Source organism: Neofelis nebulosa, chromosome 1, assembly GCF_028018385.1.
Source record: "Neofelis nebulosa isolate mNeoNeb1 chromosome 1, mNeoNeb1.pri, whole genome shotgun sequence".
NCBI lineage: Eukaryota > Metazoa > Chordata > Mammalia > Carnivora > Felidae > Neofelis > Neofelis nebulosa.
This window is the reverse complement of record NC_080782.1, coordinates 154,056,695-154,200,873: the sequence shown is the minus strand read 5'-3', so window position 1 is coordinate 154,200,873 and position 144,179 is coordinate 154,056,695. Positions and strand designations below refer to the sequence as shown.

The 144,179-nt window shown below is 35.4% G+C and overlaps 5 protein-coding genes and 1 pseudogene across 5 annotated transcripts; 4 read left to right on the top strand and 2 right to left on the bottom strand.

Annotated features, from left to right (window-relative positions):
* Positions 1–27,070: 27,070 nt before the first annotated feature.
* Positions 27,071–28,012, top strand: LOC131485298 (olfactory receptor 6F1-like). The gene has a single exon (XM_058684659.1). It carries the CDS (start codon positions 27,071–27,073, stop codon positions 28,010–28,012), a length of 942 nt encoding a protein of 313 aa, XP_058540642.1.
* A 21,980-nt stretch (positions 28,013–49,992) lies between these two features.
* Positions 49,993–50,922, bottom strand: LOC131485250 (olfactory receptor 14A16-like). The gene has a single exon (XM_058684547.1). The coding sequence runs from the start codon at positions 50,920–50,922 to the stop codon at positions 49,993–49,995; it is 930 nt and encodes a 309-aa protein (XP_058540530.1).
* A 23,816-nt stretch (positions 50,923–74,738) lies between these two features.
* LOC131485216 (olfactory receptor 14A16-like) lies at positions 74,739–75,686 on the top strand. The gene has a single exon (XM_058684402.1). It carries the CDS (start codon positions 74,739–74,741, stop codon positions 75,684–75,686), a length of 948 nt encoding a protein of 315 aa, XP_058540385.1.
* Positions 75,687–84,985: 9,299 nt separating this feature from the next.
* On the top strand, positions 84,986–85,936 carry LOC131485160 (olfactory receptor 14K1-like). The gene has a single exon (XM_058684276.1). The coding sequence runs from the start codon at positions 84,986–84,988 to the stop codon at positions 85,934–85,936; it is 951 nt and encodes a 316-aa protein (XP_058540259.1).
* Positions 85,937–87,539: 1,603 nt separating this feature from the next.
* Positions 87,540–88,590, top strand: LOC131485106 (guanine nucleotide-binding protein G(i) subunit alpha-2-like; annotated as a pseudogene).
* A 15,160-nt stretch (positions 88,591–103,750) lies between these two features.
* On the bottom strand, positions 103,751–104,695 carry LOC131518539 (olfactory receptor 14K1). Its single transcript, XM_058740845.1, has one exon. The coding sequence runs from the start codon at positions 104,693–104,695 to the stop codon at positions 103,751–103,753; it is 945 nt and encodes a 314-aa protein (XP_058596828.1).
* Between the last annotated feature and the right edge of the window lie 39,484 nt (positions 104,696–144,179).

Here is a 144,179-nt window from a genome sequence, read left to right as displayed (position 1 = left end):
CCAAGAATTCTTTATCCAGCAAGGCTGTCATTCAATATAGAAGGAGAAATAAAAGGTTTCCAAGACAAACAAAAATTAAAGGAGTTTGTGACCACTAAACCAGTCCTGTAAGAAATTTTAAAGGGCATTCTCTGAGGGGAGGGGAAAAAAATCAACAAAGAATAGAAATGACAAGAGAACGACACCAGAAACTCCCACTCTACAGGCAACATAATGGCAATAAATTCATATATTTCAGTACTCACTTTAAACATCAATGGAATAAATGTTCCAATCAAAACACATAGAGTAACAGAATGGATAAGAAAATAAGATCCCTCTTTATGCTGTTTACAAGAGACCCACTTTAGACTTAAAAACGTCTTCACATTGAATGTAAGGTATGCAGAACCCTCTATCATGCTAATAGTCACCAAAAGAGAGCCAGAGTAGCCATACTTGTATCAGAATATCTAGACTTTAAAATCAAGACTGTAACAAGTGATGAAGAAGGGCATTATATTATTAAGGGATCTGTTCACCAAGAAGAACTAAAAATTGTAAACATTTATGCTCCAAATGTGGAAGTATCCAACTATATAACTCACTTAATCACAAACATAAAGAAACTCATTGATAATAATACTATAATAGTAAGGAACTTCAAAACCCCACACTTACAGCACACTTCAACACTTACAACAATGGATAGATCATCTAAAGAGCAAACCAACAAGGAAAAAATTTCTTCAAATGATACACTGGACCTGTTGGACTTAACAGATATATTCAGAACATTTCATCCCAAAACAACAGAATATACTTTCTTCTCCAGTGCACATGGAACGTTCTCTAGAATAGATCACATACTGGGTCACATATTAGCCCTCAAGAAGTACAAAAAAGTCAAGATCATGCTGTGCAAATTTTCAGACCACAACATTCTGAAACTTGAAATCAAGGACAAGAAAAAATGTGGAAAGATAACGAATAATTGGAGACTAAAGAATATCTTACTAAACAATGAATGGGCTAACCGTGAAGTTAAAGAGAAAATTAAACAGTACATGGAAGCTACAGAAAATGGTAACACAACAGCCCAAAAGCTCTGAGATGCAGCAAATGTGGTCATAACAGGGAAATATGTAGTAATTCAAGCCTTCCTGAAGAAGAAAGAAAGGTCTCAGATACACAACTTAATCCTACACCTGAAAGAGCTGGAAATAATCAGCAAACAAAACCCCAGACCAGGAGAAGACAGGAAATAATAAAGATTAGAGCAGAAATCAATGCTATCAAACAAACAAACAAACAAACAAAAACAGTCGAACACATCAATGAAACCAGAAGCTGGTTCTTTGAAAGAATTAACAAAATTGATAAACCAGTAGCCAGTTTGATCAAAAAGAAGAAGGAAAGGACTCAAATAATTAAAATCAAGTATTAAAGAGGAGAGATCACAACCAACACAGCAGCAATACAAACAATAATAAGAAAATGTTACGAGCAATTATATACTAATAAAATGGGCACTCTGGGGTGAATGGACGAATTCCTATAAACATATAGACTATCAAAAATGAAACAGCAAGAAATAAAAAATTTGAGCAGATCCATAACCAGTAAAGAAATCAAGTTAGTAATAAAAAAAATCTCAAAAAACAAGAGCCCAGGGCTGCATGGCTTTCCAGGGGACATCTACCAAACACTTAAAGAAGGGTTAACACCTACTCTCTTGAAGCTGTTCCAAAAAATAGAAATGGAAATAAAACTTCCAAATGGTTTCTGTGAAGCCAGCATTACCTTAGTTCCAAAAACAGAGACGCCACTAAAAAGGAGAACAATAGACCAATTTCCCTGATGAACATGGATGCAAAAATCCTCAAGAAGATATTAGCCAACTGGATCCAACCATACATCACAAAAAATTACTCACCACGACGAAGTGGGATTTACACCTGGAATGCAGGGCTGGTTCAATATCTGCAAAACAATTCACGTGATTCCTCACATCAATAAAAAAGCACAAGAACCATATGATCCTCTCAATAGATGCAGAGAAAGCATTTGACAAAATGCAGCATCCTTTCTTGATAAAAGCCTTCAAGAAAGTAGGGATAGAAGGAGCATACCTCGAGATCATAAAAGCCATATATGAACGACCCAATGCTAATATCATCCTCAATGGGGAAAAATTGAGAGCTTTCCCCTACAGTCAGGAAGAAGACAAGACTGTCACTCTAGCCACTGTTATTCAACATAGTAATTGAAGTCTTAACCTCTGCAGTCAGACAACACAAAGAAATAAAAGGCATCCAAATCGGCCAGGAGGAGGTCATACTTTCACTCTTCACAGATGACATGATACTCTATATGGAAAACACAAAAGATTCCACCAATAATACTGCTAGAATTGATCCATGAATTCAGCAAAGTTGCAGGATGTAAAATCAACGCACAGAAATCGGTTGCATTCCTATACACCAAAAGCAATAGAAAGAGAAATCAAGGAATCGACCCCATTTACAATTGCACCAAAAACCTTAAAATACCTAGGAATAAACATAACCAAAGAGGTGAAAAATCTGTAAACTGAAAAGTATACAAAGCTTATAAAAGAAATTGAAAAAGAAACCAAAAAACAGAAAACATATTCCATGCTCCTGAATAGGAAGAACAAATATATTAAAATGTCAATACTACCTAAAGGAATCGACATATTCAATTCAACCTCTATCAAAATAACACCAACATTCTTCACAGAGCTATAACAAACAATCCTAAAATTTGTATGGAATCAGAAAAAACCCTGAATAGCCAAAGCAAACTTGACAAAGAAAACCAAAGCTGGAGGCATCACAAACCAAGACTTGAAGCTGTATTCCAAAGCTGTAATCATCAAGATATCATGGTACTGGCAGAAAAACAGACATTCAGATAATGAAATACAATAGGAAACCCAGAAATTAACCCACAAAAGTATGCCCAACTAATCTTTGACAAAGCAGGAAGGAATATCCAATGGAATAAAGACAGTCTCTTAAGCAAATGATCCTGGGGAAACTGGACAACGACATATAGAAAAAGGAACCTGGGCCACTTTCCTTCACCATACACAAAAAGAAACACCAAATGGGTGAAAAACCTAAACATAAGACAGGAAGACATCAAAATCCCCGATGAAAAAGCAGGAAAAGCCTCTTTGACGTCGGCCACAGCAACTTCTTACTCAACACATCTCTGGAGGCAAGGGAAACAAAAGCTAAAGTGAACTATTGGGACCTCATCAAAATAAAAACCTTCTGCACACCAAAGGAAACAATCAGCAAAACTAAAAGGCAACCGACAGAATGGGAGAAGACATTTGCAAATGACATATCAGAGAAAGGGTTAGTATTCAAAAATCTATAAAGAACTTATCAAACTCAACACCGAAAAAACAAGTAATTCAGTGAAGAAAAGGGCAAATGACATGAACAGACACTTTTTCAAAGAAGGCAAGCAGATGACAACCAACACACGAAAACTTTCTCAACATCACTCATCATCAGGGAAATACAGATCAAAACCTTGATGAGATACAACCTCACACCTGTCAGAATGGCTAACATTAACAACTCACACAACAACAGAGGATGTGGAGAAAGAGGATCTCTTTTGCACTGCTGGTGGGAATGCAAAAAGGTACAGCCACTCTGGAAAAAAGCATAAAGTTTCCTCAAAAAATTAAAAATAGAACTTACCCTATGAACCAGCAGTTGCATTACTAGCTATTTATTCAAGGAATACAGGTATGCTGTTTCAAAGGGGCATGTGCATCGCAATGTTTATAGCAATAATATCAACACTAGCCAAAGTATGGGAGAGCCCAAATGCACATCGGTGTAAAAATGGATAAAGGTGTGGTATATATATATCCAATGGAGTATTACTCAGTGATCAGAAAGAATGAAATCTTGCCATTTGCAGCTACATGGATGGAACTAGAGGGTATTAAGCTAAGCGAAATTAGTCAGAGAAAGACAAATATCATAACTTCACTCATCTGAGGACTTTAAGATACAAAAGAGATGAATATAAATGAAGCAACACAAAAATACTATAAAAACAGGGATGGGGACAAACATAAGAGACTTTTAAATATAGACCAGAAACAGAGGTTTGCTGGTGGTTTGAGGGAGGGGGGATGGGCTAAATGGGTAAGGGACATTAAGGAATCTACTCCTGAAATCATTGTTGCACTATACACTGACTAACTTGGATGTAAATTAAAAAATAATAATAATTAAATTACTTAAAAAAGAGAGGAAGAAAACAAACTGAATGTTATTGGAGAGAGGTGAGTTGGAGATTGGCTAGATTGGTGATGGGTATTAAGGATGGCAATTGTGATGAGAACTGGGTGTTATATGTAATTGATGAATCACTGTATTCTCCTGAAACCAATATCGCACTGTATGTTACCTAACTACATTTTAGAAAAAAGAAAAAAAAAAGAAAAAGAAATGGGCAGAAGACTTAAATAGACATTTTTCCAAAGGAGATTTACAGATGGCCAATAGAAAAATGGAAAGATGCTCAACATCACTCATTATCAGGGGATACAAATCAAAACTTCAATTAAATTCCACCTTACACTTGTCAGAATGGTAAAATTAACAGCACAAAAACAACAGGTGTTTCTGAGGGTGAGGGTAAAATGAACACTCTCACACTGCTGATGGGATTACAAATTGGTGCAGCCACTCTGGAAAACAGAGTTAATACTAGAACTACCCTATAATCCAGCAATTTTAGTACTAAGTATTTACCTAAAAGATACAAAAACAATAACTCAGAGGGACACATGCACCCTGAGTGCTTATAGAAGCATTACCAACAATACCCAAATTATGGAAACAGACCAACTGTCCATTGACTGATGAAGGGATAAAGATGTGGTATATACCCAGCCATGAAAAAGAATGAAATTTTGCCATTTTCAATGATGTGGATGGAGCTAGAGAAGATTATTCTAAGTGAAATAAGCCAGGCACAAGAAGACAAATACCCTATGATTTCACTCATATGTGGAATTAAAGAAAAAAGTGAACATAGTGGGAGAGGGAAAGAATAGAAAACCAAGAAATAGACTCTTAACTATATTGAACAAACTCTTACCAGATGGGAGGCAGGTGGAAGATAGGTTACATAGGTGATGGGGATTAAGGAGGGCACTTGTGATGAGCACCAGGTATTGAATTACTAAATTCTACACCTGAAACTAATATTACACTCTGTTAACTAACTGGAATTCAGATAAAATTTGAAGGAGAAAAATAAAATATTATGAAACTGAATCCAATAATGTATCAAAAAATCATTCACGATAGTCAATTGGCATTTTTTCCCCTGAGATGCAAGTGTATTTCAATATTCACACGTCAATCAACACACAACATGATGTCAAAATTTAAGGATAGAAACCATATGATTAGTTCAGTAGATGCAGAAAAATCATTTAACAAAGTAAAGCATCTATTCATGATGAAAACTCTCAACAGAGGAGGTTTAGAGGGAACATACATCAGTAGAGTAAAGGTAATGTATGAAAAACTGAGAGGTAGCATCATACTAAAAGGTATGATGGTAAGACTCCACTAGAAGACTGCTAGAATTGATAAATAAAGTTAGTAAAATCACCAGATATAAAATCAATATACAGAAATATGTTGTATTTCTATAGGCTAATATTGTAGTAGTAGAAAGATAACAATCCCATTTACAATTGCAACAAAAATATTGTAATACCTAGGAGTGAAACATATCCAAGGAGGTGAAATGATTGTATGTGATAACAATAAAACATTGATGGATAAATTGAAGATGACACAAAGGAATAGTAAGATATTCCATGCTCATGGGTTGGAGGAAGACACATTATTAAAATATCTGTACTACTTAATGCAAACTACGGATTTATCGTGTTTCCTATCACAATACAAGCAATATTTTCCACAGTCCTAGAACAAATAACCCTGAAACGTGTATGGATCCACAAAGTATCTTAAATAGCCAAAACAATCTTGAAAAAAAAATAACAGAATTGGAGATATCACAACCTCAGATTTCAGGATATACTACAAAGCTATAGTAATGAAAATAGTATGATTCTGGTAGTAAAATAGATACAAAAATCAATAGAACAAAATAGAACCCACAAGTACACCCAAGATTGTATGGTCCATTAATCTTCAATAAAGAGAAATGAATATCCAATAGAAAAATATAGTATCTCGGGGCGCCTGGGTGGCTCAGTCGGTTGAGCACCGACTTCAACTCAGGTCATGATCTCGCGGTCCGTGAGTTCGAGCCCCGCGTCGGGCTCTGTGCTGACAGCTCAGAGCCTGGAGCCTGTTTCAGACTCTGTGTCTCCTTCTCTCTCTGACCCTCCCCCATTCATGCTCTGTCTCTCTCTGTCCCAAAAATAAATAAACCTAAAAAAATTAAAAAAAAAAAGAAGAATATAGTATCTTGAAGAAATAGTGTTTAAAGAAACTGGACATATGCCAGAAAAGCAAAACAAAACAAACAAAGAAAACTTGACCACTTCCTTACATCATACTAAAAAGTAAATTCAAGATGAATTAAATAAGTAAATGTGAAACCTGAAACCATAAAAATTCTAAACAATGGCAAAGGTAGTAATTTCCCTGACATCAGTCATAGCAATATCTTTCCTGATTTGTCTCCTGAGTCAAGGGAAAGAAAAAAGAAAAGTATTGTGATAACAACAACGACAAGAACAACAACTTTAGCACAGAATTTGACACGATCAACAAAAATAAAAACAACCTACTGATTGGGAGAAGATATTTGTAAATGATATATCTGATAAAGTGTGAGTATCCAAAATGTATGAAGAACTAATACAAATCAACACCAGAAAGTCAAGTAATCCAATTAAAAACAGAACACATGGGCAGAACACATGAATAGCAATTCCTCCAAGGAAGATTTAGAAATGGTCAACTGATGCGTGAAAAGATGCTCAAGATCCCTCATTATCTGGGAAATGAAATCAATAGCACAAACAGTTCACCTTACAGAGGTCAGAATGTCTAACCTGAAAAGCACAAGAATGAACAAGTGTTGGCAAGGATGTGGAGAAAAAAGAACACTCGTGCACTTTTGGTGTGAATGCAAATTGGTGCAGGCACTATGGACAAAAGTATGGAGTGCCTTCAAAAAGTTAAAAATAGAATTACCATATGATCCGATAGTTCCACTGGGCATTTACGTAAAGAATATGCAAACACAATTTAAAAAGACCTATGTATTCTTTATGTTTATTTCATCATTATTTACAGTAGCTAAGTTATGGAAGCAACTTGGGTCCATTGATAGATGGATGGCTAAAGTAGATGTTGTGTAGTCACACAATTCAACCATAAAAATAATAAAATCTTGCCATTTCAAAAACATGGATGGGTCTATAGTGCATTATGTAAGTAAAGTGAGTCAGAGAAAGGCAAATATCATAAGATTTCTCTTCTATATGGAATATAAGAAACTAAACAAATGCACAAAGATAAAATAGAGACAAAACAAAGAAAAGGAAACATAAATATAGATACCAAATTGAATGTTACCGGGGCAGGTGGGTATGGGAGTGGTGAAATATGTGAAGGGGTGTAAGAATACACTTATTGTAATGAAGACTCAGTAATGTATAGATTTGCTGAATCACTATATTTTACACCTGCAACTAATACAACATTGTATGTTAACTAATGGAATTAAAATAAAAACTTAAAAAGCAAAAAAATCAAAGTTCAATGGAAGTATGAGAGATAAAATAAAATTTCCTCTTTGTGTATGTTTTATAATATTTGTGCGCACATATAATTTCTTCAGTATATTTTACTAAATATGTGAATGGAAAATTCCTGTATCCTTACACAAGTCATTCTGAATTATAGAACAAAAATTTAGCCTTTGAAACAAATTCACGGATTAGCACATTTTAACAAGATCAATAGAAATAGGAAAGGTAAAGTTACAGGCCAGCATATGTATTACACAGACACAAATCTACCAAAGAAATATAAATTAAAAAAACATACATTTGTTAAATTCAAAATGCAATGTTTAGTTTTAGAAAGTCTTTTTATTCACTATATTAACATAAGAAAAACTAAAAGGATTATCATTGTAAAGAATTTAGAATCTACAAAATCCATTTTTAGGGTGAGTAATCATTAGTAAGTTATAAAAAGAAAATGTAGGGGTTCCTGGGTGGTAAAGTGGGTTAGGTACCTGACTTTTGATTTTTGGCTCGGATCACAATCTCATGGTCATGATATTGAGCTTTGTGTCAGGGTCTGTGCTGTGCATGGAGTCTGCTCAAGATTCTCCTACTCTCTCTTCCCTTGTCCTTCCCCAGTCACACACTCTCTTTCTCTAAAAGAATGAGGAAAGAAAGAAAGAAAGAAAGAAAGAAAGAAAGAAAGAAAGAAAAAGTTTAGAATCATTTTTTAAGGTGACAAAGAAATCCCTATTAGAATAGGAAGTGATCTGAGACATAGAAAGAGTAAACATTGTCAAGTGTTCATTTCCCACATAATATTAAAATTAAGCAAAAAACGTTCAGATCCAATGTTACCAGAATCTGGAAAACAGAATTTTACAAAAGAATAAAGAGTGCTGAAACAAACAAACAAAAAATAGTGACTTGGAAACAGTAAGACCATGTTTTCAACATTTTTTATCTGCCTCTCAATAGGTTTGGTAGTGTTATGGCAATAAAATCTTAAAGCAGCAACAGTCTAAATGTAGTGACATGCCATATTCCTATTATGAAACTTATGTTCCTGGTTATAGAGGGAACGGAGTAGACCTAACACATATTATTGCATTTGTGACACTTCTAACCGGTCTTGGGGCCCACCTGAAAGACAATGATGCAAGGAGGATGTTTTATATACAGAACTCAGAACACTGACAGAGAGCATGGAGGTTGTTGCTAAAAAATGCTACAATAAGAACTGATAAACCACAGATCCCTGAGGAAAAAAAATTGCTAGTCAATGTATACAAAGATTATCAGAGGCCCACAAGAAAAAGATGAAAGAGATTCAATGGTAATTCAAGACTTTCAGAAGTAGAGATGCATACAGAAGAATTCAGAAATCCACATGCATACTCACAGTAAGGCAAATTCAGGAAACACTGAAAAATACTCAAGTCTTTTCCAAAGGTTGATCCCCAGTGCAATGTTGTCAAAGTGTAGAAGAGTACCCCAAGCATAAAGCCAACATGTAAAAACTGAGTGAGCTGTTTGTATGTTTCTTTTTTTTTTTCAGTGTTTGAATCTTTTAGTTCCTGTAAATCAAATAAATCTTTTTCAAGGTACTAGCTTATAACAAACTAAAGTGAACTAAAGGAAAAGTCACTAAACATAACAAGGAACTGTATTTCCAAAATGCATTAGGTTGGTACTAAACAAATTTCTAGAGCCTTTAGAAATGTAAAAATAGCTATATTTGCAGAAGAGTAAACATATAACTTCCAGTTACACATTGTAATAGCTAAACGTCTAATATCCACACACACAAATAAATCATGACACACAAACCTTCAAACCAAATCTGTCCTAGGTTTTCTATCTAAATCAACCTCTTCAGGCTCTAGTCTTTAATTCTCCCATAAATATTTTTAAAATAGTAGTAACATACTAAAACAATTTTATAAGCAGTCAAAGATCTCCACCAAAAAACTGAATACCCACCCAGTCAGGAAAAAGTCACATTGAAATGGTAGGAAAGTTTGTAGGGGTTTTATTCATATTTGTCTCATCACCTCCCTAGTGCTGCTAGGAATAATATAGTGGGGAGGAATGTCAAAAATCCTTAATCTTACCCTATGGCTAGATGGAGCAGAGCATAACTTATTGGAAACATCATAAACAGTCTGAAGTATGTCTTAGGTACTCTTTTCTGTCTCCGCCGAGTCAGAGACCAGACAAGCAAACATGACATAGCTATGATTTCGGTCTGGAAAAATCTGAAGAAAACAAACGCTGCTACCATGATATGCATGAGATATGCATGGTGCTATACATTTGAAGATAGTAGGATCAAGAAATTATGGAGAGGGGCGCCTGGGTGGCGCAGTCGGTTGAGCGTCCGACTTCAGCCAGGTCACGATCTCGCGGTCCGTGAGTTCGAGCCCCGCGTCGGGCTCTGGGCTGATGGCTCGGAGCCTGGAGCCTGTTTCCGATTCTGTGTCTCCCTCTCTCTCTGCCCCTCCCCCGTTCATGCTCTGTCTCTCTCTGTCCCAAAAATAAATAAAAAAAAAAAAAAGAAATTATGGAGAGAGGAATACAATAAAATATCTGACACCCAAGAAGATACTGGGGTATGAATCTCTAAACACTATCTTAAAATAACTGTGTATGTGGGGACAATCAGGGGAGGGGGATGGAAATCACAGTACCGGGGAGGAAATGTGCTGAGAAGAAAATCTGAGGATATCTTAAACCTATTGCCTAGCCTGATACCAAGGCTCAGAACATATGCTTCTTTGACAGTAAGGAATTTTTGGAAGAGGAGGCTGTTTTTGTAAATGCCAATTATTTAACAAACCATCAAAAGGCATTTCAAGAAACAGGAAAACAGATCATTCAAAGAAACAAATAGGGGAAATGGAAATAGCAGCAGTTTAAGAAGACTGTACACTAGACTTGTCCCATTAATACAAGTAGATAACTATTAAATCTGCCTAAATGCCCCGGAAATCCACCTGAACACTGAAATAATGACCCCACAACTGAAAGGAGAGAAGACACCACGCTAAAATGGTAGGGACTACAGAGATATGGTTTAGGGGAGAAAAAAATCATGGGTGATGCAAAGGGGAGCTGTGTTCACAGAGAAGGATGAGAGAGAGAGAGAGAGAGAGATGAGTATACAGGGGAATACACTAAGAGAAGATTTTCCCAAAGTCATTGGCTTAGAAAATTAGAAGGGTGGAATTTCCTGAGTTCTTGCAAGCCACAATGCTAAAAGCAAGGAGTTTTAAAAGTCATTGGGCTTGGCTTGTACAGAGCCTGGAAGGCAAAGTCCTGCTCTTGGAGAGAAGGCAGGCAAACAACTGGGAAGCAGGCAGCCTGGAAACAGCAAATTAAAGAAATGCTGTGACATATGGAACACGGGGGTTATTCACTCTTTTCAGAGTGGGTATCTGAGAGGCAGCATTCACAGAGACAGTTGTAATGAACATAGGAGCTGACTTGTGCCTTTACCCCACCCTGGCAATCAGCATGAGCACAGAGCCAACTGTAGGAAGCAACAAGGCACCAATATTTGCTACCTAACTTGCTTACCCCAAGCCCCACACCTCTACACTCTAGCAGGAATACTCCCCCCAGTCAAGCTTGCTATAGTTCCATTATCATGGATTCCTACCCCAAAAGACTAGCATAAACCTCTGTCCATACCATGTGTCCAGACCAGAGAGTTCTGCAGTGCCTCATTTCTGGTGGAGTTGTTGTCGGGTCTCATTTCACAAACAAATCAGAGCACACCTAGGTAAAACTATGATATTGAGGCCAAAGATGAAACACTGCCCACAACAGGCAAAAAGAGCATCTGAATACAACTGGCCTGAAGAATAAAGTAGACGAAACACAAGACCATAGCACACATAGCACACAAAGAACACACCTCTTGAAGCACCAAGCCCTGGGCATACACAACATCTTTTTCATGAGCCCATTACATTTAGGAGCAGGAGACATAACTATCTTTTCTAACAAAGAGAAGAAGGTAGAGCCATAGACAAAGTTCCAGGATGTAGGAATTTATCACAAATGATTGAACAAGATAAAACCACAGCCAGAGATCTAAGCAACACGGATGTAAGTAACATGCCTGACAGAGGACTTAAAGCAAAAATCATAAGGATGCAAAGCGGACTTGACAAAAGTATAAGAGACATCAATGGGCCCTTAACACTGAGACTAAATATTTAAAAATAAACCAATAAGAGATGAATAAAGCAATAAACAACTTTAGAAATAAGTTTGATGCAATGAACTCCAGGTTTGAAGAAGCAGAGAAACAAATTAGAGAACTGGAAGACAAAATAATGGAAAATAATGAAGCTGAAAAGACAGAGAAGAATTATGCAGCACAAGAATAGACTCAGTGAACTCACTGACTAAATCAAATTTAGTAACATTCTTATTATAAAAGTTCCAGAAGAAAAGAGAGAAACAAAGGGAAGAAAATATATTTCAAGAAGAAAACTTCCTTAATCTGGGGAAGTAAACAAATATCCAGATGCATGAGGCACAGAGAACTCCAGTAAAAATAAAATAAAATAAGTAATAAATAAATAAATAAATAAAAACAACAACAAAAATATGCCAAAACCCAGACATGTTATAGTAACATTTGCAAAATGTACTGATAAAGAAAAAATCTTTAAAGCAGCAAGACACAAGAAGTCCTTAACATACAAGGGAAGATCCATAAAGCTAAATAGATATTTCTTAACAGAAACTTGTCAAGCCAGAAAGGAGTAGCATGGGTTATACAAAGTGCAAATTGTGGAAAATATGCAGCCAAAAATATTCTATCCAGAAGGCTATCATTTAGAATAGAAGGAGAAATAAAGAATTCCCCAGACAAACAAAAATGTATGGGGTTTATGACCACTAAAACAGGTGTGCAAAAAATATGAAAAGGGATTCCTGGAGGGAAAGGGAGAGAATAAAAGTGACAAAGAAAATAAAGAACAGTTAATATCTCAAAAAACAAAGACAAAACAAGTTAAAAAATGGCAATATGCATATCTATCAGTAATTACTCTAAAATTAAATTGACTAAATGCTCCAATCAAAAGGCAGGGTGCCAGAATGGATTAAAAAAAAAAAAACAACTCATCTCTATGGTGTCTACAAGAGATTCGTTTTAGACCTAAAGACACCTGCATATTGAAAGGGAGGGGATGGAGAAATATTTATCATGCAATTAGATGTCAAAAGAAAACCAGAGTATCAATACTTATTTCAGAAAACTAGACATGGAAACAGACTGCAAAAAAAGATAAAAGGGGTCACATATCACAACAAAGGGGACAACACAAGAAGAAGATTTAACTATTATAAATATTTGTGCCCCTAACATGGATGTATCTAAACATATAAAACAGATAATAAAAAACATAAAGGAAATAATCAGTAACAATGCAATAAAAGTAGAGGGACTTTAATAACCCACTTGCATCCATGGACACATCATCTAAAAGGAAAATCAACCAGGAAAATACTTTGAATGACACACTGGACCAGATGGATTTTGGAGATATGTTCAAAACATTGCATCCTAAAACAGCAGAATACACATTATTTTCAATGCCACATGGCACATACTCAGATTAGATCACGTATTCAGTCACAAAAAAAGCCTCCACAAACTAAAGCATAATGAGGTCATACCAGGTTGATTTTCTGACCAGAAAAATATGAAAATAGAAGTCAACCACAAGAAAAAATAGGAAAGACCACAAACACGAGAATGTTAAACACCATGCTACTAAATAATGAATGGGTCAACCAAAAAAATCTAAGAAATAATAATAATAATAATAATAATAATAATAATAATAAAATGCATGTATAAAAAATGAAAACACAATGATTCACAAACTTTGGTATGCAGCAAAATCAGTCCTTAGATGGAAGTATATAGCAGTACAGGTCTGCCTTAAGAAGTAAGCAAATTGTAAAATGAATAACCTAAACTAACACCTAAAAGAACTTACAAAAAAATCATAATAATAATAAGGCCTGAAGCCAGAAAAGAAGAAAATAATAAATATTAGAGCAGAAAAAAATGATAGAGAAACATAAATAAATAAATAAATAAATAAATAAATAAAAACAGATCAGTGGAACTGAAAGCTGATTCTTTGGGGAAAAGAACCGGTAATAAAATTAATAAACCTCTAGTTAGACCTTACAAGGGGAAAAGAGAAAGAATACCCATAAACAAGATCACAAATGAAAGAGGAAACACTATAAAAATATGAACAATTAGAAGTACATATTATGAAAAACCATATGTCAAAAATTTCACATCCAAGAACAAAAGGTAAATTCGTAGAAACACACAAATTACTAAAATGAGAGGGAAAAACTAGAAAATTTGAAGTGAATGATAACCAGCAAGGAAATTGAGTCAGTAGTAATAAAACAAACAAACAAACAAACAAACAAACAAACAAAAAACACACACAAAAAAACCCTCAAACTAACAAAAGCTCAGGGCCAGATCATTTAATAGGTGAATTCTACCAAACATTTAAAGGAGAGTTAATACCTATTCTCTTCAAACTATTCCAAAAAATAGGAAAGGAAGAAAAACTTCCGAACTAATTTTATGAAGCCAGCATTACCCTGATACCAAAACCCAGTAAGATTCCACTAGAAAAGAGAAATAGAGGCCAATATACCTGATGAACATGGATACAAGCATTCTCAATGAAAAATGAACAAAACAAACAATAGAATTAAAAAAAACCTCATTTACCATGTTCAGGTGGGAATTATGCCTAAGCTGCAAGTGTGTTTCAATATTTGGAAATCAATTAACATATTACACCACATTAATAAAAGAAGAGATAAGAACCATATGATTATCTGAATAGATGCAGGAAAAGCACTTCACGAAGTACAACATCATTCATGATAAAAATCCTCAACAGGTAGGTTTAGAGGGAGCATACCTCAACAAAATAAAGGTCATTGCTTAAAAATCCACAGTTAATATCATCCTTAATAGGGAAAATTTCAGAGCTTTTCCTTTATGGTCAGGACAAAACAAGGATGCCACTCTCACTACTGGTATTTTACATAGCATTGGAAGTCATAGCCACAGAAATCAGAGAATATATACAGATAAATGTCATCCAAATCAGCAAGGAAGAAGTAGAACTTCCACTATGTGCAGAAGACATCATACCCTATATAGAAAATCTGAACAACTCCAAAAAAAAAAAATTGCTAGAATTGGGACACAAATTCAGTAAAGTTATAGGATACAAACTAAATGTACAGAATTCTTTTGCATTTCTATACACTTATAATGAAGCAGTAATAAGAGAAATTGAAGAATCAATCCCATTTACAACTGTAGCAAGCACAATAAGACATTTAGACATATAGCTAACCAAAGATATGAAAGACCTGTGCTGTGAAAACTACATTACCCTGATGAAAGCAATTCAAGAGGACACACAAAAAATTAAAAGAACTTTCATGCTCATGTATTAGAAGAACAAATATTGTTAAAATGTTGATCTTTCAAAGCAATCTACACATTTAATGTAACCACAATCAAAATACATGGAGCATTTTTCACAAACCTAGAACAAACTATCCTGAAACTTTCAGGGAGCCACAAGAGACCCCAAGTATCCAAAGCAGCCTTGAAAAGGAAAAGCAAACCCAGAGACATCACAATTCCAGATTTCAAGTTATATTAGAAAACTGTTGTCATCAAAACGGTGTGGTATCATCACAAAATAGACACATAGAGCAACTGAACAGAACAGAAAACCCAGAAGTGAACCCACAATTATTTGGTCAACTCGTCTTTGACAAAGCAGGAAAGAAAATCCAATGGAAAAAAAGATCTCTTCAACAAATGGTGTTGGGAAAACTAGATAGCAACATGAAAAAGAATGAACCTGGATCACTTTCTTACACCATATACAAAAATGAATTGAAAATGAATTAAAGTTGTTTTTTTTTTAATTTTTTAATGTTTATTTTTGAGAGAGAAAGAGAGAGAGAACAGGAGTGAGGCAGGGGGTGGGGGTGGTGTAGAGAAGGAAGGAGACATAGAATCCTAAATAGGGTCCAGGCTCTGAGCTGTCTGCACAGAGCCCCATGCAGGGCTCAAAGCCGTGAACCACAAGATCATGCCCTGAGCTGAAGTCGGACGTTCCACTAACCAAACCACCCAGGCGCCCCAGATTAAAGTTCTTAATGTGAGTCAGGAAACCTTCAAAATCCTAGAGGAGAACACAGGCACTAGCATCATGGATATTGGCCATAACAACTGCTGATTAGATGTGTCTCCTGAGGCAAGGTAAACAAAAGCAAGAGTGAACAATTGAGACTTCATCAATGCAAAAAGCTTCTGCACAGGGTAAGAAATTAAAAAAAAAAAATCTAAGAAGTGAGAGAAGGTATTTTCAAATGATGTTTCTGGTAAACGGTTAGTATCCAAAATACATAAAAACTTGTAAAAGTCAACACCCCAAAAAACAAATAATCCAATTAATGAAAGGGCAGAAGTCATGAGTAGACATATTGGCAAAAAAGACCTAAAATGGCTAACAGACTCATTAAAAGATGTTCAACATCACTGATCATCAGTGAAATAGTGAAATCAAAACTGCAATGAGATATCACTTCACACCTGTCAGAATGGCTAAAATTAACAACACAGGAAACAATAAGTATGGTGAGGATGTGAAAAAAAGAGTAAACCTCTTATACTTTGTTGGTAATGCAAACTGGTGCAGGCATTCTGGAAAATAGTATGGAGTTTCCTCAAAAAGTTAAAAATAGAACTATCCTATCATCCAGCAATTTCACAACTAGGTATTTATCCAAAGAATACAATGATATTGATTTGAAGGAATACCTACCCCCTGATGTTTATAGCAACATTATCAACAATAACCAAATCATGGAAACAGCCCAACCGTCCATTGACTGATGAATGGGTAAAGAAGATGTGGTATATATACTTCAGTGGAATACTACTCAGCCATAGAAAATAATGTAATCTCGATATTTGCAAGGATGTGCATGGGGCTACAAAGTATTGTGCTGAGTGAAATAGGTCAGTCAGAGAAAGACAAATACCATATGATTTCACTCATAGGTGAAATTTAAGAAATGATACAAGAAATTATAGGGGGAAGAAAGAGAAGAAAACCATGAAACAGACTCTTAACTATAGAGAACAAAGTGAGGGTGACTAAAGGGGAGATATTGGGGTATGGTTTCAATAGGTGATGAGGATTAAGGAGAGCATTTTTTGTCATGAGCATCATATGTTTTTCTAAGTGATGAATCACTAAATTGTACATTTGAAACCAATATTACACTCTATGTTAAATAACTGGAATTTAACTAAAAACTTAAAAATAATAATGATATAAAATGAGAATAATTTAAAATTATTCAGCAACATTATCAAGTATAATAATATTTTATTATAGGAATCCCTGAATAAGTGAGAAAGAAGGGGGCAGAAAACTTTCAGTTGAAGAAACAATAGCTGAAAACATCTCTAACCTGGAGAAAGAAACAGACATCCAGATCAAAGAAACACAGAGAGCTACTACCAGATGAACCCACAGAGGTATACAGAAGAGACATCATCATTAAAATGGGAAATAGTAATAAAAACAGATATTTATAAAACCACCAAGAAAAAAAAAAGTTATATATTGGGGAAATTCAATAAGGCTATATCATCTTATTAACCAGCAGAAATCTGTAGGCCAAGAGAGAGTAACAGGATATACTCACGGTACTGGGGAAAGATACTGGAAATAAAAATACTTTATCCAGCAAAATTATCATCAGAATGGAAAGAGAAGTAAAGCATTACCTAGGCAAATATATGTTAAAGAAGTTCATCACTGCTAAACCATTCTTGTGAGAAATATTAAAGGAAAGTCTTTGGGAATAAGAGGCCATAAGTAGAATTTAGAAAATTATAAAAGGTAAAAAAAAAATCACAGGACAAATGTACAATTAAGATAATAAATCAGTAATTTATAAAGCTAATGTGAAGGTTAAAATATAAAGAAGATAAATTATGTTTATAAAAATTAGTAGAGATACACAAAATAAAAGTATGTCAAATATGACATCACATGCCTAATACATGAAGAGGGGATTACAAATTTGCTGCATTTACAATGTATTTCAATTTAAGCAACTATCAATTTAATAAAGACTTCCATACCCATAAAATGTTATATTTGAACCAAATGATAACTACACAGCAAAAGTCTATAATAGATACACACACACACACACACACACACACACACACACACACCAAATAAATGAATGGAAAGGAATCCAAGCATTATATTAAAGACAGAAAACTATATAAACCACAGGGGAAGAGAATGAGAGAAAACAAGGAATAGAGAAGAACGACAAAAACAACAAGACAACAACAAAATGAGAATAAGCACACATCTATAAATAATTACTTTTTATGTAAATGGAAAAAATTCTTCATTCAGTAGGTTTAAGGTGACTGAACAGATTAACAAAGAAAGATGTAGTAGCCATAGTTGTATCAGAAAAAAATGGACTTTAAAACAAAGAGTGTAGCCAAAGAAAAATCTGGGCACTACATAATGAAAAAGGGATCGATCCAACCAGAGGATATAACAATTGTAAAAATCTAGGCAACACATCAGAACACCTAATACATAAATCAAATAAAACAGACATGAAGAGATAAATTAACAGTAGTATAAAATATGTTGGAATATTAATGTCCCACTTCCATAAGTGGATAGATAATCCAAACAAAAGTAATGAAACAGTGTTTCTGAACATCACATTAGAACAAATGGACCTAAAACATATGTACAGAACATTTGATCCCAAAACAGCAAAATACACATTCTTTTCAAGTGTACATGCAAAATTCTTTGAAATAGATCACATATTAGACAACAAAATAAGTCTCAATGAATTTAAGAACATTGAAATGATACCCAGCATCATTTTGACCAAAAAGGTAAAAACTAGAAATCAATTACAAGACAAAACCTGGAAAAAAAAAAAAAACAGAAGTACATGGATAACAAATAACATGATACCAAACTCAACAATGAAGGGATCACCAAAAAAATCACAGAGAACTTAAAAATATGTGGGAAAATAACAATGAAAACAAAATGATCGAAAATCTTTGAAGTGCAGGAAAAGTATTTCTTAGAAGGATGTTTACAGTGATACAGGCTTACCTCAAAAAACAAACAAACAAACAACAACAAAAAACCAAGAACAATCTCAAAAAAACCAAACTAACTTTACACTGAAAGTAAGTAGGAAAGAGAATTAGGTAAAACTCAATGCTTGTAAAAAGGAGATAATAGATATTACAGCACTAACATGTGAAATAGAGACTAACAAAACAAGAGAAAACATTAAGCAAAACCAAAAGCCAATTCTTTGAAAAGCTAAGCAAATTAATAAATCTTCAGCCAAATACATCAAGAAAAGAATAGCAATAACATCAATGAATAAACATAGAAATGAAGGAGAACTAACAACCAACACCAAACAAATAAAATAATTATGAGGATATTATAAAATTTAGATGCAAAAAAATTGTTCAACTTTAAGTAAATGAATCAATTCTGAGAAACAATCTCCCAAAAATGTATTGGAAGAAAGAGAAAATTTTAAAGATTCATTACCAGTATTAAAGTCAAATCAGTTATCAACAAACTCCCAACAAAAAAAATCCAGGACAAGATGCCTTCATAAGAGAACTTTATAAAATATTCTCTTCATAAGAGAACTCTAATAGTTTTCTCAAACTATTCCAAAACTATAAAAGAGAAAAATTTCAAATTAATTCTATGAGACCAGCGTCTTGATATTTAAAGCACATGGGATGGGGTAGGGGTGGGGGGTTAGGATGGTGGAGTAGTCAGGGGACCAGGGTTTGTCTCATGCCTTGAAAACAGGTACATCAATATCAAATTATTCAGAACATCTAAGAAATTTATCTAAGTATTAAGGGAACAATCTGCTGAATTTGAAGGTGAAAACATGACAGAAACCCAGTGCAGAGTGGGAAATGGGAAAGAAAGAAAATCCACAGTGCTGCACAAGGGTGGGAGCCCTTTTCATGGAGAAATAAAGAGAAAGATGTGATAGAGCAGCATGTTGGGTTTGCACAAGAAAAACAGGGCCCCAACACCATTGACAGGGGAATCATGAGGGACTGTGCAAGTTTTTACATCTGTGGAGCAGAAATTCTGAGTTTTTGGAAGTTTGCACCATTCATTGGAGTAGATTTGTGGGGAAAGGTGAGGAGGCCTAGGAGTGGACAGAGGACAGCATGGTGTGGGAATCCCCTGGGTCAAAATGGAGAGAAAGTTCTCCTTGCTGGAGTGCATTTGGAAGAGAGTGTGGTGCATTTCCAAAGATAAAAGACTCATCTGGTGTGTTTGAGAGACCATTCAACAGCAGAGGACAGAGGAAAACACCGAGGGCAGATAAAGTGTTCAAAATTTTGTTGTGCATCACCATAAGCTCCAGGTACATGCACAACTGTGTGATCACATTTCTGGGATTGAACAGCACAAGGCACAACACTCGAAGTCTCTCCTCTGGACGAGGGGAGCAGGTCTATGCCTTGCAACGTCTTTTAAGGGAGTTTTGTCCAGGGCCAAAGCAACTTCTTATAGACATCTCACTGGAGACAAGGGAAACAAAAGCAAAGATGAACTATTGGGGTGACCTGGAATTGGGAGATGAGTCCCCAAAATATTTGGCTTTGAAAAAAAAGTGTGGGCAGGGCGCCTGGGTGGGTCAGTCAGTTGAGAGTCTGTCTTTTGCTCAGGTCATGATTTCAGGGTTTCTGAGTTCGAGCTCCACATCAGGCCCTGTGCTGACAGCTCAGGGCCTGGAGTCTGCCTCAGATTCTGTGTCTCCCTCTCTCTGCACTTCCCCTGCTCACACTCTGTCTCTCTCTCAAAAATAAAGATTTTTTAAAAATTAAAAAAAAGAAAAAGAATGGAGCTTAACTTTGCTTTTAAAATCTGCAGGGCTTAACTTCCAGGTTCTTTAAGAATCTCCAAGCTTACTTCTGGGTGAGCCAGAGGGCAATAGGAAACTGAGTCCTCAACCTTAAATAACCAGCATAAAATACAACCCCACCCAGGGTGCCTGGGTGGCTCAGTAGGTTACGTGTCTGACTTCAGCTCAGATCATGATCTCATGGTTTGTGGGTTTGAGTCCCGCATCAGGCTCTCTTCTGTCAGCACGGAGCCTGGAGTCTGCTTCTGTTTCTGTGTGTGTGTGTGTGTGTGTGTGTGTGTGTGTGTGTCTGCCCCTCCCTGCTCATACCCTATCTCTGTCTCTTTCTCAAGAATAAATATTAAAAAGTAAATAAATCAATAAACATCAAGATACAGCATAAATAGAAAATATGAAAAATGTCTAAGATATAGGTGAAGGAGATTTATTTACTACTCCCAGAATATGTGCTAGAAAGGCAGAGATTTTTAACAGACTTCTCTAAGAACAAAGAAGCTGAATAGCCAAAGCAATCTTGAAAACGAAGAACAAAGCTGGAGATATTATAATCACAATTTCAAGATATACTCCAAAACTCTAGTAATAAAAACAGAATGTTATGGGCACACAAGTAGACACATAGGTCAGTGAAAAGAATAAAAGTCCTGAAACAAACACATGCTTATATGGTCAGTTGTCCTATGCTGAAAAAGGCAAGAGTATACAATGGGGGAAACACAGACTTTTCAAGAAATAGTGCTGGGCAAACGGTACAGCTACATGCAAAATGATTAAGTGGATTACAGTCTTACCCCCCACACAAAATTAAACTCAAAATGTATTACACACCTAAATATGAGACCTGAAATTGTCAAATTCTTAGAAGAAAACATTAGGTAGTAATTTCTTTGATGTCAACTAGAGAAACTTGTTTTAAAAAAAAAATTAATGTTTATTTCTTTTTGAGAGAGACAGAGACAGAATGTGAGTTGGCCGGGGGCGGGGGGTGGGCAGAGAGAGAGGGAGATACAGAATCCAAAGCAGACTACAGGCCCTGAGCTGTCAGCACAGAGCCCAATGCAGGGCTTGAACACACAAACCACAAGATCATGACCTGAGGCGATGTCTGACACAACCGAATGAGCCACCCATGCGCCCCTAGAAACTTTTGTTTTTAATATGTCTCCTCAGGCAATGGAAATGAAAGCAGTATTAAATATTGGGACTACACCAACATAAAGAAAATAAAAATTAAAAAAGCCTTTGCACAGCAAAGGAAACCATCAAAATAACAAACAGTCAACTTACTGAATGGGAGAAAATGTTTGCAAATGATATATTACATAAGGGTTAATATCCAAAATATACAAAGATGTTATACAACTCAACAATCGGGTTTAAAAATGGGCACAGGAATTAAATAAATATTTTTCAACAAAAATACATATGTGCAATAGACACATGAAAAGATCTCAACATCACTCATCATCAGTGAAATGCAAATCAAAACCACAATGAGATAAAATCTCACACCTGTCAGAATGGACAGATGCAATAAAACAAGTCTTATTGACTGTGGAGAAAAAGGAATCTTCTTTAATGAAAATGTTTCCTTGGTGAAAATGCTAATTGGTTAGCCACTGTAGAAAACAATATGGAAGTTCATCAAAATATTAAAATTTGAGTTTCCATATGATCCAGTAACTCCATTAGTGGATATTTACCAAAAGAAAACAAAATGCAAACTTAAAAATATATATGAAGCCCTGTGTTTTTTACAACATTATTTAAAATGGACAAGATATGGAAGTGTTCATGGATGGACAAATGGATAAAGAAATGTGGTATATATATTCAGTGGAATATTACTGAGCCATAAATAATAATAAAATCTTGCTATTTACAGCACTGAGGGACCTAGGGAGCATAACACTAAATGAAATAAATCAGAGAAAGACAAGTCCCATATGATTCCATTCATATGTGGGATTTAAGCAACAAAACAAACAAAGAAAAAACACCAAGGACTCTTAAATACAGAGAACAAACTGGTAGTGTCAGAGGGCAGGTGGGTGGGTTGATGGAAAAAAAAAAAAAGAAGATTAACAGTATATTGATCATGACCAGCACAGAGAAATGTATATAATTGTATATAATGTTTGAATCATTACATTGTACACAAGAATTTAAAATAACACTATGTTAATTATGCTTGAAGAAAAAATTTAAAAAAATATATAAAACATAAATTTATATATTAATTTATATATATATTATTATATATTATATATTATAATATATAATATATTATATATATTATATATTATTATATATTATATATTATATATATTATATACATTATGTATTATATATATAATTAATTAGATTTACCTATATGACCAATAACTAGAAATGATCCATATTTTAAAGGGTCATCTAAGAGTAATGGAATTCTCATGTGTCATTGGTGGAATGTCTCAATCTTGGCATCTACTCAAATGGACAATACTATTTTCCACACATACTCAGTAAATACCTTTCAGTTGAGTTACTTGCTGTAAATATTTGTCAGATGAATATTCTTTGTTTTGATTTGCTTGTTGTATAGTTCTATTATTGGAAAGGAGACTTTTCAATCCTGAGTCTGTACTTTCTTTTTTTTAATTTTTTTTATGTTTATTTTTGACAGAAAGAGACAGAGCATGAGCGGGGGAGGGGCAGAGAGAGAGGGAGACACAGAATCTGAAGCAGGCTCCAGGCCCTGAGCTGTCAGCAGCACAGAGCCTGACGTGGAGCTGGAACTCACAGACCGAGATCATGACCTGAGCCAAAGTCAGACGCTCAATGACTGAGCCACCCAGGACCCCCCTGAGTCTGTACTTTCCATGCTAAAGAATACTATCTTCTGGCCATGCCTACAGCAGCTGAAATACTGAGGACTACAAATTTACAATCATATTTGGGAGAGTGAATACCATGGGCAGTGACAACTAATAAAGCCCTTCAGGAGACTTTTCCTTCAGTTACTATGAAGGCATTTCTAATGCTTCCTATAGTTGCTTTGTGCTTCCTTCGGCCCCAAGGGGAGAGTACTCTGACCTGCACTAAAGAAAACTCTTAAGGGAATCTATGTATATGTCCCCGGGTAGAAGACAGTTTTCCAAGGATCAAGGCTGATGAAATCCTAAGTCTTCTTTACAAGAGGGATCTCAGACCATGTTCTCCCTGCCACCTGGCCACAGGGGTTAAAAAGAGAGGAGGAAAAAAAAAAGAATTTGGTGTTTATCTGCAGCGTAGATGGTATGCCACAGCCAAAGACAAAGCAGTGAGGAGATTCATTAGCTAATTTCCCTTATGATTTAATTAAATGTAATATAATATAATACATAGCCTTGCTGGAAAAGGAAATTTTCAAGAAAATTTAAAATTTAATTTAATGCATTTCATTTCTGAAAAATAACCAGAGCATTGGCTGTGAGTATATCTGAGCAGATATAACCCAGGTTATTTTTTTACTTTTCTAGAGAGGTATGGAGCTATTATATAGGAGGACTTGCAAAATTTTGGATTCGCTCTTCTTTTTTTTTTTTTTTCTTTTTTAGTTTACTTATTTTGTGGAGGGAGGGAAGAGCAGAGATAGAGGGAGATAATCCCAAGCAGGTTCCATTCTGTCGGCATGGAGCCCAATGCGGGCTCGATCCCATGAACTATGAGATCATGACCTGAGCTGGTATCAAGAATCAGATGCTTAACCAACTGAGCCACCTAGGCACCTCTGGATTATTTCTTTCTTTTTTTCTTTTTTAAATTTACATCCAAGTTAGTTAGCATATAGTGCAATGATAGTTTCAGGAGTAGATTATTTGTTTACTCTAAGGCAATATACCTCCTCAGGCAATCATTTGGCCTGTAGCATGAAAAACTATAGTTTATCAATTTATCAATTAAAACCACCAAATAAATAGCAAATATACATAAGATCCTATTAATATTTAAATATTATTTTCCTTTTATAGAAGTGTTAAGTGATTAAAATTAGTTTCTTTATCATCCAACTTCCTCTTAAGATTATATACAACTGGAGAATGCAGAAGCATTTTTTTTTTTTTTTGCTAAAGGCAGAATTAGATAAGTGCCATAGTTTTAAAAAGTGAAAAAGGGATTTTCTGTTTGGAATAATGTTCATCTGATTCTAAAACTTTCTTGTGAAAGTTTTACATATGTTATTAGCAAATAGTTATCTTTTGCTTACTAGTAATGCTAGAAGAAAAATAATCAATGTCTTTTTCATAACGGAAATGAGAAATACCTTTGACTCTTGGTCATACACACATAATATAAACATTATTTTTTTTTCTTATGGAACCACAGAAACAAATTCAATAAAATATAATTTTTAAATTAGTCCATTTTTCCTCCAAAATTTTTTTAAATAATAAGTTCTACATTGATTGCTAGTCATAATATTTTTCAAAACCTTTTAGAATAGTGGTACAGCTTCCAAAAAGTGCAACTTTATTTTGTTGGAATAAATGTTAAGATTTTAAGATATTAATATATTCAGGTTGACTTAATGGGACAAATAAAGTATTTCTTGACCATGCTAACATAATTTGACTTTTCAACCAGGACTAACTGATAGTTTTTATAATATATATCTTGAAAAAATTCTACTGTATCAACATTGTGCTACAGGGACCATTAATGCTGTGGCATAAAATCTATAAACAGGGACGCATGGGTGGCTCAGTCGGTTGAGTATCCAACTTCGGCTCAGGTCATGATCTTGCAGTCCGTGAGTTCAAGGCCCACCTAGGGCTCTGTGCTGACAGCTCAGAGCCTGAAGCCTGCATCGAATTCTGTCTCCCTCTCCCTCTGTCCCTCCGCCACTCACACTCTGTCTCTCTCTGTCTCTCAAAATTGAATAAACTTAAAAATTGTTTAAATTAAATCTATCAACATATTTCAATAGAATTTTATCATCCAAAACCTCCATAACTTTTAACCTAGATCTATACATATGAATACAATTGCCTTCACATGGCATTCAGCTTATTTTTCATTGTGATGTAGGGGATACCAAGTTTATATTTTTACAAATGGAACTTAAAGAAACTGTTATACATTGATGGAAAGAGAGAGGGAGAGAGAGAGAGAGAGAGATTCACACGTAAAAGAAAGTTTTTATTATGAGTACTAATAATTTATCTAGTCTATTTTCTATTTATCATGCAGATACTTTGGCCTTAGTGCACATGTATACTGAAATACACTCATTGAAATACTTTGTTTCTCTAAAAACAAGATTTCTCTAGTTTTTTCTTAATTTTAACAAGACACCTAACATAACTATAGTATTGTACATTTAAAAATTTGGTAATTGGCTATATCTCACACAAAGTCTGCCTTCTCAATAGCCAAACTATGGAAACAAATATCATGCAAATTGAAGGATAAATTTATTTCTGAATTGAAATTATTTGCTTGACTGTTCCTAACCACTATAGAAACATTGGTGAGTGCAAGGATTCAAAAAATAAACAAATTAGGAAAGTTAACATAATATTAATGAACAAAATATCTCCATATTGATGTTGAATTTTACTCATTTTGTTTGTTTGTTTGTTTGTTTTTCTGGAGAAGTCATATACTAATCTTTTGCCCAAACCTAGTTGATGACATATAATGAGGGTCACAGAGTTAAAATTGTAGCCAATCCTTTATATTCAGAAGGCAACTGGTATGGACCAGGACTTCCATACTAAAGGACACTTTTCCCCACCCACTGGCCTCTGATTGTGGCTGTTATGTTCACCAGCCTTTACTGGTGGATTGGCTAGGAAGGATATTAGTTCCTCAGCATTGAAACAAAACCATGTTCTTCCAATAGCCACATTTTATATATCGTCCTGGACTGTAGTTTTTTGAAACAACCTACCTAGGTACAAAAATCCACCTTCCCACTTAACGTGTTGCAACTGTGAATAAGCAATTTACTCAGTTTCTTCATTTGTGAAGTGGATTGTTAGAGTATTTACTTTAGAGATTTATTTTGTAAATTAAGTGAGCTAATCCATGGAAAATGTTTATAAAGATGCCAACTATGTTATTGCTCGCCCTTAACTTTCTTTATTATTAGGAGTCCATGATCATCAGGAAATAAATTAATACACAAATAACCATTATTGCTCATCCTCCATATTCTGGGCTTTGTTGTTTATTACAGACCAGAGACAATGAGATATGGATGGAACAAACCAAACAGCAGTGACAGAGTTCATTTTTCTTGGGTTTTCTAGTGTTCTCTATCTGCGGCTCACGTTGTTTGTGATATTTCTCACTGTGTATCTGCCCTCCCTCATGGGAAACACTCTTATTATTTTCATTGTTCTCACGGATGTTGCACTCCAAACACCCATGTACATTTTTTTAGGAAATCTGTCATTCCTGGAGATCTGGTACACCACAGCCATGGTGCCTAAGTTGCTGGCCACCTGCCTCGCACAGGTTGTTACCATCTCTGTTTTTGGTTGTATAACCCAGTACTACTTCTTTTTCTCCATGGGAGCTACAGAGTGCATCCTGCTCGCAGTGATGGCCTATGACCGGTACCTGGCCATCTGCAGCCCTTTAAGGTATTCACTTCTCATGAGTCTTCGGGTGTGCCTGCAGTTTTCAGCTGGATCATGGATTGGGGGCTTCATTGCCCCTCTGCTACCTACTATACTCATCTCCCATCTAAGCTTCTGTGGCCCCCAGAAGATCAACCATTTCTTTTGTGACTCAGACCCCATTTTTAAACTGTCTTGCTCTGATACATTTTTGGTGGAGGCCTTGGGGTATACATGTAGCTCTGTTGTGATTTTAAGTTCTTTCCTTCTCACTATGTCCTCATATGGGCACATTGTGGTCACAATAATCAGGCTGTCTTCTCGGGAGGCTCGGAAGAAAACTTTCTCCACCTGTGCCTCCCACCTCACTGTAGTATCTATCTATTATGGCACCATTATTTTTGCTTATGTTCGCCCTCCAGCCAAGTACAACTTCACTATTGGTAAAGTGATCTCAGTGTTCTACTGTGTGGTCACTCCATTGGTAAATCCTCTCATATACACCCTGAGAAACAAAGATGTGAAGAAAGCTTTCAGAAAACTTCTATCACAAAAGAGACTGCTCTTGGCCTGACATATGAACGATTTGAGAGATGCTCTAAAATAATCAATTTAGAATGTCAATTTAGAATGGGTTCCCAAACCACATTTACAAATGGTAAGTACTGAAAAGTATATTGCAAAATTGCCATCACCTAATATGAACATGTCTGTGTTCTTTACATTTTGCTTTGAATTCTACTGCAGTAGATGGTCTGTAATTGCTATGTTTAAGAATGTTGGCATTGAGCCATTGTGATAAAGAGATAAATCACACAAGCTCCCTGCCCACACATCATGAACAATAGGAAAGTAGTCTTAGTCCCATATTTCAGTTGAGTATTTTTATAATTTATACTTTATCAATAACTATGGGACAAAGACTGTTTCTGTTGAATCGAGCAGTGTTACTCTGTCTGGTAGTTGTGCTCTTATAAACATATCACTTTGTATGTGAATATAACTTAGTAAATAAACATATAATATACACATATGATAAGCCAGCACTATTTTTTTTTTCTTATTTTTGGGACAGAGAGAGACAGAGCATGAACGGGGGAGGGGCAGAGAGAGAGGGAGACACAGAATCGGAAACAGGCTCCAGGCTCCGAGCCATCAGCCCAGAGCCTGACGCGGGGCTCGAACTCACGGACCGCGAGACCGTGACCTGGCTGAAGTCGGACGCTTAACCGACTGCGCCACCCAGGAGCCCCATGCCAGCACTATTTTTAAAGTTGATTTTTAAATTATGCATATAAACATAAATAGAAAATTTCACTAAAAATAGGAAAATATTATATAATTCAGATTTTTCTAGATAATTGAATTTCAAAATTTTAGCAGATGTTAACAAGGATAAGAAGTGGAAGGAAAAAGAAAGAAAAAACTTAGAACTGGACAGTACCATAATAGGATATCTAACATAGTAAAACACGTATCAATTATCTTGCATTTTTATAAAATATTCAAGCAGACAATCAGATCAGAATAAATTAAACCAATTAAGAAGGAGAGAAGAAAAAGTAGAAAATAGGAGCACAAACCAGGTTTTCCTTTCTTATGTTTGCCTTCTTATGTTATGAAGAAACTTTATATTTTAAATACAGTTTAGTGACAAAAGGGATGACAAAGTGCTAGAGGAAATACGTTTTTCTAAACTTTTTAAGATAAGTGTTTTCCACCCAATCACTTCCTCAACTCTTTCCATTCAAAGTGATATCAGTGCAGTAAAAGCATCTGAATAGTCAGGGAGCTTGTTAGAAATGAATATCAAACCCCAGACCTCTTCAATGAAAGGACACAGTTCAGTAGGATCCCTAGTTGACTGAAAGGGAGATTAAATCACTAGACACACTACTTTAGGAAACCAAGGCTTTAAATAATGTATTTTTAATCGCATGAGTATATAAAAAACCAAGAGTTTCTTACACATGCCAATGCTTAAAATTGTTGTTAACTTTGGTGTGTCATTTTCTAGTATTATGAACAGTGTAATATTTTTTTTCCTGAATTCCTAATTAGGTTTTATTTTTAAAACAGAACACATCCATGGGAAAATGTTGTCAAAATTCCCTATACATATACATAAAAAACTTGTGCCATACATCAACATTTTTTCTAACCCTTCGTTTTTCCTTCAAAATATCAAAAGCTATGTAAAACTCTCACAATAACAAGGAAACATTCTGTATCAACACACTGTTGTTTTGAATGCCATCTTACTGCAGGAGAGGAAAACTTCTATGTTCCCAGGTTCTGTGGCAAAAACTAAGTATTAAATTGCCATGAGACAGATTAACATAAGAAAAGCATACACATTTTATTTTAATTTCCATGTGCACATGGGGGTCTGTAAAAGGTGAATGAACCTGAAGAAGCATTTGGCCCAAGAGCTTATATATATTTTTAAACAAAGAATGATTAATTGTGGTTATGTGGCAGACAAATAGGCTTGAGCAGTAATTATGGGAAAGTGCCTAAGGAAATATATGGGAGAAACTAAAGCAATTCAAGTATTATTTTAATAGGTTTGTTTTATAGGTACATTTTGGGATCAACTCTCAGTCCACAGTGATGAGAATGTTCTCTTCCTGGGACAGGGTACACACCTTTCATTAGGGAATGTTATGACCTGCTTTTAGATAAAAAGAGGGAAATCAGGGAGCCCTCCCTGCATATTCTGTTTCCCAAAATAGCCAATATGTTAAAGTGGCATATTTTGGGTGACATGTTCTTAACCACCCACAACTGAAAATAGAATTCTTTATACTTGTTAATATGGTAATATTTCCAAATCTAATTTTTTGGCCAGAAAAAATCTATATCTTCCCTTTATTTATTATGCTAGTCATCCCAAAGCTCTAACCGGATTTTTCATTTTTTTAAGATTTATTCGTATTTGAGAGACAGAGGGTGAGTGAGGGAGGGAGCAGAGAGAGACAGGGAGACATAGAATCCGAAGCAGGCTCCAGGCTCTGAGCTGTCAACACAGAGCCCCACGTGGGGCTCAAACTCACAAACTGTGAGATCATGACCTGAGCTGCAGCCAGATGCTTAACCCCCTGAGCTACCCAGGCACCCAAGTATCTGGATTTCTTTTAATGCTAGGGCCAACCTGGGAACAAATGTGTTCTTAAGACATTCATGACTCAATTTAAACACATACAAAAGAAGTTTTCCTGTTCCATTCATTCATTTTCATCCCATTGTTATATTTTTGTAACTTCTTTGGTCTTACTTTCAAAAACTGCAGTCAAGGTGGTTCATTGGAAAGCTATCCATTACAAGCTGGTTCATTGTAACCCTAGTACATGTTTAAGCAAGATGCATTAAAGCAAATTATCATGGAATCTCAAAATCTATCCTGCTGATGATCTTCATAAAGCAGTGTAATAGCATAAGACAAAATGCAAATGTGAGTTTAAAAAAATGAGGAAAACTAGTTTAAAAATTAAAAAAAAATGAGGAAACATCAAAATAAAAGTCAAATAATATTTAATTTTACTTTGATTATAGGACTACAAGAGTGTTTTATGAAACTTCACAAAAGGTACTGGAGATGAGAAATATGTTAATAAGAGAACATTTACTTGTTGTTTTCTAAGTTGAGACAATATATTCATACATAAAGTTTTGTGAACAGAGTTGGCAATAAATGTGTATGTAAACATTACTTTTATAAGTATTTAAGAAACTTCCTGAAATAGGAATTTGTAAACATCTTATTGGTCTTATAGCTTTCTCTGCGGTGTAAATGTGTTAGAATAAATGTTACCTTTTATATTTTTAACGCCAACTTTTTACTTATGTATTTCTCTGAAATACTAGTTATGGGATTTCATGTAAAATATCTACTTGTCTCATTGATGATTTCATAGTGAAATCAAAGGCTTTTGTAGGCTTGTGCTGTGAAACCTCACACGTAGAAAACTGAAGTCAGCTTTATTCCACCCTCCTCAAGAAAAAGAAAACTATATCGTTAGAGGCTCCTCAGTATTTAGGTTGGAAAGTATGGCACCAACGCCATCACTATTCTCCTATGCTATCATGATTTATAGCCAATCCATCACAAATTCTTATTTTTACTACCAAATTATTTCAAAATGCATGAACATATTTCCAAGTCCTTAGACATTTCCAGAGTCTGAACTACAATGCACTCATACTTGAATATCTTTCTCTCAGGACATACATAGTTCAGTGAGAACTACATGCACAACCAGAGGTGACATTTTACAGAACACGTTTTCTCCCTGCTGAAAATAGATCAATACCTTTGTCATGCTTTAAAAATATAAACTGAATAAGTCATCCTGACTGAGAAGCCCTGTATGGCCCATCACTAATTGCCTTGCTCTTTCTTTTTTCAAAGGTAAAGCCTCACTAGATTGTCTTATCACTATGTCCTAACCATGTTTGTTCTCCCACATGCCACGGCTCACATTGCTTCCTCCACTGGACCCCTCCCCCCAGCAGCAATCACAGTGTGCTCCTCTTCCTTCAGGATGTTTTTGTGGGCATCACTTCCTAAAGGCAGTCTTTGAACTCACTGAAAAACTCAACCCTTTCTATAGCACCATTTTCCACTCAACAGGTATCTTTCACTCAAACATCGCTCACTTAAAGTTTCACATAGTTCATATGTTTATGTATTCATAGTACCTAATTCATGTTATTTTATTTCACTTCAAATAATAAATTATGTCATGGTTATCAAAAATCAAAGCTATTATAAGAAGACGTACATTTAGAAATCACAACACTTCACTTTTCTTGTCTACCCTATTTTCTTTTGCCTACATAGGGAAACAATTTAGAGTGCTTTCTTGTATTCAGATCCAGTGTTTATTTGACATTCTCCTAGATTTTCTTTGTAAAAAGCTAAAGACACAGGTGTATGAAATAAATAGGAACTTACAATACTTACTACACAAAAACCTAGTATACTATACACATCATACTGTAGCTTAATTGTTTTCACTTTGTGATTAAATATATTGAATAATGATTAATGCTGTGGTAAGGAACACTTTTAATTTGTTACTTTATATTCATGGGATACCATATATTTTTAAAATCTCCCTAGTACTAGATCCTAATTACTGCCCTCATACATTGTGACATATTGCCCTAATCTGCAATTAGATGAGTGTCCCCTTAAAGGTAACAATCTGCCCAGGAAATTCTAGCAATCCTGGGGTTATTTCTGGAACCCAAGAATTTTATCCATATTTTTAGAATTAAAAGCGTGTCCAGCCTACTCAACTGCCCTTTACCTTGTGTTCGAGAGTGAAATTTGCAAATGGACAAGCTCCACTCCATAATAACATCTTATAGTATGTTCTCTCACTTTAGGATAACAGATAATAGCAAAGCATATGAACTATAAATTAAAAAGATATATTCTTTAATATGTTCAAAAAAAAAAAACAAAAAAAAAACAAAAACCTCTACCCCTGATAGGAACTACTACCAACGTTAACCAATGAAGGTAAAGAAAATTAGTTCAACTAAATTAAAATAAATACTCCAGAAAGAACATGGGGCATCTGAAAAACTAGCATACTTTTAAAAATAACCATTATATATCAAATAAAATTTCAAGAACAAATTAAAGCATAATAAGAGTCTCTCTGATATAAAGATTACAACAATTAGGATAAAATGAATCACAGTGTAATTTGCTTATTAAATACTGTGAATTGTCGGTATTACCTTTTATTTATCTTCTTTTTCCTTGAAGTATAATTAACATATGGTGTATAATATTTCATGTATACACGATAATGATTCAACAATTCTATATATTACAGTGCTCATCACAATAAGTGTACTATTAACCCTTTTTTACTATTTTTCCTTTCCACTTACGCACTTGCCTTCTAGTAATAACCAACAGTTTTTTCTCTGCATTTAAAGGTCTATTTTTTTTTCTTTGTTTTTCTGGGTTCTTAAATTCCACATATGAGTGAAATGGTATGGTATTTGTCTTTCTCTGACATTTCATTTAGCATAATACCCTCTAAATCCATTCATGTTGTTAAAAAATGCCAAAGTCTTGGGTGACTGGGTGGCTCAGTCAGTTATGCATCTGACTTTGGGTCAGGTCATGATCTCATGGTTTGTGAGTTAGAACCACATGTCAGGCTCTTTGCCAACAGCCCAGAGACTGGAGTCGGCTTCGGATTCTGTGTCTCCGTGCCCCTCAACTTCTCACATTCTGTCTCTCTTTTTCTCTCTCAGAAATAAACATATTAAAAAAAAAATAAATGCCAAACTCTCCTTCTTATGGTTAAGTAATATTCCACCATATTAATACATATATACATACATGTATGAGGAAGTTCATATATTTATATATGAATGCATATATATATATATATATATGCATCTGACTTCAGCTCTATTGTCTGTTCTATTGATGTATATATCTGATTTTGTGCCATAAATGGTATTTTCTCTATCCATTCATCTGTGGATGAATACTTGGGTTGCTTCCATATATTGGTTATTGAAAACAAAGTTGCATTAAACATAGAGGCCATATATCTTTTGCAGTTAGTGTTTTAATTTATTTGGTAAATACCAAGTAGTGGAATTAGTGGATCATATGGTAATTCCACTTTAATATTTTTTTGAACCTGCATACTGTTTTTTCCACGGTGGCTGCACCAGTTTGCATTCCCACCAACAATTCATGAAGGTTATTTTTCTCCACATCCTCTCCAAAACTTGGCTATTTCTAGTGCTTTTGATTATAGCCATCCTGACAGATACAAAGTGATATCTTGTGGTTTTGATTTGCATTTCTCTGATGAGTGATTTTGAGCATCTTTTCATGCATCACTTGGCCACCTGTGTATCTTTTTTTTTTTTGGAAAAATGTCTACTCAGGTCTTCTGCCCATTTTTTAATTGAATTTTTGTTTTTTATTTTATTTCTCCTTTTTTTGGTACTGTGTGTTTATTATGTATTTTGAATATTGACTGATTATTTTATATATCATTTACAAATGTCTTGTTCAAAACAGGTTGCCTTTATTTTTTTTTAATTTTATTTTTTTCTTTTTTTAAAATTTACATCCAAATTAGAATATAGTGAAACAATGATTTCAGGAGTAGCTTCCTTAGTGCCCCTTTCCCATTTAGCCCATCCCCCCTCCCACAACCCCTCCCATTACCCTCAGTTTGTTCTCCATATTTATGAGTCTCTTCTGTTTTGTCCCCCTCCCTGTTTTTATATTATTTTTGATTCCCTTCTTTTATGTTCATCTGTTTTATCTCTTAAAGTCCTCATATGAGTGAAGTAATGAGTTTTGTCTTTCTCTGACTGACAAATTTCACTTAGCCTCATACCCTCCAGTTCCATCCATGTAGTTGCAAATGGTAAGATTTCATTCTTTTTTATGCCAAGTAATACTCCACTGTGTGTGTGCGTGTGTGTGTATATATGAAATATATATATTCATATAAAATATATATAAATATTTATGTAAAATTTAAATTTAAATTATAAATATTTATATAAAATTTAAATATTATATATACACATATATATGTATGTGTGTATATATATATATATACATATATATATGTATATATATATGTATATATATATATATATATAACATTTTCTTTATCCATTCATCCATTAATGGGCTGCCTTTAAAAAAAGGTTGGCTTAAACCATAAGAGACTGTTAAAAACTGAGAACAAACTGAGGGTTGATGGGGGGTGGAAGGGAGGGCAGGGTGGGTGATGGGTATTGAGGAGGGCACCTTTTGGGATGAGCACTGGGTGTTGTATGGAAACCAATTTGACAGTAAATTTCATATATTAAAAAAAAAGATAGATAGCTAAATAAATAAATAAAATGAAAAAAAAAAGGTTGGCTTTTTGTTTAGTTGATTGTTTCCTTCATTGTGCAAAAGATTATTAATTTTGGTGATGTTGTCACAGTAGTTTAATTTTGCTTTTGTTTCCCTTGCCTGAAAACACATATATAGAAAAATGTTTCAACAGACAAAGTCAAAAAATTACTGCCTAACTTTTCTTCTAGGAGTCTGATGGTTTCAGGTATCACATTTATGTCTTTAATTCATTTGGAGTTTATTTTGGTATATGGTGTAAAAAGTGGTCCACTTTCATTCTTCTGCATAAAGGTGCCCAATTTTCACAATAGTATTTGTTGGAGACTCTCTTTTCCCCATTGTACACTCTTGCATCCTGTGTCATTGACTATAAAGCCCGAGTTATATTTCTGGGTTTTCTATTCTGTTCTATTCATCTATGTGTATGTTTTTGTGCCGGTGCAATACTGTTTTGATTAATAAACCTTTATAGTATATCTTGTAATCTGGAACTGTTATGATCCAGTTTTATTCTTCTTTATCAAGATTGCTTTGGCTATTTGAGGTCTTTGTGGTTGCACACATATTTGAGGATTATTTGTTCTAGTTCTGTGAACGATGTTGTTGGTATTTTGAAAAGGATTACAATAAATCTTTAGATTGCTTTGGGTAGTATGGACATTTTAACAATTGTGGTTCTTACAATACATGGTGGTTCTTCCAGTACCTGGGAATAATATATCTTTGCATTTGTTGGGTGTTATCTTCAATTTCTTTTATCAGTCTACTTTTCAGAGGGTAGGTGTTTTACTTCCTTAGCAAAGTTTATTCCTAGGGACTTTACTCTTTTGGTGCAATTGTAAGTGGGATTGTTTTCTTAATTTCTTTTTCCTCTACCTTATTATTGGCATATAAAATTGCAACTGAATTAATTTATCAATTCTAGTAGATTTTGGTGGAGTCTGGAGGGTGTCCTATACATTGTATTATGTCATCTGAAAATAGTGAAAATTTTACATTTGTCTTATTAATTTGGATGCCTTTTATTTCTTCTCTAGTCTGATCCTGTGGCTAGGACTTTCAGTACCACGTTCATTAACAGGGGTGAAAGTAGATATCTTTGTATTGCTCATGGCATTAGAGAAAAAACTTTTCAGTTTTTCACCATTGAGTATGATGTTTGCTTTGGCTTTTTCATATTTGGCCTTTATTAATTGATACATGTTTCGTATAAACTTACTGCATTGCAAGTTTTTTTTTTTATCACAAACTGATGTTGTTCATAGTCTCATGTTTTTTCTGCATCTATTAAGGTAATAGGGTTCTAATCCTTTCAGTTGTTAATGAATGTATCATATTGATTGGTTTACAAATGTTGAACTATCCTTGTACCCTTGGAAAAAATACCACCTGATTGTAGTAACTTTTTTTTTTTAATATATAGTTAGATTGGTTCACTAATGATTTGGTGAGTGTATTTGAACCTATATTGGCCATTGGCTTTTTATTTGTTTGTTTGTTTTGATTTTTCCCTTTTTTTTTTTCAGTGTCTTTGTCTGCTTTTGGTGTCAGGGTAATGTTGACCATATAGAATGCATTTAGAAGGTTTCCTTCTCCTTTATTTTTTTGGAAAAGTTTGAGAAATGTATGAGAGATTACACTAGTGACTCCAATGTTAGCCTTCTGACTTGTCAGACCATCCACTAGGTGGTCCTCCTGAGGCTATGTGCTCTGGGGCCCTTGGACATGAATTCCTTATAAATGTCCACCAATCTAGAATGGAGAGAGGCTTGTTTTAGTCCTCCATAAATATGTTAAATATAACATCATCACTCTTCTTCCTTATGCACAAGTGATTCTATTAAATCAAATTAAATATTACATGTTAATTAGGTGTATATAAGATCTTTGAAATGCATGTGAAGACTCTTTTTTTCAATATATGAAGTTTATTGTCAAATTGGTTTCCATACAACACCCAGTGCTCATCCCAAAAGGTGCCCTCCTCAATACCCATCACCCACCCACCCCCCACTCCCACCCCTCATCAACCCTCAGTTTGTTCTCAGTTTTTAAAAGTCTCTTCTGCTTTGGCCCTCTCCCACTCTAACCTTTTTTTTCTCCTTCCCCTCCCCAATGGGTTTCTGTTAAGTTTCTCAGGATCCACATAAGAGTGAAAACATATGGTATCTGTCTTTCTCTGTATGGCTTATTTCACTTAGAATAACACTCTCCAGTTCCAACCATGTTGCTACAAAGGGCCATATTTCATTCTTTCTCATTGCCACACAGTATTCCATTGTGTATATAAACCACAATTTCTTTATCCATTCATCAGTTGATGGACATTTAGGCTCTTTTGATAATTTGGCTATTGTTGAGAGTGCTGCTATAAATATTGGGGTACAAGTGCCCCTATACATCAGTACTCCTGTATCCCTTGGGTAAATTCCTAGCAGTTCTATTGCTGGGTCATAGGGTACGTCTATTTTTAATTTTTTCAGGAACCTCCACCCTGTTTTCCAAAATGGCTGCACCAATTTACGTTCCCACCAACAGTGCAAGAGGGTTCCCGTTTCACCACATCCTCTCCAGCCTCTATAGTCTCCTGATTTGTTCATTTTAGCCACTCTGACTAGCGTGAGGTGATATATGAGTGTGGTTTTGATTTGTCTTTCCCTAATGAGGAGCGATATTGAGCATCTTTTCATGTGCTTGTTGGCCATCCAGATGGCTTCTTTAGAGAGGTGTCTATTCATGTTTTCTGCCCATTTCTTCACTGGGTTATTTGTTTTTCGGGTGTGGAGTTTGGTGAGCTCTTTATAGATTTTGGATACTAGCCCTTTGTATGATATGTCATTTGCAAATATCTTTTCCCATTCCTTTGGTTGCCTTTTAGTTTGGTTGGTTGTTTCCTTTGCTGAGCAGAAGCTTTTTATCTTCATAAGGTCCCAGTAATTCACTTTTGCTTTTAATTCCCTTGCCTTTGGGGATGTGTCAAGTAAGACATTGCTGCGGCTGAGGTCAGAGAGGTCTTTTCCTGCTTTCTCCTCTAGGGTTTTGATGGTTTCCTGTCTCACATTCAGGTCCTTTATCCATTTTGAGTTTATTTTTGTGAATGGTGTGAGAAAGTGGTCTAGTTTGAATCTTCTGCATGTTGCTGCCCAGTTCTCCCAGCACCATTTGTTAAAGAGAGTGTCTTTTTTCCATTGGATAATCTTTCCTGCTTTGTCAAAGATTAGTTGGCCATACGTTTGTGGGTCTAGTTCTGGGGTTTCTATTCTATTCCATTGGTCTATGTGTCTGTTTTTGTGCCAATACCATGCTGTCTTGATGATGACAGCTTTGTACTAGAGGCTAAAGTCTGGGATTGTGATGCCTCCTGCTTTGGTCTTCTTCTTCAAAATGACTTTGGCTATTCAGGGCCTTTTGTGGTTCCATATGAATTTTAGGATGGCTTGTTCTAGTTTCAAGAAGAATGCTGGTGCAATTTTGATTGGGATTGCATTGAATGTATAGATAGCTTTGGGTAGTATTGACATTTTGACAATATTTATTCTTCCAATCCGTGAGCATGGAATGTTTTCCATTTCTTTATATCTTCTTCAATTTCCTTCATAAGCTTTCTATAGTTTTCAGCATACAGATCTTTTACATCTCTGCTTAGATTTACTCCTAGGTATTTCATGCTTCTTGGTGCAATTGTGAATGGGATCAGTTTCTTTATTTGTCTTTCTGTTGCTTCATTGTTAGTGTATAAGAATGCCACTGATTTCTGTACATTGATTTTGTATCCTGCAACTTTGCTGAATTCATGTATCAGTTCTAGCAGACTTTTGGTGGAGTCTATCGGATTTTCCACGTACAATATCATGTCATCTGCAAAAAGTGAAAGCTTAACTTTAACTTTGCCAATTTTGATGCCTTTGATTTCCTTTTGTTGTCTGATTGCTGATGCTAGAACTTCCAACACTATGTTAAACAATAGCGGTGAGAGTGGACATCCCTGTTGTGTTCCTGATCTCAGGGAAAAAGCTCTCAGTTTTTCCCCATTGAAGATGATGTTAGCTGTAGGCTTTTCATAAATGGCTTTTATGATCTTTAAGTATGTTCCTTCTATCCCACCTTTCTCAAGGGTTTTTATTAAGAAAGGGTGCTGAATTTTGTCAAAGGCCTTTTCTGCATCGATTGACAAGATCATATGGTTCTTCTCTTTTCTTTTATTAATGTGATGTATCACGTTGATTGATTTGTGAATGTTGAACCAGCCCTGCATCCCAGGAATGAATCCCACTTGATCATGGTGAATAATTCTTTTTATATGCTGTTGCATTCGATTTGCTAGTATCTTATTGAGAATTTTTGCATCCATATTCATCAGGGATATTGGCCTGTAGCTCTCTTTTTTTACTGGGTCTCTGTCTGGTTTAGGAATCCAAGTAATACTGGCTTCATAGAATGAGTCTGTAAGTTTTCCTTCCGTTTCTATTTTTTGGAATAGCTTGAGAAGGATAGGTATTATCTCTGCTTTATACATCTGGTAGAACTCCCCTGGGAATTCATCTGGCCCTGGACTCTTATTTGTTGGGAGATTTTTGATGACTGATTCAATTTCTTCGCTGGTTATGGGTCTGTTCAAGCTTTCTATTTCCTCCTGATTGAGTTTTGGAAGCGTGTGGGTGTTTAGGAATTTTCCATTTCTTCCAGGTTGTCCAGTTTGTTGGCATATAATTTTTCATAGTATTCCCTGATAATTGCTTGTGTCTCTGAGGGATTGGTTGTAATAATTCCATTTTCATTCATGAATTTATCTATTTAGGTCATCTCCCATTTCTTTTTGAGAAGCCTGGCTAGAGGGTTATCAATTTTGTTTATTTTTTCAAAAAACCAACTCTTGGTTTCATTGATATGCTCTACAGTTTTTTCAGATTCTATATTGTTTATTTCTGCTCTGATCTTTCTTATTTCTCTTCTTCTCCTGGGTTTAGGTTGCCTTTGCTGTTCTGCATCTATTTCCTTTAGGTGTGCTGTTAAATTTTGTATTTGGGATTTTTCTTGTTTCTTGAGATAGGCCTGGACTGCGATGTATTTTCCTCTCAGGACTGCCTTCGCTGTGTCGCAAAGCTTTTGGATTGTTGTATTTTCATTTCGTTTGTTTCCATATATTTCTTAATTTCTTCTCTAATTTCCTGGTTGACCCACTCATTCGTTAGTCGGGTGTTCTTTAACCTCCATGCTCTTGGAGGTTTTCCAGACTTTTTCCTGTGGTTGATTTCAAGCTTCATAGCATTGTGGTCTGAAAGTATGCACGATATGATTTCAATTCTTGTATACTTATGAAGGGCTGTTTTGTGACCCAGTATGTGATCTATCTTGGAGAATGTTCCATGTGCACTCGAGAAGAAAGTATATTCTGTGGCTTTGGGATGCAGAGTTCTAAATATATCTGTCAAGTCCATCTGATCCAATGTATCATTCAGGGCCCTTGTTTCTTTATTGACCGTGTGTCCAGATGATCTATCAATTTCTGTAAGTGGAGTGTTAAAGTCCCCCGCAATTACCACATTCTTATCAATAAGGTTGCTTATGTTTGTGAGTAATTGTTTTATATATCTGGGGGCTCCTGTAATTGGCACATAGATATTTATAATTGTTCACTCTTCCTGATGGATAGACCCTGTAATTATTCTATAATGCCCTTCTTCATCTCTTGTTACAGCCTTTAATTTAAAGTCTAGTTTGTCTGATATAAGTATGGCTACTCCAGCTTTCTTTTGACTTCCAGTGGCATGATAAATAGTTCTCCATCCCCTCACTTTCAATCTGAAGGTGTCCTCAGGTCTAAAATGAGTCTCTTGTAGACAGCAAATACATGGGTCTTGTTTTTTTATCCATTCTGATACCCTATGTCTTTTGGTTGGCGCATTTAGTCCATTTACATTCAGTGTTATTATAAAAAGATATGGGTTTAAAGTCATTGTGATGTCCGTAGGTTTCATGCTTGTAGCGATGTCTCTGGTACTTTGTCTCACAGGATTCCGCTTAGGATCTCCTGTAGGGCTGGTTTAGTGGTGATGAATTCCTTCATTTTTTGTTTGTGTGGGAAGACCTTTATCTCTCCTTCTATTCTAAATGACAGACTTGCTGGATAAAGGATTCTCGGCTGCATATTTTTTCTCTTCATCACATTGAAGATCTCCTGCCATTCCTTTCTGGCCTGCCAAGTTTCAGTAGAGAGATCAGTCATGAGTCTTATAGGTCTCCCTTTATATGTTAGAGCACGTTTATCTTTAGTTGCTTTCAGAATTTTCTCTTTATCCTTGTATTTTGCCACTTTCACTTTGATATGTCATGCAGAAGATCGATTTCAGTTACCTCTGAAGGGAGTTCTCTGTGCCTCTTGGATTTCAATGCCTTTTTCCTTCCCCAGATCAGGGAAGTTCTCAGCTATGATTTCTTCAAGTATTCCTTCAGCACCTTTCCCTCTCTTCCTCCTCTGGAATACCAATTATGCGTATATTATTTCTCTTTAGTGCATCACTTAGTTCTCTAATTTTCCCCTTATACTCCTGGATTCTTCTATCTCTCTTTTTCTCAGCTTCTTCTTTTTCCATAATTTTATCTTCTAGTTCACCTATTCTCTCCTCTGCTTCTTCAATCCGAGCTGTGGTTGTCTCCATTTTATTTTGCAGCTCATTGATAGCATTTTTTAGCTCCTCCTGGCCATTCCTTAGTCCCTGGATCTCTGTAGCAATAGATATTTGCTGTCCTTTATACTGTTTTCAAGCCCAGCGATTAATTTTATGACTATTATTCTAAATTCACTTTCTGTTATATTGTTTAAATTGTTTTTGATCAGTTCGTTAGCTGTTGTTATTTCCTGGACGTTTTTTTGAGGGGAATTCTTCCGTTTAGTCATTTTTTTTTTTTTTTTTGGGACAGAGAGAGACAGAGCATGAACGGGGGAGGGACAGAGAGAGAGGGAGACACAGAACCGGAAACAGGCTCCAGGCTCTGAGCCATCAGCCCAGAGCCTGACGCGGGGCTCTAACTCACGGACCGTGAGATCGTGACCTGGCTGAAGTCGGACGCTTAACCGACTGCGCCACCCAGGCGCCCCATCGTTTAGTCATTTTGAATAGTCCCTGGTGTGGTGCAGAACTGAGGGGCACTTCTCCTGTGTTGTCTTGAATAACTTGCATTGGTGGGCGGGGCAGAAGTCAGACACGATGTCTGCCCCCAGCCCACTGCTGGGGCCACAGTCAAACTGGTGTGTGCCTTCTCTTCCCCTCTCCTAGGGGCGAGATTCACTGTGGGGTGGCATGGCCCATCTGGGCTACTTGCACACTGTCAGACTTGTGGTGCTGGGGATCTGGCGTATTAGCTGGGGTGGACTGGCAAGGTACGCAGGGGCAGGAAGTGTAGGCTCAGCTCACTTTTCCTTCGGAGATCCGCTTCAGGAGGGGCCCTGCAGCACCAGGAGGGAGTCAGATCCGGTGGAGGGATGGATCCGCAGAAGCACCGCATTGGGTGTTTGCATGGTGCAAGCAAGTTTCCTTGCAGGAACTGGTTCCCTTTGGGATTTGGGCTGGGGGTGGGCGAGGGAGATGGAGCTGGTGAGTGCCTTTGTTCCCCGCCAAACTGAGCTCTGTTTTCCAGAGCTCAACAACTCTCCCTCCCGTTGTCCTCCAGCCCTCCTGTTCTCCGAGCAGAGCTGTTAGCTTATAACCTTCCAGATGTCAAGTCCTGCTTGCTGTCAGAACACCCTCCATCCAGCCCCTCGGCTTTTGCAAGCCAGACTCAGGGGCTCTGCTTGGCCAGCAGGCAGCCCCTCCATCCTGGCTCCCTCCCACCAGTCCGTGTAGTGCACACCCCCTCTCTGCCCTTCCTACCCTCTTCCGTGGGCTTCTCGTCTGTGCTTGGCTCTGGAGACTCCATTCTGCTGCTAGTCTTCTGGTGGTTTTCTGGGTTATTTAGGCAGGTGTAGGTGGAATCTAAGTGATCAGCAGGATGTGCGGTGAGCCCAGCATCCTCCTACGCCGCCATCTTCCTAAAAGCATGTCAAGACTTTCATATCACTACAATACCATTGTACATGTCCTCTTTTATAAAATTTTATACAAATATATAAAATTTTAAATTGAGGTCCATACTTTGCAGAGCATAACTATATAGCTGGATCGTTTCCTGCTCAACCTTTTCTGTTAGTAAGTGGACCTGAATAAAACTCTTTGTAAACTGTATGGAGTGCACTGCTTTGTTATTTAGCCTCAATGTCTTTTAGTTTGGGAGATACTTTACAGTCACTTCACCTTCCAACAATTGTCAAGCCAACCAGGAGGAAACCACAACTGGGTAAATGAGTCATGCTCGGAAGAAAGCCTTTGGTCTGTGGGAAATTCCAAGGTTGCTCTCCACCCTCATGTTTGGAGACTTGGCCAAGTGTTTTGAGTGTTTCAGATAAGTGTGTGGGTATGAGGGCATCCTGAAAAGTGCCCACACTCTTGTTAGATACCTTATACAAAACAGTGGGGAAGGGAAAATGGAGAAGAAAAAGTGAGCGAGTTATTGTAAGTGGTAGGTTGACCATTGCTCTGTATGTTATGAATGCCACAAAAAAGTATCACAAGTAAGGACAAAATTGGGATAAGCTAGGAAAATGTTGTCTTTAGAAAGAGATATAAAAGCTGCATGTTCCTCTAATACAGACATTACATACAAAATAATTCAATGGTAGGAGAAATGCTTAGAAAATATAGCATGTAAGGTGACAAAGATGTGGGCGCAGATTACCACTTACTAAAGTGAGAACTATTATATCTCAAGAGAATTAGGACCTTATTACGTGGGATCCTTCAGAAAATGATTCTGATGGAGGAGGAAAAATTAACAGGGTGACCTTTGATTGAAATGAAGAACAAGTCCTCTCATGAGGCTGGGGATGACTGCAAGAAAATTCTCACTAGTCAGAAACTATGATGAAATATTGTGCCACTCAATTAGTCAGACTAATGAGCTGCTACTAGCAAAAGTGTCAAGAAGGGGTGGCATTCAGGGACTCCTGGGTGGCTCAGTCAGTAAGCATCCAACTCTGGATTTTGGCTCATGTCATGATCCCATGGTTCATGAGAGAGAGCCTCATGTCAGCCTCTGTGCTGACAGTGCAGAGCTTGTTTGGGATTCTCTCTCTCCCTTTCTTTGTGTCCCTCCCCCACACATTCTTGCTCTCTCTTTCTCAAAAATAAATATATAAACATTAAAATAAAAAAAAGAAAGGAATGTGCCTTCAGCTGTTTTAGGATGGAATGTTCTGAGCATATATTTTAAATCCATCTGTTCCAGTATGCCGTTCAAAGCCATTGTGTCCTTGTTGGCTTTCTGTGTAGATGATCTGTCCATTGATGTAAGTGGGTTTTTTTTGTCCAGTAATATTATTGTGTTATTATCAATTAGTTTCTTTATGTTTACTATTATTTTTGTTTCAAATGGATGCTCTCATCTTGAGTGCATAAGTATATACAATTGTTAGATATTTTTGTTGGAATGTCCCTTTTATAATTATATCGTTCCCTTTGTTGTCTCTTTTCACATTCTTTGTTTTAAAGTCTAGTTTCTCTGATTGTATCAAAATCAGACAAGTACAAGAGCACCTGGGTGGGTCAGTCAGTTAATTGACTCTTGGTTATGGCTCAGATCATGATCTTATAGCATTGTGAGTTCAAGCCCCACATCAGGGTCTGTGCTGGCAGCATGGAGCCTGCTTAGGATTCTCTCTCTGCTTCTCCTGCACTTGTGCTTTCTCTTTCTCTCAATATATAAACAAAATTAAGAAAATTTAAAAAAATAACTAGAAAAAACAGACAAGGACATTTCAAGAAAATAAAACTATAGGCCAATTTCCCTGATAAGTATAGATGCAAAAGAAAAAAAAAAAAGAAAAAAAAAAAGAATGTGCATTCTGCTGTTTTAGGATGGAATGTTCTGAGTGTTTGTTTTAAGTCCATCTGGTCCAGTGTGTCATTCGAAGCCATCGTGTACATTTTGATTTTCTGTTTAAATGATCTGTTCATTGATATCAGTTTGTTGTTAATGTCCCCTAGCATAATTGTATTGACTACATAAAACTAAAAAGATTTTGTATGGCAAGTAATCAATGAAATGAAAGAATGACCTACAAAATGGGAGAAAATATTTGCATATCATGTTATCTGATAAAATGTTAATATCCATAATATGTACAAAATTCATACAACTCAAAAGCAAAAAAAAATCCACTTGCAAAATGGACAGTGGAATTAATAGACACATTGCTAAATCAAATATTAACAACACTTTCAACAGTGAATTAAAATAATCATGTACCATGATCAAGGGGATTTATTCCAGGGATGCAGGGATGATTCAACATCATCAAACCAATCAGTGTGATACACCACAGTAACACAAGTATGTAAATAATATGATTATTTAAATAGATGCAGAAAAACATAATTGACAAAATTCGACATCCATTCATGATAAGAACTCAATATATTTGGTATAGAAAGAAGATTCCTGTAAGTAATAAAGGCTACATATTACAAGGCTTCAGCTAACATCATATTCACCACTCTCACCACTTTCATTCAACATGACCTGGCAATCTTACACAAATTAGTAAAGAAAAAGTAAAGGTATTTAAATCTGAAAGGAAACAAACTTTCACTATTTGCAAATAACATGACATTATTACAGAAAACTCTAAAGATTATACAAATATTAGTAGAACTAATAATTAAATTCAGTGTAACTGCAACACACAATATGCGAAGTTTTATTGTGTTTCTATACCATAACAATCACCTGTCAGAGAGGGAAATTAATAAAACAATTTCATAATTGCATCAACAAGAATAAAATATCTAGGAATAAATTTAACCAAGGACCTGAAAGACTTCCAGACTGAAACTATGACATTTATATAAGAAGTTAAATCAGGGGCGCCTGGGTGGCGCAGTCGGTTAAGCGTCCGACTTCAGCCAGGTCACGATCTCGCGGTCTGTGAGTTCGAGCCCCGCGTCAGGCTCTGGGCTGGTGGCTCGGAGCCTGGAGCCTGTTTCCGATTCTGTGTCTCCCTCTCTCTCTGCCCCTCCCCCGTTCATGCTCTGTCTCTCTCTGTCCCAAAAATAAATAAAAAACATTGAAAAAAAAAAAAAAAAAAAAAAAAAAGAAGTTAAATCAAACACGAATAAAAGTTATTCTGTATTCATGGATTGTAAGTATTATTATTGTTAAAATGTCCATGCTACCCAAAACAATCTATATTTTTAAGGCAATTATTTTGAATACTTCAATGTTTCCTTTCATAGCATATTTCTGGGATTTTTTTGGAGATGCTGGCCATTTTTATAACTTTGATATTGAGGGGAAAAGATTCTACTTTTATACAGCTGTCCTAAATGTCATCAGGAATGCAAATAAAATTTTACATGTACAAAATTATTTGGGCATTTATTCATAACAGCCATAAACTAGAAATAATCTCTTTATAAGAGTTGGTTAAAGACTATAGATATATCAATAGCCTTTGATATATGTATAGACTTCCATATTATATAGTAAAATATATATTTTTAAGAAATTGTATTGACTTACATATGACATGGAAATATCTGAGCACATGTTGGGGAAATGTAATAACAAACATAAAAGTAATTTGTTATTCAGGTGATGAATCCAATGTTCAGAATTTATGTTACTATGTTTAGAGGAATTAATAGTCTCCTTTCAAATCACATAAAATATATTTTAATTAAATTTATTAAATAATTTGTCAGTATAGAGTTGTAGGTTCAGTGTTATTGTTAACAATTTTCCCCTCAATATCAATGTTATAAAAATGACCAGCATCTCCAAATAAAATCCCAGAAATCCACCATCAAAGGAAACATACTAATTATTAATTTGGTGCAAATTAACTCACAAAATCATACTAGTTCTAGATTTGTGTTGTAATGTAGTCATTCATCTGTACTCAACAGAACTAATCACATTGTGTGTTAGGTTGGTTAAATCTTTGGTTTGTGTTTACTTGAACTTAGAGTCATCAAATTTTACTATGGATCACAGACAAGAATTACACACACAGAATTCTATTTCATTCAGCATTACAAAGCAAGGAAAATATTTAGTAAAAGGAAAGCATTCCAGCCAGGGGAAGCATCAAGGACAAGGTATATTTGCCATCTGAACCCTGGGAACACTACATTTGAGTGGGATAATTCAAACATGAGAAACACCAACGGTGAAAAACAATGGAGAACATTGTGTATATAAACCACAATTTCTTTATCCATTCATCAGTTGATGGACATTTAGGCTCTTTCCATAATTTGGCTATTGTTGAAAGAATGATATATGGCCCTTTGTAGCAATGTGGACGGAACTGGAGAGTATTATGCTAAGTGAAATAAGCCATACAAACAAAGACAGATACCATATGTTTTCACTCTTATGTGGATCCTGAGAAACTTAACAGAAACCCATGGGGGAGGGGAAGGGAAAAGAAAAAGAGAGGTTAGTGTAGGAGAGAACCAAAGCATAAGAGACTCTTAAAAAATGAGAACAAACTGAGGGCTGATAGGGGGTGGGAGGGAGGAGAGGGTGGGTGATGGGTATTGAAGAGGGCATTTTTTGGGATGAGCACTGGGTGTTGTATGGAAACCAATTTGACCATAAATTTCATATATTAAAAAAAAAAAAACAATGGAGAACACAGGGTTTGGCTTATCCTTATGTGACCCAAGGAGACATTAGTGTCGGTTCTACCCTTACTTAGCTCTAAGTCTCTAAGTCTAGAATGAACTGAAGGAAGGAGAGGGAGAAAGGCAGTACACAATGTCTCTACTATGACAAAATCAGAATGACAGGTGATAGGGGTGCAACTCTGATTGGTAATATTATAATTTGTAAGAAGTGCTCAGTTCCTAGATATACTTTTTGAAAAGTGAGAAAATTATTGTTGAGTTATTTAATATGGCTGAAAGAGAGAGCACACGAATCCAAATTACACCAAGTAACACCCAGAACTACTGGAAGAATACAGTGAACATAAAGCAGAAAAAATTGAGTTCAACATCAGGAAAGCTTAAAATTTTAAATTAAATAATTGTAAATTGAATATATAATGATCAAATGTGTTATATATTTCCAAATAAACATGAAAACTCAGTATTTTGCTTAAATATTCTCTCCACAAATCTGGTTTAAAAATGCTCAAGAAATAATACTTTTTAAGTTATTACATTAAAATGACAGAGAAGTGAAAGAATATATATATTCTATAATATAATATATTATATTATATTTATAAATATAATATATCATAATATTATATTATATTATTATATAAGTATAATATATCATAATATATTAATATTATACATTATATACATACATACATAACATAAATATATATATCCTAAATAGAAAGATAGATAAATAGATAGATATAGATTAAAATAAAGCATTGTTATACATGTTATACACACATACACATATAAATGTGTAACAAGCTTAAGCCATCTTCATCCACTGGAGGGAGGTTGAATAGGCAAGGGTAACACTTGGGCTCAGATTCAGTGGTCCTTATTTCTATACCAAGAATATCACAAAAAATGTAGAAGTATTATGTTTTTTGTAAGTAGTAGGGTTATCTGAGTGGGAAGAGAGGTAGATTATAAAGTAGTTTGAGAGGAATTCATAATTGAGTAGATGTAAGAAAAAATAAATTTATTTTTGAACAGAAAAAGAAAAGACCAAAAAAGGAAAAAAAGTGGAAATAAAGAAAAAAATAAAAATGATACAAATACAATAAATAACAGGAATGAAAAAAAATGATTGAGGAATGAGAAAAGAACAAAAGAAGAAAAGAAAAAAAAGAGATTTAAGAGATGTGTTCAATATCATTTCAATGTTGGGTAATTTTAAATTTATTTATAACAAAATAAAGCGTTCCTATTGAAATTCTGTTTTGAACCAGGTCTTTCAGATGAATGTTGTCATCATCATCTTTAGATATTCTTAATTCTTGAATGAACAGTAACCATAGCAATTTTACTACTCCTTTGATGGATTTCCTCTGATACCCACCAAAAAATATTTAACTAGCATAACCAAAAAGATACTCTAAGTTCAAATTTTAAGATTTATGCAAATAACTTGAGAAAACAAAAAATAATTTTTTCAATGCTCAACGAGTACAAACTTGCCATTTAGTAAGTAAACCTGGATACTTACGAATAATTTAAAAAATATAAAACCTCATTTTTACTTTAAATATGAACTATATTCCTAGAATAAAAGTAAAAGGTGCCATATTTTGTGACTACCCTGAAAAGATTATGTGATCATAATGCACTTATGAATACTATGATAAATACAAATCATTTAGAATGTTACCCTAATAAAATACTGTGATATACAATCAAAACAGGAAAGAACCATTTAATTAGAATTTTTCAACACCCTAGACCACTACATAAGAGAGTTAAATTTTACCCTGGTACCCTGTTAGGCAACAAATTACGGAGTTTTTTTGGACCTGCAAAGGGAAATGGAGGCATCTCTTTGGAAATAATTATTGTCAATAAAATTATTCGTTTTAATGAAATTTTACGTATTTAAATTTAAAAAGGTATCCTGAACAGTTTCCCAGATATCAGTTTGCCCAAGGCCATTTGCACATCCCAGTTTCTGAGGCTGTAGATGACAGGATTCATGATGGGGGGTAAGACAGTGTAAAGCACTGATATCAACACTTTCACTGAAGATGAAGATTTAAAATTTTTAGCTAAATATGTGATGCTTCCAGAAAGGATAAACAGTGTCACCACGGTGAGGTGGGGCAGGCAAGTGGAAAGACATTTCACTCTCCCATTTGCAGATGGGATTCTTAGAACGGTAGAAAAAATGTGAACATAGGATACAATCAATAAAATAAAACATATAAACCCAAAACAACAACTACCAATTATAAATGCATATTCTAGAGTTTTCTGTCCAGAACAAGCAAGTGTGAGCAGTGATGGGACATCACAAAAGAATTGGTGCACTATGTTGGAACCACAGAAAGGAACAGAAAATGTTCCTGCAGCATGAATGGATCCATAGACACACCCACTAAACCATGATGCTGTCACCATCTGCACACAGGCACCTCTATTCATGATGGTCTCATAGTGCAGAGGACAGCAGATGGCAGCATAGCGGTCATAGGACATCACTAGGAGAAGGGCGTACTCTGTGCCAGCAAGAAAAATAACAAGGAAAACTTGTGAGGCACATCCTATGAAAGAGATGGAATGGCTGTTGGTCAAAGAGTTCATGACAGATTTGGGGACAGTGACAGAAATGTAACAGATATCAACCAAAGACAAATTCTTTAGGAAAAAAAACATGGGGGATTGAAGATGCTGGTCAATGGTGGTGAGGGTGAAAATGAGGAGGTTCCCCATTAGTGCTGCTAGGTAAACCAGGAAGAGGAATGCAGCATAAAGTCTCTGTAGCACCTGATCATCAGGGATTCCCATGAGCAAGAATCTTGTTATGTTGGTCATGGTGGCTTATTTCTCAGCCACGCTAATTCTTATCTGCAGAAATAAAGATGACACTGATAACTAGTCCTTTCAGATATTGTCATATCATCTTTACTTGACCTTTGGCAATGTTTGGTTCTGAGTGAGGTGTAGCTCATCAGAATACCAGCATAGAGATACACAGCATACAGCAATAGCCCCCTACCATCCATATTGAGATATTTACTCAGAGGTCAATGAAATATGGTTGGCTTTAAGGACAATTTAAAGAGGCAGAAAATCCAGTAAAGTTCCAAGTGTTGGTTAGTAGAACAAATATATATATATATATATATATATATATATATATAGCCTTAGGAGTCTAACAGAGAGTCATAAATCCTTTCAGACAAATCTCTCTAGGAAGTAGCTAACATACTTCACATGTGCAGCTGAAAAAAACAAAAATAAAGTTACCTTCTATGATGACTCCTTCTAGAGATCATTGGCCAAATACTGCTCCTGACCAAAAAATAAATAAAATAAAAATATAGGGGTGTCTGGATAACTCAGTCTGTTAGGCGTCCAACTTCAGCTCAGGTCATGATCTCATGGTTCATGTGTTGGAGCCCTGTATTGGGCTCTGTGCTGACAGCTCAGAACCTGGAGCCTGCTGTGGCTTCTATGTCTCCCTCACTTTCTACCCTTCCCTCGCTCATGCTCTGTCTCGCTATGTCTCTCAAAAATAAATGAACATTGAAAAAAATTTAAGTAAAAAAACAAAAATATAAATGTTTGTGTTTGTCAAATGAGATTAGGCAGGCAGAAGGCAGAATAGAAGAGAAGCAAATGGGTTGTTAATTTTTCTACTAGATATTAACATTAATGATAAAAATAGAAAATGCCCAAATTGTCACATCATGAATATTCATGATAAATCAATTCCCATAATATGTTATTTACTCAGTCCCTATAGCAACACCACAACGGTGTCTTGACTATAACCATAAAATTAGTCTTTCAATAATCACTTAATAATGAGTCAAGGCTACTTCTATAATCTGTTGTCCCCTTGATTCTAACTTTCATTTAAACAAAACATAGGTGGTCTAGGAATACAGAGACAACAAGTTCGATAATTGGAACATTCTCCATTCCCCTTAGTTCTTGAAACAGAATGGTGAACAATATCCTCACCAATTATTACAGGTGATATACATAACAACGTTAAAATTCCTTCTTCCTGAGGACACAGGAAAAAAAAAAAAACCTTGAGCAAATTTACCCCTAAAAGTATGTGCTTTTTTCTTTCTTACCATTCATTAAATGTAACAGTTCAGTATAAAGTGAGAAGAGCCAAGTAAGTACTTTGAGATGTGGCACATATTTCTGTTCCATCTCTTAATTCTGTGTTCTCATATGTGTGAAAGAAATATTTTTCTTAAGTATCTTCTCTGAGAAGATACTTTCATTCATAATAGCTGCTTTTTCCACAATCAGCCATGCTTGATTATCTCTACAATTCATGTGTAATTGCTGAGTTGCAAGCTTTATTTCAGTCTCCAACATTGTTCAAGTTTAATAATCTTATGACTTTCACATGAGATTGTAGTTGCATAAATGGAATGGGAATTAATTAGAAGAAATTACCAAGTTTTTGACTGTAGTGAGCATCCCGTGAGGAACCAGAAGGCAACCTTAAAACCCAGACCTATGACAACTCAGAAAGACAATTTATTTGCTTCTTGCAATTTTCCATGCTAAGCATATTACCACAAGTCTACAAATAGTTTTAGGATGTGCCTTTCTATATATTGATGTGTTATGAAATGAAGATTTTAATGGAAAAGAGAACATTTGAATTCAAGAATTGAAATTTTGATTGAGGACCATACATTAAGTCATGGATGCTATTTTGCTTTATTTCCTTCCAGTTCTATGTTTTGGGTTTTTTGTTTTTTGTTTTTTGTTTTTCATTTTTAACACGGGTATACATGCAAATGTTATCCATGTAAAATACCAAGCAATGTAGGAAACCATAATTAAAGTGAAACTTATCTCACTCCCACTTGTCTTCCCAGGGACCATAGGAGATGCAAGATTTGGAATGTGAATCCAGTACACATCCTGTGACTTTGCACACATAATCATAAAAATGCAACATCTGATATTCACCATGCATAATTTAGAAAATTACATTTTACGCACAACAATATTTCACATGGGTTCCTGTTTTATGTAATAGCATACTATTAAATATTATGGATATTCAATATTTTGGCAAGTTTTTTTTCACCATAAGTAACCTTATGATTAACATCATTTTATATACTTTGCCTGTGGATGTACGTACATGATTCTTTGACTAAGTCTCTTGAAAGGTAATTAGTATATATACGATATGGTCATATCAATTTTTAATAGATTCTAACTAAACTGTTTCTTAAAATGTTTTTGAGTGTCTATTCTTACCACATGTTCAAGCATTTTGCATTAAACAGTACATCAGACTATTTCACATTTTATTTATATTTATGCATTAATTTTTTTAGAGAAGGAATGAGAGAGCATGCAAGTTTGAGAGAGAGGCAGAGAGACAGAGGGAGAGAATCCCAACCAGGTTCCATGCTCACTGCAGAGCCCAATGCAAGACTCAATCCCATGACCCTGGGATCATGACTTGAGGAGAAATCAAGATCCAGACACTCAACTGACTGAGCCACCCAGGGGCACGCAGACTATGTAATATTTTAATTACCATTTTTAAAAAATGTTTATTTATTTTTGACAGAGAGAGAGAGAGAGAGAGAGAGCATTAGTGGGGGAGGGGCAGAGACAGAGGGAGACAAAGAATCCTAAGCAGACTCCATGCTCTGAGCTGTCAGCACAGAGCCCAATGTGGGGCTCAAACTCACAGACTGTGAGATCATGACCTGGGCCAAAGTCAGATGCTCAACCCACTGAGCCACCCAGGCACACTTTAATTACCATTTTCAATTTGTTAATATACATAAACAAAAATTTACTGTTTTAACCATTTTTAATATACAGGTAAGTGGTATTAAGTAAATTTACTATGTTGTGCAACAATCACTACCCCCCGCCTCTAGAACTTTCATATTCCTCAACTAAAACTGTATACCCATTAAAAATAATAACTAACACGGGGTTTTTGATTTGCATTTCCTGATGATTAGTAATGTTGAGTAAATCTTTATGTATCTGTTGTCCATCAATACTACTTCTTTGGGCTAATGTCTATTCACAGATTCTGTCCATTGAAAAAACAATAATGCTAATTTATTCTTGAGAGAAGGAGAGAGAGAGAGAGAGAGAGAGAGAGACAGGGAAATAGACAGAGACAGAGCATGAGCGAGGGAGGGGCAGAGAGGGAGACACAGAATTCAAAGAAGGCTCCAGACTCTGAGCTGTCAACACAGAGCCAACATGGGCCTCAAACTCACAGACCACAAGATTATGACCTGAGCTGAAGTTGGATGTCCAACCAACTGAGACACCCAGGTGCCCCTATTCTGTCCAACTTTTAATTGGATTCTTGGTGTTGAGTTATTTAAGTTCTCTCTATATTTTGGATCATTTTCCTTAATGGATATGATTCTGCCATTTTCAACAACATGGATGGACCTAGCAGGTGTTGTTCTAAATGAAGTAAGTCAGACTGATAAAAACAAATACCATATAATTTAACTCATATATAGATCTAAATAAATAAACAAGAACGCAAACAAACAAACAAAAAGAAGAATCAGATCTATAATACAGAGAACAAACTAATGGTTGCCAGAGGGGATGTGAAGAGGGGAATGGGAAAAATTAGTTAAGGGGAATGGGAGATACAGGCTTCCAGTTATGAAATGAATAGGTCATAGGAATAAAAGGCACAACATGGGAAATAAGTCAATGATATTGTAATAGATTTGTATGGTGGCAGATGGTAGCTGCACTTGTGCTGAGCATAGCATAACTTACAAATTTGTAAAATCACTATGTTGTATACCTGAAACTAAAGTAATATTGTGTATCAAGTATATTAAAATAAAAATAATAAAATAAATACCTCCCCATTAACTCTTTCTCCACATATGACAACTACTGTTGCACTTTCTGTCTCTAAGAATTTGATTATTCTAAGTACCTCATATAAGCAAATCATACATTGTTCGTACTTTATTTCATTATAATGAAATAATGACAAAAACTTGTGGTTTTGTGTTGTATTTCTCTAATAATTATAACTTACTATGTGCTTATAGGTCATCAGTATATCCTCTTTATGGAAATTTCTATACAAGTCTTTTGCCCATGTTTTAATGAGATTGTTTTTATTCTTGTTTTTCAGCTGTAGGAGTAATATATGTGTTCTGATATCAATCCTTATCAGAAATATAATTTGTACATAGTTGATAATATTGTTCATTGCAATATATATATATATATTTTATATATATATATATATATATATATATATATATATATATATATTTTATTTCTATGAAGTCCTACTTGTCTAGTCTTTATTTTGTTGCCTGTGCTTTGTCATAACCAATAAATCATTTCCAAATCAGTTGTCATGAAACTATACCAATGTTTTCTTTTAAGAGTTTTGTAACTTAAGTTTTATTTTTAGCTATTTTATGTTTTTGCTTTTGTTTTACATTATTTTTTGAGGTTAGTGTAAGGTTGGGATCTAAAATATTATTTTGCATATAGATATTCATTTTGCAGATTTAGTTAGCCAAAGATGCTCTCATTTACCTTCTAGAAGCTATGTTTTTGTGACCAGTCAAGACACACCAAAATTACCCAAATTGCATGCAGTGTATACATTATATTTAGACTCACTATCTTTTCTTTCTTTCTTTCTTTCTTTCTTTCTTTCTTTCTTTCTTTCTTTCTTTCTTTTCTTCCTTTTTTTTTATCAGCTGTAGCTGGATTTTCTTAACAGCCTAAAGTTCAATTTCTCTTTTTGAGCTTGAAACTCCTAAAGCACTCTTGTAAAATTTGGTCTAATTAGTATTGTTTTTACCTATTCACACATTCTCTATCATTCAGTTATTAAGTAAAACCAACCAACAAACAAATGAGCAAAAGTCTAACTTAAGCAAACCATTCAAATGCAACTGTTTTAAAATTTCTATAATTTAAATAATAATAATATATATTTCCCAACACCAGATTTTTTAAAAGACTGTCTTTTTCCCTTTGAAGATTCTTTCCTGCTTGGTTGAACATTAGTTGACCAGATAGTTGTGGGTCTGTTTCTGGGTTTTCTATTCTGTCCCACTGAACTATGTGTCTGTTTTTGTGCCAGTAGCATACTGTCTTCATGACTACAGCTTAGTAATATAACTTGAAGTACAGCATTGAGATGCCTCAGGCTTTTCTTATTTTTTAAAATTGCTTAGCAAAAAAAAAAAATGAAGCTAGACCACTTTGTTACACTATACACAAAAGTAAATTCAAAATGGATGAAAGAACTAAATGTGAAACAGGAAATCATCAAAATCCTAGGGAACATAGGCAGTAACCTTTTTGACATCAACTGTAGCAACTTCTTACTACATATGTCTCCTGAGACAGGAGAAATAAAAGCAAAAACAAACTATTAGGATTTCATCAAGATAAAAAGTACAGTGAAGGAAACAATCAACAAAACTAGAAACCAACCTTCAGAATGGAAAAAAAAATATTTGCAAATAACTTATCTGGTAAAGAGTTAGTATCCAAAATAATGAAGAACTTATCAAACTCAACACTCCCCCCCAAAAAAACATCCAAATAATCCAGTTAGAAATGAGCAAAAGACATGCATAGACATTCTCCCAAAGAAGACAAGGGGATGGCTAACAGCCACAAGAGATATTCAATATAACTCATCATCAAGGAAATGCAAATCAAAACTACAAAGAGATATCACCTCACCCCTGTCAGAATGGATACAATTAACAACACAGGAAATAACAGATATTGATAAGGATGTCTACAAATAGGAGACTTTTTACACTGTTGGTGGGAATCTAAACTGGTTCAGCAACTCTGGAAATCAGTATGGAAGTTCCTCAAAAATAGAAAAATAGAATTACCCTATCATCCAGAAATTGAGAGATATTTACCCAAAGTATACAAAAATACTGATTTGAAAGAAAACATGCACCCCGATGTTTAACAACATTATCAACAATTGCCAAATTATGGAATGAGTCCAAATGTCCATTGACCGATGAATGGGGAAAGAAGATGTGGTATTATATTATTATATTATATTATATTATATTATATTATATTATATATATTATAATATTAAATATATATATATATATACTATGAAATATTAGTCATCAAAAAGAATGAAATTTTGCCATTTGCAATGGCATGGATGGAGCTAAAGAGTATTATGCTAAGTTAAGTTAGTCAGAGAAAGACAAATACCATACACATACTTCACTCATATGTGGAATTTAAGAAATGTAATAGATGAACACGGAGGAAACAAAAGAGCAAGGCAAACAAAGAAACAGACTCTTAAATATAGAGAACAAACTGAGGAGTGCTGGAGGGGAGGTTCACAGAGGGAAGAGTTAAATGGGTGATGAGTATTAAGAAGAGTACTCATTTTGTGGCACCTTGGTGACTTAGTGAAACTTCTGACTTCAGCTCAGGTCATGAACTTGAGGTTTCCAAATTAGAGCACTGTGTCAGACTCTGTGCTGACAGCTCAGAGCCTGGAGCCTGCTTCAGATTCTGTGTCTCCCTCTCTGTCTGCCCACCCCCCATTTGCACTCTGTGTCTTTCTCTTCCTCTCTCAAAAACAAATAAATATTTAAAAAATAAATAAATAAAATAACGTTTGACTATAGATAATTTTGGGTTTTGTTATTTAGAAAATATGACATCTGTAAAGAATAGAAGCTTTATTTTCTCTTTTCCAATTAAATAAACTTTAATATCATTTCCCTGTCAATTTCAATGATTATAAACTCTGTCATATTAAATACTGAGCACATGGATGGTTCTCAACCTTATTTGCTCCAGATATAAGGGTAATTATCTAATAATTCCTTATTTTATTGGTAGTTTTATATATTTATATGATCATGGACTGAATTCAATTATAAATATTTTAGGTTTAAAAAAATTGCAACATTCTAAACAGTGAATAAATATATAGTATACAGGGTATAATTTGAATATATATATATGTATATATATATATAAAGCATACAGTATGAATGCATATATTGCATATATATGATATGCATATATATGCATATATATGCATATATATGCATATATAATCCTATAATAATAAATAGGAAAATAAATACACATAAATAAAACATTTATTTAGCAAAAAATTATGTGCTGAATCAACTGATACTCAGTGGTATGCAATTTATAATAAGAATGTAATGTAATTTTTTCTAGTCTTGACATTTACAAAAAATAATAGGTGATTTCAAATTATCTATGGCTAGAGATACAGGATAAAGGAAAACACTTGTCACTTGGTAGTAGAAATTCACACACGTTTTTTGAATTAATTTAATAGAATCTAATTTAGATTGAAATGGTTAAGAGAAAGGAAGATGGTGGAGGAATAGGAAGACACCAGGCTTGCCTCATCCCATGAATTCAACTAGGTAAAAATACGTAAATACTTCAATAATCAACCTGAAGACTGACAGAAGAAACTCCACAATTAAAGGTAAATAGGAAGCCATATTGAAGAAGATAGGAAGTGCAGAGATGTGGTTTAGGAGACAAATGGATCCTGAGACCATGGTGGGGAGGTATCTGTAGTCAGAAAAGAAAGAGAGATGGTCTACCACACAGGAGAACTCACACAGGGCCACAAATCCCCCTAGAAATTGGCTGGAAAAGTGACAGGGGTCAAATTTTGTGAGACTTAAAACCAGCAGAGCTTAAAGCCTGGTGTTGCAGGAGTCAGCAAGTTTGCCTGGGGGAGAACCAGTAGGCATAGGGCTGCTCTTAGAGAGGAATCAGGGCAAACAGCCTGTACATACACAGTATGGAAATAATAATCTAAACAGCACTTGGGGCACAGGGCGGGGATGATATTTGGTCATCTCAGAGCATATCCCAGACAAGTAACATTTATGAAGATATTCCTCCAGAAAACAAACAAACAAACAAACAAACAAAACTGGCAGGTACAATTTCTCTCTCCCCAACCCTTCAGTGTAAGCAAAGGGTTATCTGCAGGAACCAGTGCAATGCCAGCCCTTGCTACCTCACTTGCTTACACCCAGCCTCTACCCTCTACTGCTCTGGCAGAACTGCCCTTGCTAGTCACACTTGCTTCAGTCTCAGCATGGTGAGCTCCCTCCCATAGAAGACAAGAATGAGCCCCTGCCAAAACTCTTTCATGATCCAAGACTTTTGCAGGGCCTCACTTCTGGCAAAGGTGGTGAAAGGTCATATTTCACAAGGAGACCAGAGCATACCTAGTTAAAACTCACCCCATTCAGGCCAGGGACAAAGTATCACCCACAACAGGCAAAGAGAGCCTTTGCAGATCCTCTGACCTGAAAAAAATAAAGTGACCAGAACACACAGCAGAGTACACATAGCACACATTGGAGATGTTACATGAAACATGAATGAGATGCTGGGGAACAGAGGACACTCTGTGGCAGATCACTAAGGACATCTTTTTCATAAGGCCATTACCCTCAAGAACAGCAGTTGTGGCTAACTTCCCTAGCACACAGAAACAGATACAGACACTTAGACGTAAAGAGAAGATAGAGAAATTTTCTTAAATGAAAGAACAGGACAAGGCCAAGCCCAGAGATCAAAGTGAAGCATATATAAGTAGCATATTTGATACAGAATTTAAAGTAGTGACCATAAAGATACTTGCTGGACCTGAGAAAAAAAGGAGAAGGCATCAGTGAGACCCTTAACACAAAGATAAAGAATAACATAAAAGAAATAAAATATTCAAACACAAAATGAGAAACACACTTGATAGAATGAACACCAGGCTGGAAGAAGCAGAAGGATGAAGTAATGACCTAAGGGCTAGAGTAAAGGAAGGTAATCAAACTGAACAAAAGAGAGAAATAATTATGCACAAAGAGAATAGACTTGGGGAACTCAGTGACTCCATCAAAGATAATAGTATTTGTATTATAGGGATCCCAGAAGAAGAAGAAAGAGGAAAAGAGGGGCAAAAAAAATGTATTTGAAAAATAATAGCTGAAAACTTTCCTAATTTGGGGAAGGAATTAGATAGCTAGATCCAAGGCACACAGAGTCTCAGACGAAATCAACAAAAGCAGATCTACACCAAGACAAATTGTAATTAAGATGGCAAAATGTAATGATAAAGAAGAAAATATATATCAGTGAAACAAAAGAAGACAGGAATATAGTAGGGGAAAACCCTTAAGGTTATTAATAGATTTTTCAGCAGAAAATTTGCAAGCTGGAAGGGAGTGGCATGATATATTTAAAGTGCTGAATGGTAAAAATTTGAAGCCAAGAATTCTCTACCCAGAATAGAAAGAGAGATAGTTCCCAGACAAACAAAAACTAAAGGAGTTCATGACCACTAACCCACTCCTGCAAGAAATGATAAAGGAGACTCTTTGAGAGGAAAGGAAAGACCAAAAATACAGTATAAAAGTAGGAAACACAAAAGCAGTAAAAATAAGTATTTCTGTAAAATAAATCAGGCAAGGAACGAAAACAATAAAAGGATGTAATAATATGACACCACATACCAAAAACGTTTGCAGGAGAGGAATAAAGAACAGGTTGAAACTTAAACAGCCATCAAATTACTATGGAGTGCTATATGCAGAATATGTTATATGCAAACCTAATGGTAATGACAAATCAAAAACCAATAATAGATATGCAAAGAATAAAGAGAAACAAAACCCAAATATATGGTCAAAGAAATCCAGCAAACCATGAAAGAGAGAAAAAAAAATGATCAGAAAAAAACACAAAACAAGTAATAAAAGTCAATGTATACATATCTATCAGTAATTCCCTGGAATGTGAGTTAAAAAAAACAAAAACAAAAAACAAAAAAAAAAGCCAAAACAAGACCCATCTATATGTTGCCTAAAAGAGAGCAACTTCAGACTTAAAGTCATATGAAGAATTAAAGTGAGAGGATGTAGAATTATTTATCGCGAAAATGAATGTCAAAAGAAAGACAAAGTCACAATACATATTTCAGAAAAAAATAGGTTTTTTTGATGAAATAAATTTTAAAACAATGACTGTAAAAAGAGACAGCGAAAGACATTTTATAATAAAGGAAACAATCCAGCAAGAGGATAATAAATGTTTATGCACCTAGCAAGGGAGTACTCCAATACATGAAACTGTTTATAACAAACAGAGGAACTAATCAAAAGAAATACAATAACACAAGGGGACTTTACTGCCTACTTACATCTAGAACATCTAGAACAGAAAAATCTAATGTTAAAGTCAAGAAGGAAACAATACCTTTGAAGTATACACTGGAAAATGGATTTAACAGACATATTCAGAAAAGTGCATCCTAAAAAAGCAAAATATACATTTTTCCAAGTTCATAAGAAATAGTCTCCAGAATATATCACTTATTGGCCTGCAAAACAAACCTCAGCAAATTTAAGAGGATTGAAATCATATCATGCAAATTTTCTGAACATAATACTATAAAACTAGAAGTCAACCACAAGGAAAAAGCTGGAAAGACCACAAATCCATAGAAGATAAATAGCAGGCTGCAAAACAATGAATGGATCAGCCAGATAAATCAAAGAAGAAATAAAAAGTACATGGAAATATGTAAAAATGAAAACACAATGTCCCCAAACCTCTGTATGAGGAAAAAAAGTGGTTCCATGGGGAAAGTTTATAGCAATACAGACCTATATCAAGTAACAGAAAAACCTCACATAAACAACCTAACCTTACTCTCAAAGGACCTAGGGAAAAAGAGAGAAACAGAGAGAGAGAGAGAAAGAGAGGGAGAGAGATCAATGAAACCAAGAGCTAATTCTTTGAAAAAGTCTATAAAATTTATAAACATCTAGCCAGTCTTATCCAGGAAAAAAGAGACAGGACCAAAATCAATAAAATCACAAATGTGAGAGAAGAAATAACCAACACACAGATATACAGTGAAAAGAGAATATTATGAAAACATATATGCCAACAAATTTGCCAACTGAGAAGAAACAAATACTTTCCTTGAAACATATAAACCGCCAAAACTGAAGCAGGGAGAAATATAAAAATGGAACAGACTGAAAACTACCAAAGAAATTAAGGCAGTAATCAAAAATCTCCCCAGAAACAAAAGTTCAGGACCAGGTGGTTTCAGAGGTGATTATTACCAAACATTTAAATAAGAGTTAGTACCTATTATTCTAAAAATATTCCAATATTTTTCGGAAAGAAGCAAGAAAAGTCTCAAATACACGACCTAACATTACACCTAAAGGAGGAAAAAAAGGAACAGTAAATGAAGCCTACAGCCAGTGGAAGGGAAATAATAAAGATTAGAGCAGAAATAAATGCTACACAAATAAACAAACAAACAAACAGAACAGAACAAGGAACTAAAAGCTGGTTCTTTGAAAGTATTAATAAAATTGATAAACCCAAAGCCACACTTACCAGAAAGATAAAGGAAAGGATCAAAGTAAATAAAAGCACAAATGAAAGAGGAGAGAACACAACTAACACCACAGAAATATAGTTATAAGAGAATTCTATGAAAAAAAAATATGCCAACAAATGAGACAGTCTGGAAGAAATGGACAAATTTCTAGAAACTCACAAACTACCAAAACTGAAACAGAAAGAAATAGAAAATGTGAGCAGACCCGTAGGAAGAAAAGAAATTGAATCTGTTATCAAAAACCTCCCACAAAACAACAATCCTAGGCCAAATGGCTTCCAAGGGGAATTCTACCAAACATTTAAAGAAGAGTTAATACTTATTCTTCTCTAACTCTTCCAAATAAATAGAAATAGAAGAAAAACATCTAAACCCATTATCTGAGGCCAGCATTACCTTGATTCCAAAACAAGACAAATACTCCACAAAAAAAAAATGAAAATTACAGGCCAATATCTCTGATGAAAATGGATATAAAAATTCTCAGTAAAATACTAGTAAATTGAATCCAACAGTACATTAAAGATATGTTCACCACAATCAAGTGGGACTTATTCCTGGGCTGCAGGGATGGATCAATATTTGCAAATCAACCAATGTGAAATAACATATTAATAAAAGAAAGTTATTTGGTATAATTTCAGTCTTCCTAAATTTTTAAGAAATTTATTGTGGCCTAACGTATTATCTATGTGGGTGAATATTCCATGTGGGCTTGAGAAAAATCTTTATTTTCCTATTGTTGGACAAAATAACAGGTACATGTTTATACGTCTATTTGGCCTAAAGTATAGCTCCAGTCCATTTTTAAAATGTATTTCCTACATGGATGATCTATCCATTATTGAAAGTGAATATTGAAGTCCCTTACTATTTTTGTATTTCTATTTCTTTATTCAGATATGTTAATATTTCCTTTGTATATGTTTTGTGCTTCTATAATGGGTGCACATGTATTTACTATTGTTATACCTTCTTGATACACTGACCTGTTTATATAATGACTTTCCTTATCTATGTTACAATATTTGTCCTAAAGCCTATTTTGTTTAATATAAACATGGTTACCCTATTCACTTTTGATTTTCATTTGCATAGAATAACTATTGCCATTTCCTCCTTTCTAGCCTGTGTACTTTTAATGCTGAGGTTAAGTCTTGTAGGCATGATAAAGTTGTGTCTTCTAGTTTAAAATCAATTTAGCTACTCTGTCTTTTGATTGGAGTATTTAATGTATTTACATTTAAAGAGACTCTTAAAAACTGAGAATAAACTGATGGTTGATAGGGGGTGGGAGGAAGGGGAAAGTGGGTGATGGGCATTAAGGAGGGCACCAGTTGGGATGAGCACTGGGTGTTGACAATACTGGCTGTCAGCACTGGGTGTTGACAATTTGACAATAAATTTCATATTTAAAAAAAAGAAACCAATTTGACAATACATTTCATAAAAAAATAAAATAAATAAAATAAACACACAACTTAAAAATAAAAAAAAATAATTATATTAAATGCTGAATTATTATCATCTTATTATTTTTTGGCTGATTTTTATTTTACTTATCCCTTTGTTTCACATATGTTGTCTTTGTAATTTAATAATTTTTGTGGTGTTATAATTTAATTTCCTTCTGTTTATCATTTGTTCATCTACTATACATCGTGTGTGTGTGTGTGTGTGTGTGTGTGTGTGTCTACTGTGTGTTTACTATAGGCTTTATCTAAAACATAGTTATAACAATCTATATTAACTGATAAATTCGATCATATACCAAATTTTATTTCTTTAATTCCCCAATCACATCGTTTGTTTTCATATTAAAATATATATTGTTTTTTTTAATATATGAAATTTATTGTCAAATTGGTTTCCATACAACACAGAGTGCTTATTCCAAAAGGTGCCCTCCTCAATACCCATCACCCACCCTCCCCTCCCTCCCACCCCCCATCAACCCTCAGTTTGTTCTCAGTTTTTAACAGTCTCTTATGCTTTGGCTCTCTCCCACTCTAACCTCTTTTTTTTTTTCTTCCCCTCCCCCATGGGTTTCTGTTAAGTTTCTCAGGATCCACATAAGAGTGAAACCATATGGTATCTGTCTTTCTCTGTATGGCTTATTTCACTTAGCATCACACTCTCCAGTTCCATCCACGTTGCTACAAAAGGCCATATTTCATTCTTTCTCATTGCCACGTAGTATCCATTGTGTATATAAACCACAATTTCTTTATCCATTCATCAGTTGATGGACATTTAGGCTCTTTCCATAATTTGGCTATTCTTGAGAGTGCTGCTATAAACATTGGGGTACAAGTGCCCCTATGCATTAGTACTCCTGTATCCCTTGGATAAATTCCTAGCAGTGCTATTGCTGGGTCATAGGGTAGGTCTATTTTTAATTTTCTGAGGAACCTCCACACTGCTTTCCAGAGAGGCTGCACCAATTTGCATTCCCAGCAACAGTGCAAGAGGGTTCCCGTTTCTCCACATCCTCTCCAGCATCTATAGTCTCCTGATTTGTTCATTTTGGCCACTCTGACTGGCATGAGGTGATATCTGAGTGTGGTTTTGATTTGTATTTCCCTGATGAGGAGCGACAAGGAACATCTTTTCATGTGTCTGTTGGCCATCCGGATGTCTTCTTTAGAGAAGTGTCTATTCATGTTTTCTGCCCATTTCTTCACTGGGTTATTTGTCGTTTGGGTGTGGAGTTTGGTGAGCTCTTTCTAGATTTTGGATACTAGCCCTTTGTCTGATATGTCATTTGCAAATATCTTTTCCCATTCCGTTGGTTGCCTTTTCGTTTTGTTGGTTGTTTCCTTTGCTGTGCAGAAGCTTTTTATCTTCATAAGGTCCCAGTAATTCACTTTTGCTTTTAATTCCCTTGCCTTTGGGGATGTGTCGAGTAAGAGATTGCTACGGCTGAGGTCAGAGAGGTCTTTTTCTGCTTTCTCCTCTAGGGTTTTGATGGTTTTCTGTCTCCCATTCAGGTCCTTTATCCATTTTGAGTTTATTTTTGTGAATGGTGTGAGAAAGTGGTCTAGTTTCAACCTTCTGCATGTTGCTGTCCAGTTCTCCCAGTACCATTTGTTAAAGAGACTGTCTTTTTTACATTGGATGTTCTTTCCTGCTTTGTCAAAGATGAGTCGGCCATATGTTTGTGGGTCTAGTTCTGGGGTTTCTATTCTATTCCATTGGACTGTGTGTCTGTTTTTGTGCCAGTACCATGCTGTCTTGATGATGACAGCTTTGTAGTCGAGGCTAAAGTCTGGGATTGTGATGCCTCCTGCTTTGGTCTTCTTCTTCAAAATTACTTTGGCTATTCGGGGCCTTTTGTGGTTCCACATGAATTTTAGGATTGCTTGTTCTAGTTTCGAGAAGAATGCTGGTGCAATTTTGATTGGGATTGCATTGAATGTGTAGATAGCTTTGGGTAGTATTGACATTTTGACAATATTTATTCTTCCAATCCATGAGCAGGGAATGTCTTTCCATTTCTTTATATCTTCTTCAATTTCCTTCATAAGCTTTCTATAGTTTTCAGCATACAGATCTTTTACATCTTTGGTTAGATTTATTCCTAGGTATTTTATGCTTCTTGGTGCAATTGTGAATGGGATCAGTTTCTTTGTCTTTCTCTTGCTTCATTGTTAGTGTATAAGAATGCAACTGACTTCTGTACATTGATTTTGTATCCTGCAACTTTGCTGAATTCATGTATCAGTTCTAGCAGACTTTTGGTGGAGTCTATCGGATTTTCCATGTATAATATCATGTCATCTGATTGAGTTTTGGAAGAGTGTGGGTGTTTAGGAATTTGTCCATTTCTTCAAGGTTGTCCAATTTGTTGGCATATAATTTTTCATAGTATTCCCTGATAATTGTTTGTATCTCTGAGGGATTGGTTGTAATATTTCCATTTTCATTCATGATTTTATCTATTTGGGTCATCTCCCTTTTCTTTTTGAGAAGCCTGGCTAGAGGTTTGTCAATTTTGTTTATTTTTTCAAAAAACCAACTCTTGGTTTCGTTGATCTGCTCTACAGTTTTTTTAGATTCTATATTATTTATTTCTGCTCTGATCTTTATGATTTCTCTTCTTCTGCTGGGTTTAGGCTGCCTTTGCTGTTCTGCTTCTATTTCCTTTAGGTGTGCTGTTAGATTTTGTATTTGGGATTTTTCTTGTTTCTTGAGATAGGCCTGGATTGCAATGTATTTTCCTCTCAGGACTGCCTTCGCTGCATCCCAAAGCGTTTGGATTGTTGTATTTTCATTTTCGTTTGTTTCCATATATTTTTTAATTTCTTCTCTAATTGCCTGGTTGACCCACTCATTCGTTAGTAGGGTGTTCTTTAACCTCCATGCTTTTGGAGGTTTTCCAGACTTTTTCCTGTGGTTGATTTCAAGCTTCATAGCATTGTGGTCTGAAAGTATGCATGGTATAATTTCAATTCTTGTAAACTTATGAAGGGCTGTTTTGTGACCCAGTATATGATCTATCTTGGAGAATGTTCCATGTGCACTCGAGAAGAAAGTATATTCTGTTGCTTTGGGATGCAGAGTTCTAAATATATCTGTCAAGTCCATCTGATCCAATGTATCATTCAGGGCCCTTGTTTCTTTATTGACTGTGTGTCTAGATGATCTATCCATTTCTGTAAGTGGGGTGTTAAAGTCCCCTGCAATGACCACATTCTTATCAATAAGGTTGCTTATGTTTATGAGTAACTGTTTTATATATCTGGGGGCTCCGGTATTTGGCGCATAGACATTTATAATTGTTAGCTCTTCCTGATGGATAGACCCTGTAATTATTATATAATGCCCTTCTTCATCTCTTGTTACAGCCTTTAATTTAAAGTCTAGTTTGTCTGATATAAGTATGGCTACTCCAGCTTTCTTTTGGCTTCCAGTAGCATGATAAATAGTTCTCCATCCCCTCACTCTCAATCTAAAGGTGTCCTCAGATCTCAAATGAGTCTCTTGTAGACAGCAAATAGATGGGTCTTGTTTTTTTATCCATTCTGATACCCTATGTCTTTTGGTTGGTGCATTTAATCCATTTACCTCCAGTGTTATTATAGAAAGATATGGGTTTTGAGTCATCCTGATGTCTGTATGTTTTATGCTTGTAGTGATGTCTCTGGTACTTTGTCTCACAGGATCCCCCTTAGGATCTCTTGTAGGGCTGGTTTCGTGGTGACAAATTCCTTCAGTTTTTGTTTGTTTGGGAAGACCTTTATCTCTCCTTCTATTCTAAATGACAGACTTGCTGGATAAAGGATTCTCGGCTGCATATTTTTTCTGTTTAGCACACTGAAGATATCGTGCCAAGCCTTTCTGGCCTGCCAAGTTTCAAAGGAGAGATCAGTCACGAGTCTTATAGGTCTCCCTTTATATGTGAGGGCACGTTTATCCCTTGCTGCTTTCAGAATTTTCTCTTTATCCTTGTATTTTGCCAGTTTCACTATGATATGTCGTGCAGAAGATCGATTCAAGTTACGTCTGAAGGGAGTTCTCTGTGCCTCTTGGATTTCAATGCCTTTTTCCTTCCCCAGATCAGGGAAGTTCTCAGCTATTATTTCTTCAAGTGCACCTTCAGCACCTTTCCCTCTCTCTTCCTCCTCTGGGATACCAATTATGCGTATATTATTTCTTTTTAGTGTATCACTTAGTTCTCTAATTTTCCCCTCATACTCCTGGATTTTTTTTATCTCTCTTTCTCTCAGCTTCCTCTTTTTCCATAACTTTATTTTCTAGTTCACCTATTATCTCCTTGCCTCTTCAATCCGAGCCGTCGTTGTTTCCATTTTGTTTTGCATTTTGTTTAAAGCGCTTTTCAGCTCCTCATGACTGTTCCTTAGTCCCTTGATCTCTGTAGCAAGAGATTCTCTGCTGTCCTCTATATTGTTTTCAAGCCCAGCGATTAATTTTATGACTATTATTCTAAATTCACTTCTGTTATATTATTTAAATCCTTTTTGATCAGTTCATTAGCTGTTGTTATTCCCTGGAGATTCTTCTGAGGGGAATTCTTCTGTTTGGTCATTTTGGATAGTCCCTGGAGTGGTGAGGACCTGCAGGGCACTTCCCCTGTGCTGTGGTGTATAACTGGAGTTGGTGGGCGGGGCCACAGTGCAACCTGATGTCTGCCCCCAGCCCACAGCTGGGGCCACAGTCAGACTGGTGTGTGCTTTCTCTTCCCCTCTCCTAAGGGTGGGATTCACTTTGGGGTGGCGTGGCCCTTCTGAGCTACTTGCACACTGCCAGTCTTGTGGTGCTGGGGATCTGGTGTATTAGCTGGGGTGGGTAGGCAAGGTGCACTAGGGCAGGAGGGGCAGGCTTAGCTCACTTCTCCTTAAGTGATCCACTTCAGGAGGGGCCCTGTGGCAGCGGGAGGGAGTCAGATATGCTGCCGGTTTGGCTCCAAAGAAGCACAGATTTGGGTGTTTTCAAGGAGGGAGCAAGTTCCCTGGCAGGAACTTGTTACCTTTGGGATTTTGGCTGGGGGATGGGTAGGGGAGATGGCGCTGGTGAGCGCCTTTGTTCCCCGCCAAACTGAGCTCTGTCATCTGGGGGCTTAGCAACTCTCCCTCCCTTTGTCCTGCAGCCTTCCCGTTTTCTGAGCAAAGCTGTTAACTTATGACCTCCCAGACAGTAAGTCGCGCTTGCTGTCGGAACACTGTCTGTCCGGCCCCTCCGCTTATGCCAGCTAGACTAGGGGGCTCTGCTTGCCCGGGGAGATGCCCCTCCGCCCCGGCTCCCTCCCGCCAGTCTGTGGAGCGCGCACCGCCTCGCCACCCTTCCTACCCTCTTCAGTGGGCCTCTTGTCTCCACTTGGCTCCGGAGACTCCGTTTTGCTAATCCTCTGGCGGTTTTCTGGGTTATTTAGGCAGGTGTAGGTGGAATCTAAGTGATCAGCAGTATGCGCGGTGAGCCCAGCGTCCTCCGACACCACCATCTTCCATCTCTCTCTCCGAAATATATATTGTTTTATATTGTGTGTCCATTAACACATTATTGTAGCTATTGTTATTTTAATAGTTTTGCCCTCTAACCTTTATATGAAAGCTAAGTGATTAACTCACAACCATATTACAGTATTAGAGAATGATGCATCAAACTATATACTTACCTTTATGAATGTGTTATATATTTTCATGTATTAGTGTTTTTTATAATAATGTAAGCTTGTAGAACTCATTTTAACATTTATTTTAATTCAGATTTAATGTTAAACTACTTCTGCTTTTGTTTGTTTGGGAAATTATTTTTCCTCAGTTCTGAAGAACAACTGTTATAGGCAAAGAATACTTGGTTGGATCTTTCTTTCTTTCTTTCTTTCTTTCTTTCTTTCTTTTCTTCTTCTCTTTCTCTCTTTAATTTCTTTCATTTTTGTTTCTTTCTTTCCTTCAATATATCACCCTACCTCTCCTGGTCTGTATTGTTTCTTTCTTTTTCTTTTCTTTTTTTTAAGTTTATTTGTTGTGAGAGAGAGAGAGAGAGAACAATGGGGGAAGAGGCAGAGAAAGAGAGAGAGTGAGAGAAGGCAAGAGGGAGAGAGAATCCCAAGCAGGCTCTACACCACCAGCGCAGAGCCAGATGTAGGGCTTGAACTCACAAACTGCAAGATCATGACCTGAGCTGAAGTTGGAGGTTAGCAGACTGAGCCACAGGGGCCCCTTTGGCCTGTATTTTTACTTCTGAGAAATACACTGATAGATTATTTGTTACCTTGTATGTGAGGAATTTCTTTCTTTTTATAAAATTACGTTTTTGTCTTTGTTTTCTATAGTTTAACTATAAATCTTGGGCACCATGAGCTTTAATAACTTGGATGTCCATCCACTCTCTGGATTTAGGACATTTTCAGTTATTACTTTAAATACACTTTCTTACACTTTCTCTCTTCTTATGGGGCTTCTGTAGTGCATGTGTGCATGTGTGTGTGTGTGTGTGTGTGTGTGTGTGTGTGTGTGTATATATATATATATATATACACACATATATTTCCTTGATGATATTCCCTAATTGTGTTAGTTTTCTTTTTTAATTTTTTTATTAAAATTCTTTAATTTTATTTATTTTTGACAGAGACAGAGTGTGAGCATGAGCTGAGGAGGTGCAGAGAGAGAGAAGGAGACACAGAATCCAAAGCAGGCTCCAGGCTCCAAGCTGTCAGCACAGAGCCTGATGTGGGGCACGAACTCACAAACTGAGATCATGACTTGGGCTAAAGTTAGAGACTTAACCGACTGAGCCACCCAGGCGCCCAATTGTGTTAGTTTTCTTTACTCTTTTTCATTCTTTTTGTGTGTTTGTTCACCTCTGACTGGTTAATGTTATATGACCTGTCTTCAAGTTTGCAGTACCTTTTTTTCTTTGATCAAATCTGTTCTTGATTTTTCTGTTGCAATTTTTCAAAATTTCATTTACTTATTATCCAGAGCTCCAGAATTTTCATCTGGTTCATTTTTATGATTTCCCTCTCTTGAATTCTATTTTTTTTTCTTTATTGTTTTCTGTCTCTGTTGATTTGTTGTAGTTCTCACTGAGCTTCTTTATAATAGATATTTTGAATTATTTAGGAGGCAAACTAGAATTCTTTCTCTTGAGGGGACCAATTACTAGAAAATCATTATATTCCTTGGTAGTATATTTAATGGATTTTTCAAATTCCTTCAAGTCTTATATTACTGTCTTGCACTTGAAAAAGTAGTCACCTCCTCTAGTCTTTAATGGATGGCATCAAGCAAGAACTATCATCCGTCAGACCTACTAGGTATTCAGGTTTTTCCAAACCTCTTTCTTCTATATACAGACTCCACACTTCCTGTTTCCTTTTTGGAGGAATCAAGATATTATGCCTTCTCTTCCACCTGCCAAGTGAGATAAGTGCTGGAAACCTCTTATTTGTTTTCCCTATTGTAATGCTGAATGTTTAAGTTTATGTACTCATTCTAATCCTACAGATTTGGGTCACCTTTATATACATGTTCACTCACTGTCTGCAAACTCATTCTTTTTGTTTGTTTGTTTGTTTGTTTCCTTCTGAGAAATGCACAGGGACTTGGCCATAAGGCAGGATGTGTGTGTGTGAATGAAGCATGCAGAGCATGGAGGGTACCCATGAACCACTTGGAAGATCTGCATGTGTAATGTAACAAATGGCTCCTGTGTGTGTTTCATGATGGAGTCTTTGAAATGGCTAATAGGATCCATCTACTTCTGATGCATTCTGGCCTTTCTCACCGTTTCAGGCCTGTCCCCACCTCTCACTTTGGAAATCACCTCAGTATTGTGCATGGTCTCTTTGGCAGTTTCCCACATAATGTAGAGATAGGAGTGCTTATTCACATGCTCTTACTTCCCTCTTTGGAAGACATTTTAAAGCAAGTGGATCTCTCTTGACATGGATCTGTGCTGCCATAGGAAAATGGTGACATGGGTAGAGTGAAATATTCCCTTTCCGTCTTCAATGCATTCAGTCATGGACACTTTGCTCTAATGGTTTGCTTGAGCTTTGGTACTGGACTCCTGGACTCAAGCAAAGACATTCTTATCCATAGGTAATTGTCAAACCTGGTGCTTTTGGGGGGTAAAATGTTATAAAACTCCGATTCCATGATTTGGTAACATCAGTCAAATTGTATAAGACTTGAAAATAAATTGTATATAGTAACCAAGAGTTAAGTGGGAAAAAAATGACATTTTACTTACCTTTTAAAAAATGTTTATTTATTTAATTTGAGGGCTTAACAGGTAGAAAGGGAGAGAGAGACTCTCAAGCAGGCTACGCGCTGTCAGCATTAGCCTGGCAAGGGGCTTGATTTCATGAACCGGGAGTGCCAAAATCAAGTCAGACACTTACCCAACTGAACCACCCAGGCTCCCTGATATTTTACTTAATTACTGTACATACATTGGTAAATTTGGAATTGGGAATAATTTTGACTTTTATGAAGAATTATGAGTTTAGTTATGCAATTAATCAATTTTAAATTGTAATAGTATCCTATGTGCTTCTGAAAAATGTTTTAAAAAGTCGGTAAAAAAAACCTAGTAAGATCTTACTTATATCAATATATATGCCTTTTGCATTTGTATATTCCAAATACACAGGAAACTGCAAAAAATGAGTACAGATAACATACCTGATATTTCCCCCCAAGGAAATAAAATACAGCAGAGATTTAAAAAAAAGGGAATTTAAGTTTCTCTATCATCTTATATCTTACATATTTTATATGGTGTAAGGAATGATGTCCTGCTTATGACAAATATTTTAAAAATTCAAATAGTTAGCAAAATAAAAAGAAAGAGTCAATCACTTTTGTTCAAATATGAGTTTATAGGGGCACCTGAGTGACTCAGTGAGTTAAGCGTCCGACTTGGCTCAGGTCATGATCTCATGGTTCACGAGTTTGAGCCCTAAGTTGGGCTCTGTGCTGATAGTTCGAGCCTGGAGCCTGCTTGGGATTCTGAGTCTGCCTTTCCCTGTGCCCCTCCCCTTCTCCCATTCTCTCTCTCTCTCTCTCTCTCTCTCTCTCTCTTTCACTCTGTCTCTCTCTCTCTCTCAAAAATAAACATTAAAAATTTTTTAAAATATTAGTTTATGAACTGAAATCAATCCATTACCTGACAAAGTAAAGTTTCACAAAGGTCTATTAACAGTATTCTTGTTACTAATTAGAAGGTTTCATGGTGTGCAGACTTACTGGGGGAAAAAAATCTCAATGTGGACCTAATTGCTTCCACTTCCAACTTCATATTCAGAGCATATGGTTAATGCAGTTAATTAGCTCTCATTCTAGTTAGTCAATTGTAAATACACACAAAAATCTAAGACCCATATAAGTGCCCACTGAATCTGTGTTCCAGTGGAGAGGAGACTGTCATTCAGCAATGCACTGGAAACCAGAGCAATAGCAGCATTTAAACAGAAATTTTTACCTGTTGGACTAAAGATCCAGCTTTCAACTTTGATTCAGAAGTGAGAAAGTGTACTTTGTTAGCTTCATTTTTCTCTTTAAGGTCCACAGTGTCTTAAATAATTGACTCCTAAAATTAGGGAAACTGGATTTGTATTAGGTAAGTGAATTTCTTTCAAACCTCTATGCATTCATTATAAGCATCCCAATGTAATTCCAGCTCTGTTGATATGTCTAAGTAGGTAAGTTTATTTCACCATTTACATTCCACTTTCCTTCATGAAAATAAGATAGTATTGTATTTTAATTTTGTTTATTAGCTGCCTAGTAGTCATGTGCCCTTATTGAAGGAAAATACATAATTCATAATATATAAATACTTTTTGGATTTTGTTGACTTCAAATAAATCTTACATATTTTCTTCTTAAAGTCTTGGTATGAATGTAGTGATTTTATTGTGACCATGATTACACTCAAAATGTATATTATTGTCACAGTCTCTATCATTGTCACAGAAAAATATACAAAGAAAATATTCAGCTTTACCCATCTCTTCCCTCTTTATTTACCTATGCTGTAATAGGATAGAGATAAGTAGAGAAATAACCTCCCCATTATTCATACTGAGTCGTCAAAGCATAAGAGAGACTGTTAGCTATAGAGGACAATCTGAGCTTTCTTGGAGAGAAGGTAGGAGGAGGATGGGCTAGAAGGGAGATGGTCATAACAGAGGGCACTTGTTGTGATGAACATTGGGTGTTATATGTAAGTGGTGAATCACTAAATTGCACTCCTGAAACTAATACTACACTGTATGTTAACTAACTAGATCTTAAATACAAACTTGAAGCATAAATAAACCAGAAATATACCAAGAACACAGTTCACAATGAACTAAAGCAAATTTCCAAGAATGGGTAAAGAAATTACCCATTTCATTCAAAATTTTCCTCCTACTTTTAACCTATTCCATCAAGGTAAAAAAAAATCCCTCATCTATGGATGTCTGAGGTAATATTTTCTATTTTATGCATAAATTTTAGGATATCACATGATAAAAATTCCTCATCTGACTAAATGACTGTCTTGATATAATACTTTCTCTATTCATTGAAGAAATTATAGTCTACAAGATCTGCTTTACCTCAGAATAACTTCACATTAAACTAAAAACAGAACCAACAAAAAGAGACAGATTCTGGAGATGACAAGAATTTTTTTTCTTATGTTTCCAGATAAAAGAATCATCATGCCTGAGAAACTAACCAATGTGACCCTAGTAACACAATTTTTGCTCCTGGGACTTCCCGATAATGAGGTGCTTCAGAGACTGTATGCCACATTCTTCTTGCTGATATACCTGGAAGCACTGATGGGCAACTTGCTCATTATCACAATCACTACCATTGACCAGCATTTCCAATCCCCTATGTATTTCTTCCTGAAAAATCTGTCCTTGATTGATATCTGTTATATTTCTGTCACTGTCCCCAAATCCATCATGAACTCTCTGAACAACAGTCATTCCATCTCCTTTGTGGGATGTGCCTCACAGGTTTTTCTTGTTGTTTTCTTTGCTGGCACAGAGTTTGCCCTCCTTCTAGTGATGTCCTATGACCGTTATGCTGCCATCTGCTGTCCCCTGCACTATGAGGCCATCATGAGTAGAGGTACCTGTGTGCAGATGGTGACAGCATCATGGTTTAGTGGGTGTGTCTATGGATCCATTCATGCTGCAGGTACATTCTCTGTCCATTTCTGTGGGCCAAACATGGTGCATCAATTTTTCTGTGATATTCCAGCATTGCTTACTCTTGCTTGTTCTGGGGAGCAAAGTCTAGAACATATGTTTATTATTGTTAGTTGTTGTTTTGTTTTTGTATGTTTTATTTTAATGGTTGCTTCCTATGTTTATATTATTTCCACAGTTCTAAGAATTCCTTCTTCCCAAGGCAGGTTTAAAACCTTCTCCACCTGCATGCCCCATCTAACTGTGGTAGCCTTGTTCCTCTTTTCTGGATGTATTGCATATTTACGTTCAACCTCAAAATCCCCATCATCACTGAACCTCTTTATGTCTGTGTTATATTCTCTGTTACCTCCCAGCCTGAATCCTGTCATTTACAGCCTGAGAAACAGGGACATGAAAGTGGCACTTGGAAAATTTTTGGGTGAGAAAATGATACCAAATATATAAATATGCAAAATGTCAATGTCTCTGATACCTACTAACTTCAAATTATTACCTACCTTCAAATTGTTATCAATAACAATGATCTGGTAGCATCAAACTATTGGTTTGTACATGTAATTCAATAATCACAAGTAAATATATTTCCAATACAAATTCAAATAATTTCAAAATATCTGGTTAATACAAATTGTTGTAAAGTTATTAGATATCCATTGTATCATTGGTACTGCTCCACAGGATGCTGCATTTACATGGTTACATGGGTCTGAATGTTGGTGGAGTGTCTTAGCAATTTCTAACTCAGGGGAAATGTTTCAATCTCTGAGTTCACATCAATAGGCCCCTGGTATAACGTAATATTGTTTTTCATTTCAGATTTAACCCAATCAGCCCTGGGTTAATTCTCACTTGGGAATATTTTATGATAATTTCAAATTTTACACAATTTAGTATAGTCACAGATTGCAATTTTTTTTCTAACTTACTCTTGCAGTAGTTATGGAAAACCAGTAATACCAAATTTGTTATATTTTTTTTCCTTTCTTTGTAGTGGCAAGAATAATATTACAAGCTCATTTTAACTGATTTATTCAATTAGTCTCACAATATTAGACTTGCAAATATTACAATTATAACAGACTTTTGTCTGTAAAAAAAAAATTTTGTAAGTATAGTATAATGTTAGCTGGTGTCAGTGAGAGTCACATAATGACATTTTTTAAAGTACTGAGATTGGTTTGTAAAGGAGACAATACTCATTATGCAATCCAAACAGAAAAAAATAGTATGTTAATCTCACATATCCAGTAACAGGATAATTAAAAAAAACAACACGTTTTATTCCTACACTTATTCTTTATACATTTATTTTTGAACTTTTTATGTTTCACATAAATTTATGTAGAAATTTAAATTTGTGTAGCAAGAAATTGAAAGTAAAGTTTAATTTACTTTCTAAATTTTAGTATGTTTGTTTTCACTTATTTCTTAGTTTAATTATTTCTTTTTATGCTTGTTTTTTAACATTAAATTTCTTATTTTTTTAACATTTATTTATTGTTGAGAGACAGAGACAGATAATGAACAGGGGAGGGAAGGGTAGAGAGAGAGGGAGACAGAATCTGAAGCAGTCTCCAGACTCTAAGCTATCAGCACAGAGCCTGATGTGGGGCTCAAACCCACAAACCGATCATGACCTGAATCGAAGTCAGATGCTTAACCGACTTAGCGACCCAGGCGCTCCTAATTTCTTATTATTTTAAATGTACTTCTGGTTAACTTATGTGTATGAATACCTTTGAATAAAAAAAACAATTTACTTTTAAACTATCTTAGCTTTTATTCCATTATCTCTCCCTTCATGTCCCCCTACTATCTTCACACTCTTGACCTTCTATATGTCTTCTTTCTGTCCATCTCATTTACCTCATATTTATTTTTCTTCTTTCTTAAAAATTTTTCCAGATTTGTCATCAATTATAGCATAATTTCTTTATTATTTGGTTGTTTTCTTCTCTGGCATCTCACTAGTTTTTACCCATAAGTTTCTTCCTTATGTTTCCTCTTTGTGATAATATTGGAGGTGATGTGATGCTAGTTTATTCTAGTCTTGGAACAGAGAACTTGATGATGAGGATGAGATTTTGAGTATATCTAAGTTATACATGTGAATTTGCCAATTATTTCCTTTATTTCTGCATAAACATTCTGAAAGATAACTACTACTGACTTTTATACAAAAAATTGGAATCAATAAATGGTAAGAAATGAATCTTAAGTCGGTTAGCCAATAATTAACACTATAACCATCTAAATTTAACAAAGAAACTATTCTGTATTAGCTAAAGACATATTTTGATATTATTCTCCAATAGTGGGTATTATTTTCCAGTATTCTCCAGTGGTTTTTGCAAGTTTTTAAAAATATTTGTATATTACTGTAAATCAACATTTATCTGAACCCTGTAATAAACATATAGCTGCTAACATTTGTTGTCATCATTGTACAAAAGTGTTATTGTTTTTCATTGATATAAAATGGATAGAAAAAAATGTAGTTAATACATATATTGAAAACACATATACAATACAATACATATATTGGGGAACATTCAGACTGTTTTCCATAATGGGTGTTGGAATTTACATGCCTTTCAATAACATACAAGGATCTACTATTCTCTACAGTCTCACCACACTTATTTTCAACTTTCATTTTGATAAAAGGCAAATAATGTGTATCATGTGACATATAGTGATTTCAGTTTCTATATCTTTGATTATTAGTGATATTCAGCACCTTTTTATATACTTGATGACCATTTATATGTCTTCCTTAGAGGAATGACTTTTATGTCTTTTGCCAGTTTTTAATGATTTAAAAATTGTTTGCTGATGATTTTTATATACTTTTATTTATAAATCTATATTTCACATGTTTATTTGCATTTACATATGTTTCATTAATTAAATGTAGGTATATATTTTAATATATATTTATATATATCCATATTTAGTTAAAACATTTGAATTATATGATTTTTAAATGTTTTTACATGTTAACACCTTATCCAAAATATGATTTACAAATAATTTCTCCCATGTCACAAACAACTAAAGGTTTTTTTTTTTTTTTTTTTTTTTTTTTTTAACTAAAGGTTTTTAATTTGATGCAGTATCATTTGTTGATTTTTGCAATTGTTGCTTGTGCTTTTGGTCATAGCTGAAAAATCTTTGCCAAGACTGATATCAAAGAGCTTTTTTCCATATGTTTCGTCTAGTTACTTACTCTTTCAAGTCAACTCATAATCCATTTGGGGTTAACTTTCATGTGTGGTGTAATACAACATCTAATTTCATTCTTTTTTTAAAAGTTTTATTGAAATCCCAGCTAGTTAACATACAGTGTAATATAAGTTTCAGGTGTACAATCAAGTGATTCAACACTTCCATACAACACCCAGTGCTCATCACAAGTAGTTCACTCCTTAATCCCCATCTTCTATTAACCCATCTCTCCATCCCACTCCCATCCTGTAACCATAGCTTGTTCTCTATAGTTAAGACTCTGTTTCTTGGTTGCCTTATCTCTCTCTTTTTCCATTTGCTCCTTTGTTTTGTTTCCTTAGTTCCATATATTAGTGAAAATGTATGGTATATATCTTTCTCTGATCCATTTGGCTTAGCATAACACTCTAGTTCCATCCACATTATTGACAATGACAAGGTTTCTTTTTGATGGCTGAGTAATAGTCTCTTTTATATATTTATACCACCTCTTCTTAATCCATTCATCATTTGATGGACATTTGGGCTTTTTCCATAGTTTGGCTACTGTTGATAGTGCTGCTATAAACATCGGAGTGAATCTGCCCCTTCAAATCTGTATTTTCATATTCTATTGGTACAGGGTAGTGTGACTGCTGGGTGGTAGGGTAGTTGTATTTTCAACTTTTTGAGAAACTTCTTCGCTGTTTCCCAGAGTGGCTGCACCAGTGTGCATTTCCATCAACAGTATAAGAGGGTTCCCCTTTCTCTGCATCTTACCCACATCTGCTGTTGTTTGAGTTGTTAATTTTAGCCATTCTGGCAGGTGTGAGGTGGTATCTCACCATGGTTTTGATTTGTATTTCCTTGATGATGAGTCACGCTGAGCATCTTTTCATGTGTCTGTGAGCCTTCTGGATGTCTTCTTTGGAAAAGTGTCATTTATGTCTTCTGCCCATTTCCCATTTCTTCACTGGGTTATTTGGCTTTTGGGTGTTGAGTTTGATAAGTTCTTTATATGTTTTGGATATTAACAATTGATCAGATATGTCATTTGGAAATATCTTCTCCCTTTATGTAGCCTGTTTTGATGATTTTTTTCTTCCTCTGCTGGACAGAACGTGTGTGTGTGTGTGTGTGTGTGTGTGTGTGTGTGTGAACTTCCAATAGTTTATTTATGCTTTTGTTTCCCTTGCCTCTGGGGATGTGTCTAGTAAGAAATTGCTACAGTTGAGGTTAAAGATGTTGCTCTCTGTGTTCTTCTCTGGAATTTTCATGGTAAATATTTTAAATGAAAGCAGATTTTATAAACTTGGAAAAAACAATACACAGTGCTATAAATATAAATAACAAAACAATTAAAACCAAATTTATTTGCACCCTCAAATATATATACCAGATCAATATTCAGCCTGTTATATAATTTAGAACATATATTTTCATTCTTTCTTGATTTAAATCTAACATTAAATATAGTGCACTGGGCTCTATCCCCTGTTTTTCCTATTTGAAGAGGCCTGATAAGATATTTCTAATGATACACCTGGGACAAGATGACAGCTCAAAAGCAAGACTGTGAGGTGTCAGATATTCATGCCAGGGCTACATCCCATGATTACTCCTGGTTGAAATGTTTCACACAGAAATGTACTCATAGTATTTAAGGGAAAACAGCTTCTCTGCAAGACCATAGTTTCCCCAAAGGGTCACATATAACAAATTGAAAAGAATTTTATGTTCTTTGAAACTATGAGTGGAAAACCTCAGACAAGATGAACTTCATTAATTTCCCTCTCATACCATGGATAGCAGAAGAGCTGAAAGAAAAAGAAGATTTTGGTAATCAACATAACACTAGAATTTTGAATCACAGCAGGTGAGCATAAACATTGGGGATTCACAAATTTGTAGGAGCATAAATGGGTTAAAAAAAAAAGCCTCCATGGGCTACTTTTGACCAGAAGGGTGCAAAAATGCCTTTCTCTTTGAAAAAGTTCATTTCAAACAAATAGCTGATATATGTAAGTAGCATGACACATACAAATGTTTATATACATTTCCTATTAAGTATTCATTTTAATTGCTTGAAGAATCCCCCCCTTAAAATGGCCAGAATTAAATAGGAGGCCAAGATAGCAAAGATCACAGTCTTTGTCTAGACAGCATATCTATGAGGTGTTATGTCTGATTCAGGCTCTGTGAAAATGATGATTCCAATGGAAATTATTAGGAATCAAAGATATGTATTGCCTTCTTTTACCATGGACATGAAACTAAATTTGAATCATATTTATAATATCACAAAGAAAATCTCACTAAACATCCTCTATGAAATCTTAGACCTAAAAAAAAAATGACACTAACTGTTCAATGATATTTCATAAAGAATAAAAACATATTGAGTCAAAACAAATCTACATAGCAAAAGGAATCCTCTCTTTCACTTTTTATGAGTGTGAATCTGAACAAATTTTTAAAGCTCCCTAAGCTTGTCTTATCTTGTACAATATGGTGATAACACCAATTCTTAACTGAGGGTGTTGCTGTGGCATTCAAATTGGACTGAAATATACTATTCAAAATTATTAAGATAGTGCTTGCTACACACTTGAATTTCATCAATATATTATTAACTGTAAACAATAAACCCAGGTTAAAGATGAAAGTTTCACAGGAAACATGAATCTAATCTCTCTATTTTGTAGTGGAAAGGAGAAGGGCCAGACAGTAAAAATCAAATGTCCTCAATAAGAAAATATGTTAATTACAGTGCTTAATGGAAAAATGTCTTCTTTGGTCTTCTGTCATTTTTACCATCCTGTCTCCACATTTTCCTTTAACTTTTGTCAATGCATTTAGTTTTTAGTCATTTCCAGTAAATTGCTTTTAGTTTTGTCATTTCCAGAAGGGTGAAAAATAGGATATTGAAAGAAGACTTAGACAAATGATTCTTTTTCTACATCACAAAAATTTATATTCTAAATGTGTCCTCTCAGGGTGCCTGGGTGGCTCAGTTGGTTAAGCATCTTACTCTATCTTGGCTCAGGTCATGATCTCACAGTTTGTGAGTTTGATCCCTTATTCAAGCTCAGGGCTGAGAGTGCAGAGCCTGCTTGGGATTCTCTGTCTCCCTCTCTCTCTTTTCCCCTCTGCCACTTATGCACTTTCTCTCTCTCCTCTCTCTCTCCCTCTTTTTCTCAAATAAATAAACTTAATTTTTTTTTAAATGTGTCCTCTCAGAAGATAGTTACTTGGAAAAATATAAATAAAACAGTGAAAAGTTCTGAGTTTTATGGGAATAAGTAATTCCAAAAAAATATATCCAATGATTTTATTAGTAAAGATATAATAAAAACCTACTGTATCTTCTTGCATATTTTGGGAAAATTTGCTAACCTTTTACTCAACAGTGCAATCTGGCTGGGAAAGAAAGTCACTCTAATATAGCAGTGAGATTTTTTTTTAGGTTTCACTGCTTCCTAATTGCCAAACACCAAAGCAGACAAGATTCCTTCCATCTCAACTTCTTATACTTTTTCACGGGAATCATCCATAAGAAGTACCAGGTTAAAATGGTCCTTACACCAAATTCTACATTCATGATGAATGCAGTCACTATATTTTTATGATATGCTCAATAAAAGAAAAATTAAAAAAAATTGTAGTCCTTACATGAGGAAATAAATTATAAATTACCTTGATAGTCTTATGGGTTTGAAATACAAATTAATTTTCTAACATTCATATTGATGTCACACTTTTAATATGAACCATCTAAGGGTGCTACTGTATTATCTAGAATATTTGTTTACTAATGGGAGAGAGAGAGAGAACCAAACCTTAAAAATCTCTTAAGGATAGAGAACAAAGTTAATGGAGGGAAGTGGTTGGGGAATGGGCTAAAGGGGTGATAGGTATTAAGGAGGGCACTTCTTGTAATGAGCACTGGATGTTATAAAAACAAAAATACTGTAGTCCTTACACTAGGAGATAAATTACACATTACATTGATAGCTTTCTTAGTTTGAATTACACATTAATTTTCTAAAATTCATATTGATGCCACCCATGTAATATGAGACTTTTAAAGGTGCTACTGTATTATCTAGAATAGTTGTTTACTCCTCTCTTTCAAGAACCTGTGAAAGCTTGACATATCAGATAGAATTCAGTTAAGATCCTCTTTCTTTTTTTAAACATTAGTAAAAAAGAATATATATGTGTATATATATGTGTGTGTGTGTATATATATATATATATATATGTATATATATATATATATATATATATATATGTGTGTGTGTGTGTGTATACCACAACTTTTCATCCATTTGTCAGTTGGACATTTGGACTCTTTCCATAATCTGGCTATCACTTATAGCGCTGCTATAAACATTGGGGTGAATGTGCCCCTTTGAATCGGCATTTTTGTATCCTTTTAATAAATGCCTATAAGTCAGAGAAAGACAAATATCATATGATTTCACTCATATGTGGAATTTAAGAAACAAAAACGGATAAACATAAGGGAAGGGAAAGAAAACTAAGATAAAAAAAAGAGAAGGAGGGGCGCCTGGGTGGCTCAGTTGGTTAAGCCTCCGACTTCGGCTCAGGTCACAATCTCACTGTTTGTGAGTTTGAGCCCCACGTGGGGCTCTGTGCTCACAGCTCAGAGCCTGGAGCCTGCTTCCAATTCTGTGTCTCCCTCTCTCTCTGCCTCATCCCCACTCATGCTCTGTCTCTCTCTGCCTTAAAAATAAATAAAATATTTTTTTTTAAAAAAAGAGAGAAGGAGGCAAACCATAAGAGACATTTAAGTACAGAGATAAACTAACGGTTGCTGAAGGGGAGGTGGGGGACAGGTTAAATGGGTGATGGGCATTAAGGAAGACACTTTTTAGGATGAGCACTGGGTGTCATGTGTAAGAGATGAATCACTGGCTTTTACTTCTGCAGAAGTAGTAACACTATATGTTAACTAATTTGAATTTAAATAATTTAAAAACTTAGTAACAAGTAGATATTTTGTAGAAAGCCACAAGGGGTCTACAGCTAAATTTCTTGTATGTTAATAAATAGTTCCAAGCTTTTTCCATTTAATTATTCAGTATTGCTTTTAGTTTTTTTTTTTTTAATTTTGTTTTATTTTTTTTTAATTTATTTTTGACTGAAAGAGACACAGAGTGTGAGCAGGAGACTGGCAGAGAAAGATGGAAACAGAGAATCCCAAGCAGGCTCTAGGCTCTGAGCTGTCAACACAGAGCCTGACGCGGGCTTGAACTCATGAACTGTGAGATCATGACCTGAGCCAAAGTCAGCCGCCCAACAGACTGAGCCACCCAGGTGCCCCTGTGTTGTTTTTATAAAATATTTCCTACATTGTATTTTTCCCAGATACTAAATAACCTATCATTAAAGGAAATATTTTTGCCAGGGATGTTATTCATCGTTACTCTGTTTCTATTTATCATATTCACTTTTATTTCAACCGCTTTTTCTGTAAAGTGTGCTACCATTTTGACGATAAAAAACATTGGATAAACATCCTGGGAATGAGTGTCTGCAAGATTGTGAGTGTTCATGAACACATGTGGTTGAGTAGATGTATAAGCTGCCAGTGAGTTGGGAGAGGTAGACCTTCCCCCATATTCCATATCCTTCTCCCACATTACATCTATCACTACTATTGCTTATTTCATGGTAATGACACAACTCCATATTTATTAATTTCCTGTTCACATTTGCATTTTCTTTATACCATAAATCTCATTGTTTTTCATTTATTTGTTTTTTTTTAATGTTTATTTTTTATTTTGATAGACAGATTGCACACAGGTGCAAGTGGAGAAGGGATAGAGAGAGAAGGAGAGAATCCCAAGCAGGCTCCATGCTGTCAATGCAGACCAGATGTGGGGCTCAATCTCACCAACGATGAGATGATGACTTGAGCTGAAATCAAGAGTCAGACACTTAAATGACTGAGCTACTCAAGCACCCCTCATTTTTTACCATGTAGTGTGATGTATTTTATCATAAAATTAAATACAAAATTTTTTCTTACTTTTTGGGGTGATAAAGGTAATGTGTAAAAGCATGTGCTTTTACAATAATATTCATTGATTACCTTCTATTGCCTGACATGCTTTAAAAATGATTCTGTTGTAGTAGACTTTGTTTAGCATATTGAACTAATAATTCAGGATATATTTTATAAAGATACATGTTTCATCAGCCAATTTATGAAGTCCCATAAATGAAAGCAATTTTCCTATTCTTTCTTCCTATTCTTCCTGATCTGCTCACTTAACCTATTACAAATTCAGACACATACTAAAAGTGGCAGATTGAGGAGGTCATAAACCTTGACATGCATGTAGGAAGACCGAAAATGTACATGACTTATAACACAAAACAGATGAATTCTTACAGGAATCAAAAACAGTATTGGAAAGGAGGAAGGCTTAGCATGTACCTGATGTTGTGTCTTTACTCTCCTTTGTGTCATATAGAGTGAGGATGTGCATAGAGTGGAAAACATGGCCAACCACTCAGCAGTGATGGAATTCTTCCTCATGGAAGTCTCTGCCACCAGGGAGCTCCAGATTATACATGGCTTTCTGTTTTTGCTTATTTACTTGGTAACTCTTATGGGAAATCTTCTCATTTTTGTCCTAATCACTCTGGATCAGTATCTTCATACTCCCATGTACTTCTTCCTGAAGAACTTGTCACTTTTTGATGCCTGCCTTATTTCAATTACAGTTCCAAAATGTATTATGAGCACTTTATGCCATGAGAATACCATTTCTTTCTCAGGATGCATATTACAAGTGTTGTTGGTGATTCACTTTGCTGGGTCTGAGCTTTTCATTCTAACAGCCATGTCCTATGACCGCTATGTGGCCATCTGTCGTCCACTGCACTATAATATCATCATGAACAGGAGAGTCTGTATGGGGATGACAGTCACCTCCTGGCTTCTTGGGAGTATCTTTGGGGTCTTATACTCATCTGGCACTTTCTCTTTATCTTTTTGTGGCTCTAGAAATCTTCCTCAGTTTTTCTGTGATGTCCCCTCCCTACTGAAGGTTTCTTGCTCAAAGACTCATATCACCATTGATATTAGTGAGGCAATTGGGGTTATGTATGCACTTTTCTGTTTGGTGTCCATTGGATTTTCATATATTTGCATTTTCAATACAGTGTTGAGAATACCATCATCACAAAGGTGGTCAAAAACCTTTTCCACTTGTACCCCCCATCTCATAGTTGTAACAACATTTATCGTAACAGGTACCATGGCCTATCTAAAGCCAGTCCCTGATTCCCCACATCTTGTGGATTTCTTGGTGTCTGTATTCTATTCTGTATTGCCTCCATCTTTGAACCCCATCATCTACAGCCTAAGGAACAAGGAAATTAAGGAAGCTCTGAGGAAGTTTCTGTGGAAAGTAAGTCATTGTAGACTCTATGGAGAAAAACAATAGAACTAGTATCTATAAAGCCAAAGTCCATTTTTTTAATCTTTTGGCTTCTTATAATCTAATGTGGACCTCAATATCTATACAATAAAATATTCACCTTATTTAAAAGTGCTAGGATAAAGTTGACATGTTTATGATTATGAATAAACAGTCATTATCTCAGGACCTCCAAGAGTGCATATTCATTACCTAGAATTTGTGCATGCAAATTAAGCTTTATAGACATATGACAGTTTTTCAAGTGGCTTACTAAAGATGTCCATGTACCAATTTTTTTAAACTTAATATAGTACTTTACGTGGCACAAGGAACTCTGTGGATGTAATTCAACTAAGGAGTATTAGTTAAGGTGTTTATCCTGGACCACCTAAGGGGTCCTAATCTAATCATAAACTGTTAAAGGCGGAACTTCTCAAAGCTTTGTTAGAAGGAGATGTGTTTATGAAAAGTGGTCTTCCCTTATTGGCTTTGAATATGGAAGGTGGTCATGAGCCCAGATATAGACAGAGGCAGCCTCAAGACTAGAAAATGCAAGGAACAGATAGTTCAGTGGAGACCCAAGAAAATAATGCAACCATACCAGCTGCTCCTGCACTTTAGCCCCCTGTGTGATTGGTGTTGGATTTCTAAATTACAGCACTTTACCAGCACCTGGGTGGCTCAGTTGGTAAAGCATCCAACTCTTGGTTTTGGCACAGGTCATGATCTATAGTTCTGACTGTGCAGAGCCTACTTGAGATTGTCTCTCTCTCCCTCTCTCTCTCTACCCCTCCTGCAAGCTCTGTCTCTCACTCTCTCAAAATTAAAAAATAAAAAAATAAACTTAAAAAATTAAAAATAATAAAATAAAATAATACATGTATGTGATGATAAAACACAGTTTGTGATAATTTGTTACAGCAGCAACAAAAATTTAACAAAAGCATTGAATACTTGTCTGTATAAAATCACTTAAATCGGAATTTGTTCAGAATAAGTATACAGACTATGAAACTAACAGTTTTAATTAAAGGTAAAACATATTGAAAAGAACAAAAATGTATTAATATGTTCATAATTTTGAGGAATAATTTAGATTTTATCCCTTTATCTGCTAATTTTTATACACTTTATTTTATATGAAATATATTAGTGTATTTATCCACTATTATAAATAAATAAAGTATTTTTTTTAGAGAGAGAGAGGGAGCAGGGGAGGGGCCAAGTGACAGGGACAGAGGATCTGAGGTGGGCTCTGCACTCACAGCAACAAGCTCCCTGCAGTCTCAAACCCACAAAATGTGAGATTATGACCTGAGCAAAAGTTGGCTGCTCAACCTGCTGAGCCCCCAGGTGCCCCTAAAATAAACTATTTTTAATATTTAATGTTAGTATTCTGAAATTGGATTTTTAATATCTCATTTGAATAGATTTAATTTTTATTACTTTTTATTTTATTATTTTTTTAAAATTAATTGTGATTCTTCAAATAGTCATGTCTTTAATTCCTATGTGACTGTAGTTGTTGAGACTCAATATATAAAGATTGGATACTGACAACCAAAGCACTGTGGACGGTTGGCAGTGGGAGTGGAATGTGTCAGTGGGGCTTGGCAGGGGATAGGGAATGGGTTGCAGCATGAGTGCCCAGGACAGGACAGCGGCCCAGGGCTCTAAGATGATCTACAAAACCTTTTGGGTGATGGTGAGAAGGTGATATGGGAGGTGAAGCTGCTACTTTTGGGTGCTGAGGAGTCAGGGAAGACCATCACTGTCAAGCAAAGGAAGAACATCCAGGAGGCTGGCAGTCCCAGGCAGTCCTCTACAGCATCACCATCCAGCCCATCATGGTAACTGTCAAAGCCATGGACTATCTGAAGATAGAATTTGCTGGCCCTTCCTGTACACATGACGCCAGGCAGCTGTTTTCACTGTCCTGAACTGCTGAGGGCAGGGGGTGCTTCCTGAGGGTCTGCCCAGTGTCATCCACAGGCTTAGGTCTGACCCTGGCCTGCAGGTAGGCTCTGGCTGCTGGCTGGAGTGCCAGCTCCACCGCTCTGCTGCCTTTGACCTCACTGCCCTGGGGAGCATCACACGGAGTAACTACATCCCCACAGAGCAGGACGTGCCATGGTCTCAAGAGAAGACCACTGGCATCGTGGAGACACACCTCACCTTCAGGATTACCCTCAAGATATTTGATGTGGGCAGTCCGCGGTCTGAATCAAAGTGGATCCACTGCTTTGAGAGTGTCACAGCCATCATCTCCTGCATAACCTTGGGCACGCATGACCTGTGTTAGCAAAGGATGAGGAGATGCACCACATGCACCAGAACATGAAGCTCTTTGACAATGACTTCTCCAACAACCAGTGGTCCACTGGTCCACTATCCTCTCCTCAACAAGAACTTGTTTGAGCAGATCACCCACATCCCGATACCACCTGTTTCCCTGAGTACAGTGGGGCCAAGAAATATGACCATGTAGCCGCCACGTCCAAGGTAAGTCTGAGACCCTGCACAAGAGCAAGGATACCAAGAAGATCTACATGCACTTCACCTGTGCCAACCACACCAAGAACTTGTGGTTCCTGTTTAAAGCTGTCTTCCACATCATCATCAGGAACAACCTGAATGTGACCGCAGGCCACATTAATACACTGTTGGTTAGAATGTGAATTCATAGAGTCATAATGGAAAACAGTATGGAAGTTTCTCAAAAAAAAAAAATAGAACCACTGTAAAATCCAGCAATGTCACATTTAAGCATTTATGCAATGTAATATAATCATCATTTTGAAGTGATATATGTACTGTAATGTTTATTGCAGCATTATTTACAATACAATACAATTGCAATGACGTGGATGGAGCTAGAGTGTATTACACCTGGCAAAATAAGTCAGTCAGCCAGAGAAAGAAATGGTTTCACTCATATGTGGAATTTAAGAAACAAAAAAGATGAATATAGAGGAAGGAAGAAAAAGAGAGAGAGGGATGCAAACTATAAGAGACTCTTAACTATAGAGAAAAAACTATGAGTTGCTGGAAATTAAGTGGGGGATGGGCTAAATGGGTGATGGCTATTAAGGAGGGCACTCTATGTGATGTGATGAGCACAGGTGTTATATATAAGTGGTGAATCACTAAATTCTACTGCTAAAACCAATATTACACTTTATGTTAACTTTATGTTAAAATTTAAATAAAAACTTGAAATAATAAAAAGGAAATTTTCTGAGATCTTTAATTTTTGTGGCAAAAAAAGATAATTATGTGAGTTAATATGTTAATTCTTATAATCACTTCACAGTGTATATGTGTATAAAATCATCACATTGTACACTTTAGTTATATTCAATTTTATTCATCAATTATACTTTATAATAATAGAAAAATAAAATGTAAAAAAATAAATATTTACAAGTTTGGTAGATTGCAGGATTACTCCTCAAAGAGAGATCTTCTCAATAGATATGACTTTGAATTTTAATTGCCTTGAATCCCTGCAAATCCATATTATAAGTATTAGAGGTATACTTTTGCTAATTAGAACAGTAATTTTTCTGTCTCCTAGCTCTTTATCCATTTATATATTTCAAAACCTTCATGAAGAATGTGTCACTGCAGACATTTGATGTATATTATTATGACAAAACAAGGACAACAACAAAAAAATGTTCTCTGGGCCTTCTAAGGGGTACAGTTAACATATGACTTGGGAAATTGATGGTAACATATCCCCATTTCTCTGAGCCTTTGTGTCCTTGCTAAACTGTGACTGACAGAAGTTTTGGCATCTCAGTCTCATTTACTATAGGCCACCCTTAAATTCAGACCTCAATTAGCCAATACCGTAGACTATTAGTACTCTTCTCAGGTACTCAAAGAACACAATAAATTATAAACTTTGGATGAGTATACCTATGGAAATGAGTACTGTCCTATCCAGTTTTATATTACATTCTCTTTGATCTAATAACTTTAGAATCAACTTCCATACATGTTATCCAGATTTCTTCCACCATAGGTTGTCAATATCCTGTGACCATTTTTAGTTCATAGCAATATTTTTCAATACAGGCTCTATGCCTCTGCAATGCTGTGCTGGAAAATTAGTCTCCTTATGTTATTGGAAGAAATTAGGAAAGTTTGGAAACATGTCAAGAAGAGAATTTCACCTGGTAAACAATTCTCACAGGTGAAGCCAATGGAAAAATTCTGCATATGTGTTAGCTGATTCTTGCAAGTAAGGGGGATGGTGTGGAATTCTTACATCATCAAAGAATGTTCCAGTATTTTAGCTTCAAAGTTGCAAGTATTGTCTGTGTCTACACAAATGTCTGCCATCCATTTCCCAGGTCCTTCTTCTCCCAATCTATGTCTTTCCCCAGCAAAAGTGATCTTGGATGATCTCTATATTCAAATTCTCCAGGGAGGGAGGGAACAGAATAAATAGGATGGATGTGTGTATAGATAGATAGGTCTATCCATCTATCATCTATCTATCTATCTATCTATCTATCTATCTTTCTATCTATCTTTCCATCTATCTATCATCTATTTATCTATACATCATCTAGCTATCATTTATATATCTATCTTTGTCTATAGATAAGTTGTCAGAAGGACATATTTCTAAGTGAAACAAGCAAAAAACACTCTATGTTACTATCTATATGTAGAATTAAATAAAAAGAAAAGTCAAACTTTGTAGATAAGTAAATACACACTTATCTTAAGAAACTGGCTAATGCAATTATGTAATCTGGCAATGCAAAATCTGCAGTGTGTGCTAGAAGGCTGAAAATCCAGGGGAGAGCTGATATGTCAGTTCAAGCCCAGTGGTTGACTACTGGAAATCCAGGGAAGAGCTGACATTGAAGTTAATGCCCAAAAGCCACCGTAGCTGCAAAATTCTCTTACTAATGATTAGCAGGAAATAATCTTTTTCCTATGTATTCAACAGCATTGACCACTCCTCATTCTTCAAACATGATATTCTCTAGGCATCTGTGACAACTATACACTCATAATTTTCTGCCCTAAGTGCCCCCTTTTTTATCCTGCATTGAATTTCTCCTTAATTCAGCTTCTACTTTTTAGTGGAACCCAAGGATCTGGTCATGATTTTCTACTTCATGTTATCTTTTTCAGATAATTTATATCAAGTAATATTCTCTCCTACTCCAAATATTTCTGATATCTAAAAACAATTATTCATATCATCTGTGACTTTACTTGTTCACACCACTACAATTCTTTGTTATGTTACCACAAAAGCCACCTAAACCATCTCCCAAGTTTATTTCTTGTTCAGTAAATATTTCTGTGCAGGCCAGTGATATTTAATCTTAAAACAAATAAGGAAAAAAAAAAAGAGATATATACAGAGTGCAAACAAGTAAAGAAATAACAACAACAATGTCAAATTACTTCCCTCTTATCTTGAAATCTTTAAAATAAAATTTTATGGGTGCCTGGGTGGCTCAGTGGTTGAGCGTCCAAATTCGGCTCGGGTCATGATCTCGCAGTTGACGAGTTCGAGCCCTGTGTCGGGCTCTGTGCTGACAGCTCAGATTCTGGAGACTACTTCTGATTCTTTGTCTTCCTCTCTCTCTACCTCTCCCCTGCTCATGCTCTGTCTCTCTCTGTCTCAAAAATAAAGATATACATTATTTTTTTTAAATAAAATAAAATTTTAAAAATTTACTAAGAAAAATGTAAAAATTTCTTAGTATGTTTCAAAGTTTAAAATGAATGTATTACTGTCTAACTTTATTACTTCATCTAATACTAGTATTATTTTATCATTCTGCGTTAGCAACACTATTTTTTCTATTACTAAAATAAATTTTATCTAGCCTTCAGGTTTATAAATGCTGCTCACTTCAGATAGAATAAGGGATACAAGGATGGTTAAAAAACTCACTCCTTTTATCTAACAGACCTCAACTTCTCACATTGCTAAGAGGTTTTTCCTTTACTACTAAATACGAATCATGATGGAGGATGATGAAGATGAAAATGTATTTTTAAACTTTAAGCCTTCATAACTACTTGAAATTGTTGTGTTTCCTACTCGTCAACTCCTTTATTTTGTATCATTTCCTGTAGAATGTAAATCCCATAAAATTAAGGAAATATATATTTTCCCCAATGATCCTCCAGTTTCTATAAATTTTCTTTGAATATATTAGGTATAGAAAGTATTTATTAAAGAATTGAATGCTGATAAATGGAAAATACACGATGATTTATCGGATTAATTGGGTAAAGAGACTTAACAGACTCTCATGTCTTGATTTCAGGTGTAGACTAATAAAAGGACATTGGTCACATTCTCTGATGTGTAACATCATGGGGCAGGATGAGAGGGGGTAAGCTTGAGTCGGGGGAAGATTAATTGCAGTATAATGACCACAGATTTGGGCATGCATGTGGAACAACTTGATACATAAAAATACTCCACATTAAAATATATATTTAGTTTCAGAGTTCAGAAAGAATTTGAGGTTACAGATATCTCAGATATCTACAGATATTTGATCTAATATCTAATATCCATATCTAATATCCATATTAATATCTAATATCTAAGATCCATAATCTAATGGAAGTGAGTAGTAATTAAACCAGAAGTATGTGTAATATAAAGAGAACATGGTCTAAAATCATGCAATGAGAAAAACACCAGTACTTTAGGGACTGGTAAATGAACTAACCTACAATGGTGAATAATCCTAGAAGCCAAATAATGATGTTGAATATAGAAATGTAGCCATCAATGTGTCAAGCAAGTGAATGATTAATATAATGACAAAAAGATATCAATGATCTTGGCATGGATAATTCTCTAAGGTAAATTTGGTAATGGGAGTGATATTTCAGGGGATTCAGGAATGAAATTGACAAGAAGTAGAAATTGAGTATCAACAACTCTTCTTTTAGATATTGGTTTGAATAGGGGGATGGGGGTATATTATGGTTAGAAGATGCTGGCAACAAAAGCTAGTTGTAACCAGTTTTCATGATCTCCTATAGTTTTTGAAAAAGCTGAGAAAAATCGCCCAGCCCCCTCTGCAACTAGTTTGGGCAATGTGTCAAATTATGAAGAATGAAATAATGAGAACCAATATCAGGGCTAATCCAGAAATGGTTCTTGCAGACACAAAAAGAAATCTGTACCCAGACAAGCAAAATTGAGAAAATGAAGTAAATTTAAAAGAAATTAAATCTTAGGAGTAGTAAGCAAATAGCAAAACATTTTTAAAAATCTGTTTCAAATGTCTTTATTTAGATAAATAATTGATTTTTAGTTAACAACAAAGAATGCCAAAAGGAAGTGGTGTGATACCTCAAATAATTTAGAGAAATTAATGGCCATCTTGTAATAAATATATTATTCCATGAGGCAGTCATGGGGATGTATCTCTCATATCACTGAAGGGAACATAACTGACTAACATCACTAAATGCTGTGCTTTCAAATCATCGCCAAGGTTTCCCCAATGCCACACATCCCATAGGCTGCCCCCAGATAGTCTGAGCACAGCAGGTCGGCTAAGACAAACTAATTCCTGAGAGACACAACTTCTGTGATGAGTGATTTTGAATAAAGGACTCCCCATCAGCCTTGCCAGAACATTGGTAGAGCTTTACAGCATTTCCTTTCATCTCTGCTTCATGTGAGTCAGATTTGCATTTGGGCTGACTGTTCTTTACTTTCCTGGCTCCTTCCCACAATAGATGAATTGTCTAGGATGTACCTTTATTTTACCTGAAAATTAATAAGTTAGATGTTACTCTTACATGGATCCTGGCAGAAGACACAAGATTCTTGCACTTGTCCCCAAGGCCCATGGTCCCCAAGTCTGCTTACCCTGATGCTGAAATAACCCATATGAGTGTCCTCAGTTCTTACATTCTTTGCATATAAGGCAAGGTATAGGTGTAATAAAACCTATGGGGAGGGTCTTCCAAGAATAGATAGTCTTCCTGTCTAATCTTTCTTGGCATCTGTTTACCAGAGGACTGAGATTAACACAACAAACTAATGAAAAACAAAGCAAACAAACAAAAAACTTAACCCACAGCAGCATGCCTTAAAGAAAATAAGTATTCTTCAGATAATGAGATTTATACAAGAAGAAAAGTCAGGTATCTACTAAATAAAGAAGATCAGTGAAAATATTTATGATTTAGAAAATACAATTGGTAAATATTAAAATTTATTCAACTAAAAGAATTCATATAAATGTACATACAAATAAATTCTATTTAGCACACTTGTCTGGCTCAATCAGAAGAGCATGAGACTCTTGATCTTGTGGTTGTGAGGGTAAGCTTTATGTTGGGTGTAGAGATTACTTAAAATAAACAAACAAAAAAACTATTTTTAAAAAATCCTGCGTTATGTTTTCTGAAACTTTTTTGAAAAAAAATTTATACAAATCATATGGAAAGAGTTAATTTTAGGGTAAAGAAAGAATAACTTATTCTAGAAATGAATACATATTATAAAATTATATTTAAAATTTGGTATTTATTCAAGTATAGTAGAATAAAGGCCAAAAACTCTAAAATGCATAGATATGACATAAGTAGGGAAAAAGCAATGCAGAAAAAGAGTCAGTGTAACATCATTTGGATATGTGTATCTTTATAGTTAAAATAAAATGTAATGTCTACCTTACTTCACTCATGAAAAATCAATGCCATGGAGATAACTGATAAAAATTTGAATTGAAAAATATCAAGTTTTGAAAGATAATATGACAATATATTTATGACTTCAGACTAGGAAAATAATCCTTTAATTGAACCCAAAATGTTCAAAAATAAAGGAAATTTTTTAGCCAGTCCATCACACTAATTTAAGAATGTCTGTTCTCTTTACAGACATTATTAAGACAATTGAAAGGATGAGTCATAAAAAACAAAAATATACTCAAAACGCACAACCAACAACCATTTCATTCAGATTATTTAAACTGCAAAGGAAACAACAAAACTAAAAGGCAACCGACAGAATGGGAAAAGATATTTCCAAATGACATATCAGACAAAGGGCTAGTATTCAAAATCTATAAAGAACTTACCAAACTTCACACCCAAAAAATTAATAATCCAGTGAAGAAATGGGCAGAAAACATGAATAGACACTTCTCTAAAGAAGACATCCAGATGGCCAACAGGCACATGAAAAGATGCTCGTCACTCCTCATCAGGGAAATACCAATCAAAACCACACTGAGACATCATCTCACACCAGTCAGAGTGCTAAAATGAACAAATCAGAAGACTATATATAGATGCTGGTGAGGATGTGGAGAAATGGGAACCCTCTTGCACTATTGGTGGGAATGAAAACTGGTGCAGCCACTCTCGAAAACAGTGTGGAGGTTCCTCAAAAAATTAAAAATAGAGTTACCCTATGAGCCAGCAATAGCATTGATAGGAATTTACCCAAGGGATATAGAAGTGCTGATGCATAAGGGCACTTTACCCCAATGTTTATGGCATCACTTTCAACATTAGCCAAATTATGGAAAGAGCCTAAATGTCCATCAACTGATGAATGGATAAAGAAATTGTGGTTTATATACACAATGGAATACTATGTGGCAATGAGAAAGAATGAAATATGGCCTTTTGTAGCAACGTGGATGGAACTGGAGAGTGTTATGCTAAGTGAAATAAGTCATACAGAGAAAGATATATGCTTTCACTCTTATGTGGATCCTGAGAAACTTAGCAGAAGACAATGGAGTAGGGGAAAGGGAAGAAAAAAGTTAGAGAGGGAGGGAGGCAAACCATAAGAGAATTAAAGGCTGAGAATAAAGTGAGGGTTGGAGGGATGGGAAAGTGGGGAAAGTGGGTGATGGGCATTGAGGAGGGCACCTGTTGGGATGAGCACTAGGCGTTGTATGGAAACCAGTTTGACAATAAATTTCATATAAAAAATATATTACTATGTATCAATAAAGAATAAAAATATGAATAGGCAACTTACAAAAGAGGTAACCCAAACACTTAAAAACAAGCTTAGTATCATTAATTATCAGGCAAATGTAAATATAAAAAACAAGGTGAAATATCTATGCAAACCCATTACAATGGCTAAAATAAAGACTACCACAACCCAAGTTGTCCTGAAACATTGCAACCACAGGAATTACAATGAATGATGATTTAGAATGAAAGCTGATGCAACCATATTGCAAACCATTTTGAAATTATTTACTTTTATGGTATGTAAAATGTATAAAAAATAATTACACTCCTAGAAAGACCAAGGTTATATCTATTAGACCTATTAAAATGGCTCTTATCAAAATTCCAGAAATAGCTTGTGTTGGCAAGAATTCAGAGAAAAAGGAAACCTTGTGCATTTTTGGTGGAAATGTAAATTTTTGCAGCCACTATGGAAAACAATATGAAATTCAACAAAACTTAAAAAGAAGCAAAATAAAACTATAAAATTATCCAACCATTCCACTTCCAAAGGAAGCTAAAACACTAACTCAAAAAGGCACCCCCATTTTCATTTCAACAGTTTTACAATAGCCAAGGTATGTAACCATGTATCTATTATCTAAGTATATTTTGATTAATGAATGTATAAAGATAATGTGGTATATAAATGCAATGGAATCCTATTCAGCCATAAAAATAAAATATTTCTATTTGTGACAACATGGGTGGATCTTGAGGACATTATGCTAAGTGAAAAGTTAGGAATAAATAAAACAGAGAAAGACAAGTACTGTATGATCTCACTTATATGTGGAATCTAAAAACAACCAAATGGTGAGATCATTTCTCCTCATTTTGTTTAATGATAAAAATTATACAAGTAAAATTTCAGGTGATCTATCTGTCTGTATATTAATCACTCTACTGTCTATCTTTTCCTATATCTATCATCCATCAATTTTTGTGTTTTGTTTGTTTGTTTGTTTGTTTGTTTTTTAGTAGGCTCTACACCCAAAATGGGGCTTGACCTAATAAGCCTGAGATTGAGTTGCATGCTCTACTGACTGAGCCAGCCAGTAGTCCCATTTTTTCTTTATGTTTGCTATATGCATAAACATGTACATATAGTGTATATTATATAAGGAATATTATTGTATTTTGTATAATGTATACATTATGTGTAATGTTCACAGGGGCAGTAGAGAATTTTACATGCAAATGCTTGGCTATATATCTTATATATCTTATATTAAAATCTTAAAAGAGAAGAAAAAGCACTCAAATATTTGTAACTCACAGAAACCTTCAATTTCTGATTTCATACAGTAGACTACCTATTTCTTAATTTATTGCATATAGGATAGCTATTGACATTGTTTTCTGTATTTCTATTTAAATTCTCATCAGAAGATCTTGTTATCAATTAGAGATACCTAGTGATTTAGGATGGTGAAAGCTCAGTTACCAGGACACCAGTCAGTTAAGCATCTCACTGTTGATTTGGTCTCAGGTCATGATCTCACAGTTCATGCGATCAAACCCTGAATCTGGCTCTACACTGACAGTGTAGAACCTTCTTAGGATTCTCTCTCTTCTCCTCTCTCTGCCTCTGTCCCACTTACATTTGTTCTCTCTCTCTCTCTCTCTCTCTCTCTCAAAATAACACACAAACATTAAAACAACAACACTCAGTTGCATACAGAAATAGTCATTGTTAGTTTGTATTATTCAAAATGAACTACTTAAATATGTTAGGAGCAAGAGCAGCCTGAACAAAACATTTTATGAGTCAGAGCTTAGTTTTAAGTAAAAAAAAAAAAAAAAAAAAAAAGTAAAAGGATGGCCATCTAATAAATGGAAAACAGAATTGAAGAAGACCTCAACTAGATAGAGGAAGTGGGCATGTAGTATGACATCAGAGAATCTCAAAAGATCATGAAACGAAGAGGAGATCAGCATGGGATTCACATAGGAGCAACTCCCAGACTTCAGTCTTTAGTCACTGCGTTGTGCTTAGGTATCACCTGTTCCAAGCAGTGACATTAGCTTTTCTCACTTATGTCTTATGGATGGTCACAATACAAAGCTGCATGCATCGTTTCAGCAAAATTTTTAACCAAATTGAGGTCCATAATTGTTCATAAAATTTGCTTCATCTATCTGAAATTCCCATTCCAAGTTCTGTTTTGATTGTCAGTGGACATTTTTGATATCTGCACACACACACACACACACACACACACACACACAAAGTAGGGAGTCTTGTTGGGTGGAGAGAAATGGCAGTCAGTACCAGGGTGGGAGTAATCTGAGGCTAAACCATCCCTCCTTATGCATACACCTTGTTTTTGTCTATGCAAAGGTGGGCTAAAATTCTTTTGAATTAGGAAAGAATTAAACAGTTACTCTATTATTTTTTATTACAATGGTTATTTAAAACCATACACTTCTAAGAAAAGGAAGAGTATTTTATTTTCCTCATAGTATCTATTTTAAACAAATGAAATCAGTCCCCATTACATAATTTACTCAACTCTATTCCAGCACACTGAAAAAGCTAATGAGGGTAAATTTTATTTTTTATATATTTGGGGTGAAATTTACAATCATGTCTTTCATTGAAAGCCACATATCTATCACAAATACAGTATAGTTTCTTGGTTAAATATTATGAGTTTGGGAACCACTAAACGTTGGCTTGACCATTGGCTTTGCAGGTTACTATTATGTTTATTTTTTAAATATTTATTTCAACCCTCTTGAACATCTAGTCTATCCACACCTCATCTCCCTTTCCCTTCAAAATGAATCTTTCGAAATAGTGCTTTATATTCAGTTACCATTCAAATTGTGTCTCACTCATTGCACATGATTCCACTCATTTATTTATGTAAATAAATTTACCTCTACCAAAGCAATTAAATACACATGTTTTTATTAGATTCTTATACCCAATTTCATTCAAACATACTTTTAAATGTTCTAATAACTGACTCAAGTATCGTTTTAAAATTTAAATTAACCAAAACTAATTCCTTTAGTTCCTCAGCCATATTAGCCATATTTTAACACCTTAGCCACATATGTATATAGGTACCATAGTTGATAGCACAGTTCTAGACACCTAACTTTAAAGCCTATGTCTAGTGACAGATTTTTTTACCTCTTTTTATTTAAAGTTTATTTATTTATTTTGAGATACACACAGAGAGACCACTCTCAGGCTCGGGGGTGGGGGCGGGGGGGGGGGGAGAAGGGGCAGATAGAGAGAAGAAGAAAGATTCCAGGCAGTCCCCACACCTTCAGCGCAGATCCTGATGCAGGGCCCAGTCCCACAAACCATGAGATTATGACCTGAGATGAAATCAAGAGTCAGACACTCAACTGACTGAGTCATACAGGCACTCCAGGGATTTTCCTCTCATTAAAGAACCTACTGTTAATTTTTCAATAAATGTTGTTTTAAAACTTCTGTGCATTTTGTGTCTTTTCTTGTTCTTTCCACTTGTGTGCTTTTCAAGTTATGCTGTTCCAAATCATTTTTCCCACAAATGAATTTTACAAATTTGTTTGGTTTTTTTTTAATTTTTTTTTTAACGTTTATTTATTTTTGAGACAGAGAGAGACAGAGCATGAACGGGGGAGGGTCAGAGAAAGGGAGACACAGAATCTGAAACAGGCTCCAGGCTCTGAGCTGTCAGCACAGAGCCTGACGCGGGCTTGAACTCACAGACCGAGAGATCATGACCTGAGCCGAAGTCGCCGGCTTAACCGACTGAGCCACCCAGGCGCCCCTACAAATTTGTTAATTGAAATGGCAACTATTTGTCATCTTCTTAATTCTCTACTTGCATTATTGTATTGAATATCCTCCGGCATTTGGTTCACAGTTAGGAAGCCTACATTCTGTGGGGAAGCAGTCAAATGGCTAGTATTGGATATTTGATTCAATTTCCAACTGTGGGGTCTTAAATAAATATTTTGATTATATATTTATCTTAAATAAATATTTTGATATAAATATATGTCATAAAATAATAAATAAATCTGTTTACACCATACCAAATTCAGACTCTTCTACAAACCCATTAAAAACTGCAGAAGTTTCTAAAAGTGCCATATAGGTTTTAGTTCAAGTTATGAAGAATAAAATGTTTTTCTAGATACAAAGGGCTTCTTTTGAACTGAGGTGGAAAAACCATTTCCATTTGTTTTTGTCGGAATCATCATTGTGATAGAAAAGTTTGGTGGGAAGGCCTAAATTATGATATCCTCAAAGAAGTGACATATAAGATTGCAGGGTCTCAATGGCTGTGCCATATTCCCATCTAATGCATGCAAATATTTATAACATATAATATACGAATAATATGTAGCATAATAATACACTGCAAATACAAATTTCCACAAAGTGGACAAAGGAGAACCAAGATGATGGAGACAGGATTTCATAGAAAAACTGCCACAACAATAAACTCTATTTTTGTAACACTACATTAACAAAGAATGCATGACTTCTTACAGTTCTCTTTGCTTTAATTGTAAAAATAGATAATCTTCTCAGTTCTACTTCATTATACTACTCATTGATTCTTTCTTGTATTGAAAATTTTGTTGGATTTATATGTCTGTATATGTATACTTGTGAGATTAATAAACTACCCTTTATGATTTCCTTAAAAATTAAGTCATTACTTCATGTCCTTGATTCTAAGATAAACATTTTTTTTCATATTTTACTGCTTCCATAAAAGGGTCTCATTCAAAAATTTGTATATTCATTTGATGCAATGTTTATTTTTCAGAAAACAAATAACTAAATTTGTGATACATTTGAAATGAATAGAAATGGATTGATATCAAAGTATGTTAAAAGAGAAGTTAAGGTATAGCTATTTTCTGCTCAGAGCTATGATTTGCACTGTAAAAATAAACCAAAGTTTACTTCTATATGGACCTTTCACATCACATAGGTATCATATAAACCAGTTGTTGTGTGTTAAACCAATTTGCATATTAGAAGGGAGATATATCATATATATATGTAAATATATATCTATATATATACATCTATATATTATATACATCTATCTATCTATATCTATACCTATACCTATACCTATATCTATATATCTATATCTATATCTATATCTATATCTATATCTATATCTATATCTATATCTTTATCTGTATCTATACCTATCTATATCTATATCTAAATGAGTCTCATTAGAAGAGATACTAAAGCTATTTCCATCAGCTATGTATAAGGTTTTAGAGATTGGGAAATGTGTAAATAAGTGCTTCATAATTTTCTATATCCAGACCTTATTTAAACTAGACTTTGAAATTTGGGTATAATTTGGGCAAGTATGATGTTTTTTATCAGGAAGGTAATATAAAGCTTCAGCAATGCTATGATGAGCCTACAGAGCATGAAAGGTATTACTACAGACAAGAAAGGTATTTTCCCCATGTCCCTATGTTGTGAGCCATATAACTGAAAACATGCTACCCATCTTCCCTCAATCTCAGTTTTCCCATCTGTTTATATTCACATCACTTCACATTGCTAGCTAGACACCATTAGTAGAGATGGTGCACATAGAAGTGTCTGATATAGTGAAAGTGATCAACAAATATTAATTTTGATCATAAAAGTGTATGGGCTCACCTGGGTGGCTCAGTCAGTTAAATGTCAGACTCTCAATTTCAACTCAGGTCATGATCTCATGGTTCAATAATTGGAGCCCCGAATAGGGGTCTGCGTTCACATTGCAGTTTGCTTGAGATTCTCTCTCTCTCTCCCTCTTTCTGTGCCCCTCTCCTGCTCACACTCATCTCACCCTTTTTCTCTCTCACTCTCAGAATGAGTAAATAAACTTAAGAATTGAAAGAGCATGTGGAGGGGCGCCTGGGTGGCTCAGTCGGTTGAGCGTCCGACTTCAGCTCAGGTCACGATCTCACGGTCCGTGAGTTCGAGCCCCGCGTCGGGCTCTGGGCTGATGGCTCAGGGCCTGGAGCCTGCTTCCAATTCTGTGTCTCCCTCTCTCTCTTCCCCTCCCACGTTCATGTTCTGTCTCTCTCTGTCTCAAAAATAAATAACTGATAAAAAAAAAATTAAAAAAAAAAAGAAAGAGCATGTGGAGTAAAGACTGAAAAGAATAACAGTGACAAGATAGTTTTCTACAGTAATAAGTGGAAAATAATTTTGAATATTTAGGATATTGGAATGTTATATGATACTGAAATCTGGAAAGAGTGGATATGGGATTTATCACAATGTGAGAAACAATGCCGGATGCTATTTTCTTAAGTTCCAACATTAAAAAAAGAAAATTAGACCAACATCTAGCATCAACACATTAGATAAAAATAAATTTTATAAACAGAAAAGCATCTGAATAAAAAAAATAAAATTTTAATCGAAAGAAGCAAAGATTTAAGAGAGTCATTCTCTTAAATGTATGAGTAATTGTATAAAATCCTCATCAAACACATATTAGTCAAATAAATGAAGCTTGTGGGGTGTCTGGGTGGCTCAGTTGGTTAAGCATCCCACTTTTGATTTCAGCTCAGATCATATCTTACAGTTTGTAGGATCAAGCCCCACATCAGGCTTTACACTGAAGGTGTAGATCCTGCTTGGGGTTCTCTTTCTTCTCTCTCTCTTCCCCTTACCCACTCTCTATTTCTCTCAAAAATAAATTTTAAAAAATCATTTAAAAAATAAAATAACTGGGGCGCCGGGGTGGCTCAGTCGGTTAAGCATCCGACTTCAGCTCAGGTCACAATCTCGCGGTCCGTGAGTTCGAGCCCCGTGTCGGGCTCTGGGCTGATGGCTCAGAGCCTGGAGCCTGCTTCCAATTCTGTGTCTCCCTCTCTCTCTGCCCCTCCCCTGTTCATGCTCTGTCTCTCTCTGTCCCAAAAATAAATAAACGTTAAAAAAAATAAAATAACTGAAGCTTGTGACAAAATAAAGTATTTTTTAAAACTGCAACATTCCATTAAAATAATTTCACATTAAAATCAAATTTCCAGGGGCGCCTGGGTGGCGCAGTCGGTTGGGCGTCCGACTTCAGCCAGGTCACGATCTCGCGGTCCGTGAGTTCGAGCCCCGCGTCAGGCTCTGGGCTGATGGCTCGGAGCCTGGAGCCTGTCTTCGATTCTGTGTCTCCCTCTCTCTCTGCCCCTCCCCCATTCTTGCTCTGTCTCTCTCTGTCCCAAAAATAAATAAAAAACGTTGAAAAAAAATTTAAAAAAAAAATCAAATTTCCATCAGAAGATAAATAAATGCAAAATTTAAAATCATTTTAAATTAAAATCAAATTTCCATCATAAGATAAATGATAAAATTTCATGGAAGTTGATAATTTTGGAGGAATACAAATATATAAATCTCATGTATATGGAGCTCAGAACAGAAGTCCAAATCAGTGAAGATGTAAAAGGAAAACATTAAGACAGAATGTGAAGGAATTTAAGAGAATATTTATTTCTATTAAAACTGACATCCTGAGGGGTGCCTGGGTGGCTCAGTCGGTTAAGCATCCAACTTCAGCCCAGATCATGTTCTCACAGTTTATGAGTTAGAGCCCCACGTTGGGGTCCAGCTGACAGCTCAAAGCCTGGAACCTGCTTCAGATTCTGAGTCTCCTCTCTGCCCTCCCCTGCTCACGCTCTGTCTCTCTGTCTGTCTGTCTCTCAAAAATAAATAAACATTAATTTTAAAAAAAACCTGACAACCTGAGGTCATTACTAACAAGGTTCCATAATGTATTAATCTCTAATACAAATAATTCCAAACAGCTAGTTAATTGTGGAACAACAAAACTTCCTACTTCCTAACTTCAACTTTAGTCATCTTTCCATTATTCCACTCCTTTTAACTTTACTTAGGATTTTTCCTAGGGCTGATTTAATATCTTTGCTTCTCAGACAGTAAATAACAGGGTTCAAGGTTGGAGGTACCACAGAATAGAACACAGACACAAACAAGTCCAGAAGAGAAGGCTCATCAGAAACTGGTTTTAAATAAGCAATAGCACCTGTTAGAAGGAATGCACTCACCACAATGAGGTGAGGCAGGCAGGTGGAAAAGGCTCTGGACTGCTTCTGTCTGATTGGGATCTTTAACACGGTGGTAAAAATATATACATAAGAGATCACAATGCAAACTAAACATGAAAATGCGTAACAGACCCCAATGGCCACACAGACATTAATAGTTGCATATTCCTTAGAACAACTGAGTTTTAGTAGAGCAGGGACATCACAGAAGAACTGATGGATCTTAGTTGACCCACAAAAGTTTAAAGAGAATGTCCCAGATGAGTACAAGATTCCCAAGACCCCTCCATTGAGCCAGGAAATAGTCATTAGCTGGACACAGACCCCTTTGCTCATAACACCCTCATAATGCAGAGGATGACAGATGGCAATATAGCGGTCATAGGACATTGCAGTGAGAATGCCAATCTCTGACCCAGACAGTAGTACCACACAGAAGAGCTGTAACACACATCCCAGAAAAGAGATGAAGTGACTGAAGGTGATGGAATTGAGGATGGATTTGGGTAGTGTGGCAGAAATGAGGCACAGATCGACGAAAGACAAATGCCTTAGGAAAAAGTACATTGGACTGTGGAGGCGTTGATCAAGAACTGTGAGGAGGATGATAATTAAATTCTCCATCATGGCCACTAGGTAGATCAGTGAGAAGACCACAGTATGTAGCCTCAATAGCATCTGGCTCTCAGTAAATCCCATGAGCGAGAATTCCATTAGTAGTGTTTGATTCATCATATTTTAAAATTATTTGCCACCTATTGAATAAAGAAAACATACATTAGTGTAACAAAATATTATTTACTTCTTTATTTTTGAAGTATGTATACTTTAGCATCATGAGATAGATGCAAATTTTTAAATACCAAAATATTCATATTTATAGTTGACTTGGGAATGAAACAACTATTAGCGTAACAGTCCGATAGAACTGGACTCAGATTCATTGTGGAAGATGAACTCCATTTTGCTCCCTAAGTGAACATTTCAAATTATTTTTACTAAATGTATTTCCAGTGGGAATTATAGAATTGACTCCATAATTCCAATCGTAATAGAATGCATATTTGTTTGCATAAGTATTATCCTACCTGATGCAAATTTTGATGTGAGTTAGAAGTCACAGATAAATTTTGTTTGTTATGCAATCTGTTTAAATAATTGCCGGGGTCCAGCCCCAGCAGGTCCAGTGTTTCCCGAAGGATGAAAGGCGTCGGCAAGGGTACAAATGGACACAGACAACAGCAGTATGCTAGACTGGCCGCTTTATTGTTATAAGTCTGGCAATATGTATGTTAGCAATTTCCTTAACGCATGCGTCATCAATGTTTTTTTTGGCATTACCTAATGCTTAGAATATTCCCTTGTGCATTCAACCATTAGGGCACATCTTGGTTATTTCCTTGAGATTTTTCCTCATGCTCTTTTGCTTTTAGATTTAATTTCTCCTTTTCTCATGTTACCTTGATTATAACAATGTCTACTTATAGCCTATAAAGCTCTATTTTGTTATTTCTATGAAGGGTTATCTAGTTCTTAGTTTACAGGGGCATGTTTTTCTGATTGTTCCCTTGAATCATTTACAATACAAAGAACAGAAGTACTCCTTTTGATCTGGGGTAGGGCACCATGGGAACCCTTGCTTTAAGATTTCCCAGGGAGACAACGTGTTTTGGAACCAAAGAACCATTTTGTACTTTGACCCACCAAGTCCAGTTATCATCTGGAATGCTTTCTGGGGGCCAGGTGGACACAGGAGTCAGAACCTGTATCCACAAGTACATTCCCTTATTACCAGAGTAGGAATTTTGAATCCATTTGCCTCCCTCATTGGCAGGGGGAATATATGGGGCTATCCTGCCTTTGGGCAGAGAGCGAGCAGGAGGGGGGTGGCACCTGCTGGATATAAGGCTTCATTATCCATCTTCAGACTCTCATGGTTTTTCCCAGAGGGAGTTTTTCCTGGGGGCCATCCCCAGGAAATATCCCCGAGTTTGTCCCCATGGGTTTATTTTGAATCATTGGTGCCAATTGGATCATGGGGATGGCCATGATGAGTAACAGGAGGGATACCAGTAGCTTCCCATTCAGAGGGTCGCTGTACCTTGCCCTTCCGCCAACCACCTGGGCTGTGCCATCAGGAAGGCTGGATGGATAGGCTCCCAGAAAATAACCATTAATATTATTTGATATTCTAATATATTATCCACTTCTCATTGAAGGACATTAAGATTTATCCCATATTTTTGTTAAAAAAATATATTTTGGTAAAAATATCCTCAATAATATTTTCTATTATTTTTTCACAGATATTCACTAAAACAGAAAACAATTAGAAAACTGTGGTAATTTTGACCAATTGGTTTACAAATGTATCATACCATTTTTTCATTAAAATAACAAGATTTAAGACTGTAAGCCAGATATTTATCATGAAACACTAGTAAATACTTAATTATTAACAAGAACCAACAAATATTAAAGATGTCAACTATATCTAATGAGAAAAACTGAGTGTCCTCCCATCTTAAAGTCACACCGGAGTTATAATCCATGATCACTCACAAACCCCATGGGGAAGATATATGGTCATATTTTTCTCCCTCAGATCATCTTAGTCTTTAGAGACTCTCTTTGATTTTACTTTAGCATAACTTCAGTGAGAATTTATTTAGTTCTCCGTGCAGCCTCTTTCAACCTCTCCCAATATTTGTGGATTTCTCAGTGAACGCTCTAAGAAAAAAAATAATTAAAAAAATAATTTTCCATAACCTTTATAAATGAACCACACTTTTGATACACAAAGCTCTAATTGAGTAATAACTATAGAAATTGTAAGGACATTTTCTCCATCCTTAGAATCTTTCTCATCACCCTTTCTCTGCTTTGAGTCAGACTTTTGAAAAGTTCCTGTCCCTGAGCCCATCTGTGTTGAATTAACATTCATTTTCCCAATCATCCAATTTACACACAATGACAAGGAGTTTCTCTCAAAAGCTAAAGGTTGTGGGAATTGATAATCATTATTCTAGTTAGATTCCTCTACTTATGGTTAGCCCCTCAATCATTTTAATTTCAGTGCCTTAATTATCTGAGTAATCCAAGGTCTACATAGTGTGCAACTGGAAAAAGAGCACATTCTCCATGTGACAGTGAGCCAAACTGAAGATTCCTTTGTTCCTACTTTGATGTTTCTTCTTTCCACCTGGAAAAGTAGGCTCAGACCTTCTATTATTCTTTAAGTAGTTTCTGAAACTTTCAATGTTATGGTTTTTCAACTTTAGCCAAGGTCCATTTTGTTGATCTCTTATTAACCTGTAATTCCAAGAAGTACAAAGTAGGCGTATACACATAATTTGACTAGTGTTGTTTCATGTCTCACAATGTGAACATAATTTTTTATTAGTAAAGTCGGTATTTACTTTAACATCTGAAAGCCACCCTTACTGGTTTCACAATCAGACACAAGTATTATATTTTCCACAATTAAAAATTTTCCTATAGTTTAATATTACTTTTCCATTGATTAGGTTAAATTTATAAAACGAAAATGATAATAATTTTTCATCTTACAGTAAACAGTTGTAGGAAGATACCTATTTCCAAATAATTACTGTATTAATGGAAATATAAAGTCATATTTCAATGTAAAAATATGTGCATATAAATTTCAAATATTTTAAAATATCTAATAGGCAACACAAATATTTCTATCACTCCCATGGACTTTAAGCTCTCTTTCAAGATCACTTATAAAAATAAGATTTTTTTGAATATTTTGATTTCATGTTTTGTTTTGAAAGGTAACTAATCACATAAAATTGAGTAAATGAGAGAGAATAGAGCACCCAATAAGGGAAAAAGATATTAGACATATTTTATTTTTAATTAAAAATGGAGGATAATATACACATATAGTAAACATATAATACATAATGAATATTATTCAGGCTTAAAAAAATAATTAAATTTTAACATTTGCAACAATATGGATTGATCTAGAGAGTATATTGTTAAGTGAAATAAACCAGTCAAAGAAAGACAAAAAATTTATTCATATGTAGAAAATAAGAAACAAAATAAATGAGCAAAGGAGAAAAGAGAAAGATGAAGAGAGAAAGAACCCTTAATTACAGATAACAAGCTGATGGTTGTAAGAGGAGAGGTGGGGAGGGGATCGGGTATATAGATGAGCGGGTATATGGATGAGGGTATATGGATGAGAATTTGCGATGAGCACTGGGTTTTGTATATAAGTGATGAATCACACAATTGTACACCTGATACTAATACTATAAGAATATCATCCATAGAAGACTGATGAAAGATTTTAACAAATATTTTTAAAATTCAAAATTAAAATTATTTTAATAGAGAACAAGTAAATATAAAATAGCTAAGTAATTTGGAATTCTTTTCACAGTGCTCCTTAAAAATAAAGTTCTTACTTTCAAGTCAGAAGAAGAGCCAGAAAACTGCAAACAATTTTCCCATATTCTTCCAGGATCCTGTTTCATGTGTTCCTTATCCCATCACACTTATAATGATTTTTATTGAACATTTCTGACCTCTACACACCAGGATTTTTTTCTTTGTGCAGTCTCTAAGTTCAAAAAGGAAAAAAAGTGTCCTTAATGCTCTATATCTATGGCAATTCTTTCTTCAATAAGGGGCGACGTTCTTAACACAGTTTCAAATAGATTTTTTAGAGCATATAGGATTCTCCCTGGAGGTCAGACTTTAGCTGTGCCTAATTTCATTTCTCAGATTCTAAAGCCTTTGGGACCCTGCCTTCCAGTCCCACCTCTGATCTGAGAGCTGATGCTACTGCCCTTTTCCCAGTGAGATAAAAGATAAGATCTCATTTGGTCTCATTAGAATAAACTGTGCAGCATGGCTTCAATTATTTATTGTATGTAGATGACCATTGAATTCTAAGATATTCAACTGCTTCTAAAGCATGTAACAATTTTAATTTAGGTCTCTATCCACTAATCTTTAAACTGATTTTAATAGTTTTAGTTCAATTTCAATAGAGAGAAACACTAAGAGACACACTCCTCTGATTTTGGGTTTAATAACATGGATTTTAAGTCCTTGAGCCACCAATTCTCCATTGATTTTCCTTTACTATATCTCTGGTTTTAAGCCAGACTCCGGTGAGGATAACTTTCCTTCAGGTTCTCACTAATGAACAGAGATGCCAGGGTAGAAAGTCCTCCAAAACTCAATTCCTGATATCTGTAACAGTTCTCAAATAATGTCAGTGGCATTCAAATGAGCATGTGAGAGTCATGGCTTCTCTTATGGCCAGTGTCATAATGAAAGACAGCAGGGTCTTCTTATTGTTGGGATAAAGTGGGGTCTATTTGCAGAGCATGATCTGTAATATTCTCCTTATTTTCTAGAAAATAGATAATATTTTTACTCATTTGTTTAATGTTTGCTCTAAATTATTCCCTCTCCAAATATTGTGGATGACACAATTCCCATGTTTCCTGTAACTGGTTTCTATCATACAGTTGATGAGAGAACTTGGGGGCAAGCTGAGGGCAAAATACAGGCTGACACCACCACTATACCCCACCAGATGGAATATGTATAATATTCCTCGGACACTCCTGGCTACCCAAGAACAAAGGAAAGGAGTTTAAGTGCTTGCCATGGTAATATGAGAAACTAAGGCAAATACAAAATTAAGTTCCCTTACTGCCTATAGTCCATTGACAAGTCCTTGAAACTGGCAGAGTGACCTCCCTCTAGGAGTTCAGCTGCCTCTATAATTATGCTTTGCTAGGAGCAAAAGAGAATCTTAGCTTAACATTATTGCAACCTTGAGGATCCTATAAGTCTACTTCCTTTATCTCAACTCTTCCAAGGTATATGCTGGCAATCATACTCCAAGCTTATAACCTCCCTGATATACATCTGAAGGGTCTCATGACTGAGGTTTTATTAAACAGTAATAAGTGGTGTTTTCTCTAGCAACAGCTAGCCCCTCAAGGTCCTGAAAACCTTGCTTCCAAAATATTTTAATGACTTACTCTATCCTTGACTCCCTTCAAACCTGAAGGAATATAATGAGTCACTATCCCAGTGCAGTTCTTCCAGCCCATGGGTCTTGTCCCCATGCTTTAATAAAATCACATATTTACACCAAAGATGTCTTCAAGGATTCTTTCATGGCTATTGGCTCTGGACCACCCCACCATTACCCCAAAACGTTATCAAAGGAATCTCTTATTTTTTTTTCAACTTTTTTTTTTTATTTATTTTTGGGACAGAGAGAGACAGAGCATGAACAGGGGAGGGGCAGAGAGAGAGGGAGACACAGAATTGGGAACAGGCTCCAGGCTCCGAGCCATCAGCCCAGAGCCTGACGCGGGGCTCGAACTCACGGACCGCGAGATCGTGACCTGGCTGAAGTCGGACGCTTAACCGACTGCGCCACCCAGGGGCCCCAGGAATCTCTTATTAACACCACCACATTCACCACGTATTTCTTTGGAGTATATCTTTATCCTTATCCTCATTATTTTCTGAGGTCATAAGGGCCTTTACTAAAAGGTAAGACATCCCACACATATGGATAATTGTCATATTAACTTTTGAATCATTTTAGAAATTTCAAAACCACTTGGAATTATTTTGATTGAAATTGAATCTAGATCAATGTAGAGAACATGTTATCCCAACAATATTGAGTACCATTAGCAATGGAGATGGTATATTTCTTCAGTTTTAAAAATATTTAAAAAATTCTATCAGCAATTTTTACAGATTCAGGACACAAGTCATTCACATATTTTGCTCAATTCATCATTAAATACTGCATTTTCTTATCCAAATCTGTATTAGTCTGCCAGTGGTGCCATAAGAAAATTACACAGCCTGTGTGATTTCAACAAGAGATATTTATTTTCACATAGTTCTAAAGGTTAAAAGTCCAGATTAAAGTGTGGACAGGGTTTTTTCCTCTGAGCTATCTCTATTTTGTTTTCCTATGGCTGATCTCTTGCTGCCTCTTCAAATGACCATCCCTTTGTGCACCAGTGCCCACTGTGTCACTCTGTATTTCCTACTATCTTCTTATAAGAACAGCAATCTGATTGGATTAAGGCACCCACATATCCTTTTTTAAAGTTAATTATTCCTTAAAAGCCCTACTTTTAAGTACAGTCACATTCTGATGCTGTGGTACTTGAGAATTTCTGAGAATACAAATAAACATAATAAAAATTATACTGTTATTACTTTCTGGTTCCATTTGTCTTTTTTACTACTACAAAATATTCTAATTTAATTATGAATTAGTTTTGACGTAATAATAAGCTATAGTTGTTGTTTTTTTTTGTAAATTCCTTAAGATGTACATATTTTGTCTGTCAATAACTTCTTACTTCTTTAGGTCCTATGTTGTATTTGTTTGTTTGTTTGTGTGTTAGTTTGTTTTTTGTTTGCTTGATTTCACTAGCTGTAATGTTCAGTTTAATGTTCCATAAAGACAAAATAGAATAATATTTTCTTGCTCCAGATCTATAGGATTAAGTATTAAAAAGAAATTTGAAAAATTCACATATATGTGTATATTAATTGAGACTTCTTCAAAATAAAAAGCTTCAGCACAGCTAAGGAAACAATCAACATAATCAAAAAGCAAACTACTGAATTATAGAAACTAATTTACAAATTTCAAATCTGATAAAAGACTGGTATCCAAAATAAACACAGAATTTATAAAACTCAACACACCCCAAAAATGAATAATCCAATAAAAAATGGGCAGAAGACATCCATAGAGATTTTTCCAAGGAAGACATCCAGATGGCCAACTGACACATGAAAAGATGCTCAACATCCCTGATAGGAAAATACAAATTGAAAGTACAATGCAATATCAAGCCACACCTGTTAGAATGACTAAAACCAACAAAACAAAAAACAATAGGTGCTAGCAAGCGTGCAGAGAAAGGGGAACCCCCCTTTTTTGGTGGAAATGCAAATTTGTGAAACCACTCACTCAGGAAAACAATATGAAAATTCTTCAGAAAATTAAAAATAGAACTACCATACAATCCACCCATTGTATTACTATGTATTTACCCAAAGAATAAAAAAAAAATTCTAATTCAAACATACATGCACTGGTGTTTATAACAGCATTATCTATAATAGCCAAATTATAAAAACAAACCAAATATCCATCCCCTGATGAATGAATGAAGAATATGTGGTATAAATCTACAATGGAACATTACTCAGCCATAAAAAAGAATGAAATCCTGTCATTTGCAATGACATAATTAGAGCTAGAGTTTATTATGCTAAGCAAACTCAGTCAGAGAAAGACCAATACCATATGATGTCACTCATGCGTGGAATTTAGGGCACAAAACAGATAAATATATGGTAAGTGAAAAAAAAGAAAAAGAAAGAGAGAATGAAGGAAGCAAGCCATAAGAGACCCTTAATGACATAGAACAAACTGAGAGTTGATGGAGAGAGGTGGATGGGGATGTGCTAAATAGGTAATGGGCATTAAGAAGGAACTTGTTGGGATGAGCACCAGCTGTTAAATGTAAGTGATGAATCACTAAATTCTACTCCTGAAACCAAAAATACAATATGTTAACTAACTACAATTTAAATTAAAAAATGGGCAAAAAATATTCTGGAAATCTTATCTAGAGAAATTAGGCATGAGATATAAATGACAGTTATCCAAATAAGAAAGAATGGAGTACCTATAGAAAACAATAAAGACTCCACCAAAAAAAAAAAAAAATGTGAGAACCAATAAACAAATTCAGCAAATTTGTGGGCCAGAAAATCAATATACCAAAAATCTGTTGTATTCCAACATACTAAATGATCTGAAAAATAAGAAAAACAACTTATTTAACAATAACACTAAAAAGAATAAAACATTTATACATGTAATAAAAGAGGTGAAATATCTCTACAATGGATAGAATACTAATTAAAGAAGTTGAGGAATATATTAATAAATGGAAAGATAATCATTTCATGGATCAGAAGAAACAGTATCGTTAAAAAGTCCATTTTTTCCAGGATTGCCTGGGTGGCTCAATCAGTTAAACATCTGACTCTTGATTTCTGCTCGTGTCATGATCTCATGGTTTGTGAGATGGAGTCCTGATTTGGGCTCTGTGCTGACAGTGTAGAGCCTGCTTGGGATTCTCTCTCCCCCTCTCTTTGCTCCTCCGTCATGCTCACTTGTTCTCTCTCTCTCTCTCTCTCTCTCAAAATAAATAAACATTTAAAAAGCCCATTTTCTGCAAGCTGAGCTATCCGAGCCTGAGTGGCAGGGCCCAGGCTGTGGAAGGATTGGTGACTGCAAGGCAGCCCACCGACAGTGAAGCTTCTTGTACTCCCGCTTTTAGGTAATTTGGCCTTAAAACTATCTGGGGTATTGTCTGTTGGGGAATTGCCCTTGACAGGCCCTCTGGGAAAAGAACCAATAGGAAAGAAAATAAGGTTCCACAAGAAATTGTGCGGCCTTACATTTAGCCCTCACCATCCCCTATGGAGACTTCTCTACTTACAGGAAGGATAGCCTCATACATTTGCCAGCAAAGGAGGCCAACTATAGAGAGACACATGGATTTGAAGCCCCACTCCAGCAACTAAGGAGTGTATCTCTGGGCACAGGTGACTTCAACTCTGAGGCCAACCTGGCCCCCGGGAGGCATTCCAGATGATGACTGAACCTAGTTGGTTTAGGTACAGAATGGTTCATTAGTTCCTACTTGCATTGTCTCTCTGAGAAGGTATGAGGCATGGGTTTCTAAGGTCCTTTTGGTCCCTTTCTGGAACCTCAGACTGAGGCAAACACATTGTTCTTCTGGCATCATGTGGTTAGGAGGCCATGCTCCTGTAACTGTTCCACTTGAGGTGTTGAGAAATGGATGGCCTTTCATGTGAACAGCAAAGCAAATGCTTATAGACTATAGATAATTATAGATAAACACAGATGCATAATGGAATAATGTAAGAAATTAAACTATAATCGAAGAGTATGAAGGAACATTATGAGAAAATCGCCATGTTATTTCTTAAAGGTTGATTACACATAGGAACGTTTTTAAAATTAGGTAATGTTAGAAAAACATAGATGACGTATGCTACAAGTAAATCACTAGCATATATAATGCCACGTTTGCTACAATAAATCAGCCAGTTCAACACACTGCTGTTGTCTGTGTCCATTTTAATTTTAATTTTAATTTTTTAATTTAGTTTTTTTATTTTTAGTTTTTTTAATTTTAGTTTTGTTTTATTTTCACTGATGCCATTCTTCCTTCGGGAACCCCTGGTTACTGGAGCTGGTCTCCAGCACCCATTCTTTCCAGTTTCAATACCGTCCCTATCAAAATTCCAATGGCAATTTTCAGAAAATTAGAATAAAAACAATCTGAAAATTCATATGGGATCCAAAAGCCCCCAAGTAGCTATGAAAATTTTGAGCTAGAAGAGCAAAGCTAGAGAAATCACATGTTTACATTTCAAATTGCATTACAAAGCTATAGTAAACAAACAGTATGTTACTGGCATGAAAACAGTCATATAGACCTATAGAACAGTAAAGAGAACCCAGAAATAAACACAACCATATATGTTCAACTAATTTCAAAAAAGTCCACATGAATACCCAACGGGAAAAATAATAATCTTTTCATCAGTGGTCCTGACAAAACTGAGTATCCACATGAAAATTATAAAACTGTACTCCTTTCTTAAACCATACACAAAAATTAATTCAAAGTATATTAAAGACTTAAACATAAGATCTGAAACTATATACCTGGTAGAAGAAAATATAAGAAAATATTCTCTTTTTTTAATTTTTTTTAATGTTTATTTATTTTTCACAAAGAGAGAGAGAGAGACAGAGCATGAGTGGGGGAGGGACAGAGAAAGAGAGGGAGACACAGAATCTGAAACAGGCTCCAGCCTCTGAGCTGTCAGCACAGAGCCCAATGCGGGGCTCGATCTCATGAACCTCGAGATCATGACCTGAGCCAAGTCAGATGCTTAACCAACTGAGCCACCCAGGCGCCCCAATATAAGAAAATATTCTTGACATTGGTTTTGGAAATGATTTTTTTTAAATATGAAATTTATTGTCAAATTGGTTTCCATACAACACCCAATGCTCATCCCAACAAGTGCCCTCCTCAATTGATTTTTGTTTTTAATTCAACACCAAAAGAACTGACAACAAAAGAAAAAAAATCACTAAAAACAAAAGAAAACAAAAAACAAATACACACACATGCAAAATAAAAAAAAATAACACTGATAAATTAAGAAGTTTATGCATTGCAAACTAAACAATCAACACAATAAAAATGCAACTTATGAAATGGGATAAAATGTTTCCAAAGACATTCAAATGGTCAATAGATACATGAAAATGTAATAAGCATCAGGAAACTGCAAGAATATCCCACAGTGAGATATCACAGCACACCTAGTATGATGGATATAATAAAAAATTAAGGATATAAGTGTTGAGAAAGATGTGGAGAAAAGGAAAACCTGTACATTCTGATTGGTAAACTTACAGACCCATTATGAAAAACAATATGGAGTTTCCTCAAAAAAATAAAAATATAACTACCATATGATCCAGCAATCCCACTTCTGGGTATACAATGAAAGGAAATACAATTTCTATGTCAAAGAGATATCTTCACTCTCAGGTTTATCATCACATTATTCACAAAAGCCAAGACATGAAATAAACAAAATGTCTGTCAATGGGTTAATAGCTAAAGAATATTTGATTTACATACTTACATACATACATATATCCATATGTAAATACATACAATTGAATACTATTCCATATTTTAAATAAGGAAATATTGGCATTTGCAACAGGATGGATAGATATTATGCTAAGTCAAATAAACAATATCTAGAAGGGCAAATATTGCATGATTTAGTTGTATCACTGACACATGTAGAATCTGGTGTGGGGAAAGCCAAACTCATAATAACAGACAGTACAGTGGTTGTTGCCAGGGTTGAGGATGTAGGCAAAATTAAAGAATTATAATAATAATAAGAGTAAATGGTGGTTTCCAAGGGCTTGAGGGATAAGATCTTGGGAGGTAATTGCTTAATAGATACAGTTTAAGTTTTGCAAAATGACAAGAGTTATGGAGATGGATGGTAGTGATAATGGCACAATTATAAGTGTACTTAAGTAGCAATAAATTCTACAGTAAAATGGTTATGATAGTAAATTTTATATATTTTACCACATTGAAATAATTGGAAAAACTATTCTTAAATATTTTATTTAAAAATGAATGTATTGTACTGTACCTAATAAACCCTACTCAGTATTTAATACTTTTTTTTTTAGTTTAATTTTGAAAGAGAGCATGAGCAGGGAAGGGGCAGAGAGAGAAAGGGAGAGAGAGAATCCCAAGCAGATTCCATGCCTTCAGTGCAGAGACGGAAGCGGGGCTCAACCTCATGAACCACGAGATCATGACCTGAACCAAAACCAAGAGTCAGACACTCAACTGACTAAGCCACCCAGATGCCCCAAAACTACTCACTCTTAAACCCCAGAAAACAGTGATCTGTTTTCTGACTATAATCTTACTTATTAAAAAGAGTACCTTTAATTGGCTTCTCCATGTAGCAAAATACATTCAAGATTAATCCATGTTGTTGTGTGAATTAATAATTTATGCCTTTATATTCTGGGTATAATATATAGTATAATAAAATAGTATTATATTATATGGTTGACCTATACTCTTTTTATTCATTCATATATTGAAGGAATCTTTAGTTGCTATCATCTTGATGAGTATAAATAACTACCATAACATTTATATCCAGGATTTAATTGGACATAGGTAAGTATTCAGGAACAAAATTTATTGGTCATATAGTAAATTTATGTTTATTCTTGCCAAAAATGATGTCTAACTTCTCATATAATGTATTAGTAAGTAGCACTTTCAGACCATTTCCCTACCCTGAAGAAAATGAATATAAAACCTAAAGATAATACAAAGAGTAACTATGTAAAATTACTGCAGGATGATTAGTAGTTGACAGATTCTGGAAAGAGGATCTTGCTCACTTGAGGGAGAAGACTACAGGAGTTTAATGAATTAACTTCCTTCATCACAGTTTTAACCATTAGTATACATACAATGTGCAAAGCACTCACACTAGTGGTGAATGTCACACTGGTAAAACCATAATCTTCCTTGAATGAGGAATGAGAAAAAAAAATGTAGGCGAATATGATACCTCAGTAAAGAGATATTTTATTTTTCTCAAGTTTTTATTTAAATTCAGTTTCTCAACATTAATTACAATATTAACTTCAGGTTTAGCATATACAGATTCAACATTTACACACACCACCCAGGACTCACCCAAACAAGGGCCCTCCTTAATACCCATCACCAATTTCATCCATTTCTACCCTCTCTCCCAACATTCCCTCGGGTAGCCATCGCTTCATTCTCTACAGTTAAAAGTCTATTTCTTGTTTTGCCTATCTTTCACACACACACACACACACACACACACACACACACACACAGTTTGTTTTGTTTCTTAATTTCCATATAAAAGTGAAATAATATATTTATCTTTCTCTGACTGACTTATTTTGTTTAGTAAAATACCAGAGCTAGCACCACCCACATTGTTGCAAATGGCAAAAATTCATTCTTTTTCATGACTTAGTAATATTCCACGATATATATATATATATATATATATATCTCACACCTTTTTAATCCATTCATCAGTCAATGGATATTTGGGCTCTTTCAAAATTTGGCTACTGTTGATAATGCTTCTATAAACATTGGGGTGCATGGATCCTTTCAAAATAGTATTTTGTATTCTTTGGGCACTTATTAGTGCAATCACTGGATCATAGAAATATCTATTTTTTTAGGTCTCGAATTTTATTTAAATTCTAGTTAGTTAAAATACAGTTAGAAATTAATGATGTGTCACATATATCAGCCAGTGCTCACCATAACAAGGGTCCTCCTTAGTATCCATCACCTATCTATCCCATCCCCCACTCACCTCCCTCCATCAACCCTGTTTTTTCTCTATCATTAAGAGTCTCTAATGGTTTGTTTTCTTCTCTCTCTTTTTTTCCCGTACCCTATTTTCATCTGTTACTTAAATTCCACATATGAGTGAAATCATGTGGTATTTGTCTTTATCTGACTATTTTTCTTAGCATAATACTCTCTACCTCATCTACATCGTTGCAAATGACAACATTTCATTCTTATTTATGAGTGAGTAATATTTCATTGTGTACACATACCACATCTTTATCCATTCATCAGTTGATGCACATTTATGTTCTTTCCATGGTTTGGTCATTATTGATAATTCTGCTATAAACATCAGGAAGCATGTATCCCTTTAAGTCACTATCTTTGTATCCTTTGAGTAAATACCTAAGAATGCAATTGTTTGATCATAGGGTAGTTCCATTTTTAACTTAATGAGGAAACCCCATACTGATTTCCACAATGGTTGCACCAGTTTAAGAGATCCCCTTTATCTGCACCAGTGTCAGCACCTGTTGCTCCCTATGCTCTTAATACTAATCATGCTGACTAGTGTGAATGATACCTCACTGCAGTTTTGATTTTTATTTCCCTGGTGATGATATTGAGCATCTTTTCATGTATGTGTTGTCTACCTGGATATATTTTTTTGAAAAAATGCCTATTCATTTGATTTTGTCCACTTTTTAACTGGATTATTTAATTTTGGGGTGTTGAGTTTGATCAGTTCTTTATAGATTTTTGTTACTAAATGCCCAGTGTTCCCAACACTGTTTGTTGAAGAGACTATCCTTTTGTTCCACGGGATATTCCTTCCTACTTTGTTAGGGAGGAGTTGACCCTATGGGTATGGTTCCATTTCTCAGTTTTCTCTTTTGCTCCATTGATCTATGTTTCTGTTTTTGTACCAGTAGCATAATGTCTTGATCACCACAGCTTTGTAATATCATCTGAATTCTGGAATTGTGATGCCTCCAACTTTTCTTTTCTTTTTCATTTTTTAATTTTTTTTTAACGTTTATTTACTTTTGAGACAGAGAGAGACAGAGGGTGAATGGGGGAGGGTCAGAGAGAGAGAGGGAGACACAGAATCTGAAACAGGCTCCAGGCTCTGAGCTGTCAGCACAGAGTCTGATGCGGGGTTCGAACTCACGAGCCATGAGATCATGACCTGAGCCGAAGTCGGACGCTTAACCAACTGAGCCACCCAGGCGCCCCTCTTTTCTTTTTCAAGATTGCTTTTGCTCTTTGAGTTTAGATGTGGTCCCACACAAATTTTAGAATTCTTTGTTATAATTCTGAGAAAAATGCTTGGGGTATTTTAACAGGGATTGCATTAAATGTGCAGATTCCTTTGGGTAATATAGACATTTTACCAATATTTGTTCTTCTAATCCATAAGCATGGAAGGTTTTTCTTTTTCTTTTTCTTTTTTTTTTTTAATTTTGGCAGATTATATATTTTATTTTTTAACCTTATTTATTTATTTATTTTTAATTTGCATTCAAATTAGTTAGCATATAGTGAAGCAATGATTTCAGGAGTAGATTCCTTAATGCCCCTTACCCATTTAGCCCATCCCCACTCTCACACCCCTCCAGCAACCCTCAGTTTGTTCTCCATATTTATGAGTCTCTTCTGTTTTGTCCCCCTCCTTGTTTTTATATTACTTTTGTTTCCCTGCCCTTATGTTCATCTGTTTTGTATCTTAAAGTCCTCATATGAGTGAAGTCATATGATTTTTGTCTTTCTCTGGCTGACTAATTTCAGTTAGCATCATACCCTCCAGTTCCACCCACATAGTTGCAAATAGCAAGATTTCATTCTTTTTGATTGCCAAGTAATACTCCATTGTATATATATACTACTTTTTCTTTAGCCATTCATCCATCAATGGACTTTTGGGCTCTTTCCATAATTTGGCTATTGTTGATAGTGCTGCTATAAACATAGGGGTGCATGTGTCCCTTCAAAACAGCACACCTGTATCCCGTGGATAAATGCCTAGTAGTGCAATTGCTGGGTTGTAGGCTAGTTCTATTTTTAAGTTTTGGAGGAACCTCCAGACTGTTTTCCAGAGTGGCTGCACCAACTTACATACCCACCAACATGCAAAAGACATCCTCTTCCTCCACATCCTCGCCAACATCTGTTGTGGTCTGAGTCGTTAACGTTAGCCATTCTGACAAGTGTGAGGTGGAATCTCATTGTGGTTTAGATTTGTAATTCCCTGATGATGAGTGATGTGGAGCATTTTTTCATGTGTCAGTTGGCCATCTGGATGTCTTCCTTGGAGAAGTATCTATTCATGACTTTTGCCCACTTCTTCACTGCATTATTTGTTTTTTGGGTGTGGAGTTTGGTGAGCTCTTTGTAGATTTTGGATACTAACCCTTTATCTGATAGGTCATTTGCAAATATCTTCTCCCATTCTGTCGGATGCCTTTTAGTTTTGTTGATTGTTTCCTTCGCTGTGGAGAAGATTTTATTTTTATGAGGTCCCAGTAGTTCATTTTTGCTTTTGTTTCCCTTGCCTCTGGAGATGTGTTGACTAACAAATTGCTATGGCCAAGGTCAAACAGGTTTTGCCTGCTTTCTCCTTGAGGATTTTGATGGTTTCCGGTCTTACATTGAGGTCTTTCATCCATTTTGAGTTTATTTTTGTGTATGGTGTAGGAAAGTGGTCCAGGTTCATTCTTCTGCATGTAACTGCCCAGGTTTCCTAGCACCCCTTGCTGAAGAGACTGTCTTTATTCCATTGGATATTCTTTCCTGCTTTGTCAAAGATTAGTTGGCCATAAGTTTGTGGGTCCATTCTGGATTCTCTATGCTGTTCCATTGGTCTGACTGTCTGTTCTTGTGCCAGTAACATACTGTCTTGATGATTACAGCTTTGTAGTATAGCTTGAAATCTTGGATTGTGATGCCTCCTGCTTTGGTTTTCTTTTTCAAGATTGCTTTGGCTATTTGGGGACTTTTCTGGTTCCATACAAATTTTAGGATTATTCGTTCTAGCTCTTTGAAGAATGGTGGTGTTACCTTGATAGGGATTGCGTTGAATATGTAGATTGCTTTGGGTAGTATCGACATGTTAACAATATTTGTTCTTCCTATCCAGAAGCACGGAATCTTTTTACACTTTTGTGTGACTTCTTCAGTTTCTTTCATAAGCTTTCTATGGTTTTCAGCGTATAGATTTTTCACTGCTTTGGTGAGATTTATTCCCAAGAATTTTATGATTTATGGTGCAACTGTAAATGGGATCGATAACTTGATTTCTCTTTCTGTTGCCTCATTGTTGGTGTATAGGAATGGAACTGATTTCTGTGCATTCAATTTACATCCTGCAACATTGCTGAATTCGTTTAATCAATTCTAGCAGTTTTTTGGTTGAGTTTTTTAGATTTTCCATATAGAGTATCATGTCTTTGCAAAAAGTGAAAGATTGACCTCCTCCTGGATGATTTGGATGATTTTATTTCTTTGTGTTGTCTGCTTGCAAAGGTTAAGACTTCCAATACTATGTCAAATAACAGTAGTGAGAGTGGACATCCCTGTCTTGTTCCTGACTTTAGGGGGAAACCTCTCAGTTTTTCCCCATTGAGGATGATATTAGTAATGGGTCGTTCATATATGGCTTTTATGATCTCGAGGTATTATCCTTCTATTCCTACTTTCTTGAGGGTTTTTATCAAGAAAGATTGCTGTATTTTGTCAAATGCTTTCTCTGCACCTATTGAGAGGATCATACGGTTCTTGTCCTTTCTTTTATCAATGTGATGAATCATGTTAATTGTTTTGTGGATATTGAACCAGCCCTGCATCCCAGGTATAAATCCCCCTTGGTCATGGTGAATAATTTTTTAATGTATTGTTGGATCCGGTTGGCTAATATCTTGTTGAGGAATTTTGCATTCATGTTCATCAGGGTAATTGTTCTATAGTTCTCCTTTTTAGTGGGGTCTCTGGTTTTGGAATCAAGGTAATGCTGGCTTCATAGAAGGAGTTTGGATGTTTTCCTTCCACTTCTATTTTTTGGAAGAGTTTCAAGAGAATAGGTATTAACTCTTTCTTAAATGTTTGGTAGAATTCCCCTGGAAAGCCATCTGCTCCTGAACTCTTGTCTTTTGGGAGATTTTTGATTACAAATTTGATTTCCATACTGGTCATGGGTCTGTTCCAATTTTCTATTTCTTCCTGTTTCAGTTTTGGTAGTGTATATATTTCTAGGAATTTGTCCATTTCTTCCAGACTGCCCATTTTATTGACATATAATTGCTCATAAAATTCTATTATTATTGTTTTTATCTTTGATGTGTTGGTTGTGATCTCTCCTCTTTCATTCTTGATTTTACTTATTTGGGTCCTTTCTTTTTTCTTCTTGGCCAAATTGGCTATTCGTTTATCAAGTTTAATTCTTTCAAAGAACCAGTTTCTGGTTTCATTGATCTGTTCTACTGTGTTTTTTTTTTTGGTTTGGATAGCATTAATTTCTGCTTTAATCTTTATTATTTCCTGTCTTCTGCTGGTTTTGGGTTTTATTTGCTGTTCTTTTTCCAGCTCATTAAGGCATAAGGTTAGGTTGTGTATCTGAGATATTTCTTCCTTCTTTAGGAAGGCCTGGATTGCTATATACTTTCCTCTTATGACCACCTTTGCTGCATCCCAGAGGTTATGGGTTGTGGTGCTATCATTTTCATTGACTTCCATAATTTCTTTGGCTTTTTACTTTCTTCTTTAACTGCTTAGTTAGCCCATTCATTCTTTAGTAGGATGTTCTTCAGTCTCCAAGTATTTGTTACCTTTCCAAATTTTTTCTTGTGGTTGATTTCGAGTTTAATAGCATTGTGGTCTGAAAATATGCACAGTATGATCTCAATCTTTTGGTACCTACTTAGGGTTGATTTGTGTCCCAGTATATAGTCTATCCTGGAGAACATTCCATGTGCACTGGAGAAGAATATATATTCTGCTGCTTTAGGATGAAATATTCTGAATGTATCTGTTAAGTCCATCTGGTCCAATGTGTCTGGAGAAGAATGTATATTCTGCTGCTTTTGGATGAAATGTTCTGAATGTACCTGTTAAGTCCATCTGGTCCAATGTGTCATTCAAAGCCATTGTTTCCTTGTTAGTTTTTTGATTAGATGATCTGTCCATAGCTGTGAGTGGGGTGTTGAAGTCTCCTGCTATTATGGTATTACTATCAATGAGTTTATTTATGTTTGTGATTAATTGATTTATATATTTGGGTTTTCCCACATTTGGCACATAAATGTTTACAACTGTAGGTCTTCTTGGTCTATAGACCCCTTTATTATGATAAAATGTCCTTCTGCATCTCTTGATACAGTCTTTATTTTAAAATCTAGATTGTCTGATATAACTATGGCTATCTTTTGTTGACCATTAGCATGATAAATGGTTCTCCATCCCTTTAGTTTCAATCTGAAGGTCTCTTTAGGTCTAAAGTGGGTCTCTTGTAAACAGCATATAGATGGATCTTGTTTTCTTATCCATTCTGTTACCTGTGTCTTTTGATTGAAGCATTGAGTCCATTGATGTTTAGAGTGAGTACTGAAAGATATGAATTTATTGCCATTATGATGCTTGTAGAGTTGGAGTTTCTGGTGGTGTTCTTTTGTCCTTTCTAATCTTTGTTGCTTTTGGTATATATATATATATATATATATATATACATATATATATTTTTTTTTCTTCATATTTTCTCCCCTCAGAAAGTCCCCCTTAAAATATCTTGCAGGGCTGGTTTAGCGGTCACAAACTCCTTTAGTTTTTGTTTGTCGGGGAAACTTTTTATCTCTTCTTCTATTTTGAATGAAGCCTTGCTGGATATAGAATTCTTGGCTGCATATTTTTCTGATTCAGCACACTGAATATATCCTGCCACTCCTTTCTGGCCTGCCAGGTTTCTGTGGATAGGTCTGCTGCAAACCTGATCTGTTTTCCCTTGTAGGTTAGGAACTTTTTTCCCTTGCTGTTTTCATGATTCTCTCCTTGCCTTAGTATTTTGTGAATTTGACTATGATATGCCTTGTTGATGGTCGGTTTTTGTTGAATCTAATGGGAGTCCTCTGTGCTTCCTGAATTTTCATGTATGTGTCTTTCCCCAGGTTAGGAAAGTTTTCCGCTATAATTTGCTCACATAACCCTTCTACCCCTGTTTCTCTTTCTCCCTTCTCTGGGACCCCTATGATTCTGATGTTGTTCCTTTTGAATGAGTCACTGATTTCTCTAATTCTTAAATCGTGCCTTTTTGCCTTCATCTCCCTTTTTTTTCTGCTTCATTATTCTCTATGTTTTTCCTTTATATCACTGATTCTCTGTTCTGCCTCATCCATCCTTGCCGCTGCTGCATCCATCCGTGATTGCAGCTCAGTTACAACATTTTTTATTTCATTCTGCCTATTTTTACCTCTTTTATATCTACAGAAAGGGATTCTAATATATTTTTGACTCCACCTACTATTCTTATTATTGTGATTCTAAATCATGAAATTCTGGTTCAGACATCTTGCTTGTATCTGTGTTGGTTGACTCCCTGGCTGTCGTTTCCTCGTGCTCTTTCTTTTGGGGTGAATTCCTTCATTTTGTCATTTTGAAGGAAGAAAAAGAATTAATGAGGTAGACAAATTGAAATTAAAAAAAAAAAATAAAAAAGTATTAAAATTAAAAATTAAAGACACACACACAAATCGAATAGATGATGCTAGATCTTAGGTATGTTTTGGTCTGGATGTTGAAAGTGGTTTGACAGATTAGTGAAACGAAAAAAAAAAACGAAATTGTTTGAGAATTTGAAAAAATGAATACACTAACGTAGACTAAAACGAGATGATGTGGATAAAATAAAATTTGAAAAAATATACACAATAGTAGAGAATATGGTAGAAAAAAATTAAAGGAAAATATTTTTAATAAAAATTAAAATGAAATATGATTTTTTTCATTTTCTATATTTAAAAAAAAGAAAAAAATGAAAAAGAGAAAAAAGATAAAAAAGAAAAAAGAAAAGAAAAGAAAAAAAAGAAATTGAAAATCTGAAAAAGTGAATACACTGTAACAGTGTAACAGTGTAACAGTGTACTGATACACTGTAACAGTGTAACAGTGTACTGTTACACTGTAAAAGTCTACTGTTTCAGTAGACTGAAATAAAATGATGGAAGTAAAATAGAATTTGAAAAAAATTACATAAAAGCAAAAATTATAGTAATAAAAATTAAATAAAAATATTTTTAAAAGAAATTGAAAGAAAAAATGAAATTTTTATCTTCTGCATTCAAGAAAAAGAAATGAAATTAAAAAGAGACAAAAAGAGGGGCGCCTGGGTGGCGCAGTCGGTTAAGCGTCTGACTTCAGCCAGGTCATGATCTCGCGGTCTGTGAGTTCGAGCCCCGCGTCAGGCTCTGGGCTGATGGCTCGGAGCCTGGAGCCTGTTTCCGATTCTGTGTCTCCCTCTCTCTCTGCCCCTCCCCTGTTCATGCTCTGTCTCTCTCTGTCCCAAAAATAAATAAAAAACGTTGAAAAAAAAAATTAAAAAAAAAAAAAAGAGACAAAAAGAAAAAGAAAGAAAAAAAGGAAATTGTTCGAAAATTTGAAAAGGTGAGTACACTGAAGTAGATGCAAATAAAATGATGGAAGTAAAGTAGAATTTGAAAAAAATTACACAAAAGTAAAAAATATAGTAATAAATATTAAAGACAGATATTTTTAATAAAAATTGAAAATAAAAATGAGTTTTTTCTCTTTCTGTATTCAAGAAAAAGAAAAGAATTGTAAAAAGTGAAAAAGGAAAAAGAGAAAAAGAGAAAAAAAAAAAGAATTGAATAGATGAACCTGCTAACAGATTGAAGTAGGACTGAAGTTGCTTCCTTTTCCCCTAGAGGTCAGTCTATGTAGCTCTTTATAGTCCATAAACTAATCCAGAGGTGAGACTTGTGTTCTTGAAGAGCAAAGTTGGCCTAGTTGGGCAGAGCTGAGTGTAACAGTCTGGTCTCCACTAGATGGTGCTACTAGCCTACTGGGGTGGATTGTTGTGGTGCTCGTAGGTGCCCAGGCACATGCACGGGAGCAGTGAAAATGGCGCCACCCAGCTACCCAGTCTGTTCTCCCACATCAGCAATTGCACACCAATTCCCTGTCTTCACTTCTTGTCCCCTCCCCACTTTTCAACTCTCCATGACAGGCTTTTCGACTCTCTATGCCAAGTGCCAGGCAGTACCTCTCTCCCAAGTTTTGTCTTAGATGCGGCTGTTTTCCCTCGCCCCTTATTTCTGAAGGACTGTAGCTTTGACCCCTTCTGGCCCTCTGTGGGAGTGTCTCACCAAGCAATGGCTGAATGTCAGCTGCACCCAGGAATGCCCTATGGACCCTGCTGTTGCCAGTGCCCCAAGACTGTGGCCAGGTGCCAGCCCACCCCCAAAAAAGATTGCGAGACACTGTAGCATCAGCGTTTCACAGATTTTGGAGAATCACAACACACATCTGGCACCAAGCTTCACCCTCAATGACCTTTCCCCAGCACCAGCGAATGTGGCTGCCTCTGGGGTCTGCTGGGACCAGGTGGCTTCAACAGTCTCTACCTAATGTCCTTCCAGCAGTGCCACTTTTCCCCACATGGCCTGAGAATCTCCTGGACCCCACTCTGTTCCTGGCGATTCACCTTTCCCACCAGAGCACCACCAGGTATCGAGCTGCAGAGTTGCAGCCTTTGCCCTCCCCTTGTTACAGTCTTAATGGAATTTAAACCCTCTTCTTTCTCCTTTCTCCTTTCTCCTTTCTCCTTTCTCCTTTCTCCTTTCTCCTTTCTCCCTTTTTAGTTTAGTCCCTGTGGCTGTTTTCAATTATCCACTTTCTCTCCAGCTGCTTTTTGGAAGGGGTGCTTTTTCTGTATGCTTCCCACCTCCCCAGTATCCATCCTCTCTCCACACACAAAAGGGGTTCCCCACCTTTCATGGCTTCTTGCTCCCCAAGTTGAGCTCTTCATGTTGTGTACATGCTGAATTCTGTGGTTCAGGTTGTGCAGGTTGTTGTGTTAATCTTCCAATCAGTTTTCTAGGTGTGTAGGATGGTTTAGTGTTGGTCTGGCTGTATTTCATGGGTGCGAGACACACAAAAGCCTCCATGCTGTTCTGCCATCTTGGCTCCTCCCGGAATGATTTTCTATTTCTTTGTTTCTTCCTCAGTTTCTTTTATAAGTGTTCTATAGTTTTCATCATACAGATCTTTTACTTCTTTGGTTAAGTTTATTCCTAAGTAGTTTATGTTTTTGATGCAATTGTAAATGGGATGGATTCCTTCACTTATCTTTCTGTTGTTTCATTATTGGTGTATAGAAATGCAAAAGATTTCTGTACATTGATTTTATAGCCTGTGACTTTACTGATTTTGTGTAGCAGTTCTAGCAATTGCTAGAGTTGGCAGAGTCTTAGGATTTTCTATATAGAGTATCATGTCATCTGGAAATAGGGAAAGTTTGACTTATTCCTTGCTAATTGTGATGTATTTTATTTCTTTTTGTTGTCTGAATCCTGTGACCTAGAACTTCCAGTACAATGTTAAGTAACAAAGGACATGCTTGTTTTTTCCTGATTGTAGAGGAAAAATCCTCAGTTTTTCCCATTGAGGATAATATTAACTGTGGAGTTTTTATATATGGCTTTATTATGTTGAAATATGTTACATTTAACGCTACTTTGTTGACTATTTTTATCATGAATGAATGCTGTACCCTGTCAAATGCTTTTTCTGTATTTCTTGAAAGGATCTTATGGTTCTTATCCTTCCTTTTATTATTGTAGTGTCTCATGTTGCTTGATTTGTAAACATTGAACCACTCTTGCAGCCCAAGAATACATACCATTTTATCATGGTGAATGATTCTTTAGTGTACTGTTGGATTCAATTTGCTGGTAATTTATTGAGAATTTTTGCATCCATGTTCATCATGGATATTGGCCTGTAGTTTTTTGTTGTTGTTTGCTTGTTTTTCTTTTTCTTTTTTCTTTTCTTTTTTTCTTAGTGGACTCTTTACCTGGTTTTGGTATCAGGATAATGCTTGTCTGATAGAACAAGTTTAGAAGTTTAATTTCTTCAAGTTTGAGAAGTATAGGTACTCACTCTTCTTTAAACATTTGGTAGAATTCACCTGTGAAAGCCATCTGGCCCCGGACTTTTGTTTGCTTGGAATTTTCTTATTATTGATTCAATTTATTTGCTGATTATTGGTCTGTTCAAATTTTCTCTCACTTCTTCTTCTGGGACTCCTATAATATGAATGTTATTATGTTTGATGGAGTTGCTTTTTTTCCTTAACTCTATTCTTGTGTTCCATAATTCTTCTTTTTCTCTTTTTTCAGCTTCATTATTCCCGATAATTTTAATTTCTATATCACTTATTTATTCCCCTACTTCTTCCATCATTGTGGTCATTGATTTCAGTCTCTTCAATTCTCAGTTATTGCATTTTTCGTTCCTGATTCATTGTTTTTGTTTTGTTTTGTTTTGTTTGCCTTTTATGTCTGGGGTAAAGGTCTCCCTGAAGTCTTTTTCTTCCCCAAGCCCAGTGAGTAACTTCATGATTTTTACTTTAAATTATCCATAATTTTAATTACTTATATCTGTTTTGATTAGATCTTTGGCCATGACCTTACCTTATTCTTTCATTTGGCATGAATTCCTCCATCTTGGCATTTTGTCTATGTCTCTGCTTCCTTCTCTGTGTTAGAAAACCCTGTGATGTTTCCAGATCTTGAGAGTAATGGCTTTATGAAGAAGAGGTCATATAGTGTCCAGGGCTTGGCTCTTCAGGGAGTGTCTCTGGTGTGTGCTGCATGCACTTGGCTGCTGTGTTTTGCCTGCACTATCCTTTGGGCCAGCCATCTGCAAAGGCTCTCCTTGCCTGCAGTGGGCAGTGTTTGTACCTTGTCCAGAATGTTATGAATTTTAAGTAGGTGTGCTCTTCTCCACTAGTTAATTGGGATCAGCGGTACTTCCATTAGCACTAAAGCCTTGTAGAACTCTCTGATCAGGGGATGCCTTGTGAGTAAGGGTTTCTCCTGGTTTTCTGTGGAAGGGGCCTTCTGCACTGGAACTAAGGCACACTTGCCTGAGAATGGCAGTACCCATAGAGCATAGAGGGGTGGCACATGATTTAAGCAGTTTAGGCAGCCAATCACAGAACTATGCTGTTTACTGACAGTGGTTTTGTGTTTATAATGAATCTTAGAGGAGGGAAATAACACAAATCAGCTCATTTGTCCTCTGAGTGTGGTCTCAGAGCAGAGCTTCCTGCTCTTAGAGTAGCACTTCCAGAAGAGCTAATAAGCACTGTGTGTCCCAGGTATTTTTCAGGTCATTGTTTTCACACTGTCTGCCCCTGGGATTTTAGCCTGCTTTGTCTTGAGGGGCAATTCAGCGCCTTAGGCTCTATCTCAGCCAAGCCTGCTGACTTTTAAGAAACAAAACAGATAGGGGCGCCTGGGTGGCGCAGTCGGTTAAGCGTCCGACTTCAGCCAGGTCACGATCTCGCGGTCCGTGAGTTCGAGCCCCGCGTCAGGCTCTGGGCTGATGGCTTGGAGCCTGGAGCCTGTTTCCGATTCTGTGTCTCCCTCTCTCTCTGCCCCTCCCCCATTCATGCTCTGTCTCTCTCTGTCCCAAAAATAAATAAAAAACATTGAAAAAAAAAATTTAAAAAAAAAAAAAAAAAAAGAAACAAAACAGATAAACATAGAGGAGGGGAAGAAAAAATAAGATAAAAACAAATAGGGAGACAAACTATAAAAGACTCTTGAATACAGAGAACAAACTGAGGGTTGCTGGTGGGCTGTTGGGTTGGGGGAAGGACTAATGGGGTGAGAGGCATGAAAGAGGGCACTTGTTGGGATGAACCCTGAGTGTTGTATGTAATTGATGAATCACTAAATTATACTCCTGAAACCATTATTACACTATATGTTAAATAAAGAAATAAATGAATAAATAAATAAATAAATAAATATCTCCAGGCTTTAGGGAGGTCATGTGGCCAGAAGCCTACACTGGTTTTCTGGGAGAGGGTCTTGCGCAGTGGGACCAATGCAGGTTTGACCTATAAAGGTCAAACCAGAGTGCAAGGTCATGGGACTTGGAGCAAGCAGGCTAAGCAGTCAGTGTTGGGACCAATCTTCCCTTGGCAGCCAGCTCTACACCTATGCTGAGAGGCAGGGGAGGGAAATGATACCTGCTGGCTCTTTTGTCCTCAGAAAGACATCTGAGAATGTCACATCTCATGGATGTCCTCCAAGAAAAGTGAACAATCTTTCCCTGTGTACCTTAGGTGTTCCTCAGATGATGCTGTCTGTGGGTTGTCTCCTTATCCTCTCTTTAGGAGTAAGGCAGAGTCCTCAGGTCTCTTTACAACCAAGCTGGCAGACTTTTAAAATTGCAGTCTTCAAGCCTCACTGGTTGCAAAAACTAGAAAAAATCAACCCCTCTCATTTTCCCAGACAATAGCTTTGGGGAAGTGTTCTTGTGTGTTCCACTGTGTGTTCCTCTTGTCTTTCTCTATAACCATAGCTTCTACCCCGCCATAGCACCAGAGATTTGCTTTTCCTCCAAATCATGTGTCTGCACTTCTTACTTCCCCCACCACTACCTCTTCTCTCCCTCTAATTATGAAGTTTTTTTCTGTCAATCCTCATGTTGATTTCTTGGGTATTCAGAGTGATTTGATATTTATCTAGTTGTGTTCAAGGGATGAGATGAGCCTAGTGGCCTCCTACTATGCTGCCATCTTAGCTCCCTCCAAGTGAAGGAGTTTTTAAAGTTAGAGCCAAAGAAGCCAAACACTGTGTACCCAAATCTCTGAAATAGTCCTGAATCATACATGCAAAGAAAGAATTAAAGAAGTCCAGTCAAGATAAGATCTGAAGGAGACTAAATCTACTGCAACATGACATGTAAGTTGTAGTTCAAGACCAGTCAAGATATTTTCAGCTAAAAATAGAAATAATACTTATTGAAAAAAAGAAATAGAATTCAGATTCTCCACAACTTAACATTAATATCGTTCAGGACAAAATGCACAATTGCGTACCATATGAAGCACCCCTAAATTACACACGATGATATGTGAAAAAAAGTTAAACTCAAAATGAACCTAATTTTGAAACAATGATATTAAAATTGGGCATTTATCTCAATAAATAAAACAAAACATGTTTTCAATGCATGTAAAAACTTAGCACAAGTGAAATGTCTCAAAAAAGAAATGGAAACATTAAAAAATGGAAATTATAACTTTGAAATTTCAAATTATGAAATTAATTTTTTCTGAACAAATATTTAAACTGAACATAAAGTGAAAGAAATTACTTAATATAATGAACTACAGAAAAATAAGAGATAACATTTACTTCCAAATTTGTTGAACATATGGTCAGCATTTTCTTAAACACAGAAACCTGTAGGTACAAGTTGCTAAACCCAAAGCAAAACACAGGCAGACACACACACACACACATACACCCATACAAATAACTCAAACAAAAATAAATAGCTGTAAAATATTAAAAGCAAACTATAAATAGCATTAAAGGTAAAAAGCAAAAAAAATTTTTTCTATAAGTAGAGAAATGTTACAAATAAAAGATTTTTTCTGTTTAAGAATAATGATACCCCAAATAAGGTAGAAAAAATATTTTTTTTAACTTTTTTTTCTTTTTGAGACAGAGACAGAGCATGAACGGGGGAGGGGCAGGGAGAGAGGGAGACACAGAATCGGAAGCAGGCTCCAGGCTCTGAGCCATCAGCCCAGAGCCCGACGCGGGGCTCGAACTCACTGACCGTGAGATCGTGACCTGAGCTGAAGTCGGACGCTTAACCGACTGAGCCACCCAGGCGCCCCAAAAAATATTTTTTAAAATACTGAAGTGAAAAATGTTCAACTGAAATTAATATATATATGTGTAAATATATATATATATATGTATATATATATTTAAGAGACAGAAAGAGACAGAGTGCAAGCAAGGCAGGGACAGAGAGAAGGAGGGACACACAATCTGAAGCAGGGTTCAGGCTCTCAGACGTCAGCACAGAACCTTACATAGGGCTCAAACTCATGAACTTTGAGGTCATAACCTGAGCAGAAGATGGGAGATTAACCAACTGAGCCACCCAGTTGCCCTGAAACTGAACTTTTTAATGTTCAAAAATATGATTAAAGTTTGAAGAAAATATAAAGGTGTTGTGCAGATGGCAAAGTATACTACAAAGAGTACCATAGTAAATTGTTCAGACTGAAAGAAATGATATAATATAAAGTCCGCTCCTAAGAAAAATAGTGAATAGCATTAAAAAAAAATCAATAGATGAATAATTATGAGACTTGTGTTCTTATTTGGACTATTCCTTAATTTCTTTATAACCCCTGTAACTATTTTAAAACTAAAATTATAGCATTGCTTTGTGGTGTTTGTAATATATGTACAAGTATTGTACATGACAAATGTAACGAATCAAGGAGAAATATATGATTCTATATCATAGAAATGTTATTATATTTTATAAGAAGCACTAAAATTGCACTAAATTCATATATATCAATAATCACTCTGCATGTAAATGAACTTAAATCTAAAGACACAAGGAGTCAGAATGGATAAAAGAAGATCCATCCATAAGCTGCCTACAAGAGACTCATTTTAGACTTAACATCACCTGCAGATTGTAACTGAAAGGGTAGAGAAACATTTATCATGCAAATAGACATCCAGAGAAAGCCGGTGTAGCAATACTGATATTGGACAAACTAGACTTTAAAACAAAGAGTGTAACAAGAGATGAAGAAGGGCACCGTATTATAACAGAGGGGACAACACATCAAGAAGATCTAAGAATTGTAAATATTTATGCCCCCAATATGAAAGTTCCTAAATATATGAAACAATTAATAACAAACATAAACTCTTTGATAATAACACAATAACAGTAAGGGACTCTTTACACCCCACTTACATCAATGGACAGTAATGTAATGGCAAAATAAACAAGGAAATAATAGTTTTGAATGACACCCTAGATCAGATGGACTTAACAGATACATTCAGAAATTCCATCCTAAACCAATAGAATACACATTCTTTCTAGTGTACATGGAACATTCCCCAGAATAGATCACATACTAGGTAAAAAGACAGGCCTCTACAAGTACAAAAAAGGTTGAACTTACACAATGCACCTTTTCTGAGAACAATGTTTGAAACTACAATTCAACCACAAAAAAATCTGGAAAGACCTAAATACATGGAGTGTAAACTACATGCTATTAAACAACTTATAGGTCAACCAGAAAAGTAAAGAAGAAATTAAAAAAAAAAAATCATAGAAACAAATGAAAATGAAAACACAAAGGTCCAAACCTTTGGGATGAAGCAAAGCAAAAGCGGTCCTAATAGGGAAGTATATAGTGATAGAGGCCTAACTTAGAAGGCAAGAAAAATTGCAAATAAGCAACCTAACCATACACCTAAAGGAGCTGGAAAAATAACAATAAACAAAGGCTTACAACAGCTTAAGGAAGGAAATAATAAAGAATAAAGCAGAAATAGATGATATAGAAACAAACAAAAAAAAAAGAATTCAAGCCAGACTTATCAAGAAGAAACAAGAAATTATACAAATAAATAAAATCACAAAAGAGAGTAGAGAAATAACAACCAACACCACAGGAAAACAATTGCAAGAGAATATTATGAAAAACTATATGCCTCAAATTGGACAACCTGGAAGAAATTGATAAATGCCAGAAATGTATGAGCTACAAAAACTGAAATAAAAAATAGAAAACCTGAACAGACTAATAACCAGCAGTAATTAAATCACTAATCAAAAACTCTCAACAAACAAGAGTCCAGGACCAGTTGGTTTCATAGGTGAATTCTACCAAACATTTAAGGAAGACTTAATACCCATACTCCTCAAACTATTTCAAAATAAAAATGGATGAAAAACTTCCAAATTCATCCATAGGGCCAGTATTACCCTGGTTCCAAAACCAAAGATTCCACTAAAATAATAATAATAATAATAATAATAGCTACAGGCCAATATTCCTGGTAAATATAGATACAAAAATTCTCAATAGAATGCTAGCAAACTGTATCCACAATACCTTGAAAAAAAGCATTCGCCATGTTCAAGTGGGTTTTATTTCTAGTTTGCAAGGGTGGTTCAATATTTACAAATCAAAGTGACATACCATATTAATAAAATAAATGATATGAACCATATGATCATTTTAACAGATGCAGAAAAAACATTTGTCATATTACAATATTCATTCATGATAAAAACTGTCAAGAAGGTACGTTTAGAGGAAATATGCTACAACATAACAAAAGCCATCTATTAAATACCCACAGGTAATATCATCTTCAATGGGGAAAAACTAAGAACTTTCTTTCTCAGGTCGGGAATAAGATAAGGATGTCCACTGTTACCACTGTTATTGAAAATAGTACTGTAAGTCCTAGACAGAAATCAGAGAACAAAATGAAAGAAAAGTTACCAAATAATCAAGGAAGAAGTAAAATTGTCATTAATTACAGATTACAAGATACTCTATGTAGAAAGCCCAAAAGATTCCACAAAAAAACCCCAGAAATTTGATGAACAAATTAAGTGAACTCACAGGGTTTAAAATCAACAAAGAGAGATCCCTTGAATTTCTCTACACCAATATTGAAACAGCAGAAAGACTAATGAAGGAATCGATCCCATTTACAATTGCACCAAAAACAATAAGATACCTAGGAATAAACCTAGTCAAAGACTAGAAAGACCTGTACTCTGAAAACTATCAAGCACTAATGAAAGAAATTGAAGATGACACAAAGAAATGGAAAAGTATTTCATGCTTATGGATTGGAAGAATGAATATTCTTATGTTTTCTATATTACTCAAAGCAACCTGCACATTTAATGCAATCTTGGTCAAAATACCACCAGTATATTTCACAGGGCAAGAACAAACAATCCTAAAATTTGTATGGAACCACAAAAGACCCTGAATACCGAAAGCAATCTTGAAAAAGAAAAGCAAAACTGCAGGCATCACAATTCCAGACTTCAGGTTATATTACAAAACTTTAGTGATTAAGAAAGTATGATACTGACACAAAAAATAGACACATAGACCAATAGAACACAATAAAATCTCCAGAAATGAGTTAACATCTACATTGCCAATTAGTATTTGAAAAAAAACAAGAGAGACTATCCAATGGCAAAAAGATAGTTTCTTCAAACACTAGTGCTGAGATAACTGGACAGCTGCATGCAAAACAATAAAACTAGACCAATTTCATGAACCATACAGAAAAATAAATTTAAAATCTATTAAATACCTAACTGTGAGACCTGAAACCATCAATATCACAGAAGACAATACAGTAACCTCTTTGACATTGGCCATAGCATTAACTTACCAGATATGTCCTTTGAGGCAAGGGAAATAAAGGACAATAAACTATTGGGACTTCATTTAAAAAAATACAAGAAACCAAAAAACAAAACAAACAGCAACAACAAAAAACCTTCCACACAGCAAAGGGAATAATTAACAAAACTAAAGGCAACCTATGGATTTGAAGAATATATTTACAAATTACATATCTGATAAAGGGTTTATAACCAAAAAATATAAATAACATAAAATTCAACATCCTGAAGGTGAATAATATAATTAAAAATGGGAAGAAGATATGTTAGGTTTGTTTTTCAAAATAAGACATGCAGATAACCAACAAACACATGAAAAAATGCTTACCATCTCTGATCATGAGGGAAATAATAATCAAAACCACAATTTCCTCACACCTGTCAGAATGGCTAAAATCAACAACACAAGAAACAACACGTGTGCATGAAGATTCAGAGAAAGGGGAACACTCTTGCACTGTTGGTGGAAATGCTGGAGTATCCACTGTGAAAAATATTATGGAGTTCCCTCAAAAACTTAAATACAGAACTACCCTATGATCCAGCAATTACACTACTAGGTTTTTACCCATGGAATAGGAAAATACTAATTCAAAGTGATACATGCATGTCACTTTATAGCAGCACGACATACAATAGACAAGTTTTGGAAACAGACCAAGGGTCCAGTGACTGATGAATGCATAAAGAGGATGTGATATTTTTATACAATGGAATAATATTCAGCTACAAAAAAGAATGAAACCTTGCTATTTGCAATGACATGATGGAGCTAGAGAGTGAAGTGTTAAGCAAATAAGTCAGTCAGAGAAAAACAAATATCATATGATTTTACTCATATGTGGACTTTAAGAAAAAAAATAGAGAACCAAAGGTGGAAATAAAAAGAGAGGGAGGCAAACCAAGTAACGGACTCTTGAATATCAAGAACAACCTGATGGTAAACAGAGGGAAGGTGGTTACTGGGATGGGGTTAATAGGTGATGGGCATCAGGGGAGTGCACTTCTTGTGATGTGTGCTGGGTGTTGTATGGAAGTGTTAAATCAGTATATTGTACACGTGAAACTTGTTATGCTCCATGTTTACCAACTGAAATTTAAATAAAAACTTTAGAAAAGTGCTAACAAATCCAACAAATATTTTTTAATAAAAAAATTGTTTTCAAATGATTCTTAAAATTTACCAGGAAAGAAGAAATAAAAAGCAAGGAGTTAGAAACAAAAATTTATTCCTTGACACAGTGGTTTGGTGTTTTGTTTGTTTTCTGTTTTTGTTTTTGTTTTAATATATAGTCTCATATTTGCCTGATGTATAACTATTAGATATTTGGTGCAGTTTTGTGGGGTATATAACATAGGAATTTTTCTATATGGCTAAAAATTTCCTATTATTTTTATTTCTTTTGCTGTATTCAAAACAATTAGATGTGTAAAAGTTAAAATTAGATACCAGTTGAATTTGAGCTATGGTTCTAGACTATTAATAAGTAAAGATGTAGCAGCTAGTATACAGAAGCCATCACTGACTCAGTTATATGACACTCTGAAGATGTACTTCCCATATTTGGTAGTACATTTTCACAAGGCTTTTTATTTGCAGCATTATTCGTAATTGTGAAAATTTGGAAAGTACAAAAACATAGGATTTTTGTTAAATAAACTAAATCATATATATGCAATGGATTATTTTTTGGCTATAAAAAATAATGACAGTAATCTATGAGCTGATATGTAGTGATCCCAATCATACATTAAGTAAAATATTTAACGTAAAAGACATCACATATGAAAACCTACAAGACTCTTCTTTTTTGCAAAAGGAAACACAGCAAAGGTTGAATTCATTAAGCCTTGAGACTGGTTCCTGCAAGATGCTGAGTGATGGAGTAGTAAAGATAGGAAGGGAGTGGCATTTCAGGGAGTATAATTTTGTTGTCATCGTGTATATTTTACTTCATTGAACTTTTCCCAGGGACAGCTCTTGCTTTCCTGATGCTCATTTTGTATCCTGAGAACTGGGCTTGGCTTTCTGCCTGACAAGGCTTGCAGGTACTGGATCTTATGTGTTCAGGAAGCCCTCTGTTAGGTTGGGGGCACCAAAATATGGTGAGGGATATGTTTACATCCCTGCTGCAGCTAACATCCTACTGTCCATGGCCAGCTCTGGGAAGATTCTCTAAGTCTTTCTTCTCGCTTTCTTTGGGAATGGTTCAGGACCTTGTAGAGGGTGCATGTGTCATACTGTCTTTGAGACACCTATTGAGTCTATCATCAAGTCATAAAAGACAAATTAGCTTTGGTCTTGGGTCCCTTGATAGGTGTAACTTTGGTTTAAAATAAAAAGGAAAAAAATATTTTATTTATTTTTTTTTATTTTTTTCTTTTTTATTGGTTTATTTTCTTTTTTTCTTTTTTTTTTAGCTTCCCAATTTTATTTTATTTTTATTTATTTTTTTTAATTAATTTATTTATTTTTTAATATATGAAATTTACTGTCAAATTGGTTTCCATACAACACCCAGTGCTCATCCCAAAAGGTGCCCTCCTCAATACCCATCACCCACCCTGCCCTCCCTCCCACCCCCCATCAACCCTCAGTTTGTTCTCAGTAGGAAAAAAATATTTAAAAAAAAACAGTTTAATACTTTCACAAATTTTTACTGTTTATCTTGGTTGAAAGCTAGAAATAATATATTTGAAAGGATGTTTTTTATTGTGAGAATTTTGTGGCCAGAAGCTGATACTGGAAAGTAATTGGAAGATGCTATTCAGACCCTGATAGGAGCTATTTTTTGAGGCTTCTCTGCTCTTCCAGTTTGGTCCTATTCTACCCATGGTCACTTCTCTAATGACCTAAACCCCTATTTGAATCCCTGATGACTATATGCCCTGTTAGCTCTGACATCATCTTGTTGAAATGGTGCTGCTGAGGATGACTTAGAGTTCCATATGCTTCTTTTGTAAACTGAGTCTGAAAAGAAGCAATCAAATCAATGAAGATATGAAAAAGATCTCCCCAAACTGGCTCACTTAGGATTTCTTCCTTCCTATGGTTTTCCCTTCTTTTTTCTCTTTTGCCACCTTAGAGCTTCCATTTAGTTTCCTTGAATCTTTTGTCATATTCCCCATTGGACCCCTAGTTTATCCATCCTTTTGTCCACCCCACCAATCCTCACTGACACTTTCTTGTGCCTTTGTGTTTCTTGTGTCTTTGATTTTAGCCATTCTGACTGTTGTGAATGATACCTCGTTGTGGTTTTGATTTCCATTTCTCTGGTGATGCACATAAGGTTGAACATCTCTTCATGTGTCTGTTGGCCATCTGTATGTCTTCCTTGGAAAAAATGTCTGTTCATATTTTTGCTTATTTTTAATTGAGTTACCTGTTTATTCAGTGTTCAGTTGTATCCTTTCTTATATAGTTTGCACACTAGTCCTTAATAAGCTATGTCATTTGCAAATATCTTCTCTCATTCAGTAGGCTTTTACTTTTGTTGAATGTTTCCTTCCCTTTGCAGAAGCATTTTATTTGTATATAGTCCAATAGTTTATGTTTACTTTTTTTCCCCCTTGCCTCAGGAGATATATGTAGAAAAATGTTGCTACAGTAATGTCAGAGATATTACTTCCAGTATCTTCTTCTATTTTTTTTTTTCTTTCATGGTTTCAGGTAACATAGTTAGGTCTTAACCTATTGGAACTTTTTTTGTGAATGGCATGAAAAAGTGGTCCATTGTCACTACTTTGCATATAGCTGTCCAGTTTTCTGAAAACCACATGTTGAAGAGATTGTCTTTTGCCCATTGTGTGTTCTACCCTCTTTTACCTAAGACTAATGGACCATATAATTGTGGTTTTATTTCTGAGTTTTCTATTCTGTTCCATGTATTTATGTGTTTGCTTTTTGTGCCAGTACCATCCTGTTTTGATCACTACAACTTTGCAATAGAATTTAAAGTCTGGAATTCTTATACCCCCAGCTTTGCTTTTTTTTTTTTTTAAGATTTAAAATTGCTTTGCTTACTTAAGCCTTTTTTTTCTTTTTTCTTTCTTTTTTTTCCCTTTTTTTTTTGTTCCATAAAAATTTTAGGATTGTTCTAGTTCTGGAAATACTTCTCTTGGTATTTTGATAAGGATTTCATTAGATCTGCAGATTGCTTTGTGTAGTATAGTCAATTTCACGATTTTTTGTTTTCCACCAATGAGCATGCAATGTCTTTCCATTTCTTTGTGTTGTCTGTTACTTCATCAGTGTTTTATAGTTTTCAGAGTACAGGCCTTTCACATCTTTGGTTCAGTTTATTCCTAGATATTTTATTCCTTTTGGTGCAATTGTAAAAAATAAACAATTGGAATTTCATCAAAGTAAAAAGCTTCTGCACAGTGAAAGAAACAATCGACAAAACTAAAAGGCAATGTATGAAAAGGGAGAATATATTTGCAAATTAGACATCTGATAAAAGGTTAGTATCCAAAATATATAAAGAACTTATAGAGTTTAACACAAAAAATAAATAATACAATTTTAAAAAATAAGATTGTTTTCTTAACTTCACTTTCTACACTTTCACTATTAGTATATAAAAAGGCAACACATTTCTGTACATTGATTTTGTATCCTGTGACTAAATTGAATTTATTTATCCGTTCTAGTAGAGGTTTTTTTGTTTTGTTTTGCTTTTTGTTTTTGTTTTTTTTTTTTTGGTGGAGTCTTTAGGATTTTCTCTATATAGTATCATGTAATCTGCAAATAGTGAAAATTTTAATTCTTCCTTATGAATTCAGAAGCCTTTCATTTCTTCATTTTTGTGTTTGTTTTTGTTTTTGTTTTTGGTGATTTCTGTGGCTGTGACTTCCAGTACTATGTTCAACAAAAATGTTGAGAGTGCACATCTTTGTCTTATTCCTGACCTTAGAGGAAAACCTTCCAGTTGCTCTTTATTTAGTATGATATCACTGTGGGTTTTTTATATAAGGTCTTTAATTTGTTGAAACATGTTCCCTTTAAACTTACTATGTTGGGGGTTTTATCATAAATGTAATAACTTTGGCAAATGCTTTTTCTTCATCTATTGAAATGATTATATGCTTTATATCTTTTATTTATGTGATGTATTATGTTGAGTGATTGCAAATATTGAACCACACTAGCATCCTGGGAATAAATCCTACATAATCATGGTGAAGATTTTCTTTTTAAATGTGTTGTTGAATTTGATTTGCTAGTGTTTTGTTGAGGACTTTGCATTTATGTTCATCAGAGTTATTGCCCCATGGTCTTCTTTTTTGTGTGTGGTGTCTTAATTGAGTTTTTGTTAGATACCCTTATCTAGCTTTATTATTAAGGTAATGTTGGTCTCATAGAATGAACTTGGAAGTTTTCCTTCCTCTTCTATGTTTTAGGATAGTTTTGGAAGAATATTTATTAACTATTTTTTAAATGTTTGCTGAAATCCCCCTGTGAAGTCATCTAGTCCTGGACTTTTGTTTGTTGGGAGTTATTTTATAATGAGGAAAATATCTCATTCCAAAAAATATGATTTCATCAAAAGGAACAAAGATGTGAGAGAATCATATTCTTCAATGTATGAGTAATTCTATTAAATCCATCATCAAACATATATTAGTCAAATTACTGAAGCTTGTGAAAAAATCAAGTATTTTATTAAACTGCAAAGCTTAGTTAAATCATTTTTTTTATTTTTTTGAAATATTTTATTTTTAAGTAGTCTCTACACCCAACTTGGGCCTTGAACCTACAACCCGGAGTTCAAGAGTCACATGCTCTACTGAGTGAGTCAGAATTGCATGTTCTACTGATGGAACCAGCCAGGTGCCCCAAAATTATTTTTAATTTTTTAAGTTTATTTATTTATGTTGAGAGAGTGAGTGAGAGGGAGTAAGCATAGGAGAGGCAGAGAGAGGGAGAGAAAAAAAAGAGAGAGAGAGAACCCCAAGAAAGCTCTGCAATGTCAGTATGGAACCTGATGCAGGGTTCAAACTCACAAACTATGAGATCATGACCTGAGCCAAAATCAAGCTGGACGCTTGACTTACAGAGCCACCCAGGTGCCCCAATCATTTTAAATTAAAATCAAATTTCCATAAGATACCGAAAAGTAAAAGGTATAGCTGGAATAAATAAAATATAGATGCAAAATCTAAGATTAACATACAAAATAAATAAAATATAATGGAACATGATAATTTCATAAGAATAAAAATCTCATAAATCTCATGTATATGGAGCTCAGTACAGAAGTTCAAATCATCAAAGTTGTAAGAAGAAAACTTCATAATTCCTATATAATTAAAACAGAAAGTGAAGGAGTATAAGAGAAATTAATTTATGTTGAAACTGACAATCCAAGATAATTACCAACAAGTCGCTATGATATATTCATCTGTGATTCAAATAATTCCAAAAGCTAGTTAATTGTGGCACAAAATAAATAATCCTACTCATCACTTCAGCTTTAGTTATCTTTCCATTATTCTACTCCTTTCAGCCTTTCATAGGACTTTACCAAGAGGTGATGTAATACCTTTGATCCTCAGACAGTAGGTAACAGGCCTCAAGTTTAGGGGCCTTGTTCTATCACAGAAAAGAACACAGACACAAACAAGTCCAGAAGAGCATGCTGACCAGAGGCTGGCTTTAAATAAGCAAATAGAGCTTGTTAGAAGGAATGCACTCACCACAATGAGATAAGGCAAGCAGGTGAAAAAGTTTTGGACTGCTTCTGTCTGGTTGGGATCTTTGACACAGTGTAAAAAAATGTATACATAAGAGACCACAATGCACACTAAACATGAAAATGCATAATAGACATCAATGGCCACACTGAAATTAATAGTTGCATGTTCCTCAGAACAAGTCAAAGGCAGGCACATCACTGAAGAACTGATATATGATAGTGGACCCACAGAAATGTAAAGGGAATGTCCCATTAGTTGATTTGTGCTTTTGTTTTGTTTCTCTTGACTCCAGAGACATATCTACAAAGAAGTTGCTATGGCTGATGTCAGAGGCTACTGTCTGTCTTCTCCTCTAGGATTTTGATGACTTCAGGCCCACATTTAGGTCTTTAATTCATTTTGAATTTATTTTTGTATTTGGTGTATGATAATGTTCTGGTTTTGTTCTGTTGCATGTCGCTGTCCAGTTTTCCCAACACCGTTTATTTAAAAAACTGCCTTTTTCCCACTGGACATTCTTCCCTGTCTTGTTGAAGATTAATCTACCATATACTTGTTTGTAATATAACTTGAAGTTAAGAATTGTGGTGCCTCCAGTTTTGGTTATCTTTTTCAAGATTGTTTTGGCTACCTGGGATATTTTGTGGTTACATACAAAATTTAGGATTGTTTGTTCTAGTTTTGTGAAAAAAATGCTGTTGCTCTTTTGAAAGAGATTGCATTAACTATATGGATTGTGTTGGGTAAAGAGGACATTTTAACAATATTTGTTATTTCAGTCCATGAGCATAGGCTGATTTTTACATTTCTTTTTGTCATCTTGATTTTCTTTCATCAGTGTTTTATAGTTTTCAGAGTACAGGTCTTTCACCTCTTTGGTTAAGTTTATTTAATAGTATATATGTATTTTTTTAAATTTTATTTTTAGAGAGAGAGAAAGAGATAATTACCAGGGGAGAGAACACACACACACACACAACACACACACACACACACACACACACACACACACACACACACACACAGAAAGAGAGAGAGAAAACAGACAGAGAAAGAGAGAGAGAGAATATTGAACAGGCTCCATGCTCAGTGCAGATTCTGACACAGGGCTCAATGTCATGACCCAGGAATCATGATGTGAGCCACAATCAAGAGTCAGACGCTTATCCATCTGAGCCACCCAGGTGCCCCTATTCATAGGTATCTTATTGTTTATGGTGAAATTACAAATGGGACTGATTCTTTAATTTATCTTTCTGTCACTTCATTACTGCTATACAGAAAGGCAACATATTTCTCTACACTGATTTTGTATACTGTGATTTACTGAATTACTTTATCTAGCAGGTCTTTGGTGGAGTCTCTTCAGTTTCATGACACTATCATTTCATCTGCAAGAAAAGAAAGTTCTCCCTTGCAAATTTGGATGCTATTTATTACTTTTTGTTGTCTCCCAGCTGTGGCTAGTACTTCAAGTACTATTTTATATAACAGTGGTCAGATGGACATCTGTATCTAGTTCCTGACTAGAGAGGAAAAGCTCTCGGTTTATCCCCATTAAGGATGATGTTAACAGTAGCTTTTTTTTACAGATGGCCTTTATTACGTTCAGGTATAGTCCCTTTAAAACTACCTTGTTGACATTTTTATAATGAATTAATGTTGTACTTTGTCAAATGATTTTTCTGCATCTATTGAAATAATGACGTGGTTCTCATCCTTTCTTTTACTTTTGGGGAGTATCACATTGATTTATTTGTGAATTCCTTGCAGCCTAAGGGTAAATCCCACTTGATCATGGTGAATTATTCTTTTTTTTTAAATTTTTTTTTTCAACATTTTTTATTTATTTTTGGGACAGAGAGAGACAGAGCATGAACGGGGGAGGGGCAGAGAGAGAGGGAGACACAGAATCG

Bases quoted from the DNA above. Each gene is read 5' to 3' on its own strand.
- LOC131485160 (XM_058684276.1), top strand. From the start codon at position 84,986: ATGGCCAACCACTCAGCAGTGATGGAATTCTTCCTCATGGAAGTCTCT.
- LOC131485216 (XM_058684402.1), top strand. From the start codon at position 74,739: ATGCCTGAGAAACTAACCAATGTGACCCTAGTAACACAATTTTTGCTC.
- LOC131485298 (XM_058684659.1), top strand. From the start codon at position 27,071: ATGGATGGAACAAACCAAACAGCAGTGACAGAGTTCATTTTTCTTGGG.
- LOC131518539 (XM_058740845.1), bottom strand. From the start codon at position 104,695: ATGATGAATCAAACACTACTAATGGAATTCTCGCTCATGGGATTTACT.
- LOC131485250 (XM_058684547.1), bottom strand. From the start codon at position 50,922: ATGACCAACATAACAAGATTCTTGCTCATGGGAATCCCTGATGATCAG.